Consider the following 133,973-nt stretch of genomic DNA (forward strand, 5'->3'; position numbering starts at 1 on the left):
ATATCGCGAGATTTAAAATTAATCGAGAGCCTCTGGAAACACTCAAGGTGTCGCGCCTCTTTTTGGTCGCAAGTTTAAGATTACATCTTATTATATATATATATATATATATACACGCTCGCACGGATAAAAGGAATATTATATATTATGTTTATGAAGGGGACTTTAATATTATATACCTATAAGATCTCATTAGAGAGTTTTCTTATAGTCGCGTATGAAATGTCGGCAATTTACGCTATTAATTTCATAAATTGCGTTTCCTTCATTTCACGAGAGAGAGAGAGAGAGAGAGAGAGAGAGAGATCAATGAACCCGAATCGGTATCCTCTATTATAATCTAAATTTACGATGTATGTATTCACGATGTGTATTTTCGATGTAGAGAGGACAGAACTCGCATCGCAATCCACCGGTAATATTATTTATGAGGCCTTCGCACACGCGTCTGCCGATAGGTACTAAAGCGAGAAGGGAATTTTAGCATCGACAGACATGAATTCTATTTCAATGTTGACACGTCACTGTCATGACCGGAGTAGAAGATATATATATATATATATATATATTTATTTTGATACGTTATTTGCGTTTCAAAGTTCAATCTGTTGTGAATGCACTTATCCAACACGCGGAGAAAGATTGTTGCTGTATTTTCGCTTTCCTATGTTATGTCAAAAAGATGTCGAATGCAAATTTTTCCTCGCGTATAATAAAATAGCTCTACTATGTAGATTTACTGTCTTCATCTCGCGGTAACCGAAAGATTAAAATGCCAACTTTTCAGCGGCTATTCATCCACCGGACGCGATAACTCGCCGATAACTTGGAAAAGCCGCGACATTTATAGGAGGAGAGAGACATACGTGACAGATGCGAGGTCGGCTCCTATATATCGTGCTGTTCGAAATCAATTATCCCCGAGATGAGAGGGCGACGTGTATGTGCTCGCGCTTAATGATCTCTGTTTATAGGTCTGCCTCCACCGGCAAGATGCGATAAATTTGTGCCGCGCGTCATTGTTGACTTTGATGGGCCTCGTTATTCGTATCCCCGTCCTCGGCACGATACGTTGACGTTTTCGCGCGCGCAATAAAATCGATACGTCTCACTTTCTTGCCGTCGTCGCGATGCGAAAAGCGGCGCCTGCGACCTCCCTCGACCACTCGGTCTTCTTCCGGCTCGGTTGCCTCGAGGGAAAAAAATGTTTTCGATTTACGAACTTGACGCGCATCCGACGTAGGCAGCTTTAAATTTGTTTCATTTCCAAAGAAGCGCGTCAACATGTGTGTGGCTCCTTTTAAACATTGAAACTTTTATTGTCGTGCAGTCTGCGTGCGCGAATAAAATTTAGAGAATTTAATTCCGCGAGCGATACGAGCGATGGAGGTCAGCAAAATGGAAGTGCATCGAGTGTTTTCACCATAATTAAAATTATAAATATCTGAGCAAACTCATATATTTATACTAGATGCTGTAAATTAAGAAACTTATTCAAGATATGAAAAAATTACATATATATATATATACATTTTATTACACAAGGTATTCGCAAAGTCGCTAAATTCATCGACGGATCTACAACCAGGCTCGTTATTTGCACGACGAAGGAGACATTCACGACGGCATTTCACGAGGAATGCAAATTATCAGCTACCATAAAAGATGATGCGTACCATTGCGCGCTGCACGTGCACATGTTTCCTTATGATTTACGATCTTACAATTAGAATTAAACACAACAGAAACGATCCAAATACCGTGTCTAATAATCAGCTTGTCTCTGTATAAGGGACAGTAATTTGGATTTGTTTGGTACCGGACACGAGCATTGTTCAGAATTTGCAGATATTGATCTTAAAAGGATATCGGTAATCGAATGAAATATAAAGAAATAAAAAATTTTCGTAATTTATGCCGGTTCGCGATGAGTGCCTAATCCCGATTGTTGTCTGAAAAATTCAAATTTCACGACTCCTCGATTGATGCTTCCATGTAAGAAGTAAGAATACGAATCGCAAAGAGAATGCTAGAGAGGCTAATTCTAAGTCTAAATTCTCTCTCTCTCTCTCTCTCTCTCTCTCTCTCTCTCTCTCACCCTTCTCTTTTCATTATCGTGAGAGAGAAAGCTATCGAAACTCGCACAAATCGCCTAAGGGAAGTCAAGATCGCGGCAGCCTTAATCGTCGCAGCACGTGGTGTGTGAATCGGCTTTAAATCCAACGCCAGGATGAAATCGGTCTGCCTTGTAATTAGAGGCTCGCACGCCGCATTTATCGGTCTCTGTTTCGAGTTTGAGCGATTCCATACGCGAGTATGTTACATATCTCTCTCTCTCTCTCTTTCTCTCTCTCTCTCTCTCTCTCTCTCTCTCTTTCTCGTCCCCTCTTTCTGATTTCTTTCTCTTTCTTCTCGATAGTTGCAACTCGTACCCTGACCTATACGACGCTAAATTAACGAATTATCATTCGACAGCGCGAGCGGCGGCGGCACGACTTTATTTGGTCGCGCCAGGTGTTACGATCGGCACGCTGGCGTTGATTTAGCAATTTCTAGGCGCCACGAATCGCCAAGTAATCGCTCGTCGCCCCCGGCACTTTCCATTATCGGTATACCGAGTATACCGAGAGGCTGAGAGTCCACGAAGGCCGTCGTCACGGCGGATAAAGTGGAAAGAGACACAGCCTCTCCGTCGTCATCTTTCGTTTTCCTGCACAATTCGACGCGGCGCGGATGAAAGCGCCGCGTTGAGCGTGAGAAGTCTGGATTGTATTTTGCACCTCGTAAATATGACTCGAGAAAAATTGTACAACTTTTTTTTTCTATGCCGATAGCTTCGAATAAAATTTTCCAACAATAAACGTATATATATATAAATTATATTTTCGATATTTATTATATATTTTCGAGTGTCGAAAAAGTTTCAAATTCTCTTCTTTGTGGGCGCTTTCTCTAAAGTCACTATTCATCAAGTTTCATCAATGAGAAATTGCAAGGATTTGAAATGAAACGCAAATAATTGAAAATTTGAAACGGTATCTTTTTCTCCACATTACAGAAGATTAAAATTTATTATGTATGCCGTAAATTTCTGAATTTGTTCTTGAATATGCAAACGCGATGCGTGGGCAGCCTACATCAAGGTAAAGTCGTGCGGTTTTGTACACGATTATATCACATTTCATTCAATTGCAAAATGCATGATTATAGCGAGCACACTGTTATTATCTATTAAAATGGCAGTATTTCTGCCTGTATCAGTTGATTACGTAGTCACACGGTGACACAATCGTATCAATGTATAATCGCAGTTTCTCCGTTTGCTCTGTCATCATTGTTAATATTATTCCGGCGGATGTATCGTGAATTAAAACACACATGTGTCGCTCTAATATATATATATATATATATATATATATATATATATATATATATATATCTGTTTATAGGACAAAGGACAAGGTTTTCGGAAAAAGTGTTCCATTCGTTATATCGATAGGCAAACGTGAATCCAGAGCTGCCCTGTCTTTGGTCCGTATCATGATTTTATCGAGCACACGCAGAAGCGCAGATTCTCCTCTTCAGCTTCTCTATTTTTTAATCGCGTTGCTATTCTACCCTTTGGTCGTCTTGTGAGAGGAAGCGTTGAATTATTTATAATAACACTGGTAGGAATAACCGCATTAATGCGTGAAAGGGATTCCCTGTTCGTGTCTCAAGTGCATTGACCAATGCATGTAATGTCAGGAGATCCCAATGATTTTCGACTCGCGTCATATGCAAAAATCCTTTTACTAGGCAACCCGCTCGACATTGTTGTATATGAAGAAATCAATATTAGAATATCCAGAGCAAACGTATATTGACAAATTGATCTTGTCGAGAAAACAATGTCAGAAATAAAACGGCAGAAAAGTCGCATTATATTTTCGAGTGTATTGTTGCAGTTTTATTTCGTATGTATTATTAAAATTAATACAATGACAGAAGTGTTTACAGGAGGTTTTTAGCAGTTATGTACGCGATGTTACCCTCGCGATTAATTCCTTCGGTATTATTAATAATAATAATAATAATAATAATAATAATAATAATAATAATAATAGTAATAATAATAGTAATAATAATAATAATAATAATAATAATAATAATAATAATAATAATAAAATAATGTATAATAATATTGTGTATATATAATATAATATATAATATATATAATTATTGTAGAGAGAAGAGATAATATATAATGATAATGATAAGAGAATATATCGGACAACGCGGGGGGCATGTCGCGCAAAAAACAATAGACGACGCGTTCTCTCACGGAATTGTTGAATTTACACGAAAAAATAATGCGAAAATTGATTAATTCTGACTAATGACATATCACAAAAAAATTAAGTAAATAAATAATTGCGCCGCGAGAGAAGTCGGCTCGTTTGAATCGCGCTGCCCATCTCGTAGCAAAATTATATTACAAGATAATTCCGCTCTATGCGTGTGTGTGATTTTCGGAGACACATTCTCGAACGATAGACTGCCGCGCATAGATGTGCACATGCAATTCGAAAAGGGCTATACGTGTTAAAATTGTGCGTATACAATGTGCGCATTTGATGCATCGTGAATGATGCATTTCACGCGCATCCAATTTTCGTACAATCGCCCCTTCTGTTCTGATAAATTCCGGCAAAATTACAAAATCATCGTAATTCAAAAGATTGAATCGATCAAACAACCGCTTCGGTCCACGAGGTCAGAGAACGGTTAGCGCTTTCGTTTTCGTTTTCACTCGATTCCGCACGCAATGATTGAAGCAGCCACAAGGAAGAGACCAAAATATTACACGATTTCACTCGATATTTTTTCAATTATATTTTTCAGTGATTGAATTACGTTTGCAGAAATTCAACATTTTCACAGTCTAAGTAGTATAAGTTCTTGAAATACACAGTCAACATAAACAAACATAGTCAAAAGTATATTTATTCTTGAGAATAGAACCACCGAAAACATTAAATCTCTTTACGAGTAATGTACATGTAATAAAAAGATTCAGGATGCATATATATGTTGTATATACACATGAGGAATCTTTATATTGTTAAAATATAAAACATTTACTGGAAAATTACTACATTTTCTTTCGCATCTTATGGATTTATGCAGAAAAATGTGCAGATTTCGAGCAATGCTCTCATCCTGTCCAACCAGAGGTCAACCAAATCCATTATTAGTTGTGTTTACAGCGCTCTCGTCCATTCTTCTTTCTTTCCCGTCTTATCTCACATGACAAAGTCGCTCATTAGCGTCTCACTAACGTAACGTCACGTATCGCGGCAAACTAAAAGAAAATTAGAAGGCGCAAAAAAAGGGAGAACGGGAGCGTGAGAAAGAAAATGTGCCGTGCTTATGACTAGCATTCGTTGCGCGTTTCAATTTGCGCGTGATAATAAATTCCGCAAATATTTCGCTTATTGCGATTTGCGTTTTTATGAAAGCTCGAAGAACAGACGATCGTTTCATTATACTTTGCCATGTAGAACATTGCATAGTTTTAAAAACGAAAGAATGCTGTGATTCCAAAGTATAAAATAATTGACACTTATCGAAAAAGGAAAAAAAGAAAGAAAAAATATCTATACTCGCGATGTCATTCATACGAAGAAGCATTCTTTGTGATAACAAGAGTCAAGTTTTCGGTGATTCGTGCAAAGAGAGTTCACTGACATCTAAGGACCCCGCATTGTTAACCTCCTTCATTGAAGCCATATGATGCGAGCCAACTGGAATTAAAGACGCCTAGAAATCTCGTCTAGGCTCTCAATTTCGATCTCCTCGCAAAATTCGCGCGCAATTAAGGCACTCTTCACACCATGGACATGCATTCTTTCTCTCCCTTTTGTACATCGTAGTCTCGTGATTCGAGAAATCTCGCCACGTATCGAACAAAGTAAACATAGGCACTGGCGACTGATATGTTGAGCGCGCATGCAATTATGATCTTTCTTTAAAAGAAGGCACCGGAAATGTATGTATCTATCTGAATTGTTGGTTATCGTTAAACACGACAATCAGTTAATATGGCAATTTCAATGGAATCGCGCGCGATGCACCGAGACTGAAATACAGATTGCTAGAAATGCGACATCAATTTGTTTCAAAATCGAATGAGAGTTTGAGCTTCGATAATCGTACATCAATGATTGATACATATATGTGACAACACATGTTCATTAATAAATATTGTGCTTCTAAAGAAATTGTATCTTAAAATTAGGCCTTCGCTCTGAATAAAAAGTACAACGCGTCTAAATCTCGTCTTGGTGCATATGCACGCGATGATATTTGAGCTTTCCTCAGCTCGAAAGGACGGTCGGTCAGTCTATTGATAACGATAGGCTAAAGCTGCCTCGTTTAAAATATCTCATCACATCGATAGCGATCTCATCTCATCGCATTGATTCGATACACGGTACTTGCGGTTTCGAACGCATATTTCCATTTACAATCCGTAAATCGAACACTTATCGGCGAGAAGATCTGTCAGAGAGCCATTCTCGTTACCGTGAGCGGGTGATTGTCTTCGTTCGATGGAATGTGTTTTCCATTCCGCGGAATTCAATGTCAAGTGGTGCAACAATTTCATTTGATTTTTCGTTTGCTCCGCGATCATCCTCGTAATTTGTGCGTCACCGTAACCGTAAGCATCTTTTTGCAAGCCGATGCAGACATGTCACTCATCCCTTCTCTAATTATTCGATATGTACATTAAAACCGCCCTCTTCGAAACCGCTTGCTCGCTCCACAAAGAGCATGCGCACACGTACGCATACTCATATACATACATACGTATGTACATACATACTACATACATACATACATACATACATACATACATACATACATACATACATGCATACGTACATACATACATACATATCTACGCGCGTACGCTCTCATTCGTATGTACAACAGCCATTTGTTCGCTTTGATATGATACAACGATCTCTCGTCGGCACCTTCGCAAAGGCACACGTGTACAGGCACGTATACGCGTGCGATACGTTTCGCACTACGCAGCTACATAGCGTTTACATAGTGAATCACGGATGGACCGCATACGCTTTTATGCACAATCTCGGATTCTCAAGGAAAATCCGGCGAAAATCGGGCTAAGGCCTCCGGAAGGCTGTTGAATGATTCTGGAGATCAGGTTCTTGTGTGGTATAGTGTTGCGCACTATTGTTTATTCTTGCTACGAAATATTGTTAGTATTATGTCGCGATTAAATTATACGGTGCTGCTTTGCAAAATTTCTCTTATTTAAATCTTACAAACATGGGTTATCTTTATTCAGTTGCAGTTTCGGCAAAAGTAAAACACACCGCATTCTCCGCTAACGCTATCACAGCATTATGTGCTTTACGAAAAATAGATTTGGGAATAATCTCTCCTTTTGTTTTGACAATTATCGGATGGCACACGGTACCGCTCTCTCTCTCTCTCTCTTTCTCTCTCTCTCTCTCTCTCTCTCTCTCTTTCTCTTGATTTCATCAGTTTCTGCCACAACAATCAAATAAGAGAATTTAAATTCATTTTTCGCAAAACTCATATAATTTATAGTTTTATAGAAGAAAAACGTGTACGCGCGCAATCTCCGAGAAACTTTTGTCGTCACAGCCTTCAAAAAAAAAAAAACCTTGAGGAACTTTGCCCGTCCCTTTCCTTCCACCTTTATGTTTGATTTCGCATGTCTCTCGGATACAACATCTCGTTGCTCAAAACCTCCTGCCCCTCCTTTCTTTTCCACGTTACTGTACAGATAATTATGTAATATGTACACTTGCTTCAAAGCTCTCAATTCTTTCAAGGAGCTTGAGAATACTTGCCAAGACGTCTGGCGAATACAAATTCAACATTGACATCTGTCGGCGCAAGCCTGGCGCGGAACGATTTTAGGAGGCTTCGCGTACTTGGAACCGTCGAATCCGCGCTTGCACCGATTCGCATTGCACCTCGCTATACCTAGTATATCTACCGGCACGAATGGGCTCCCTGATAACTACTAGATTACCGCTTCGTTCGCGGAGCGCCTCGAGGCCGGTCTTGCCGCTGCCGCGCATCGCTGACGTCGCCGTCGCCGTTGGCGGTGTCGGCATTTTTGCAATCTTTGTTCCGCTTGTTTCCGACGTCAAGCGACTGAGCACTTTGCTGACGACGCCGCTACACTCGGGCGGCCATACTCTGTGCGCGGTGCGGTGATGCCTTTGCTGCTCCCATCTGTCGGCGGTCGCGTCGGCGGCGGTAAACGGGTAGCTCGCTCTACCCTGACTCTTACCGTACAGAATAAAATCGAGAGAGTCATCCGAGTAGATGCTGCTACGATCGCTCGAGCTATCGGTCGAGATCTCGGAGACGGTGTCGCTACCGCTGTCGCTGCTGCACTGCTGTTCCGTTTCGCCGAGAATAAAGACGGGCGTACATTTGAACACCTCACCGCCACCCGTGGGCATCGTATGAGTGGCGGTGGCGCGACGCTGATGAGTAACACCGCTGCCGACAGCGTTCGTCGACGATCTAGCGGCCGTCTCGATGATGACGATTTCCGGCACAACAGTGCCGGAGAACTTTCTCGCCAACGAATCCATGTTTTTCTTGAAGGTGTCCCTGCGGTCCGGGCTCAGGCCGAACCTGATGGGTTGGGGCGACGGTCTCGATGTCGAATACAAGTTTTCCGTATGCGAGGAGACGGCGCGCGGGCTCGTCGGTTTCGCGCAAGATTCCGTAGGGCTGTGACACACACCGGTCGTGGATGAACGATGTTGCTTTTCACCGTCGCTGCTCTTGGGTGTCGACGATGCGTTTGACGCGGTCTGACTGTTGGCGAGCGGTAAAGATAACGGCGAGGAACTCTCTCCTCGAGAGAGCGTCGTCGTGGAGTCCGCCGCGGGGCTGTCATCTGACGTGGAACACATCGTCGAAGGCAGCGGCGCCGACGGCTGCTCGAACATGTTGAACCAGGGATGTTGGAGGCACTCGGTCACCGTCAGGCGTTCACTGCAAAACAAGAATCGCATACTTAAAGAGAGAAACGTTGACGATATTTTCAAGGATACATAAAAAAAATAGATTTTTCAACGCGATTAGATGCGATTTTTGCAAATTTTCACTCGATTAGACTCTGGTAATCCGTGTTAGAAAACAGAGTTGAGAAGAAAAAGAGGCTCGGTGACTATGATTTGACTATGGTACGACGCTCTTGAACCTATATATCCAGCATAACAGGCTCGTTCCACGAACGACTCGTTCTCGTCATTCTCGTTAACTCGAAGAGCGAGAGTGTCAAAGGGTTAAGAGACCCGTCACATAAACGACCACCGGACGGTGGCCATCATTGTGGCGGTTCGCAGCGGGACATTTTTCACGCGGCTGTTTCGTGCCGAGTGTGTGCGACCGCGTCGCCTAAAGTATCGACCGACTTTGAAGGACATACGGAACGCGATACGAAAAGTCTTTAATAACGGAGTAACAGATTGTACTAACTAAATACGCAAATAATAACCGTCGCGGATGCGAAACGTGCCGGTTTCATTTCGAGGGCCAGTCCCCCTTCTCTAATTCCGGATTCTATCTGGGTCCGAGCAAAAAATGCTTACGCGAGCAAAAGTTTGTTCCGTGTAAGCGAATTAATATCTCGCACGTCACGAGTTTACATTGCTACAGTTTAGGTCGTGCGAATGGCGAAACATCGGCGCGGACAAAGTCTGTGACTCTGAATAGGTTGATGTAATAATTCCACGAAGTAGCGTAGAAGGAATTAGAAAAATGCATAACGCAGCAATTATGGTGATTACGATGGGCAGTTTTATAGATCACGCTCGCATTCAATTAATCGTTACGCTGTCTCTCGCCATTAATCTAGAACACGTTAATCTTAGTGGAAACGATGCCAAATGACAAATTACTAAACGTATTTTTTTTCTTCGCACGTCGTAGCCGGGTCTTGATTCCGGTTTTTTGCAACGCGTGCAGCTTCCTCGAGTCTAAACATAGGTAATTCATAGGTCAGCGAAGCGGGACGACCGCCACACATAACATTGTCGGACGTGACGATAAGTCATGCGGGTTTCGCACGATAAAGCACCGCACGCGGAGAAGGACGTGGATAGCGACTTCCTCTCAGCTGTCCGCGCGATAAGGGAACCTACGAGTTTTTCAGCGGAACTCGCCTGCCTCGCTCTTCCCGCTTCGAAGAAAGTCGCCGGACGTGGCCGCCGATCGTTTTTCTCGCCGTATTCGCCAAGGCGAGACTCGACGATGACAGTTCCTATCCTCGACCGGACGAGCTAATAAATGCATCTCGGTGGAATCACAGTGTCGTCATTGTGCACGGTATAATCCACGAAGCGTTAAGACGGGCTCGACGGAGAAAAACGACCGCGAACCTACTAAATGTAATTCGCACACATACGAGGAGGACTTTGCGCGCTTTGTAAATTAGACTAGTGGCTTTATTAATTCGCGCATATATATATATAGAAATTTTTCAAAGAAATTTGCATGACCTTGAATAATGATGACATTCGATGCCGCATCTTGTACAGTAATCGAAGCCAAAAAGCTGGAACTAATAACTTGATAAAAGTTAAATTCAAAGTCTTTAATTGGAGTCTATCGTTTCGAGAATCTATATAATGAAACATTAATGAATAGCTATAGGTGTCTTCGTTCCGTTAATTAAATTTGAATCTCAAACATCTCGCGTTCTACCGACTCCGAATCGCCCGTCATCATCCCGGTTACAGGCGCGCGGACGGTCGCTTGCAACGATACGCGTCACGTCTACGCGATGCGATTGTTTTCGTTCTAGGAAATCGGCCGACATACATAATCGGCTACATACGTATAACTAACAATGTAATCAACGCGAGTACAAGTATCCGCTTTCGCTTCGAGGTAAGCGCCGGTAAGCTTCTCGGTAGATCGCTGTAGGCTTCCGTGAAGGAATTATTTGCAACGGCCCCCTTCGGGAATTCGACTTCTCCGGTGACGCGTTCATCCATACTCGTCACCCAAGACGAACTACTTTTCGATTCGACTCCCGATTCGACGACCGAGGCTAAAATCGATCGACCGAGAAATACGGCACAGAAATTACGACGTGGGTGTGTAACGTAATCGCGTAATTCGCGGTGACGACGATCGCGTCGGAGTAACGAATGGGAAAATCTTTCGAATGGAACGTATGAAGATAAATGGCGAACAACGACAACGAAGCTTTTTTCCCGATAGCTCGGGATGATCAATGAATCTCGTCGTGATTGGCGCTCTACGCTCATTGCTTTAATCGCATCCGAATCAAACTTTTCGAGCCTCCTTTTCTCTCCTTTACTATATTCGATTTTACTCTCCTCTCCTCTCCTCTTTCTCTCTCGCTAACCCTTACTTTGGATCCTTAACCATAAGCTTGCGCATGAGATCGCGCGCCTCCTCGGAGACATCCTCAAAGAGATCGTCCGGGAAGTCCAGGCGACATCTACTGATGTTGCAAAACGTCTCCTGCTTGGTGTCGCCGCCGAACGGGGAGCATCCCGTTAACAGCACGTAGAGTAGCACGCCAACGGACCACATGTCGGTAGCCAGGCTGATCGGCTCGTAATTTAGGACCTCCGGGGCTAGACAGATAAGACGAGTGTTATATTATCGTACAAGATTGAAAGAGTCTTATGCATCCGGATCTGACGCATCAAATCCTAATGCTAGAGAGCGCGAGTTGCACTCGAGCATTAATTAAACCCGAGAGAAAAACAACTTTCTCGGTCTTTTCGTCAATTACGGCCCCTATTACGGCCGCGCGCGCGTCAACTTGCGAGGAATTTGCGCGCACGTTCTCTCTTCAACGGGAATAATAATAATAATAATAATAGTAATCGTAACTATGAACGTATTAGCGGTCTGCGCGCGGTCGCTTAGAGTCGACTCGCTCGTTGCATAATAACGCTAATTATACACTCGAATCGTACCGCTTTGTATCGGCACATTTCCGACCGCGCCAGTTTTTCCGAGCTCTTTCCTCAGCCTCTGTCAGCGTCCGTCCGCTCCGCTTAATCGCCAGGCTATTTAATTCGCGCGTACGGTCTCGCTAATTTCCGCGAATCGTCTCAAAGCTGACGTTAATTGATCGATTTAAATTTACGAGGAAATGACGATTGAGACTTTTCGCCCGGTACTAAGATCTCGTGTCATTATACTTTTTTATTCAATCTTGCGACGAGGTAACGTTAAAGTTATTCCTTTAGCTAATTTCGCGCTTCGCGTGTAATTGTCCGACACTTTTGTCCACTTGAAACAGAGGACCGTTAGCGCGGTGCGTAATTGCAACCGTTGCAAGATTGTAAAAGGTTCCTTCTGACCGAGGCGACCACGTGCGGTTCTTCAACTAGTTGTCGAGTTGGCGACTGGCTTGTTCCGTTCAATTATGCAAGGCGGCTGTTTTCCTAGTGGAACCGCGGACGAACCGTTTCGCGGCGCAAGGCACAGGTCGAAGAAAAGCGTACAAATGTACTCGAATCGACTTCTGAGACTAGAAACCGCACACTGGTTCGCCGCTTGTACGCGATGCCGCGGCATCGTATGAAAACTCGAGCTCGCTATCAGGATTATGCGGTTATATTATTCTCAACGACACGCGAGGTCTTTTAGAAAAACGTACAAGTGTCCAGTACGGTTATAATCCCGTTTTGATTATAACGCTGACAGATTAGCCAAAGTCTTTTTACCGCTTATTCGCGAATTCACAAAGGACGCATTTTTCATCCAAGTAGTCTTTAGACGAAGACGAATGGCACGGGAAGTAAGAGACTCACCGACATAATCGGGCGTGCCCAAAATCTCTCGTATGTCTGCTCCGTGGCTGATGTATCGCGATATGCCAAAGTCGCATAACTTTACATCGCAGTCCGGAAACTCTCCAGTAAGTACCAAATTTTGTGGCTGAAACATTAAAGAAGAAAGAGTTGAGAGATAATTCCCCGTTTTTCGACAATCGGATTAATATAAAATTTGTGTACATGTTTTTTTTTTCATTTGCTAAGATGTAGGCTACATTTTTCTTTCCACTGTACACTCGTGTAATTTGAAAACTCACGCGAAACGTGATCTGTAAAATTCACAGAGAAGGAAAGAAGTGAACATTTTATCTCGATTTCAATCCTCGCGACAATGTCAATTTCCTGTCGCGAAATGAATTGGAGAAAGTGAAAATTCTTTTCTTAAAGGAGGACGATTCGATCTTTTCTTGACGGTTAACAGACGGACGAAACATCCAAGGGTGTTTCATGGTCCCAGTCAATTATCGAGAAACACGCAAGAATGAAAGCAAACGGGCCAAAGTATTTTTTTTTTTCTCTACCTGACTCGAGGAATTTCGGCGCTGTCATTAATGTGCAAATATATATTAGTAAGCACAAAAAAATTACACACTGTATAATTTCAAGTATATATTATATTATTCGCTTTCCTCTTCAAGGTACAGTCATGCGCGATCATTAGCTCGCGATATGATTTAATTTTAGTCCGGTGGAGCATCTTACTTTGGCGGAATTTTAATTCGGATCTTAATTATACCGAGATACGCCTGATGGGGCTCGCAAAGTTTCGAGAAATAATAACTTCCGCGTCGAGACTGCGCGATAGATATTTTTTTTCCATGTACGCGGCGCGGCGTATGATTAATTGTCGGAGAGGCTGGCGCGAGCGGCGAGGCGGAGAGGAAGAAAAATTGCGGCGATGCGGCAATTTTCGACAATCGGGTGGAAGAGAGAGGCACTCGACACGTTCCCCACGCGTTACAATAGCGCGAGAACACCGCGTAGGAGTCTCGCATCATCCGCATCGCGCACGAGGTAATGCCAATGTAAACGATTCCACGATAAGAGAAAGGTCGTCGCGCGGCCTAGGAGCGACTCTAGAGGCCCACACGTCGTGTTTCTTCACCTCTCCGCCTCACCGACTCTTACCCCGGAAAACAATCGAACGCCGAAGAGGCCACGGCGAGAGTGGACGACCGGATCGTCGAGGGAGGGCGAGACGAGAGAAGAAGAAGCTCCGCTCGTTGCCGGTTCATTGTCAACGCTTCGCGGCTGCCAGGTACGACCACCTAGGTTGCCCGACAATTATTATATCTTTAGTACCGGGTCACGATTCCTAAAGGACGCCATTACCGAGATGTTTTATTAAGGAGAACGCACGTGGCGATCGTTTTTTTTTTTTTTTTTTCGAGAGAACGAAAAGGGAGCAGAAATTCTTGTTAATTTACTTCGATTAAGCACACCTCAATGATTCGAATTAGTCTCGTAAACAATTTGAAGAAAGGCAGTCAACAAAGATTATTTCGTTCGAATCGGAGCGCAGATGTTTGCCGTGCAGTTTGCAAAGGGCCTATTAAAAGAGTACGGATCACAATTACATTTATGAGAGTGACAAAAGTCGTCGGGCCTGCCGATGGTCATAAAAAAGACGTTGACTCGATTAGAATAAGAATGGGGGAACATACGAAACATATAACTTATTCATTCAAGGCTCGTTTATTACCGCATTAATAATATTGTGCAATTAGTATATTTATGTAACACACTTAATTTTTTTAAAATTAAAATTATATTGGAAGAATAATGTAGCATCGTATAAAAGTGACGTTATACAATAAAATATTATATATATAATAAATTAGTAATGCTTGTTTGTGAATAATTTCTTGCTGCTTTGCAGAAAATTAAGTTTATAATTCTTGTGATTAAGCTTTTACACATCTTTTATAACGATAAGAAACGAGATGGATCGTTTTGAAGAATTGGAGCGTAATTGATATTAACATAATTTTCTCCAACAAATCTACACATTACGCGAATTCAATAAGACGTTGAGGCGACACACACACACGCAGATTGCCAGCGAGGCATCAAGGATCACGACGTAATAATGAAGATTGAAGACTTGACGCTAAATTCAAATAAGGTTATTATCCTTATCGCGAATGATGCGAAATTTGCATGATCGATGACACCATTCTTTAAGGGCTCGCCACGAGAAATTGCGATTCGTGCTGGTAATATCGTATTCCTCTCCCATCACTCGCGATATAAAGTCGCTGAAATTTAAATAACATCCGTGGCTCGCAGAATTTTTTCGCGCATGATCGATGACACCGAGGAGGCCTCGCCAGGGGGAGATTGCAATAAGCGATGCATACGAGATGCGATATCTCGGGGACAATTTTCCTGGTAATCGATCGGCTCGCCCACGCCCAATTGCCACGCTAAATAGCGACGTTCGAGATACATACGAGTCGCGAGAGCTGACGTACGAGCTGTTCGTTAATGGTTAATTATGGAAATGTCTTTGTTCCTTATTAGGGGGACTTCCTGGACTCGCGAGACGCGATCCTGAATTGGTTTCTACGCCGTACGCGCGCTCGTACAAGGAAACGCGCGATCGAAACCTTGGATCGTTAACAGATTTTTTTCAGATTTTCCATCTTAACGAGTCGATTTCCAAAAGCTTGTTCTCACACAGAGAAAAATGTATACTGTATTCAAGTAAATATTATTTATTTGAAGTATATCATAAGTTTGTATATCCGCAAATATATCATAAGTTTATCACAAGCATTAAATTTAATTGAATATATTTTGAATTTTAGTAAACAATATTAAATTAAAACAAAAATTTGGTTTGCTTGCTACAAGAGTCGACGTAAAGTAAGTTTGATTTTTCCTTGATACAACTTTACAATATTCTTGAGAAGAGAAAATAAATTCTCCTTTCGAGTACATGATAATGAGATTTTCTAACAATTGTGACGAGTATATTTGAAGATTATTATCAAGAATATATTCTTTGTTGAAGAAAACTATTACTTAAAAAAAGAAAAATAAACTGAATAATCGCTTTTCTTGGCAGTAGAATGATATTTTTCTCTGTGTAAAGTCAAAACCTCTCTCTTCTTCAAAACTCTACCTTCTCTTTAATCGAGGCTCGAGATACAGGTTGAAAACTCTGACATATTTTATATTTATAAAAGGCTCGCCAAAATTATCCGCCATTTTCTTTGTCGTCGACATTTGCAAACGTAACATTAATCAATTCCCAAAGAATGCGTGTAAAAGTGTCAGTTGTAATAAAATGTACTTGTATTCGAATTTCTTTGCGGTCGATTAGTTTCGAACAAAGATAAAGCGTGTCTGGATCAAATCGATCATTTCTCTTTTTTTTTTCTTTGCGATTGACACGCTTCCTGCAACATACCATCTATATTTTACCGTTCTTATGCAATCTTGCATCACTCACACACACTCACACACACACACACACACACACACACACACACACACACACACACACACAACTTTAGTAGAAGCTGTACGCAGCAGGCCCGACGTAATATCGATCGTGCGCACCCTTGCGAATTGTAACAGGTGTTTCTGCGCCTCGCAGCGGGCACTTTTGTCGGATGTTGGCACTTAAGTGCCACGACCCGCGCAAAAACGCAGGAAGGACGTGTGTCATTAAATCGAAAACGCCAACAGCTATTCATCTTGGCCGAACAAAAAAACATCGGTTCACGACGATTCTCACGAACGTCAGAATTGTCCGTGCGTGTTTCAACCATATCGCCGCCGTCGTGGATTAAGACATTTCTATATAGGATTAGAAACGAGAAATATTTTCTGTAATTAAGCAGTTTGAAAACGCGTGTCCCCGTTGGAGAGGCGATCACGAAGAGACTCGAGAGATGGGAGTTAACGGAGCAAATCTTGACGTCATTACCCGGCAAAGAGTACATTGTCCCCGCAAGAAATCATCCGCGGGATAACGGTGCGTCTTCCGTCTTTCAAATGACGATTCTTTTTTTTCCTTAGACACACAATGCACACAACGCGTGCAATGAGGAGAGCGTGAAACTCGGGCGCGAGATTTTTAACAGCGACTGCGGCGTGTCGGATACATCTCGCACTCGTTAGGCGTGCCAATCAACACCTGGTAATTAGCCCGGTGATCCGCTTAACAATGCGTGACACTTTGCGAGCCGTCTCGCAAACGCGTACGCGAGCAAACGACAATTAGTAGCGAAAGAGAGAGGGGAGGAAAAGTCGAGCGATCTGGTCGCTTTACCCGTTTCCATTCCGTCCAACGCGATTTTTTATTTCTCTGTAGAAACAGTCGTTCAAATTATATATCGCGAAAATTTATTCGCGCGAATGATCGATATTCGTGTCTTTTTATCACGCCAAAGTCAATCCGAAAGAAACTGCGACAGCTTTCTCTCGTTTGTTCAAACTTTATTGCGTGCCTAATATGCCGAAGCACGCATACACGCGCACGCAAGAGTTTCGCACGCGCGGCCGACTTGTTGTCCGCCTTCCCCTTTTCTCTCTTCGCCGGAAGTTTCAATAAACGCGAGAGACAGATCCTCATAAATCCACCGGCTAAAAAGGCGTCGGACTCGCAGGCGGCCTCCGCTGTCTTTTTTCGCGCGCTCCATTTTTTCCCCTCAAAAATCTCGCATTGCGTTCAATGTATTTTTCCATTCGTTTAAAGAACCGACAGCGTCTCTTTTTGAAAGAGATAGACCGCGCTTCTAGAGATAAGAAGTAAGAAATGACGTTTTTTTATATAAATATCACGTACCTGATTATAATTCTAAGCAAACACTCTGTCGGAATGACAATCGAAACGAAAGATATTTCGACAAAGAATAAAACGTGAAATGTCACGTTATATCACTCTTAATTACCTTGTTTCAATTATCCTAATGAGTGGCTGAATAAATAAACATTATGTTGAAAAGCATTATACTCGCTGTATGCGTAAATACGTACGATACGTACGATGCATGATAATATAATTGATAAATGCGTCGGTTGATAACGTATATCACGACGACACGCATGTTTTATCTCCGCGTTATGGTAATAAACGTTGCTAGTCGTAATAAACGAGAACTCTGGCCATTATATTTGTGACATGGAAAATGTGCGCGCTAATTCGCATCGCTTTAACCGACTAATAAATGCGACAGCTTTTTGCTTTGAGTACAAAAAATGATGAAATGATCAAAGTATTTGATCGCTTATTTAATCGGCCGCAGAAATACGATGCGATTCGACGAATCGATCGGCAGTTTCCCTCGGGCGATAAATGCGGATTTCTTTATTGAAGCAAAGTCGGACATCCGTCGCCGCTTTTCATCGGAATTTTTCAAGGAAGAGAGGGAGAGAGCAATCTAGCTCGCTCGCGCGAGATTCATCAATGAACCGCTCGTTGGCCTCGCGGCCAACTGTTAACAGGAACCGCGCATCTCTCGTATGGAGGAGAGAAACGATCGACATACATACATGTATAGGACGTACGTTCACGTATATATATATATATATATATCATCGTCCGTTCATTAGACGCAGGGCGCTCGATAAAATCGATTCATCGAGCTCTTAATGGGATATCCGAGTAGCTCCACGCGTATAGGTCCGATAAGCTCGCGTTTATGGCTCTAGGGCGCTTACGCTGTTTACCTGTTCAACACTGGAGAATATCGATATTACGCGAATCGAATGCGCAAATAATATTTGTTAAAACTGTCCACACACAGACACGCACACGCGTGCGCGCGATAATATTTTCCCCTTATATATTAATCGCGCTCGTTACACGAGCTCGAGGGGAATGCTTTTATTGTAAGCGATATAAAGTCGATGGCGCAATGTCTTGGTCCGCAGTCGCGCGACTCTTTCTCTAAACATGCGATATTTTATTCAGCGTCTTACCCGGGAGGATAATATTTTCATTTCCGTACGCGACGTGTGCGGATTTCTGGTAGACATGTCAAAGTCACGAGACACGAAACCAAGCTTTTATATTAGTATATGGAGTTGTAAATGGAGTATATTGCAACTTGTCAGATTATCACCATCGCGGATGGAAAAAAGTCTATCGCGTGTAGGTTTGACATTGCTTAACGATTGCTATTTTCTCCGTCATCGTGTTGCTCGTCATCATTGATATTGTTGTCGCTGCTGCTTCTAGCGAAAGCGAGCACGTAAAACTGACAAGCACTAAAACGTGTCACAATTACTTGGACAGCACTTTGTTACGAGCACATTATTCGTTCTTGTACCGTACCGTCCCACGACCTTCTTTATTGTTTTAAAATGTCCTGCCGGAACAAATGACACGCGCAAAACACGGATGTTGAAATTTCAGGGTGCCGTTCTCTCTCTTGGTCAGATAATACAAACAGATTCGTAAGGTAACATGTATAAAAAAGGAGTTTGTACCGTTAGGATTATAGACAGGAAATATAGATGTAGCTATATGAAAAATAGACGCAACGTCGAATAAAATAAAATGTGATGATTAATGTCTTGTGCCATCGTCGACTTGTAGTTTCTATAATAAAAAGTGAAACGGTTATTACTCGTATCCTCGCGATAAAAAAAGTGACGCCAACAATAACGCACTTTTTGTAAATGTACGCTAATTGTATGATTTATTGCTCGAATGGAAGATTAAATTCGGAGAGGGAAAGAGTCGTCGCTTCGGACGACAGGATTAGCCTCTATCGCTTCACCGGCTGTCGTTGCTCTTGGCCAACCAGTTGTCATCTTGCGACACCTAAAAGGCTACTAATTGACCGAGAAGTGTGACGGTGCGCGACCGAAAAAGAAAAAGTATACGAATAAATGTTCCAAAGTCTCAACGTTCCGTCCGACAGTGAAAGGATTAGCCGTTCGTTAAAGAGCGCGCCAGTCGATCGCGAGTCCTTGGCGAGAAACCGCAAAACGCGATTTCGCGAGCGCGGGATTCGAAGGGAACGTTGATTTTCGATTCGCGACACCCACACGCGTGTGCGCGACCCAGGTCAGGGGAAAGGCGCGCGGTTACGAAAGTAGCCCCGTTGCTATTTCGCGCCGATTTTATCGCGATATTATTGCGCGCGTATTATTAGCGCCTATTATTAGCGCGCGTAATATTCCCCGACTCGCCCATGTTTATCATCCCCGTGGCAATTTGTTGCTCGAATAAGCAGAGATTGTCCAATTCAATTCAAATGTAATCCGCAATTTAACGACAAATTCGTCTATCTCCGCGCGATCGCAATTGCTCGGCCGGCCACCAGGACTTTTCGCCAAAAAGCAAATGGCATATTCGTAACGCGATTTTATCAAACTGACAGCAATCGAGCTACGAATCGTGGGGCGAAATGCGATTTGGATAAATAAGCAACATTCCGATACGCGGTGCTCACTTTTATCGGTATTTTACGATCGCTTCTATACTACAAGTTTCACGGGCGAATGCATAGGCCACGCATTTTTCATCTTTGCAAACTCTCTTTCTCTCTCGTTCTACTCGACAGAGCGTGTCTCCCCGACTAGCGCGGACTGACCAGCTCTTGTCTATTCTTGAATCAACGGTAAGCATTTCGCGGCTAGAAACGGCCGCAAAGAATAAGCCGAGCCGCAGAGCCGCGAGCAGATAACGGGAACAATGATTTTTTTTTCTCGTTGATGCGTACGCGCGCAATTTTCTTGAAAATTGGAGAAAATTTCCGAAAAAATTGCCCGTCTCAAGCGGGTAGGAAAAAAGTTGAAAGATATATATACGTGCACAAAGATACACGTACACGTGCTCTCTTGTATTACATCACAAGAATACGATTAATTAAGCGGAAAAAATGCTAAATTACGTCATTTCATTTGTCGCGATTCCACGTCTGTTCCAGTTAATTAATATTTGCCAACGTTCGCCGCATGATGGATGCGCATGAATAACATTTGGCGGAACGAGTCATCGCGATGGAATGCAAAACGGAACATCGGGATCGCGCGGTCGCTTCGGGAAAGCTCGGCGACACACGGAGACACCGCAATTAACACGACGTGCAAATTCTCAAATTTGCACGGCCGACGGACGCCGAGCTATTTCATCGCGCGACGCGGCGCGACGCGACGGATATAGCTGTTCCGTTTCGAGCGTGAACTAGTACGGTGTGAGGCCGGCTTTAGAAGGCGCCCGAAAGCTTGTGGCCGCCGGCCAAGAAGGCCCCTTGGACGTCGGCCAAGGAATTCGCGTGCATTTTTCCATTCATAACCGCGAAATCTATATTTGGCCGCGATATATCGCGTGAATTCGTGGCGCGGCGTTATTTTTAGGATGAACCCTCAATGCGCGCTGATTAATCCGCTCGCCGGCCAATTACCTTTCTCGGTCGGCGTCTTACATTTCGCGCGCGTAATCATCACAAATTTTTTCGTTTTCCTTGTAAATGCAGAAAATCGATCACTTTCTTGGAAACTTATTTTGCCAGATGGCGCGAAATAACAATCACCTCGGAACGGAATGGTCGCAAAAGACGCTCGAAATGTTATTGATAAATGATAAAGAGGACAAGCGGCAAGCGAGATCCAGCGAGACAACTTTTACATAAGCAAAAGAGGAAAAAGAGAAAAGAAGACTGCGCAAAGTCGAGAGTAAAGGAGAATAAATATCGCGTCAAAGTCTTTTAGAGCGCATAAAAGTCTGCCGTCTCTTTGTATATTTAGTACGTAGATCTCATCGCGGTGCAACGGGCGTTTAAAAGAATTCCGCCGCGCGTCTGGCAGCTTTGATGCGCGACGATACATCGAACAAAAGCGTACGACGCGTATTTTCGCGAAATGCAAAGCCGACCGATGCAAAAATCTGGCCGACTTCCAAAGCATATCGAAGCCGTCGGAGGCTTATTTTTTTCAACGCGTTCGCTCAATGGCCGCGAGAAAAAAATAAACACCGTCGCGTTCGCTCTCACGGGTCAATGAATCGAAAACGTCATGATGGAGATCCGATGATTCACCGTTAACCAAGATACGATCTCGAGAAGACCGCGACATTCCTATCCGTCCCAACTAATAAAGCGCTATCGGGACCAATTGATCGATTTGAAACTATCGCTTTATATTTAATTTCACAGAACTGCCTTTCGAACGACGAGTTAAAGAATTGAAATTACGCCGTTGTGACACAACAGCGCTCATTCGTATCATTCGCGCACAAAATTATCTTATCGGTTCGAAAATACCGCGATATCAGAATAAATCATCTCGTTCAAATGCATAATCGAGTCGGTCTTTATCACGAGGGGGCAGAATTGATAAGAATGTGACAAAGGTTGGTTCTTTCGAACGTGACGACATTTCGTCGTAGCGATTGTTGAATAAACAAATGCAGAGATTTTAATTTCGTCATCATTATCAAATACATCGCATAATTTGGCTCCGACGAAATGTTATAACGGGCGCGAAACGACAACCGTAAATCGACGAGGTAATTGAGCGGTCAATGATGAATCGAGCGATTCGAACGTAAATTTGCGAAAGCCGAGTAAATTGGATTATATAACTGCCATCATCTCGTTACGCGACGTGCTACGTTAAAAGGAGATACGTACGGGAACGAGAGTTGGAAACTTGCGCGATAGCCTGACCTGTACGCGTACATATTGCCGCCGGAACATTATTAATACAACTCGCTTACCTTGGCTCCCTCATATCGATCACGCCGATAATCGATAAACATACATCTCGTACACCTAGCGCGCAAGTGTAGGGTGCAGGGTGCAAATTGCAACGTGCAAGTCTCTGCACGTCAAGTGAAAAAATCTTGTCAGCTGATCCGATGCGTGCTCGATACGATGAGATGACGTATAAAAGTCGAAGAGGGATTTATTTCCGATTATTGCTACAATAAGACTTTGAGCCGCGACAAACGAGTTATTTTTGGCATCGAAGAGATTAGATTTAACATTTCAACGACTCGATTGTATTTTTTATAAATCATTGTTTGGCGAATCGCGTTATTCTCGCATCTCAAATTTAAATCGCCTAAAAACGAGTGAGATATTAATTCAATTACGTGACTTTTATGAAACGCCGCATGAAATTGTGAATGGGGCTCCCTCGCCGCAACGAGAAAGATTTGATTTTTAGCCCCGAGAAAATGATATCTGTGATGAATTATAGTATAAAACGTCATATTGTGCTGTTGAGAAATAATAACGAAATACAAGGGGCTATTTCCGTGCAGACGTTCTTCTCGTACGTCGCCGCGGACAAAAATATTTCGTGAGACGGAAACGTCCTATTGGCGCCTGCTTAATTTCGTCGACATTCCATAGTCACGCGTTGTTTCGAGGCGCTACATCGTAGCGTTTCGTCGCGTTTCGTCGCGTTTCGTCGCGACGTTTTCGTGCACGTATTATCCGTATTATTTTAATGGATTTATCATCCGCTCCGCCCAAAAACAGGATCGTACGCGCGACTCTCGTGCGGCGCTCGCGATGACGTTTCAAATGGAATTTAGAGACATCGGGGAGAGAGGCGCGTGGGATTAGATGAATCATCGAGGAGTGTGCGCGATACGTGTGCTCGATCTATTTTCATTTCTTCCACCGTCAAGTGTCAGGTGACATAACGGCGCGAGGACGGTGATAGCGCGAGACTGATTTTAAACGACCTTTCTTTCTCTCTCGGCGGAATCTACGCAAAAATGCACGCGTGAACAAAAAATTTACACACGTAGCTCCCGTCTTTTAGAATGAGCGTTAAACGATTGCGAAGCAATTATATTTTAACCAACCATTTCGTTATATTTCATATATTTTCCCACATTTGCACCTACACGGAGAAAAATATCATTCTACTGAAGCCAAGAAAAGCGAGAGATTACTCGGTTTATTTTTCTTTTTTTAAGGGATAGTTCTCGTCTTCGACGAGAAATATATTCTTGATAATAATCTTCAAATATACTCGTCATACAAGTGTTAGAAAATCTCATTATCGTGCACTCAAAAGAAGAAATTATTTTCTCTTCAGGAATATTGTAAAGTTGTATCAACGAAAAATCAAACTCACTTTACGTCTTGTAGTAAGCGAATCAAATTTTTGTTTTAATTCAATATTCTTGAAATACTGCACTTACTAAAATAAATAATATTTACTTGAATACATTTTTCTCTGTGTACGAAACTATAATTGTGCCAAATGCAAGACCGAAAAATGTATCAATCTGCAAAACGCGACGGAATATTGTCGCAAAATGTACATTGCTGTCGGCATAAGAATCACATAAGAATCTTACGCTAATCAGTCATTTGGCAAAGAGTCGTTGGCCGCAGCGCGCGCCACAAACGTAAACGTTTACATAACGTTACGATTTAGGTCGATGGTGCGGGCCGCGACACGGAACGCGCGCAGCCCCGCGCAGCCCCGCGCAGCCCCGCGCACAGCCCCGTAGCTGAGAAATTGCCAGAGGCGCCCGAAATGTCGTGTCGTCGCTCCCTTGCCAGAGAATCTCTTTCTCGCAACGTCCCAAAGTGCAGCGTCCGTCCAAGATTTGGCGCGATAAAGATGCGATCCGCCGACGAAAGCGAATACGCATCATCCTTTTTCCCGTCGATATTTTCATTTTCCGGGAAAACTTGGACGAGACTCGCCTCGTTAAAATAATTTTTATCGAATTGCCGAATCGCTAATTTCGTTCAATTTTAATTTTCGTCATTTTCTTTAATTTTCGTCATTTAATTCGAGAGAGACATTGAATGTATCGCTAAAAGATGCCTCGGCCAAGTTCTCTCTTTGAGCGCTCTTTCAAGACACACGCAGGAAGAAAACGAGATAAGAATTATTATTTACACGAGCGACAATCTACGCCCGACGTTATCTCTCCTCGTTATTTTTAACATCTAAAGATATACCGAAGAAGCGAATCTCTCGTGCAAAACTCGCTCGCGTCATTTTCAATGGTAATTCTCGATAAAAATGCCAAGGTGGGAAATTTATTACCGCCGATCAAAATAAGATATTATTACGGGCGACTACCAAAAATATTCCCGTCAACATACTCTGTGTGATAATTTGGAAATTGATGTCAAACGAAAAAATTATTGCAGATAATACAAGTGAAAATTATAAATATAGATAATAATGTTGTAACTAGATACGCATATATTTTCAAAGAGAAATCGTAAAGAAATGTTGCGTCACATTTATACTTGAATATAGAGTACGAGTTTGAATATTAATAGCAGCCGCACTTTTTTCCCCACATTTCCGATGGTCGTCGCGTTATATACAACATCTTACTACAAGCTTTTATTATATAAATAGTTTATTTGAAAACTCACCTTGATGTCGAGATGAGCTACGTTGAGGGAATGCAGAAAGGCGATCCCGTCCAAAATCTGCTTCAGCAATCGGGCGACCTGCCGCTCCTCTGGAACTTCCTCATCTCGGTCGAGTATCATTTGTAATTCGCCGCCAGGAGCCCTGTCGCAATAAGCGTGTATCTGTACCTCCGCATCTCGCGCGACTCGAACAATATTTACATTTTCTCGCGCGGCGCGTCGGCTATACGCATACAGGTATAAATTTATTCGCGCGCAAATAAATTTTACGCGCGTCCAAACGAATCGATGCGATTTATAATTTTACGAGCGACGCACGCGATGTACGCTCGCTCTCCGTCCTACTTTTGAAATAATTAGCAGAGATTACGAAATGTAGAAAGTTACACGCGCCACGATATCCTCGTCATTCAGTTTTATTTTCCTTCCTCGTCGCGCGAAACAAACATACGTGTACGTAATCGCGAAAGGCAGCCATCCTTTCCGTGTTTTATCGCGTGGAAGAAAAAGAGGCGAGTTTTTTATTCGAGATCCAAGCACCATGTTTTACAACGTTTTGATGCGATCGGAAACGTAGGCGGAGACGCGGAACGTCCTTGTACTTACAGTTCGAGGACGAGCACCATCTCGGTATTGGTCTCAAAGACCTGGTGTAGGGAGACGAGACGAGAACAATGGGCCGCGGCATCCAGCACAGCGACCTCGTGAAGCGCTTCCGCTCTGAGCTCCTGGGCCCGCCGTCGTTTCCTCAGGAACTTGGCGGCCCACTGCCTGCCGCTAGACCTCTCGCGACATCTTCTCACCGTCGCGTATTTACCTCTGCAAACAAAGAGTGAGAAAATGTAAATTACATCGCATATACACCCGTGTCAAAGTAATAGCATCGCATTGACGGGCAAGCAGCAAAGATATACACGAGGCGCAAGCGAGGAATAATTTTCATCAAACTTGAAGAATCGAAATTCAAAGTTGCTCAAGGGTGACAAATCGTGCCCAGCAATACTGCCAAGCAAATACTCGTAGCGCACAACTCGAGATTGCTTTCGCGGCGCGCGTCCGTTCATTAAAACGTTGATTGCGAATCATGGACGTTTCATTTCGCCGAGAAAATAATTGAATTTCATCATTTTTTTTTTTTCAGCGTAATCGGCGTCCAGCGCGCTAATGACTACAATTTGCGTCTCTACAGGCGACACATACATTCTAATGAAGACATTGAGAGCCGAGCGAATAATAATGTTTCGCACGAGCGAGTCGCGTAAAACGACCGGGCGCTTTCACTGTTTCCGTTAATAACGCCTCGTTCCTTTCCTCCTTGCTTTTCCTGATTACAGGGAACGCGGCACGCCAAGTGTAAATCTCGTCACGGAAAAATCATGTACGTGTTTATTAAATATATATATAAGACGAAGGTTGCGTGTTGGAACTCTCAACTTTTTCCGCTCTGCAGATCGGATGACAAATTGCGACCGTGAATTGGAATCCGAGATTGAATCGCGGAATTGAACATTTGCACGTAATGTAACGGAGAGATTGCAATTGATCGCAATATTGAATCCCGCGATGCGATTGCAAAATCTTTCCAATTATGCGGAGACTAGGAACGTCCTACATACACGCGCATGCAACAACATAATATAATATGCGTAGGATTGAATCATCGCGGCGAGAATGTAACTCATCGCTTGCGAATTTTTCACGAACCGATTTTCTTTGGATGCGCGCTTAAAATTATTGCATTTAATCACCCCTCTCGATTTCCGCAATTTCTGCATCGTTATCGCGAAAATGCGTTGCCGTGAAAAAAGCCGAGACAATCGCGTTAATATGGGAATATACGCGCGTTTGCGCGCGTCGGTATTGTACGAGAAAAGTTTCATCGCACCGAGAGTCTCGCGAGCGAGAAAATTACTCGCTGTGTAATCCGACGATCTAAACAGACGTTAGAAAGCCGACTCGTCGGGGCAATGCACGCGGTTAGATCCGCGGGCCTAAATTCGAGCAACGTTAATAGTGAAAGCACGCGTTTACGTTCATTACGTAAAGGTTTGTCGCGTCTCATGAGAAAGTGCGACGCGCACTTTGGAAGCGAATTTTTTTCTCGCTAGTAACGAGCAGTATTTGTTACATAATGTATAAATATTTTTTCATTTGTCTAATAAAATTTTTCAAGCTCCTACATGATATATTTCTCGATCTTTTTCTCCTTTACAAACATATATATAATTTTTTTTTAATCAATAATTTTAATAAGACTAATAATCTTGATAATCTTAATCTTGGTGTTCCAATCTAGATCTCTTGATAAATAATTAAAAATCTTGTCTCGATTTTGTCTCGAGAATTACAAGACTTGAATTTCAAGAGAGACAATCGAGATTAATCTCGCGCAATCCTAGTCCCGTTCGATGAAATATTACTTTACGATGCAATACGATTTAGAAATATATCTCAATAATATTTATTTGTCGCTAATCTATTCGCAAACAAGTTGTAAGTAAGCGAGGAGAATCCATGTCGCGCGACCGGGAGAGAAATCAATGCGTAATGGCAGAAATGGAAGAACGCGACGAAAGGCAGAATGTTTACGTAGGAAACATCCAACGTTATTTATTATTCGTCGAAAGCGGGGAAAGCGCGCGTTTGACCAAGGAGACGCGGGGAAATATCTTTCGGATGTCATCCATTAAAGGCGCGATGCGTTAGGGCCCAAAGAGTCTTCCAGGTAAGAGAGAGAGAGAGAGAGAGAAAGAGAGAGAGGGACGGCCACCAGTCAAGAGATAGATACGGCACGAAAGAACCGCCAGAAAGGACAGGCGTCAAAGTAAGCATCATTAGTGGCCATTGTCCACCCGATGATATCCCGCAGAGAGCGCGACGGGAATGAGATGGAACGTCAAGTATTTCTCGGCTCGTTTTCTCGATGGTCCTTTTTACCTGGATGACGCCATCGCGGCTCGGAGAAATTAATTACAGTCGATAACAAATTGTAATGTGACAAGAATGTTTAAAAATTAATACATTAAAGCGCAAACGAGTCGTAGAAAAATATATCTAGCCGTTTCTTTACCGCCGTTTCTTTAGCGACAATTGACAATGTCAGCGGGTGAGAACCGCTGCTCGCTGGTCGAAATGTAGGTTGACGCGCGAACGCGACCAAAGTGTTGTCTATCGAGGCGAATCGTTATCTCTGGCGTTCTAATTACGGTCTGTTGACGGAGGCAAACCTATCTGATGCGTCTCTCGGTACGTTATTTCGCTAAACGGAAAATGAGGAGCAATGACACGTGTCGCGACACGGCTGATTTTACGCTCGCGCGTTGCCAAACGCGTAGGATCGCGGCTCGCGATTCGATTTCGATTGCAATTAGCCATCATCTAATCTCCGAGCAGATCTTTCCGTTCTGCTCGGCGAGGGAAGCGTCGCTCTATATTATCCGCGATTCGCGTGCATTCCCTCCCCTCTCCCCCTCCCCCCACACATCTATATATGGAAAAGCAATTTAATATATTAAGAGGAATGTAATTATGGTGGAAATTTTTTTAGAGACTAGTCGAAACACGATATCTGGATGTGTCGTGTTCCATCCGAGACGAGATGTTGCGTAGATCGTATCGATTTCATCGAAAGATCGCGTTAAAAAGTGTCTATACCAGTTTCCCAGAGTAGTCGTCCGCGAGTGGTTTTATCGGGAAAACACGCTCGAGTACCGTTATATATCCGGCCGAGTCGTATCGTCAACTCCTCGCACGTCGCAGAGGCGTAATCTGCGATTACGCGACGCGAAAGCGCTAAACTGCCGTGCGACTGCGTGACGACCGGCCTTGTATCGTCTCGGATCAAAGCGGGGGAGAGAGGGGAGATGGCGGTGGGCGAGGGATATCGCTTCCGCGAATCCTTGTCGCATCGACGAATGATAAACCGTGGCGAATCGAAACATCATCGGCGCGATTGAAGAAACCGTGGCGTTCCGAGACGAGAAGCCGTCATCCCTTCTCGCAATCTCGCCGGCGTCGCCGTACTAATGGCGCAACTGTAAACCTGACATCGCAACGTTGACGACAACAACGACGACGGTATTATTATCGCGATACCGCCCTATCGCTATCGAGCTTGGCACTTTCATGCCTCCGCTGAGAGTAAACTGCTGATTATTACGCCGATTATCTCTCGTTCGCCAAAGATATCAATGTTTGCGTCCTTGTTCGTCGCAAGGCGGGGTCTTCTCCTCTTCTGCCGATGTATTCGTTGCTGCATATAAATATTATACACTTATGTTTTCAATATCATTTTATGATTTTACAAGATTTGCAATCTAATGCATTCTGTGTTTGTACAAATGATTGATTCGTCACAAAACGGTCACTTTTATTCAGTCTAATTTTATATACGTTATTTACGTTATAAACGTTTTTAATTAATCGACAAATGTAATTTTGAAAATGTAGCTTGGAATTTTATCGCGCTTTTTATCCACGGACGCGATCTGCGAGGCGCGTTAATCTAACGAATGAAAGTCGGGCGGGCTTGTTCTCAAGTTGCGATTCGGGATCCTTCCACCTGTCTTTTGCAGCTGCCGTCCGTCTATTATCGTGGACTTTGTTGCTTACGATATTTCTCTCGCGGACGCGCAGGTGTCGGCCGAAACTGGATGAGATCTATCAAACTGCGCGCGTTTATAATAAATATTGCTTTTAAAATGATGAGAGAGAATGGATCTAAAATGCATCTAGAAAATGGCATCTAGCTTTTTGCAGATGCTTCAATTTGCACTCTTTTCCTTTCGTGAACTCGGCAGCAGATGCAATTTAACAGCCGGGCAGGCTGCAGCAACCGAACCGAGGCTTCGAATAATATCGACTATTCGTGTCATTAACAGGGTCAACGCTTATGCCGCACGACCGAGATTAAGATTGCATCTCGTTGCGGCGGCCAATAACCCGGTTAACATTGCGAGATTACATTCGCGTGCGAGTAATACGCTTGGCTACGATTGATGCTAAGTGCCAATCTATTAGTTGGCGAATTACTTTCTTGCCATCGGTCGCGAACGTAACTCGATGCTAATGTTGGATAATTTACGCGGATTTCGCGGATTTTATTTCATCATTAAACAATATAGAAAGGGGTCCGATTATCGCGTGTTTTTAAAACGTCGACTCTTGGAAGCAAGCTTGTAATCGCAGTCAATTCGAAATTGCTCGTGTCGGAGAAGCTTTTCTCATCGAGCCTCGCGAGTGAAAAGTCGTCATTTACATCTGGCACGACTCGAGAGAGAGATTAACCCGATTTCTTTCCGCGGCATTCTTCCCGAGGGAGGCAAACTCCTCCCGCCGTCATTAACCTCCTGGTTCTCGGCGAGGTACGCGACTACTCTCGGACGAAGAAATCCGAGGAAAGTCACGGTCATGACAGGCGGGGAAGGTGAGAGGACGTACACGGTTTCCATCTCGATCGCGCTTGCCAAGGTCAAGACTAAATACGCCAGCGTCGTTAACCTTGATCGAGCATTCCGCCATCGCTTTACATCATCCGCGGAGAAACCCCCAAAAAGAGAGGCGAGTCGCCGGCGCGCTTTCGAGTTTCTCCTTCCTTCGAAAACGAACGAATCACCGGCTCGTTTTCTCTCCGAGAATCTCGCCGATGGTTTCGACGCGACGCGCGAGATTACTTCCATTCGGGATAAAACGCAATATTGTTATTAGGTCGCGGCATATTATGTACATGTCGTCGAGAGAAGGCCCGCGAGTCGGTTAATGGAAAAAGCTACATTACTTTCCGCTACGGCGAACATTTCATTCCGAGGAACGTGTTTCAATCAACCAGGCGTACCGCAGATCTTATCGAGGACATGCGCTTCCCGAGAGCGCGGCGTTTTCTTATGTCGCGAGTGTGTCGAACGCGGGATATTCCCGCGGGGTTCCGCTCGAATATCCCGCGGAATGGGATTTAACGCGCTCGCGATATTACTTTGCATTTCCGCGGAGAAATCGGCCGCGCGCCGTATAGCGTATAAAAGGAGAAAAATATCATTCTACTGCCAAGAAAAGCGATTGCTCACTTTATTTTTCTTTTTTTAAGTAATAGTTTTCTTCAACAAGGAATTACTGTACGTCGACTAGCCAGCAAACCAACTTTTTGTTTTAATTTAATATTGTTTACTAAAATTCAGAATATATTCAATTAAATTTAGTGCTTGTGGTGGTAAACTTATGATATACTTGAAATTCAATAGTATTTACTCGAATACGGTATACATTTTTCTCTGTGTAATAGCACAGCTGTACAAACCTTTATATACGCGTATCTCACTTTGCGCGCAATTCGAGATGTAACGTTTGAGTTTTATACGCGAAAAAAAAAGAAAACAATATCTTCAATGTATATCATTGTAATTTTGCAAATCATTTTGCGACGATGCAGTCGAGCGCCGAGTTCCTCGACTCGTGTAATCAACAGACTCTGTACAGATGCTGTAGGAAGGCTAGCTCATCGAGAGATAAACACATCTCGTCGCGCATCGCGTCTCGCCATCCTTCGATCCGATCCGATCAAAGCGGCTCGTTAATCGTTGGAGGAGGGCGGTCATTACGTTTCAAGCATTCCGGAATCCGTTCCCTCGCGGATTCCGGAATGCGTTATCGAGGAGCTGGCTCGATTTCGCCGACGGGCGTATCACCGGAGCGAAATTAACGACGGGAAACCACCGGGCACGACTACCGTGCTATCTCTCGCGAGAGGAACGGAGGAGAGGAGCCGAGTCGGCAAATGGAAAGAATTTACCGTCGCGGATCAAAGATCGCGGGACCGTGCGACCGAAAGACGCGGCGCGCTCGATAGTCTGTAAAGTCTTTCATTTAGCGGATAGTCCTCCTCGCGAGACCAGCGTGTAGCTAATGGCCCCCGTGATCCTTCACGACCGCTTTTCACGAGCGCGAAACGCCCCCTCATCCTCATCTCCGCCGTCCGAGTAGGAGAGAGAGAGGTCCGACCCCTCTTTTCTCTTTTTAAGAATGACCCCCGGCTAAAAGCGAAACATCATCTCGCGACTACCGCGCGTCTATCATTATCGCCGCCGGCATTTTGCATTCTACTACTAACGGCGCTCGACCGGCTCGAAATATCAGTTTAGATTTCATGAAAATTCGCGAAAGATTGCGAGTCGCTAGACGCATACATCTGGAAGCCAGCGCGCGTTCGCGCGAATCGCATTAGATCCGGATCGCGACGAGCGGATTTGCTCCGGGACAAAACTGGATTGGACGCTAGGGAGCGGGGGAAACAGGACGCTAATTCCCCGGATCGCTCGCGAGCAGCGAGTCGCAGCATCATTCCGCGCGCTACTATATTTACCGCGCTACTATATTACCGCGCACGATTTTTACGACAACCCGCGGCTTCCTAAGAAGCCAAGATGGATCTCCGGCCCTTTTTGCGACACGATTTAACATCATCAAGCGTCCGCTGGCGTAGCTGCGCGCGGCAAGAAGCGGCCTCTTCGAGGAGGTCCGATCCGGGCGCGTAAAAGCGACGCGCTTGCGAGCCGAGAGGAGAGAAGAGAGGACCTGTCGGTCAAGTTCGCGAGGGCCCAATTTTACGCCCCAGGAATCGAGTCGACCGATAGAGACCGAGCATCTACCGACGACTGCTGTCAAAGAGATTTACGCTTTCCGTCTCGCGTGCGATTATTTTTGACACGAGCAATGGCGACAAATTCATTGATCGCGTCGCAGGATTCTACGGCAATTTTGCACTCTTTTTTTTCCTTTTCTATTTATCTTTTTGCGGCGCCGACCTAAATCGTCTCGGATCGATCTTCGGCTGTCGGAGGAACGAAACGGATCCTTGATCGGTTACTTTCGTTTCGTCGTTGTACCTGGCTACGCGAGTACTTCAACTTTAGTGACACAACAATACTTTCACGATGTTTGCTTCTCTTAAAGCAGGGAGTTATTATTCGCGAGTACCGTTCCTCGCCAATATTTTTCGCGTCGGGACAAATCTTAGGCTCTTGTCACGACTCGAAGAGTACTTATTGAATCATGTCTAAAGGGATAATCGAGCTTGAGATTGAAACCATTAATAAATCGACTTCGATCGGAGGAAAATTCCACCCAATTTCATCTGTCGGTTCTGAATACCTGATGCAAATCAATGTACGATTAGACTGTGTATGCCGAGGACAAAAGCCTTTCCGCTCGCGTAAACGGAAGCGTTTCGACAACGACTTTACGCGGTAGTCCCGCACGGATGCTGTAGAAAGTATATACTTTCTCCGTGGCGTCTCTCGCGGGTGCCTCGTATAGGTGCGTATGACTCGAGAGACGCGCATATTAAAGCGCTTCTCTCGAGAGATTATGTCGCTATGCTCGCGTACAAATGTGCCACAGGTGCAGCAGCGGCTATATATGCGCGACGAGCGCTCTCGCTATCTCGCGCAGCATCTCCTCTCTCTCGCCTTTCTTTCGCGCTCCTGTCGCGGGGACAAAAATTACCTCGGACAGTTTCCTGGGAACGTTGGCGTTAAATTAAGTTGTAATTTGATCGCCAAAGTATAATTAGGATGTAAGAAAGTACACGTATTGTATATAGTTTCATTGTCGGATCGGTCGGAGGATGTTACTTTAATGCTATTTGACGTAAGCCGCGAATGTTTATCAAATAACAGAATATTTCTCATCGTTGCGAACGAGATCGTTCGATGCATCTCTACTATGCATCTCTCGTCCGTAATCGCGTATCCGTCATTTCGAACAGGGAGAAAAAGTCCCGTTCCCACGAGCGCGGATTTACGGAGCGTGGCGCGTCCCTCGAATCCCCGCGCGGACTCCCATTAAAACCGCGTGCCGCGCGTAGCGCGGATCAACGACCCTGACGAGGGTCAGGCTCTGCGCGGGGCCCCGGGGCGACTGCCCCGCGGCGCGAAGCCGCACCAGGAAATCGGCGTTGACGCCGGCGTCATCGTCCGCGTCGTCCTTTACGCGGCATCCATTAGGCCTGCTCCCAACGAGCGACGGACGATCGGTCCGACGACCCCGCTCGCACCAAGGAAGGCCACTAACGACCAGGACCGACTCTTCCTCCCTCCCCGTCTCCTCCTTCGGGATTCGCCTCCTCTCCCTCTAAGCATCGTCGCTTTCGCTTTGTCCTCCTCTTTCTCGCTCGCTCGCGCGCGCTTCCGTCCTCTGCGTTCTCGCTCCTGACTCGTTCGAGGGTCATCGACATTTGCGCACCGGGGCGACATCGTACGCGACCGCTGGCTTTCCTCGGTTCGTCGCGGTTAAGGGTCCAGTCTTCTATCCATCGACAAATTTTTATCATTTTTACAATTTTCGACAGTGCACACGCTGCTCCCTGCGCGCGTAAAAAAATTAATATTCGATATAAAAGAGCAACAGTGAAATATTCAAGATTCGAAAATACCGAGACGTATTACTTAACGTTAATCAAAAAAACATGTGTGAAATGTCAAAGGGATCAATTTCAAATATTCTTCGAAAATTATCAACTTTTTGTCCCGCGACAATAGACTGGGCCTTAAAAAAAATTGCGCGCAGCTCTTAATTACGGAGAAACGAGCGTGTAAAATGAATCGTATACAAGTAGATGAATTACCAATATACGCGACTCGCAATTATAACGCAGTATTATCATTCATCGACATTTCCGCGGTATCGCGTTCGATACGAAGCTTCTAATAGCACCGTAGCCGCGTAACAAGCCGCGGGACACATTGTTACACGTATCCTCGTTATCGAACGCGCGTCTCGCTGGGAAAACAGCCCCGGTACTCTGTCTCTCTCTCTCCTCTACATCCTTGTACGCGAGACTCGCAATTTCCGCATCAGCCTCCTCCAGCAGCTCTCAGCCTGGAGCAGCGAGTAGTCGATGGAGGAGAGTTTACCTCATTACATATTCCGTAACGCGGAAACGACCGGAGCGACTTACTCCCTGGCCGACATTAATTACGCCCGACCGCGGCGGTAATTAAAGAAATTAGCGGATATCTTAGGAGCCCGGAGAGAAGCGACGTCGCCGTATCATCGGCTGCCCTCCCCTCCTCTCGCGAATGCAAATTCATTGTGCAACGAGTGCAACGGCGCGCTAGCTAGCGTCGCTACCAACGGTGAAATTCGTTCCAGTTGCGTCGGCTGCTCGTTAGACGATTGCGCAACGTTGCGCAACGTCTTCCTCCCCATTCTTTTTTTTTCCTTAATCCTACGCGCATCCCGCGCCCGCGCCCGCGCCCGCGCCCGCGCTCTTCTTCTCGTTACTCGATCGGGTTCACGAACACGAGGAAAAGGTCGATGCGCAAGAGTTGAACGAGGAGAGCGATAAGGATTACGTCCGCTATCTAATCTAAATTTGTTAATTGTCTCAAATTTAATTCTAGACTATTGATACGACAGATAGCTTTTCAAGGATATTATTTTACTTCTAGTCGGTGCTGTTATTCGAGGAGAGAGAAAAATTTGCTCAAACGACATCTGCATTTTATCGGACGAATATACACGTGTAATAATAATATATAGTTTCGTTATATGCATATAATTACTCATCAAATGTTGAATGTAACACATCATTTTCCAAAAGTCTTAAAAACCTCGACGGATAACATGTCTAATTCTACTAGCAGGTAGGACGCGTAGAAAGTTAAGTACTCTCGAGCCTGGCTGTTCTACAAGACTGGTTTTGACGGGAGATTAATCGCATATCGTTGGAGCGATGGCGGATAGCTTGGCATAATTATAAGTACGAATCAATGTTGAAAATATGGTGAAACCGTACAACGAATACGAATCGCAACGATCGTTTCTTTTAGATTCCTGCAAGAGCAGCGTACAATTATTTCCAAGGCAAAAGGCGCGTCAAATTTATTTTTTAATGAATGGGGTTGAAATGCGCGCGGACGTTGCGAATGGAAGAATACCCGGCATAGTTGGACGCGAATAAATCGCGGCTCTCTCAATCTCCGCGCGTAGAATGTCGTAGAGAGGGCGAGACGAGGCTCGGGCGTTCCGAGTGTCATCTCGATGACGAGTGGCGTCGTGACCTCTCGGTGGCCGCATCACGCTGCACACGTGCAGGAACGATCCGCGACGCGAGGCCTTTCTAATCGAAAGCCGCATATAAAGCATACACACACACACACACACACACACACATGTATCGGGGGTGCGCGCGAATTTACAAACGACGGTTCCATTTCCACACCTCGGATCCCCCTCAAAATCATATTTCGTTCTCGCGAGATCCATTTCCGAGATACAAGGTACAGCCCGGCGGGCAGTTCCGCGAGGGCGAAAAATTGCAAAGCAGCAGCAAGCGATCGGGAACGCGAGAACCGCCTGCAACCGCGGATGCGATAAATCTCGCGCGAAAATAACACACGCGCGCTCCGAGTTTTCGCGATACGCATCTCGTCCAATCGAGAGAATTCTCTTTAATTTGAAAATTTACTCGGATCCGTAGGAATGCGCGCTTATCCGTATTTACACGTTGAAACAGCGATACGCTACCACAACTGTCGGCGACAACTATTACTAACGCTATTCTCCATTTCCGCGAGATAGCCTTAGGAACGCGATAGCATTGAACATTCAAGGATCGTCTCGTCGCGAGTCGCGACTGGCGTGGTTTAAACGCGTTGCGTTGCCGCGAATCAAGCGGATGCTCGCAAAGCACCGTGGGTCGATCATCGCTCGTTAGCGCCATTGTGTCGCAACATTGTGACGTGCGTGCCGCGTTACGCAACGCACGCACGCACGCACGCACGCACTTGACGCGCTACGCGGCTGACCGGCTCCCCAGGATCTCCATATCGAATACAAAAGTGCGTAGGGGATCGATGTAGCCGTTGTAGCGAGTAGCGGTTGTTTCGTCTCTACACACGCGCTCGTGTCACTTTGTCCGATGACTGATGACGCGCTCGCATAATCGCGGACGTAATTGAACGTCACGATGGAATCGCGATCAATTGGGGAAATAAAAGATCGAGAGTATACGGACGCCCTGAAAAATCTCTCGCCGGACAATTTCGTTGCGTCACAGAAAAAAAGGTGTCAAATCAAAACTTGTATACTTAATTTATAATCTTATTAAAAGAATTTAATCATTTTAAATTTCAACAATATTATAGTCTTATTTTAATATTGTAATTCAGTCACCTCAAGAATATATAATTATTTATTTCTACTTTAAGAAAATTATAATCTTTGATTTAAAAATATTATTTTCCGTTCAAGAAAATTAAATTCCTTAAATCGTAAGAATATACTTTTCTTTAATTAACGCGATATAATCTCATTTCAAGATTTTCGAGTTTAAACTAGATTATTTTCAAAACAAAAATGTCCTTTTTTTCTGTGGGAAAATTAATCGAGATAAATGCATCGATAACGATGTTTGAAACTCTATAGTCTGTATTATATAACTATCATCCATTTACGAGTTTCGACAGTTTTACTCGCGAAATAATATACATCTGGTAATACGAAAAGGGGAGAATTACACGTCTCGTTATTTTCTTCATCAACTCTGCCGCAAATATAAATTAGGACGATGGACAGAATCGACGATGACTTTGCGACAGCCCGATAATTGGGACGTTGCTCGTATTTTCCTATTAAAAATCATCAGTTGCGTTAAGGAATTATCGATGATGGTACATTAAGCTTATATAGTTATCTCTGTTTCTTCCGCTGTAATTGCAGCTGACGCGAGTATAACTCGTGGCTAAAGATACACGTTTCTAACGTGTAAAGAGCCGGTTTGGCACATAGTCACGCGATCGTGACATCAATGAAACGGATCGATTACTTGTATTACTTTTATTACGAAACAACTAAAGAGTCTGGCTCGCGCAGAGTCGATGAGACCGAGTCACACGATCGTTATATCGTACGATCTGGACGAAAGATCCACTTAACCCTTTTCGTCACAGCACGGACGCAATTTCTAAAGCCGCGTCATTATCGATGCACGTACGTGGTTTTTATATAATTTTGTGCGCGGCAAAGAGATGTACAAGAGAAACACGTTGCAATTAACTTGTATATTCGCGTAATGCATTATTTTCTCTTTTTTACGTGAAATCGTGTAATTTTCCTCACCTCTTGAGAGTTTGGTAATATATATTTTATGCAGTTTATATAGATAAATGTGCCTGTTACTTTTGAGTTTCAAAAGCGTTTCGAGACGAGAAAAATTTCGAAACCAATACACGTATGGTTACGATCGTCCTACTCCCTTTACGACGCGATCACCGATTGTTCGAATCGCGGTTAAATAAATAAAGCCGCTCTCGGGAAAGGCTAGAAGACTGGCGAGGAGCGAAGGTTGATCCCGGCGGGAGGAATGGCAACGGAATGGTAATTTTATAGGCAGGCTCGTTTTCCGCGCGCGGCGCGCGCGCTTCGCTCGACCTTTGGCCTCGACTCCCTTCCTCCGCGGCTTCCGATTCTTCACGGATGTCACGCTCGAACAAAGGAACGGCAAGAGGACGAGAGCTCTCTTAAGCAGGCATTTGGATGCCGCGCACCGCTTCAGGGTCGCGCGGAATACGAGGTGGAATTTGCATAACGTAACTTTCGCGACGAGAGCGCGCGCTTTCGCAAAGTCCTTGGCTCGCGACGCCGAGACGCGATCCGAGTCTCTTTGTGATCAAGTTCCACGCGCGCAGGAAGAGGCAACTTGTCGTAAACACCGAGATTTCTTCTCCCCGAGGTCGACGCCGGCAGTAACACGTCCAATTTGCTCGAATCCGATCGTTGCATCGCGCTTTCGAGACTCGCGCGTTTCGATTCTCAGATTCTAAGATACGCTCTCGCTCCGCGAGAAAATTATACCGCAAAAGTCATAAAAGGACGACGATAAAAGTCGGAAAAATCCAGTCGATGCGCACGAGTGTGTTATTCGCATAAAGAAATCATACGGATGATTGGCGATGCATCGAATCGAGGTCCATCTCCGATGTCGCGACAAGTTTCGCTGCGCCGACCACGGCGGTCTCTCGTCTCGGGCGAAGAAGCTAAGCTTGCCTGGAATATGGGGTCGATTGGATGAAATGATAAGAGTCCCCCCGTTAGGAAGAGAGACTAGCTGCTTCAGAATGCACGCCGAGTTTAGATTCATCCACATTGTGTTGGGTTTACGCAAGTAGTTTGCACGGAGTCGATCGAGAAGATATTTTCTAAACATTAATGAATTATTAAGGTTAAATTACCAACGGCATTTATAATCTTGTCGGCGAATCAGATTTTCTTATGCATATTGGAGATGCATAGCGTAATCTTATTTTATTCTAATTGAAATGTCACAAAAAGTCGCCGTTTGACGTTAAATAATAGGTGCCTCGTATTATAGTTCCTTGCTCTGCCTACGTAATCTGGATATTGACAGCGCTGTATGATTATGACGATTATGTAATATTCCACTCTGCAACATTCTCCATGAAATACGATACTCGTAAAAGCGAATACCGCGAAGGAGTAATTTTCCACTCTTCCGCCGATGCCGATACAGCCATACGAACGGCGTCGATACGACGCAAGCTTCCGTCCGAGAAACCGACATCCGCCGCTCCTTCCGACTTTGGCGGAAAAGGAGATCGAATGTTTACATCATTTTAATTTACGCATCGGCTTAATCGTAAAATATCGTATGGCCATCTACTACGCGTCTAAAGCAAATTATATATCGATCGAGTAAATGTCCAAATTTTGCGGAAAAATTGTAAATAATCGGCAGCGAAGCAATTTGTCGTCTCGTTCGCTTAGGAAAACGTTACGCTCGCCAAGAGCGCGGCAAAATTGCTTCTCGCGGATACCGACAATGAGCCGGATAATACGATCGAGGATACACAAAGAGTTAATTCGATCGTAATGCCGATCCACGCTCGCGCCCAGGAGAGAGTCGTTCACCCGGCGCATGACCGAGCATAGGATCTTAGACGAGAAAAGGAGGAAAATGAAGCCGAGGGAAACGAGAACGGGCCTGTTTTGCAAGCGCGGGGCGTTCACGGAGAAGGTTAAATATCATACGTAGCGCTCGGAGCGAAGGAGGCCGGTCGACCGGTCGGTTGCTCCACGCGAAAGGCCGCGCGACTCGCCTCGCCTCGCCTCGCCTCGCCTCGCCTCGCCTCGCCTCGCCTCGCCTCGCCTCGACTCGGCTCGACGCAACTCGACGGTGATTCGCGTGAAAGTTTAGTTATGCTCGACCACCCGATAAAAGTCTCCCCGTGTGTGAGAACGCGAGGCCCCGAGCGAACGCGTGGCGGTAGCTCCGCGTTCCCTCGATATACGTGTACGCCACGGATTTCCTTCTTTCTCGACTTCTCGCGAGGCGATTTAAATTTCCTTAGAAAAGCAAGATACGAGACATACGCTGCATAGAATGTCGCGCAATCGCTTTTTGCGATCTTTCTTCGGGGAAGACTGTCGAGCTATAGAAAATTGTAGCGCTCTCCTCTTCCCCGTTCCTTTTTCACCTACGAGTCGCGGATTTCGATTCAATCTCGAGTTTCATTCTTATCGCGGTAAATAAAAGTGTATCGCGAATTCACGCTCGCCGTAATGACTCGTGTCTTGTGCCCTTTCGACAATTGCCTCTCGGAAAATCGCGGAAAAGATATCCGTCCAGCCGCAGCATTATACTATGTACATGTCACGTTTATTTATTTTTTTTCTCTCAATTAACGATGATAAATTATGAATGAAATTTGTATTCTTTTCCGCAATCGAGTGGCATTGGCAAAAGATGTAAAATTTTATTAGTCTATTGTCTTTGACGGAAATAAATTAGAATCCCCTTGTACCCTTCGTTTAAAGCCCGTAAAATTGCGAGAGAGAAATGGTCTGCTTACACCGAGGAGCGCGGCGCGAGAACAAGAGTTTCTTGAACTTGAAGTTTCAGTACTGTGCAAAGTTAAAGAGAAAAGGGCGATGAAATTGAAATTACAAAAGCGAGTGGACCGCTCGTGGTCGTCGCCCAAGAGTAGTCGGCTCTCCCGATTTAGGCGCGGAAACGCCAAGCGTACGGACCGATACAGCCAATAATCGGACGTTTTTATCGCTCTCGAGATTAATGCCGCTCACGGACGGGCGAGCGGACATCGACTTCCAAATCCTGCGCCAAAACGAGAGCAAAAGAGAAGCGCGCGGACGAGGGAAGGGCAAGGAAGGAGGACGGGAGCGTCCTTCGGCGGTCGTCGCAGTTTGCCGACCCGGTTCGCAAAGAATAAAAATTGATCGGCTCCACTGGGCCGATGGCGACCGAAAAGCGTGTGTACCGCGGGTGACAAGCAACCAAAAAACGAGCGGGTCCTCCCGATCCGGTTTTCTTCCGGAGCGCATGCTCGTCCGGCGTTTCGTAACGAATAAGTTTTCGGTGCGTGTTTCTCGCGACAAAAAATGAGCAACCCATTATTCCAGGGACTCGAGGCAGAAGAAAGGAAATGCTATGATGCACGCGCGTACGGATATTTATAGCGCGTTCGTTCCGCGAACCGTCGTCGAGTTTTATCGACGCGCATCAAGTCCGTATCGCGACAGCGATCAACCGCGCTCTGCTCCTCTCCTTCTCTCGATTAAGAGACCCAGCTGTGAAAACTGAAGGGCGCGAAGTAGGAATTTCCAGAAATATTGTCTCGTCATCGCCGTGAATCATAATTAGCCGTAAAAAACGTTGCGGTAGAGGCTGATCCTCCCGCGTGAAAACCGAGAATCGTGAATCACGCGGCGCGCATCTTTCGATCGTCGCTATCAAATGGCGAAAAAATCATTTCCAAAATAATTTTACAATATTTCGGACACTTGGTTTTTGCAATTTATAATTGATAAACGAGCAAGGAAAGTCTGCCAAACTCTTTGCGAGCTGTCGCGACAGTGACCGACAATTGTGCGAATAAATCTCATTGAGCGGAACATGCATCTAAAACGGTATTTCTAGTTTTTGCAAGTGCATTGTACGTACACACATACGTCTGTCGCGCATTTTATTATACCGGTCTTGAAGAATATTTCAAGAATGAATCGAGGGAGCGCTTCAACTTTCTCAGGTACATGTAACGCGAGCAGCCTCGAAAATAACGGTACAAAAGTCACAATGCCAGAATCTTTCGCGATAGCCTCTCCTTTCTCGTCGTCTTTTCTGACGTTACGTAAGTCGTAAACAAACTGAATTCTTCGTTATATACGACTGCCAGTTGGCGCGGATGGTCGAGGTGACTGACTGCAATCGTGCGAAACGCTGAGAAATGAAGCGAGAAAAATGAATCCAACAGGTGCCAGGAAAATAAAGTAAATCGGTCCAACAAGTGTCAGTGTCATCCAAGATATAATCGTTACGGACAAACTCGCCAATGTGTCATGTAAATGTGTATCAGTTTATTATAATACCTCTTGTATCGGGAAGTATGTATTAAGTTGGCATCATAATTCGAGAGGAATGCGCCGAGTGTCGCATATTTCGCGTTATATAAATGAAAAATCGAATAAAGCTTCATATGCCTTGCGTGACGGATACTATAAATATTTATCGGATTGCACGCTAAACTTTAAAACGTTGCGTCATTCGCTTCGACAATTTTCTCGCTGATGTAATATGAGAGAAAACAAGTTCATTTTTTGACAAAAGTGTGCAAAGCGATGGACGCTCTCTTAAAAAAAAAAACGTTGCATACACCTTTTTTCATCGCAGTTTTATTTTGCGAAAATGAAACTGCGATAAAAAAAGTCAAGGAGAGAAACATTGCACTTGATTCGATCCTAATTCAAGCTGCTCGATATTCCAAACGAACGCGTTCAATTACTCCCACGCTCTTTGCATACAAGGGAGAATTCCGCCCAAGGATATCGAGTTTCAGTCGTTTGAGTAGTCGCAACGTGCCATTACCGTCGCCAATCCCGCAAACGCACGACGAAACGATGAGAGCAGGCGCGTGCGACAGATCGACAATGTCGTCGTTACCTCTCGACGACGTGTACAATTTACTCGATTTTCATCGCGTTGCCGCAAAAGCGCGAGCGGCGACCGGCAAGAGCTGCCAATTGGCAACGTCTCGGGGGTTAAACAACCGGACGCGATTGCGTAAGGATCATTGTCGTCGTCGCGGCGCCCCGAATATGGCCGGACACGATCAAACAATGCGCGCCTGATTTATCGCGCAAACAGGCCGTTAATCTCTCTCTCTCGAGAGAGAAAGAGAGAGACAGCCGAATCTCTTGGCCGGGAGGGAAGAGATGCGACTTTTTCGGTCGGCCTTGCAAACCTATGCGGCCGGCATAAATTAACACCCACCGAAATTACGTCAGAGCCAACGGGACGGAGGAGGGATCGGGGGCAGTCCGGTGAAAACTCGTTTGTAACCTTTCACTCGTCGGCAGCCGTGAAACGTAATCATGTGGCAATCTCGCGATGCTTGGCGCGCGCGATGATGATGCATTTTATCGGTATAATCTCCGTCATATCTTTCCATTAGATGATAAAATATAATACGGAAAGATTAGATACGTCAAAGTGTCTGTTAATTTCGCAACGATAGCGCGCGAAATGTATATTATTAATATAATATTATACGTGGCATCGAATTAAATATCCGTTTGCCGGGATCTTTACCGAATTCTATTCACGCGTCATATCGAAATAATGTAAACGTCAGAATACGAGGCTCGAGATGCGCACGTGGATAACGTACCTGCGCGTGCGTGCGTGCGTGCGTGCGTGCGTGAGAGTTACGCGATGGAGCTATCGAAAATCTCAAATCCCACTAACCTCGTTGGCGATTTACCAAGGTAAGACGAGGCAAGGCGACGAGGCAGTTGCGCCGCGCGCCTTTCGGCGCCCATTTCTTTGCGGAGCGACTCCCGACAGCAATTTATTTCTTCCTCACGCGCGACGAATATGTATTCGCGATAGGAACGCGTGCACGCCGACTGTTTGCGCTAAAAATGTCAGAGGTAGCGTTTTACGCTGAAATAATTACCCGATTTCTTGAGGCTCGACGCGCGCGTTTCAGTCGGATGACCGAGATACACGCGAGCGAAGCTTACAATTCGTACAAGACAAAGGTAAACGCAATAACGCAACTCGGTGACTGTGAGAAACGTGCGTAGACATTTTTCCAACGGTTAAAAACCAAGTCGTAATTGCATCATAATCCACCGGCGCGGGATACTCGCCGATACAATCTCTCTCGGTCAATCTCTTCAACGGCAAACATTTCCGCCGTCCAACTGGTAATCATGCGAGCGCTAGTCGACGATACGAGACGATACTCGCGTGACCGCCGCATCCGCCAAGATGACGATAAACACGTTTGATCGTTTCAAAAATCGGAGAGGAAGAAGCTCGCTCCGCATCGCGCTAAATACGCTCGCTTCCGTTGAAAGACGTTTGCCGCGCGTTTACTACCTCGGCCTTTACAGAAATAAGACTAGCCTGTTTGTTTAGCTTTTTAATCAACGGATAAAAATTTTAAATTAGAAAACGATAGTTGTAAATATTTGCTTTCGTCGTTATCCGAGCGCGTCAATCCACTTGCATTTATTCCGTTTATCAGGCGCGGCGAATGCGTTGTACCATCGAGGAAAGAAACCGCGTCGCTTTCGAAAGCATGAAATACAAAGAGTATAGGCCAAGGCGCGCGTGGCCGGCTCTGACGTAAATTTTAACGGAAATTCGACGGTGCAGGTCCGTGCATTCGAGTCGGCCTACATCTACGCGCGTAGATTCATCGCGGCTTTTTAACGCTCGACGCCGTGACTAATAAAGTGCGCCGCGTTTCTTTTAACGCGCGCAAGAAAAACGAAAGTGCGCTAATGGCGCAATCGACGCGCCGGATGCGCCAGCCTTAAAAGGCCGCTTCGTATCGATCGTCAATGGAAACTTTATTTTTTTTTTTTTTTGCGAATAATCGAGCAGGAGCTACGCTGAAATTTTATTTAAATTAAATTTTTCGAGTCGTAAAATTTGCCGGACGATGAAAATTTAATTCGAAGGGACGTTTCTCTTTTGAAACTTTTGACGCGGAAATATGCATTTTCCATTCGCATTTTCGCCTCTAATTCTTTTCGAGAGAAAGAGGAAATTTGAATTCGTACAAATTGATGCCATCGTACGCGAGACCATTTCCTCGCGAAATCATAATTGGCGAATCGCGCCAAATCGGTATATAAAGTCTGATATCGCGCTGTCGTGGAACTGGGTTATCTTGTACCGCATTCGAGGTGTTGGCCAAATCACGATCAACAATTCGTTCGATCGTCGGAAGCGTGTAATTTCGCAGCTGGCGAACCGCAGATGTCGAACGCGATAATCCGCGAGCGATGGAATCATTTTTCCTTCTTCCCTTTGCGTGTGCAACGAAACGAGTTTAGTAGCGACAAAGTTTAAGAAAAGATAAAGCCGTTGGTGTGTGTGTTTATGCCATTTGTGACAGGAAGGAAATAATGAAATGGCGACACGTGAGAACGTTTCGCGCGCACAATTTGGCCCAGGTGACATTCGCCTTACGTTGCCTTATCGTAAAGGCGGGGTCGAGAAATGCCTACAACGATAATGACTCGACGAATCGGAGCCTCCTTTCTATCGAGGAGCCGGCAATTCAATCTCCCGTTCTTCGTTTTCCGGTATTGAGGATAGCCGGAGGTATTACAACGTGAGAAGCTGCTTTTCACACGTTCTCCTTGGTCGGTCGCCGATGGAAGACCGGGATGGACCTGGACGTACCGCGTTTGCAACGCGCATTAAAATTATTCCGGACAAGGATGAAAAAGCTCCCGCATCCATGAGGATAAATGCTCGTCGTTCTTCGACCACGCATTCTTTCCACGACGCCACGACAAATTATTACGAAATTATGAAAGAAAATGTATTATCCTCTTTTTACAATAAACATTCCTTACGTATTTCTATTACGCATTTGACTTATTTATTTTAATATCTTGCCGTGAAAGTTTATTCCAATCCATTCGTCTGTCTCGCGTGCGAGTATCCTCGGTAATATTTGCATATTCTGAGTTATATTTCAGTAAAAATCGCGCAACGAAACAAATGTCAAACTTGTCAATTTTCTCACTCGTGTGACATCCTGTTTGTAAAGATGGATCGTCATCGTCGGGCTTCCGTTCTGTCGTTGCTGGCGACTTCTTTCCTGTGCGCGAGATACGAATTAATCCGAGCAAACCGGCTTTTGTATTACCGCTCATCTACCGCGTGCGTTCGCCGATCGGTGACATCATCGCGCGCTCGCGCTCACTCGAGTTATTCTTCCTTCGTATCTTCGGGTCTTTTTACATTTACGATGACATTCCACGATGGCGAACGACGCTCTATTCTCGGACGAGTCCGGACATCTCCGTTAACCGTGATAGCTTCTTTCCCGATGGACCGCGCGATAACGAGCACAACGTACGTAGCGAGCGACCTCGGCCATGGGACGGAACCCTACGCGATTCGTCATCTTGACCGAGTGATTTATTTCGAGATACTTTTTTTCATTTCGTGGCGCGGCCGCATCGAGAGTAGTCGTTATTTGCGAGAGAGCACCCTCTCGATAATGGACCCGCCGCGATTTAAATGACCTCGCGATGACCTCTCTCTCTCTCTCTCTCTCTCTCTCTTTCTCTAAGTGACTGCCGCCGCTCTGAAACTATGTAGTCGAGATCTCGGTAATTATTGACATTAGGCTTGAGAAAGATGACAAGAGAGCGCTCGTGAATCGACAAATATTTGATATTTATCAATGTCTATAAATGATCATGCTTTAATCGCTGCTTTTCTCCTCCTCTTTCTCTCTCTCTCTCTCTCTCAATATATAGAGGACAATTGAAATTCTCGATATAAACAAAATTATGATGTTAAAAACGATACATTTTTGTTTAAAATTAATTAAAAAGTTTAACAAATATACGTTCGCAATTTGTTACAACAATACTTGGACATTATTATAATACAATGTCCAAAGTTGCTTGCTGGCTATCAAAGATGATTGTCGACGCTAGTCTTTCGAGTCTCGAGCCGACAGGGATATAAAAACATTACGCCTGGTCGATAGTAACGGCAAAGGTTTAAAAACACCTGGCGCGTACGATGGCGGAAATGTGAAACTCGCCATCGTACGATGCGGTGCGAGCTCGTCGAACAAAAGTGGCCGGGACGAAACGGGTCTCTTCCCTCCTCTTCTCTCTCCAAGGTGTGGTCGATGGATCAACGATCTAATATTCTCAATCTATCCGTCTACTCGGGGATCGGTCAAACCCCGACCGCGAATAAATACCGAAGGCACACAATACTTTATGCGTACATGTACAAAGGTACATATCGACATGCAAGAGCGGTTTCTCCGCTCTTCGTAACATGCGCGTAACGCCCGCGCTAAATTACGTCGTCCAGCGTAGACAATATATACATTTTCCATTAAGTAACCGCCGTACTTCCTCGTTCGGGTCTTCGCGAGTAAATCATTCAACGCAACAGGGAGTCGGTATCGTAAAAGCCTTTGTTTCATAACTCTACGCACTTGTGGCGCGTTCTATCATTTTCCTTCGTATCTTTATACAATATTTTATACAATATTTTAATACTTTTCATTTTTTTTATATCCCGAAAAAAATGATTAAGCGCACACTCGACGAATATATTTGTAACGGCGATAATTCTCGTCCACGCTGTAAAAAATTTTCGTCTAAATTTACAACTATTATAGTAGGTAATACTGAGACCACTACTATTAAAGGTGTATATTTACATACATTAGTAAATTTATATTTCATAGATAAAATTATTATCTTAAATGGCAAGTAAGTATCTTGTACTAATAAATTTAGATAAATTTAGAAGTAGATTTCTAGAAATGTTTGCGTAATAATACATTTTGTATATGTATTTATACAATTTCGCATATTAAATTGAATTTAAAATTACATATATAATTAGTGTAACAATTACGCTATTTATAACGAAAATATATAATTCATGTACTTTTACAAAAATTAGTAATTTTACTCTTTATTAAATATTCGTTTATTAAGTGTAATTTCTCATTCTATTTCCGTTATAAATAGCGTAATTGTTACACTGATTATATGTATAATTTTACATACTTTTTTTTACAGTGCAAGAGAGTCGAATTATCGAGGTAAAAGAGGCCTCGAGAGCCGGAATAAAGACGTTTTTTTATTCGAGATGGTGGCGGTTATATCGAACGCATCGGTTATGCTCGCTCAACCCGCGACGAACCCTGGCTACGAGACGTTTCCCTCGTCTCCTGGTGTACTTTTTACCGCGCTCGTCTCGGGAATTTGGCTCGGTCGTCGAGCGGCCTTGACTCGGATCGACTAAGCATGACTTGGTTAATTACGGCACTGCCAGCGGATCGCTCTTTGCCGGCTGCTTCCCCTCCCCCTCTTTGTCGTACCCTTTTCACGCCGACATCCCAGTCGGCTCCCTTTGCGGGATTAGAGTATCTTACAAGCCGCCTCGAGGCGCATAAACACGAGTTAATACACTCTTAAGATCCCTTTACGGCAACGCCAATCTACTTCCTCTCTCTCTCTCTCTCGAGAGAGAGGAGGCGATAATAAGAAGAAAAAAGCGCGAAAATAACCAGCATCCATCCCCCTTTTCCTCCCATCGCGGCGGGCGAGCTAATGAACTCGACGACCGCCAAAGTCGATATCTCGTAAAACGTTACAAACCGCTGTCGTTGATTGCCGTCGCCATCGTGAACGCGCGCGCACGCAAAGAAAGGAAGAGCCACTTTGAGACGAGATAAAAATACCGCCACCGCGCTGCTCCGGGAATCGCATAATGATTCGCTTTGACGTGCGTGCGCGCACTTTGCCAGGTATCGCGGACATTGTTGCACGCGAGCGAAAATTAAAAATTTGCAATTTTGTCTCTCGCAGGAGGGAAGAGAAAAATTTCAAAAATTGGAGAGGAAAGAAAAGACGCGCACCTCGAGAGGTTAATTTAACGCGAATAATTTTATACGTCCTTGCGATATCGCGGCGTCTCTCGAAATCGACTTCCTCATTGCCAGACACCTACGCGTCCTCCCTCCTTGCGCGGCGACATTCCTTTTCCTTTTCATTTTTTTTTTATCCTAATGGCGACGATAAATTACGGAGCTGTCCATCCGGGAAACTCATTACAGCTCTCGATCGGAGGTAATCCTCCAAGTCGCTCGATTGAGTAGGCAGTCTACTTTAATCGTCTATTAAATCACGCGAATCGACAGAGGAAAACACTTTGCGTTGAAAATTGACCAGACGTGTTACGAGAAGAGAGTTACGGGAGAGAAGGTTTCTCCCCCGCAGCCATTTTTAAAGAAAAATGTCGACGAAAAAAGAAAACGTAACGTCGGAGAAAAGAAAAGAGGCGAACGAGAATCCACCTCTCGGCAATGAATTAAAATTCTTCGGAAACGGACGAAACGTGAGCGCGATTGTGCCGGCGCAGGGTCGGCATCCGGCGTGAGGTGGGTCTCGCATCCGGCTTCGAGACGAGTAAGAGCCCTGCATTCAAGTGCAAATCATTTCGCAACAATTGTGTCTCGCGAGAGCGTGGTACAATAATTAAAGTCAACCGTGTGTCGACAATTACAACGGCGCGGTAGAAAATATGTCAGAGATACCAATTGTAAGATGTCAAGAGAAAGAGAATCTCTCTCTCTCTCTCTCTCTCTCTCGAGGGGCGCGCGTTAAATTTCCTCCAAAGTTCTCGGAATCGCGATTCGCTCGCGCACGTTTATCCGATCGCGAGAAAGTAAATTGCGCGTAAGGGAATCCGGAATATTTAAGGCGCATGCATTATGCATTATTTCAATTAAATTACCTCGGACGATCACGCCGTATACTCGGCCGTATACTCGGCCATTTTTCGACGGCCGCCACGCTTTATATACGTATCGCAACAAATTTTCTTTCTATTACAGAATTAGCCGTAATGGTAGGCGCGGCGGAACGAACGCGCCGTCGGACATTGAAATAATACAAGTGCGGGGAGAATGCACACGTACGCGCAACGTTTACGTCTCCTTCCTCTCTCCGTACGGAGAGCACAACGTATCAGGGTTAATTGGAACTTCCCGTCGCTATTATATTACAACGAGTGCTTCGGGTCCGAGATTTAATCTCGCCATCTTTCTAGCGAAATATTTACATAATGTCGGCAATCGACCGGTCGCAAGTTATAATTTGAGCAGTCGGCTCCTCTGGGAAATGGCCCGCGGTCATCTCGCGCCTAGACAAACGAAAGCGCCCATCGGTGGGCGAATATAATTACGACTGCTCTTTTCAGCAGAAAGAGAAGTATAGTTTCCAACGCAAAGTTTCGACTCGCTCTCGCTCGATCAATTTTGCCGACTCGGCAGAAGCGAGTTTCTATAATCGCGATATATTTTTTTCACAATTTTTAATTTCGATCCGCCACGCATCTCCCCGGTCAGTCTCGATCACCTGCCGCGTTATTTCGAATATATAAGAAAAGAGCACGGTTGAAAGATGGCGAGATAAAGCAACGGAGAGTCAAAGAGGAAGTGCGGCGTCCGAGTCGAGTCGCAATTTATGACGAGCGCGGTCATTAAAAATAATTGAAAGGCATAAGTCGCCTAGTGTCGGGACATCTTCTTCTTCTTCTTCCTTCTCGTCCGAAATTCCTCGCTTCTTGCATCACGCAGCGCGCAAACACAATGCTCGCGATTATCGAAACGTCGGGCAGGGCCCGCGCGAGTGAAGAGAGAAAGAAAAAGAGGAAGCGCACTCTGGGTCGAATACGCGTATTCGTTGCGGCGAGAATGCTTTACTGTCCGCCAGGAATTCTCGGCGCGACTACACGTGACTCGTTGCAAAAGCGAGTCGGCCTCGCGGAAGCGCGCGCGAGACCCGATGACCCTGAGACTCGATCGATCCCACCCCCTCAACCGCTTTATCGCGTGCGTATAAAGTCGATAATTCGTAGGACGTTGCGCGCGTTAAAACGCCGATATAAGATAACCGTGGAATTTCATTGAGCGGACGCGAGTCTCGCCGCAGACTTTAGCATCCGGCTAAACGAACGTATCTCTCCGAGACTCTTTTATTTCGATAGCGAGCTAAAAAAAAAGCGAAGACGTAAACTAAATTATCGCGGCATAATCAGATAACCCAACCCATCCCCGATAGATGAGACGAGCGAATACCTAGACAAGATACGGGTAGACTAACAGGATCGATGAATCTGCGCGCTCGCCAAGGTTTGCGGTTTACGGCTTCTCGCTAACCCGTACCAGGTACCCGGCCCTTTTGTATGCAGAACCAGTCAAAGCACGCACAATTATTATGCCGAGATTTTCGAGTCGGTTCAACCGTCGTTCAACCACATTGGACACGAGCGCAATTCCACCGGTCGTGATTCACATACCTCGAGTGACCACCTGGTTACCTTTCGCAAAATTGAAAAAAAAAAAAAAAAAAAAAAAAAAAAAAAATGTAATTCGACTCTTTAAAAATCTAGTACATCTAGCGAAAAGAAAAATTTCTCGATCCATATTCGCAATAGTATAAATTGTGCTTTATCGGCAAAGTTAAATATTCACGCACGAAAAAATTTCACATCGCGACAAGCCTTTTACTATTACTTTTACTCGCAGCTGCAACTTTATTACGCAAGAATATTAATTCGACGTGTTGTAGAAATCATGACAAACGTACAACTGCAAAGGTGAAGGCTGGCGAAAGAAAAATGCTTAAAAAAGGGAAAAGACTGGCAATGAAAGGTTAGTGACTCCTGAGGTTGAGTCATAAGGTGCGCGGTTTAAACACGGAGCGTGCACCAACCGTCGTTCGCTCGCTACGCATCGTGCGTGCAGGTTGTGCTCCGGGGGCTCGTGAACGATGCGTATCTACGTGCGTGAGTCACGTGGGAAGCATGCGTGAAACTATTCGTCGGCAGGTTCGGCGGTTACCGTCCCGACCCTCCTCCTCCTTCTTTCTTTCTTTCTTCTCGCCAACATGCCGAGTCCGTATTTGCACAAAGTTGCGATAACGCTCGATTTGGTAGAATATTGACTTTGCTCACCGAGTATGCGATAAAGTAAAAAAAAGGGGAATTGCGTTTAAAAAGAAATTAATATAATGTTGTCTCGGAAAAGAGAGAAACGTCATTTTTCCGTACTTAAAAATCAACTTGTCTCTGGAATGATACATCATGTCGCGATGCAAAAAAAACCAAGAGGGGATAATCCTACCGTCTCGAAAGATTTCCGACCGTTAATCTCGCGCGAGGTACTTTGTAAGCATGGCTGGTCGGCGGGACACGAACCGTGAGTTTAACTTGGACATTCTTGCCCTCTGCAAATAAAGGAAACTGTGAATAGAGCGAGCGCGCACAAGACATTTTCCTCGAAATACTTTGTATAACGCGCCTTCTCAACATGGACCGAGCGACATTGCGGTCATCGTCGACGGTTGAATATTTTAACACGGCTATTCATCGATCTCGGAGTACAATGGACTCGGAATCGGAGTGCGTCGCGCATTCGAAAATTTTATACGACTCGTCGCGTGGCGCTCGAAATGTTCAAATGAAAACAATTACAAGAGGACAATCGTCTAAACGCGCCAGGTAACGGAACCGACGTTCAAACGAGTATCCCCTCGAGTTTGCGACGTTACGTGGAATGTTACCTCGGTACGCTAACGAGCGTTAACGTCGAGCAAGTGCAATAGCCCCGTTGGGTATTTCGAGTGAAAATCTACAAGAGCAAGCCGAGTCTATATCAACTTGCTCCTGATTTGATCAATTATAAATTACAAGGAGAGAGCGCGTATCGTATCTATATGTAACGCGAATGCAATTTAAAAAAACGTCTCAAAACATGAACGTCACACGTTTAACGGTGTACCTCTATACGAGTACACACTTGCAAAGTGTCAAGATCCATAATTGAACCTTTGGCGTAACTTTCCAGATGAAAGCGAGCACCTCGATGCACCGGTCTGTGTAAGAAACACTGTAATTGCGATGCCGCTTCATTTTCTTGTCGGGTCGGAGCTTACTGTCTTGAAGGATCCGTCCACATTCGGGAGCAGTTTCTCCTCTCGCATCGATCCTGGCGCAATACGTCCGAGAGAAAGGAATGACACACCACGAGGAGGTGTGTGCGAATTTAAAAGAAAACCACAATAACTGCTTTTTTTCGCTAAAAAGAATTTTTCAAGCGAAATAATGCTTTCGCAAGATCTGCATCTCGGTATCATGATAAAAAGTGAAAACCGCTTTGAAAGCTTCTTTATCTTTATTTTTTGGATAAAGAGCAAATAAAAGGAAGAAAGTAAAAGACAGAATATGAGAAAAAACAACAAGATAATATAGCATAAAAAATTAATTGTCGGATATTAGTTGGACAAAACCATCTATATATTTTTGATTTTAACGCATGTAATAAATTTCGGCAAGGTTTCATAATTTATCGTGACAATACTCATAGTTGTATATAAAAAATAGGTTTCTTTAGAGAGAGTCTGTCTTTTCACGAGAGAATTTCGAGAGAATCCTTTTACTGTACTCGTCAAAAGCTTATTCCCTTTCGTTTCGCCCCCTCGTTCCTGAATTTACTAGCAGACAAATGCAGTAGCAAAGAACACATGCTGTTTCTTTTTGTAAACTCGTTTTCCTAAAAGCAAATTCATTTCTGAGAAATCGGCGTGTATGAAAAGAAGTAACAATCATTTTCTCAAAGTTTAAACGTGAATGTTGTAATACGATTTGAACGTGAAAACTTTGCGCAACGAATAGCTTGCGAAAAAATAAAAAAAATTGCACCGCGTCCATGTCTCACAATGTTCCAAGCTCAATTTGCATAACAAATTATCGTGCATTCGTAATTGCAGTAATTTAGCTCGTTTAATAGATGTAGCTCGATACATCGAGGAAGCGGTTTTACTTCCGATTTGCCGCATCAACCTTCGCGGTCGTTATTTCGAGTCGTGACTTAATCAAGAGATATTCAATGAAGCAACGGAACGCGCGCGCAATTCAGTTATTTGTCCATCCTTAATCAGTCACGTAGCACACGTAATACCCCGAAGCGGTTTTAAAGGAAGACACGTGACGTCATTCGCCCCGAGATACACATGAATCACACACGAGGCGCGATCATTATCGACTCGTTCGTATTACGTGCTCGTCATTGCGAGCCGTCCCAATTATTAGAGACTTTATTAGCGCTTTTCCTTTAATATTATCGACTCGCTTGTCCCGACATTAACATCTTAACAATCGTGACGAGCATTCGGTTCGTCGAGTCGAGATGTAAAAAAAGAAAAAAAGAGATGTAAAAAATATTGAGAGAAAAGTGTATACCTCATCTACGACACTGAGTAAAAATTCTCATCAATTGATGAGAGACAATCTATAATCGGGAATAAATACGTACAAGTATCGATAATTGACAATCTTTTATCGCCGATAATTTGTAAACAATTGTATTTTTTCGGAAAAATGTTTCGAGGTATAAATTTCTCTCGATCGATTCAAAGGAGCGAGAGCCTGTCGCGCAGGTGTTTCCCATCCGGTTCTGTCGTCGGACGGCGATCTTTGACGACGGAGAGGTGCACCGGGTTACACGCGGGATAAACGCGGCTAACCTTCATCCACGGACCGTTACTCTGCCCCGTCGGGCCCCCCGGCTACGGGCTATTCAGGTCTCTGGGTCCCCCATCGTCGCAGCCACGACGAGAGGCGAGGACGCGGCGTCGTCTCACGCGAGGAGCCGCAGCATCGCCTCCTACTTCCTTCGCCCTCGTCTTTGTGCGACTTTGCGGTCCTCAAGACCGGTAGCCGTCGCCGGCGGAGAAGGCCCGAGTTAGTTTTATCTTTCGTTACGGCTGCTTTAAACAATCGTTCCACTCATGCGGGGGGTCTCGACAAATTATTCTCTCTTTCAAAATCTCTCGACTCGAGAGATTTACTTTACAATCAATCGGACAATTGTTTCAACGAATTTACAATTTATTAGATTAAAAAGCTCGTGCCCTTTCAAAGAAAACTTTACAATACGATATCGCGCGAATAAGAGCTCTCAATTTGGACGGATGCAAGTATAGAGAAGGATTTAATTAATCGACACGTTCAAAGGGAACGAGCGATACGACGGCGTATTATATATATATATATATATATATTTGTTTTATCGTCCGCGTATCGCCGAGTAAATTTCAGTCTCGTCATTTGTCTGGACGTACGCACCATCACGATCCTCGGGTCGTATCATCTTCTCGACTTGAAAAGCACCGACATGATACCGAGTCGGCGGAGGTGAAGCTACGCCCTCGAGTCCTACCCTTTGATCCCATTAGCGAACCCACGAGTCCGCCGCACGAGAAAGAAACGTTTTCGTTTTTTTCTCTTCTTTTTTTTTTAGAATCGCCGACGAGAAGGAAAAGGAGGAGGATCGAGGATGCTTCCCGAGCGGCGAGACGCCGCTCTTCGTTCGACGACGAGCAAACTCACCGCCCGCTTACGAGGAGGCCTACTTTGCGCGTGGCCTACTTGCGGAAGACCGACGGTCACACGCGAGAGAAGCCACCGAAAGCCGCGCCGAGAGACGTGACGCGTGTCTCTCTCGTAAAAGAGCCGGAAAGAAGGCAGGCGAGAGAGTCTCGGGCCGAGCTGAATTCCTGCGCGACAGGGGTCAGGCTACTCGCCAGGCACGTCTGTATTTTTATGTAAGCCTGTAATACGTCTGTTATAAAATCGCCCGCGCGAGGAGAGTCGGCGAATTATCCAGCAATCACCGTGTAAGCGCATTCTTACGATCATTATTATTTTTTTTTTAATTTACATATCTCGTTTTCACACGCAAACGTTGCGTTTACTATTAAAAATGTATAATTTTGTTTTAAAGAAGAAAGACGTTTCACAAAGAGACATGCATATATATATATGTACCTATCATATCGTATATTATTATATCTTATCCTATAAATGTATACGTTTAAGAAAGCGACGTCAACGTTTCCGCTTCCGATTACACGTCATCATAACGGTCAAATTCCTCGTTTTCCAATAAAGACCGTGGCTTTGCGGAGAAATTTTCAAATGAGGAAACGAGCGCGAGATTTCCGCTTTACTGTGCGCGAAACGATCGCGCGATTACGAGCGTTCCGACTACTCACAATCAGAATCGGGGCGCGTTCCCGCTGCTCCCTTCGTCATGAGAGTATGTTTAATTAATTCGCATCGCATCTATTCGGTTACGATAATACGCGAGCAACGAGGTCACGACACGAGTACGACGAGCACGAAGAAAAAGCATCGGTTGCCGTCAGTTGGCGGGCCCCGAGAGCGCACGGCCCAACGGTATTCGACGAGCATCTGCGTCCGCATAATACTCGAGAAAACGAGAACACTGGCGGAACCCTTGAGGGACCGTTTGTCGCGAGACACTTTCTTTCGACCCTTTGCGAAACTCGGTCGTTGCTCTAAATATCGCGCACGCGAGACGCGAAAAAAAAAGTATTTAAAAAAATGTACTTTTTACTTAAAAGTGTCTCGAGGGTGTCTACAAAAAAAAAGCTATATAGAAATAAATTTCTTCACTTTTAACCATTCGGGATTCGCGATATCGAAAGAACCGAGAAATCTCCTCGCAGCACTCGCAATCGCGCTCATTTCAATTCCACGTCGCGATACTCGGCCGATCGTGATCGCGAGTACGGATCGCACCTCTGACCGCGGGGAGGGATCGATCAAATGCCAACTCTCGATCGCGCGCCTGTTATGACGAAGCGGGACGGCGAAAAAAAAAAAAAGCGTCGTGTCACGGAAAAGGGTGTCGCAATCGCATAAGGTCGATCGCGTAGAGCGTAACGAGCGCATAGATTGGTAGATGCAACGCGCGGCAGTCGCAGTCGCTCGTATAGAACATAACAGATAAAAGGAAAGGGAGGGGGAGAGAGAGAGAGGCGGCCCTGTCATTTCCCTGTCGGTGCGCCTAATCGCGCGGCATGTCGGAGGAAACCGTGCCCGTAAATCATGCCGCTTTCAAAACTGGTTGCAGACGACGTGGACACGCTCTCATTAATGCCGCACGCACGCTTCGGCTTTGGCTTCGGACGCGGACGCGGACGCGGACGCGGACGCGGACGGGGAAGGACGACATTTCGGGCCGCGGATCCTCGCGATTATTCGCCGACATCTCGAAATGCGACACGCGTGGGTCGCGGGAATCGCGGCGTCAAGCGACTGTGGATAAATGATTCTTTTCGCTTTGATCGTTACGCGCGATAACAAGGAGATTGACGCGCCTTCGATGATCCAAATCGATAAACGATTAGATAGGGAGCGCGCTCGCGCGGCACATTCCGAGGCCTGGGAGGCTCTCGGAGTTTATTCGGAGCTTATTTTGTACCTCGGTGCTCTTCATACCGAAGCGATGAGACGGAGACTATTGTAATCGCCGCTACCCAAGTTCCTAGCTCTCTTTAGGCTAGGCTTGGCTACGGTCGCGTTGAGGTGGACGACTAAATTTGAAGCGGCGCAAAAGTATCCGCATATTAATATCCCCGAGCGACGTGGGATGACGCGAGAGCTACATTCACTTGCAAAAATGCACGTTTAAATCGTCCGAATATCACCTTTCCCCCAGGCATTCCCCGAGGCGTAAACCATTTTAATTCGAAGAAAAGGCGCGCGCTGCAATCGGCCGCCGATCCAATTTAACACGCTCGTGGCGAAACAATGAAAGGCGATTATCATTTCGCCGGCGTAACGATCGATAACGTGGCATTGATTCGCGCAAGCATTTTTCCACGAGATTACGCCAAAGTCGCCCCGCGACGATCTCTCTCCCAATAACGCGTGTGCGCCGCGCGTCTAACGCATAGCAATTTCGCGCGATAAACGCTGCACTCGCGTCGAGCGATCTCTGTAATTCCGACCTGTGTCGTTGAAACGCATTCACTGCGGAACCTATGCACGCGTTCCCGACGACAGCTGTGCGCGAATTTCTAGCACGCGTCATCCTCGTTATAGCGAGATTATAAACGACGGACATACATTTACATAAACGTATTCGACATTCCGCGATAATTTGGCGCGAATAGAAATCGCTCAACGTTCGTGGCCATTACGCAATTGGTCGCGTTATCTGGATCCGAGCGACGTCGCGCTTCCGACAGATCAACGTGCCTATTTTGTAGCCCATAATCGAACGTCGATATTAGCCGGACTATTAAATTATCGGAGAAAGATGTTTCCGCGATCGAGATAAAAAGCTTGTACGTATATCTGCGGTATATTACATATGCCGAGAGAGAGAGAGAGAGAGAGAGAGAGAGAGAGAGAGATTTCTAACGGCTGGTACTCGCGCGTCAACGGATAATCGCCGGGTCCGCTACGTTGTAAACCGTTTCGCGATTTATCACCGGATTCTATGGGAATGCTCGTTATTACACGCGTGCGCGCACATGGGGATACGGTGTCGACAGATGTCGACATACTTGCCAGTCGAACATGTCCGATATCGCGCGTGCTGCATCTTTCCAATTATTCTCCTCGCGAATTACTCGCCATAAAATCCGTCTTCCGACATTCGTGGCAGAGATTGAACGCGAGTATTCATTCGTCATCAAATTTTTTTAACCGCGTCAGGCCGCGCTTTTCAATTCCTCGATACAATTGGCAAATGGCACAATTGCATTACGCAATCCAATTTCTTCCCATGTCGCGCGCGATCGAAAGAAATGCAGCACTTGGGATCAATGTGTCACGGGGTATCGCGAGGAGTAGTAAAATACAATTACGCAACGCAATTAACGGCGAGGATATAAATCCAAGATCATTACGCAACCGTGTGTTCCATGTAATGATCTTGTATATAATCGTCGATTGAATAAAATGCCGCGAGACGCGCGCGTGTACAGTTACTTCGGTTTGCGTAAAAATGAGAATTTAATGGAATCACGCCGGTGCAACGAATATCCCTCATCCGGTATTTTAAGAAGGCTGTACACACAAGTGGGGATCCACATAACGGTGGAAATTTGTATGGACGAGTCGAGAGAGCGGGATTTTCCGGTGAGAACATCGTTAAGCACTCTCGAGTGCCGTCTGCCGACATAGAAAAGCAATGTTTGCGGAGCCTGGAGAATTGTGGGCCGACCCTCGTGCACCCGCGCGCGTGTTACACATACCCAGATACGCGGAGTCGCGTCTGTGAAATGACGTCCGTGTGATTTCCACGAGTGTTGTTTCCACGTGACGTTTGCGTGAATCATGAATTTTTTCTCATGCAGATTACATAGACTACCGCTATAAAAACGACGTTAGAAATAAAGTTGCTCGTCGCTTTCATCAATGCCGTCTTGTTTCGATAAAAAGAATCTTGAAATTGCAAAGTTGAAGTGAACGATCGTCATCAACCTTGTACGTTACAATCAAGGACTTGATAATGCTACTCGATCGGGAGATAACGAATGACGTTGTTTTCAAGAAGAGCGTAACGATGATGGATGGACCGAAAGCTAGCGATTAACGATAGTTGCGTACAACAATAATATTGTACGTCGTATAAAAACAAGACGCGATCGATTAAGAATAAAATAAGGTGTATATCGCGCGCGGCAAATGTTGAAAAGAAAATTCTACATTTTGATGATTATCAAGATTATCTTTTATGAATTTGTCAACGGAAAATTGAAAATGATTCTCTGAAAACACGATAGAATATTAACTCGAAATTGCTGCGCGCTATAATAACCGAATGTCAAATTGCATCGGCGGTTTGGAATGTGAATGCGTCGCTCGCAAGATTCCTTTCACCGATCGCTATGTTAATTTTTCGCGATATTTAAATAACGCGCTCTCGGAACGGAACGGAACAGAGGAGAAACCGGTACTGTTCGCGGCGTAAGAGCGAGCAAGAGAATCGTGTCAAGGCACGAATGCAAATTTCGCGACAGCCGGAACGATCGAGTATCGATCGCGGGCAATTGTGCCACGGGAATATATTTCTCTCGCCTAATGCCTTTACCATTACTCGAGAACGTCCTTGCCGCTATCTTTGGCTTCGAGTCGAAACGAGATACGCGAGTCGCGATTTCAAACGAAAAGAATCACGATAAACCACTCGAAATAAACTTTCCTGACGGAAGATATTATTTCCGATGATTGTGCAAATGGACAGATTATGTCAACCGGCCGGTTTGAAAACATGTAAACTCGGTATATATACTCTGTCGAATACATTAACATATAGACAAACAGATTTATAAATCTTCTCCAACAATTATTTATGATGCATTTGTATGTTAATGTAAGGTGAATAATATCCAATGGATAATCACGTTAATTTACAAGGAAAACTGCATAAATTTAGCAATCGTATAGGCTTGAAAAATTTACTAGAAATGAAAAAGCAAATATTAATAAGAATAAACGCCGTATCCGTGTGTAAATAAAATTTTCAACACGCGACATTGTCGCTCGATATCTAGTACCATCGTACCGGAATGACGTCCGAAGTCTCGTGCCGGGGCTTGGTCGCGTTATCGCGTCCGGCAGCTGTCGAACTCGTGAAAGAATCGTATTTTCGTCGTTCGAGACGAAACCTTGAACCGCAAACCCTCGAGTTATCGAGTTGACAGTGGGCAAGATATCCGGATAAACGCGCGTTTTAACGATAACGTCAAAGTTCACCAAGAACGTCCGACGAAAATTCCTAAACGTTAATCACGGGAGAGTATAAAAACGCGTCGACACTTGCTAAATCTGTGACTCGATTGTATAGGTCACCAGAACCTGCTTATTTAATTCCGAGGGGATAACGTGATTTCTTTGGACCGCGAAAAAATAAAATTTTGCAAAAAGAGAAAAAGGTGGAAAAGTCTCTTTCAAGAATATTTCTCACTTTCTAGATTTGTGCAACTCGCAAAATTAAACTCGCAGATTCTAGTTGCGGGTCTCGGTCCCGTGAGTTAAGAAGGTCATCCTAAAGAATCGATGTATAAAACGCCACGCACTCGGAGTGCGTCTGCGGCGCAACGCGTGGGTGAAAAAACATGCATTTTCTCCTCCGATATAAAGTCGCATCTGCGCGCGCCACACAATTCTCATTTGTTGAAGTAGCGGCACTCGTGTGTACATACAACTCACCCTTCCCGCTCGGTCGGTCGGCGATATATCACGCGTCGTTTATAACGCATGCACGCACGTGTGCACGCACTTGAGCTCGGTGATCCAGTTTCGCGAGGGGATGCAACGCACTCGAGACGGACGGGAGAAACGAGGAGAGTCGATATACCTTATTTTCAAAGCGACAGCCACGCACACGCATACGCACGTGCGTCGCGATAAAACCGCAAAAACTGTTTTTCCTCAGCGGCGTCCTACCCCTCTTGCCGCCTTCTTTCCAGCGAGGGAGAGCCGCTGGCGCCAGCGCTAATGCGGTGATCACTCCTCTGGAATGCACGCGCGTTTATACGCATCGCCCGCGCCGGTCGATGACGAATCTGGAAGCAGGCGGACCGGCGGCAGAACCGTTCGCCTTCTCGACTTTGAAAATTTCAATATTATTCCTCCGAGAGGTCGCATCTAAATTATCCAGCTACAAAGCTTTTCTCAAAGTTGTCTCTCGCGTACCTTCAACAACGTACATTTCTCCTCGACGAACGTTTTATTGAAGAAAAAAAAGAAGAGATAATTTAACATGCAACTTGAGAAATATCGGTAGACATTTATTTCTGTGGAGAGAAGGAGAGAGTTTACGACGTTTCATGCGGTCCGAAGAAATTCAAGGTCGATAACGAACGGGTCAATTCGCTCCGCGACGGAAGAAACGCGGCGCGTCCTCGCGAAACGGAGCTGCCGTAAAATGCTTTCTTGTACGCGTGGAAAAAGAACGAGCCGGCCAAACGAAAAGGAACAAGAGCGATGCGGCGATGCGGCGATGCAACCGGCGCGATGCGATGTTTAGTCACCAAACAGAGCATCCGATTAAAATACCAAACGACGAGAATAAACCGACTCTTCTAAAAATAGCGGGCCCACCGCACGGTTCGTTCCCCGTTAGGCCGTTCCCCGCACGCGCAGCATGACGCACTCGACGCATGCATCCGGGGACTTTTTGTCAACGTGACGTTATAACGCGTGCCAGCTCCTCCGTGTATCTTTGTCCGTTATGCAGCGAGAGCTATTTATTCCCGCGCTCCTAATAACGATAACAATAATAATCATGATAATAATAACAATTTTACGTCCACGCACATCATAGCTCAAACACGCTCGACTACATACACGCGCTCTCGCCTTTTAAAATAGATTTCTCAATTGACATTAGCCCAATGTACATCTATGAAACTTTATCCGAGTGCCATGTCGGGATACGCGATCCCCCTTTCGAATGCAATCAAATACAATTACTAAATTTACCGTAGCAGATGTGTGCGACTGTTAACCGAGTTACGCATGTTTCTTTACGTTTCGCCGAGAGCGGGTTATAACGAGGATTAATTTTTCGTCGCGATGCGTGTGCCAAACGAGTCGCTTTAAACCATCAATTTAGCAGACGCCTCGCAATTTCTTTCTCCAGCGTTTCGTTACGAATAAACAATAGACTGTTTCCGTGATCTCTATCGAGCGCGCGATTGGCAATATTCCCATTGTGCGAAAGAAATGGGAGAGAGAGGCGCGGGAAGAAACCGAAACTGGTTCGATCGAAAAGGCATGCGATTGGTGAAAGGCGGTAAAATTTCACTGCCCGCTTCGTTTGAAATTCCCTCTCCCTCTTCAACGACGTCTTTTACGCCGATTCCGCGACGTTCGGATCGATCGGCAAAGTTTCTCGAGACAACAACATTGACTCGCTTTTTAATCCACTGACGCGGAAATCTAGGTTTCTGGATCCGCGATGTAAAAAGGAATCGTGTTTGCGCGGCTGCCTTTCCAATTTTAATCGACTATTATTTTATATTCTCCGTTAATATCCGGATTATATAGAAATTTCTTTGAAGAAGACGAGAGGCCGCGGCGAAAAATATCAATCATCGCTATAGCTTTCAAACTGCGCGTTTTTCAAGCGGAAAAAAAATAATCATTCCTTGCCCGGACAGGAATAAAAAATCTTGGGTCGTTTTTGTTAAAAATTCAAGTCCAGGCAGCCGCGGCAGCCTCGCGTCACCCACGTGACACGCGCTGATCCATGCACGCAGCCCAATTAAGAGCCACGCGTGCGATTAGCAACGTCCGCCGTTGTCGGATGATGCTGGTACACGTCGTGGGAAAAGTTTCTCGCGACGCGACAATATAAGCACGCGAGGTAAACATCGCTCTCTCTCTTTGCGCTTCGGGAATGAAATTCCCTTTGTATTTTTCATTACGACAAATAATATAGAGAGAGATAAGGCGGTTTTATAAATGTGCATTTTCGAGATAATCTCGACGTCCCGACGAGCGATATGACCCAACGACCACGGCATTTCGATCGAAGGCCTCGAGAGCTCGAGCGCCCACGTAGCGGCGCTTTCGAGGCTGCCTTTTAACGTCGCGCTTCCAACGGGGGCGACGGGGCCGCCTCCTCGCCGCTCGACGCCACTCGACGCCGCGCTTCGAGAGAAGCGGCCCATTACCCGCGATGACACAATAACAACAACGACAAAGGCCGGAGCGCGGCTTACGCAAGGACGCGTGGAAAGTAAGAGGCGCTTCGCGAATCGATTATAAGGGCACGTCGCTCCTCTCGTCCCGAGACAGAGTCGACCGGATAATCTTCCGGTGCCGGCGAGCGGCTCGCTTTCAAGCCTGCGCTCGAGTAGCGATTGATGGAGACGAGGGAGAGACGGATTTAACGCAACGGATTTATTATTTAATCGTCGACGACGGTACTAATTTCCGACTCTTTTTCCATCATTTTTCCCAATCAACGATATGCAACGGTATGCGATCGATGGAGCAACGTTTGTCCGTGGCGAATAAAGAGGCGTTGGTTGCGAATCTTATCGCCTCGACAATCATGCGTCGGATAAGATACAAAAAGACGCGCGCTATTCCCCGTGGCAAAATCATTCGTTTTTACTCGAGCGGCACTCGCGGCTCGTTAAAGGGGTTAAATATTCAAGTATCCAATGTTGCACGAGCGGCGCGGGGCCCGACACGCGTATGCATCGAGTAATATATTTCCAAGACAACATCGCACGCGAGGCGTAACTATCGACCGACTAGATAAGAGAAGCCCGTACGTCTCTTTGCTCGGTTATTACGTGATTAGATCGTACGCATCTGAGCAGCGGCATCTCGCTCGCCAAACCGGCTCGAGACTAATGTTTCTTTGTACGCGTTTCGATACGGCACTGCACCACGTATCGCAACGCCACGCGTTAATATATACGCCGTGCTACATAAATTGCTCGATACGCGACACAGTCGCGATTGATTCGCAACAAAATGTACGAGAGCCTCCGATTGGACGCAAATATAATGGGTATATACTCGTCGAGAGAAAAGTTATATATTCCAAATGAAAAGTTGTATATAAATATACTCGAACCTCGCGTCCGCCAGTCGCGGTTCTGCACACGATACACGTAATGAAACGCGTATATGCAACGCACGCGCATATATGCAACGCACTCCCGGGCACGCTCGGCGAAACGGAACGCGAACGCGGAAAACGCGGCGCTCCCGCGAGGCGAGAGTCGATGATAATCGACGCTTACCGTCGCGTATTACATTGCGTTAACACAGTTTTCTCCCGGCGCGTCGGCGCGTCAGCGCGGTGAACGCCGTCGCCGTCGCCGTCGCCGTCGCCGTCGCCGTCGCCGTCGAGGCTGCAGACGTGGCGCCGATCTAACCACTCTGGCCGGTGCAACGCGGCGCGTTCCTTTCGTACCTCTCGCCTCGTCCACTCGTTCGCGCGAGCAAACGAGCCTCGTGGTGGCTAATCGTAATCGATTCGACCGCGTTTTCGATTACGCGAGTCCGATTCCTGACTCCGGCTCTGTCGCCGAACGAGAAGAGAAACGCGAATAAAAGGCGGGTTTCGGAGAAGACGAGAGAGAAATGGAGAGCATTGCCTCTCCCCGTTGGCGCGATGATAATAAATTACACGAGGCTGCGATATATATGTAATTTCGTGCGAAATTATTACGGTCAAATCGTAATAATAATTACCACGTGTACGAGAAACGACCATTCGGAATGAACAAGTTGCACTTGAAAAATTGTCGCAATATTTTATTTTATTTTATCGCGAAAGAAACGAGTCAATTTTCTACAACCCAAGTTTTCTAGAAAAAATGGCAAATTAATACAAATTCATTTTCGCCATAAAAAGTGTTTACGCGTGAAAACTCATGAATGATTAAATAGCACGCGGAACAACGGATGACCATGACGATGGTACCATTTCCTTCCTTGATGCTACGTAAGATATACTCTTAATAAATGAAACCAATGTCGTAACGCATTATTATCGGCGAACCTTCCTGTTTTGGTTTCACTTTCGCGACAAGAATTCAGTACAATTACACATTGCTCGGCGCGCGCGAATCGATTATTTCTTCGATGCACAAATGCACTCTAATAAACATTTTCTTTTGTTATTCAATTACGTGCACTGAAACGCGGCTTGTCATAATATTTCATGCAATCTCATAATTGTACATTTCTTATTCTCTCCCCTCTCTCTCTCATTGTTGCGCTAATATAGAAATTTATTAAATCGCACAAAACTGAGGACGTTACCGTATTTATCGCGTCGCGAGCAACAAGTCGAGAGAGTTTCTCTCGTCGAAAAATACAGCGATCCGTCGCGGGACAATCAGATTCCTACGATAATTACATCATTCTTGGACTGCCCAACAATATCGATATGCAATCGCGAGAGGATCGATGAGGGGAAACGCGTACGACTCTGCGGGAGGGCGAGCGAGCCATCGCTGCCGCTGCCGCTGCCGCTGCCGCAGCTTCTCTATCCCGATAATCGCCATCTATTTATCCATACGGTGGCTACTTTAACGCTACACGTATATTATGTTAACAGAATTTTCTTCTCGACGCGCAAACGACCGCGGACGCCCAGTGCCTATTTAACGGTTGGCCGCGCAAACTAAGCGCCGGGCTCTTTTTACTCTCGCGCGATCGGGCGAACGCGAATCAGCCGCTAGATCGTGGGAAGATGCCGCGTAGTTGTAATTAGCAGCGCAGTCTGCCTCTCTCAAAGAGATGCCCCGACGATAATCCAAAAATAAATTACTCCGCGTCACGTGCGATCGATCAATCTCGTTTTATATCGCGAGATAAAGAATTAATAGCATGTTTTCTCGACTCACCTTCGCTCGCTCGCAGTCGGAATAAACGCTAAAGCTTCATCTAGATGGACTCACCTGTAACAAAAAGGAAAAAGTTGTCGTTAGTTTGATGCATCGGCGAGCGTTTCGCGCGAGGGCGAGGACGAAAGTGAGACGGATAATGTTGCGTTAGATGCGCGCCGCGTGCGAGGCTCTCGCTGAAAAATGGCGGAAAGCGCCGGCCAACGATGAAACGCCGAGCGGCGGTTTAATAATTAGGCACTCTTGCAATTATCCGAGTGCGAATCGCGGATGGGAGAGCGACGAGCGTCCCACGCGACTCGCAGTTTCACCGCATTCGGGTCATCGTCGCGGCTTGACCGTCCCACGTGAAAATATTCCGCGCGAGCGAGCGTATCGAGCGTACCGAGTGCGCGCCTACGATGTCAGGGAAACCGGTGTAAAGTGTCGACTGGACGTTTAACGAGACGTCCCACGGTGGCTCGAAATGTGTATATTTAACTCGCGTTTTTACAGTCACCCTCTAATCGCGCCTGCCAGCGCGATGCTTCCCCATTTATTCGATTAATTATTATAATTAAAACGAACGAGAAAACGAATCACGGGATATGAAATTAGGCTCCTCGACATTTTTTGCCTTCTACTACGACTATATCGCAAAGGATATTTTTATACTCGCATTAGCCGATTATACCGTAATAATAACGAGTAATAAAGTATAATCGAGGAAACGAGATTAGGCGAAGCATGAGAAACGGCAAATGCCGTTATTTAAGCACAATCGTTTTATCTTTGTAATTAATATTAAATTTTCCAACGCGGGCACAAATTCTTGATGACTCGATATCGGAACGGGACAGAAAGCTATTCGATTTGCGCGAGAGCACGATGCAATTTTTCTCTCGTCTTTTATCAATGAACCAAGTTTGCGGGATGGAGGTCGGATGTCGCGCGATAAAGGTTACCAGTTTCAGCCGATTGATTTAGAAATCGCCGCATTATCCCAAGCGCGACAAGCCGCAGCTGCGAGTCGTAGCGTCTTCCCTTTATAGGAAGAGACGTCTCCATCTTCTAAAACCGCACAAAGCGATCGCGACGGGTTTTGCTCGCTCGCCGCAAGTCGGTAAAATTGATTTCGAAATCGACCACGACGGCGGACACGACCGCAGAAATTTGTTGCAATCGATTCGCTGTCGTTGCGCGCGTTTAAACCCCCGCAATACAGGGCGATTAAAGTAAACGCCACTTAACGGCCGAGTCCTCGCGAAATCTTCCTTGCGCCAATGCGGAGAGTCGGTCTAAATGCGGCAAATTTAACGGCATTACCCCGTTGTTGCGAGACGGAATAATCGATGGAAACGACGGGGAGGTGAATGCAACCGAACCGACGCAAGAATCTCTCTCTCTCACGGCGGCATTAAATAAAGTGCACGCTCGCTTAAATCGAATCGGTGAAAATGTCAAAATCAGCGACGTGAGATTTTACCAACTTTTTTCAATGAGAACAATCGCAAAGATGTATAGTTTATCGAAATCTTGGCTGTCGAACGTATGCCTGCCATGCTCGCTCCAAATGTCAACGGTACTCGACTTTGTCGCGCGACAAGACGACGGAATCGTGGTCACCTTGCGATATCCGTGCACGCGTGCATTCGAAACAGAGAGAGAGAGAGAGAGAGGAACGTAAAAGTATCCGGCACACAAGCCCACACCTGGCATTCCGCGACGATGGAATGTCGAACTTGGTGGAAATAAACGGTCGGACAAGTGGGCGGTAGTAGCGCAACAGCGGCGGGGCCGATTTCTCTTTCCCCTTCGTATTTTTCCCCGACGTTGACAACTTTTTCCGGCCGCAGTCGGGGCCAGCAGGGTCCCGCAAAGTATCGTTTTACAAAAGTGCCATACGAGCCGCGCCGACCAAGACGGAGGGCGAACGAACACGGCCCCCGAGACACTTTCGTGCCCACCGAGTATGCACAGGTGTGGCCGCCGCCGGTTTACACCGCTCGATTTATCGCCCTCTTGGTTTATCGCCGCGTACCGAGAGACATCGAGCGACGACGATGCGCTAATATATATTATTCCTCCTCGTTCGCAAATATTGTTGGCGGCCGTCAATTTCTTTGTCGAAACAAAATTTTGATAGCTTTGTAAATTCCAACTTTTCGCGGGCGCGCACATTAGCCGAGGAAAGCCCCAAATTTTCGCGATTTGGCCCGCTGTTTTATCATTCAAATGTAAAAAGAGCAGCGCGCATTCTCTTTGCGATTAGGATATGCGTGCCGACGCGATTGCGTGCGAGACGCGAATCGCACACTCGTCAGCTGTCTCGCGCGCGCGCTCGCTCATTCGTTGCGAGGAATGTGCGTGTCGGAAGGGAAGAAATTCTCAGATTTCAGCCGACGACGGCAGTCGGGCTATCCGTGGTGTTGTTGCCAAGCTCGACCGCGGAACGAATGAATCTCGTTTTGGAGAGCGTTGCGTTTCTCAAAAAGTCAAATGAAACGAGACCGAAAAGTGGTCGGATACACAAGTGGAATAAATAACCGGCCGTAAACGCGCCGCGATACAATACGCAACGCGCTCACTTATCCGTTAGTATTGCGTCAAACCGCGATCGAGAATGTCAATTTACTCGGCCTAATGTCTTTCCGTCGCGTCGATCGCAACGCGCGATTAGAAATTGCAAAATGCAAACGCTCGGGAGGGGTATTTGGCGATCGGAAAGTATAGAATATTGTATAATGCGCGCGAATATATAGCGTACAATGTACGCGTACAACGTGGCGCAACGTTTGCGACAAGTGTGCGCTGCGTAAGCGCGCGCGAAATCTTGGGCGAGGAGCGCGCGCGATTGCGAAAATGGTCGCAATGTCGGCCAAATATAGCCTCGCGTGCACTTTCCTTTCGTAGCGCGCGCGCGCGCGCGCGCGCGGGAACGAAACGCACCGCATTCGGCTCTGCGTAACAATGCAATCGGCACTAGAGTATGCAATTGCACGACCGATCGTTATCCTTCAATTGTAGAGTAATAATACTCCCGGAGGGATACGTAAATACGAAACGCGAGAGAAAGTTTCACGTACTTTTTGACACCATCGTGCAACTAAAATTGATTACGGGTCGCAAAAAAACTGTATCCAGATTGCGCTTTCGTAACAACTTCCGCGAGATTGCGATAAATTCGGTTGGTTCGCGTAACGCTCATCCGTTACTTTTACGTAATACAACGCCAACGATAACGGAGCGTAACAAAAGTAATAATAGAGGAGAAATGTGTCGCGCAATTTCAACATTTCCGACCGTCCCCGCGCCCAATGGAGGGATTTTAGCGACGCTCGATTTACCCCGAGTGAGAAATATTTTCACGCGGCGCGCGAGCGGAAAAAGGGATTGCGCGCACGTTTCGTTCAAAGAAATCGAGAGACTCTCGGCTCGCGAGAGGCGCGTTCTCGGTCGATTGACCCGCATTACGTCGTCGGGGCCCGCTGTTTACTACCGCGTCAGATCGAATCTGGGACGGAGAAAGAGAGAGGACGGCGAGATATCGGACGATACACATCGGTGAACCATATCGATCGTCGTCGTCGTCGTCGTCGCTCGGCAACTGCCTCGCGGGCTCGCAACATGGAGTCGCGGACACGCTCGCCCTTGGGATTCCTGAGAGGCGTGGGTGAGCGCGTTGGCCTTTTTATTTGCGGTACGGCGATCCGGAGAGGCGATCGCCGCGGTTTACCGGATCGTTCGGACCGGATCGCGGCGCGCGCTCGCCGGAGCGTAACCTCATTTTTGCCTCGCCGGCCGCGAGAGCAATTCGGATCTCTGTGCGGATAGGATATCTACTCGTCTCGTGTTATAAATCAAATTGGAGAAATATAAGCGAAAAGATTGAGATGCAAATATATAACGTCTCGTTAAGAGGACAAGATATCCGAGGCGTAATGAAAAAAAAACGGATACATTTATATCGCTACAGCGTGTAAACGGTCAGTTTGCGTCGGAAGCTGCGTGGATATAATCTCGGGAATCGATCCCGCAGCGTCTCGCAAATGCGAGAATAATAGGCTGCGAGGGGGAAGAGCAGCAGGTAGCGACAAATGTCTACCTACGGTGAACGGGTCGAACGACTCTCTCGAGAAACAATAACAGCTCGGCTAATACGTCGCTCTCTCGCGCAAGAGCCGACACCGCGCGACAGAATGAAAAAGGTTTAATGCGGCGAAAAGTTCCCGACGACGACGATGGTATGCGAGCCGGCGCAACTTGTCCCATTCTCGTCTCGCGCAATTCCTTCTTCCTTCGTGCGCGCAGAATGGAGTCGCCTCGCGAAACGCGTAGGCTGATTACGGGCTATAATCGCGCGCCATGTAATTGCGCCGGTATAATCGAGGGGACGCGCGCGGAATGAAAAATCCGCTCCATCTCGTCGTGCGGTGAATTTCGCGCTGCATTTTGCGCGGCTGATCGATTACTCGGAGCGATTCTCGACGACAAACGATGCACCCGCGGACGCGAGAATGACTTTTTCTTCCTAGTCGACGAGAGAGAGAGAGAGAAAGAGAGAGAGAGAGAGATGGTCGGTTTTAAATTTCTAGTCGATATCGAAATTATACAATGTTGCCTAAAGGAAGCGAATAAATGTTTCCGATTAAAATATACGTCAATTTATATACGAAAGAATCGAAGCGTGAAAAGAGTCGATGCGATCTTGCGGGGTATTTTGTTTAACGTTCCAAATGAAAAAAATACTTTAAACATCTCTCGCTGAAATGAGTTTCCTTTTGTACGTGTCGACAGGAACAAGATTATTCCCTTTCATTTACGTCACAAATTGCGGCGCGCGGCGACAAAGTGGGACGCGGCCAAACGAGCGCGCGACATCCAGACGTCGGGTTAACTACTTTCAAACGATTTCTGGATACGATCGGCTGATTGCGCGATACGCGATAATCGGCCGCATCTGCGAGAACCAGTCTGCGCGCAAAAAGACACCGTCCGTTATTCGCGAGAGAGAGAGAGAGACTTTCTACCCGTGCGACGACTCGAGTCGGCGATAATCGCCAACGGGGAAAAATAGATAAACGAGGAAAGACGATTTATCGATTCGCTCCGACTGCCGGTAGAATTTCCTCGCGAGAATCGAGAGATCGCCTTGTCGATTAAAAATGACAAGTACGACTATTCCGGGAAATTGAATCCGCGGCAAGCGTCGTAAACGCCGACGATAAACGCGCAACCAGAATCGGACGAAAGAGACGGTAGAGAAAAGGACGACTCGCAGCGGCGAGTTTCTTCGTTAAGAGACCCTATGCGCACCGACCTCGTTACAACGCGGTCGCTCCCCTTCGGTTTCCGTTCGGTTAACCGTAAATTACAACCGCGACTGGTGTGTAACGAGCATAATGGCGACGGTAGTCGGGTGAAGGTCGGCCAACTCGAGCGCGGGAAGCAAACGAGCGAGCGACAGCGAGCAAAGCGAGAAAGGAACGCTCCCTTTTTTCCGCCGGAAAAAATCAAAGGAAGAAAAAAATGTGTCGTCTAGCGTCGGAGGGAAACAAACGGAAACCGCCTTCTCGATGTCCCGCGCGTGTCGAAACAAACGTGTCGTCTCTCGAGTCCTTTGCAAATTATCGCGCGACAACTGTCGCACCCCTCGCGATTAACTTGCCTCCCCTGTTTTCGAGTCGTTTCCGTTGCGTTTGACGACGACGGTGACTTTAACGCTCGCATTGCGGACGAGGTTCATTGCAAATGCCATTAATACGGTAATGGAGTCTGTAGCGCGTTAATAATAAAATATCGCTCCCCTTGGGTTTTGTGACATTTTTTTTTACACATTTCCCCTCTAGTTTTCGGTACGTTAATTGAGACAAAATGCGCGTCGAGCGTCCAGTCGAGTCTCTCGAGGGAGCCTGTCGTTCTCATCGAGCGCTAAAGCGTGGGAGTGCAAAGAAACGTAAACATGTGAAAACATTCTCGTCTCCGAAATGCACTCGTGTATGTATGTCGAGAGCCGAGACGCATTTTTCACTCCGACCCGCTCGTGGATCACTCGGCGTCACCTCGCGAGGCGCGATTCGTATTCTCGAAAATCAGATTAAAAGTTTCGCGCCACCCACGCCTCTCTAACGCAAAGACTGGTTTTAAGGCACGCTTAACGCGCAAATATATAAATATATTCATTGACGCATTATTCGTAACCGCCATTCGCGGGCGCTCATTTATTTAAGGTTTTAAGGACGCGCTGCTCTTTTCAATAAATCTTTAACAAATATCCCAAAGTAACCTTCCGCTTTATGTATTCACGCCAACGCGCACAATACGTTTGATATTATCGGATCAAAGAAAAAAAGAAATCTCGCAATGTTTATCGCTTCTTCCCGAAATAGAAAGAGCGTAAAAGAGAGAGATTAAAAGCTTAAAAGCTTCCGGAACTGTTCCTCTGATGTAAAAGCGTCTAAAAGGCTGGTCTAAAACCGAGGGATTAGTCCGGGTAGGCGGTTTTAATCAAGTGAATCGAATTGAATTGTTACAGAGCCGACAAATCCCCGTCGACAAGTACAAAGATACCCGTCATTGCTCGCTTGTTCGAGAATCCTCCCCGAGCCCTACAGTTTACGCATTGTTCGAGAGAGAGAGACGCTATCTCGTTACTACGACGCACTCAAAGTTGAGACAAAAGGGCCGCGTGGTTCACCGCGATCGAGATAAAGACTCGAGAGAAAGAGATAGAGAGAGAGAGAGAGAGAGACGCAACAAGAATAAACGCAATGGGGGAACAACGCATTTCGCGCATCGCCAGACATTGTACGTATGAATGGAGCCTTTAGCCGCAAAAAGGAAAAAGCGGAGGAAATACTGGTCTGCGACAGAAAGGACGGACGAGAAAGTAAACGAAAAGAAGAGAGAAAACGGGAGAGAGATAGATTCTCGGGCATCAATTACCATTCACCGCCAACGATGGCGTCATGGAATATCGTGTCGCGCGAGAAAGCCTAATTGTGTAAAAATAAAACGCAAGCGCGTACACAATTTAAGTAAAAGTATCCCGAGACGCGCGTGCGACAAGAGACCGACGTGACGTTAACTCGCTCGCGCTAAAACGCGATGAGCGTGGCACGACATTGGAACGTGCAGCGAGAGCAGGACGACGTAACTCGAGGATCCGGCAAATTCGAAAGTTGTTGCGCCTCGGAGTCGAATCGACACTTTCCCATGCGACGACGGGGCGGCAGAAACCTACGAGTATCCCCTAAGCCAAGGAATCGTGACGACACAATGGAGCGCGAGCTCCGTGATCTGGGCCAAAGGTGTCCCGCCGTAAGGGATCGTGACTCATAGATCACCGCGATATCGCCAACGATCCGACTCGTCCATTCCCCCCCCCCCTCCCTCTTTCTCTCTATTTCTTTGGATTCTTTGCGGCCAGGGTGTTTCGTAACAGCTCGACACGCTAGTTCTCTCCTCGCGTCGTGATCCTAGTCGCGTCGTACATCACTCGAGCCGGACGTTTTTCGCTCGATTAAGATTTGCCGATTCAAAGATACGACGGGTCCCGCTTCCCCCGAGCGCGACATTTTTCGCGACAGACTCCGCGGTTCCCTCGAGAGTTTCTAAAGCCTCACCCCGCATCGCTCGTCGCTGAAACGACAAAAGTCGTGACTATCGCGGCCACGACGACGTCTTATTAAGAGCCCTTCCGCGAGCCTTCCACGATGACGGCGATTATCACCGATGCAGATGCTGCCGTTGATAAAACGTAGCGCCTGTCGAGGCGTCCCGTCGCCTTAATTATGTTTATCGGTCCGCTCGATCGGAACGCCGCGGTCTCGCGGCTCGAGTCTCGAGAGGGAAAAAGAGAGGAAAGAACTGGCCGAGGGGAAAAAAAAGCAGTCGGTAGATCCGATCCTCGAGGGCGAGAAAATACCGCGCGCGACGATGAACAACCGCCGTCTTTTCCTCTCAAGGCCGCCATCATCATTGGCCGCGAATCGATAACTGTCGCCGGATCGCGTCGCGAAAGAGAGAGAGAGAGAGAAAATTTTACGTACGATAAATGTACATTTTTTCCCGCTCTCGCGAATAATTGGCGAGCAACGAGCCGATTTCCGTCCAGATTTCAAAATCTCTCCCGTCTCTTTTCGAGAAAAAAATATAGAAATAAACTCTCGGATATATCGTAGTCACGAGTAAGAATTAGCAACAACGCAATTTATCAACGTTACGTCCGAAGGAAAGCGAAGAGCAAACAAAATAATATTGACGGAGATACACGTCGGTATTTAAATCGAAAAACGCATCGTTCGATATCCAAAATAAGCACCGTGTGCTTACTCAGCCGTGGTTTAACCAACCAAAATAATGTAGATGGAAGGTCCTCCGCCAACGCGCGTCCCGAAACCCATAGAATTCGTCGACCATCGTCTTTCTCTCGAAAGAAAGAAAAAAAAAAACACGCACGCGCGCGCGCGAGAGAGAGAGCAAGAGAGAAAAAGCTTTGTCATGCAAAGTGAATAAATGCGGCTGCAGAGACGCAGGAAGCATCCTTAAAAGCCCAACTGCGCGCGAGGTCTGGTTGCACAACGACGAGGACTTTGGGGAGACAGCTGTTGCTTATCGAGAGAAGCAGCTGGAGTCTCACGGGACGTTTTCTATCCCGAGTCGTCGTCTCGAGAATAAAGAAAAAGTCTCGCGGTGTCGGTTATTCGCCGAGAACAAAATCGTTCGATAACCCGTTCGGCGAATATTCTCATGTTTCTAGTTTCTCGAAATCGATCTCGAGAAAGTTTCGAGGGAAATTTCTTCCCATTCCTAACGCGCGTCAGTTTATTGTGCATTGTATCGAGTAAAAGCTATTAAGCGAAACGTCGTTTACGTCGAAATATGACGATCGAAGATCAAAGATTCCTCCTCTTCTTCGAGTTAATTAAGAGATAATCAACTCGTCGGCGTAATTGACGTACTTGACTCGATATCACGAGCGCGATGCGCATATCGATAACTCAATATTGTCAACCGTGCAATTAAATGTTTTCCCCGTCATCTCGCTCCTCGAAAGCAACACACGCAGACTTGTCCGCTTTCGAGTCGCCACGCGACAGCTGCTGCATCGTCGCGCTAACAATTGAGCAAACACAACGGTACTCTCGGATATAATTTCAGATGCGACATAATTTCTTTCGGAGTCTATACACCGACGCGCCGAGAGGGGATCTAACGTAAGCTACATGTGCCAGCACAATGCCGATCGGCCGCGTATGGCACGTTTCGTCCCCCTCGATAAATATAAAAGGGCCACGATTATTCGAGACGAACGCGCCCCGTGATCTCGTTTTCTCCTCTCGACGGAAGGTCGTCTTTGGCGATCGGATCGCGAGATGCCGAGCAAGTAGGCAGACGTAGCAGTCTGTCGTGCTAATTGCGAGTGCCGTTACCGGGTACGTTCCAGGTGGCATGCCCGTTTCCGTCGCGTTTGTCGTTCAATCTCGCGGATCGGATTTTTTCCTTCTCTCTCTCTCTCTCCTTTGAAACGATTCCTCAAAGTGACCGCTCCAACAGAAAAATCATGTTACTTGTCCATTCAACTCAGACAATATAACCCAGGCAATATCTCGCATGTGCTTCAACGTACGTCGTTATCGCGTGCAAGGGTGTCTTCTCGCATCTGTGCCAAAAGAAATGATCTTTTATATGCCGAGATACGACGACGCGTTGTCGCAAATTGAAAGACGATGCGGTTTTATTCGTCCCTTTGATGTCTCGATACGCTCCTGGTCTCAAACCATTTTTATCGCCTCGAGCGTATTTTATCGGCGCGAGCAATAATCGCGGGAGCCATTAATAATTCTCGTGGACCTTTATGCGGCGAGACTCGGCTCCTCGGCAAACAATAATATCTGGTACCGACGCGGCGGTCGAGCGCTTCGAGGAATGTCACGCAATACGCGCTATCGGTCAATTACGAAGCGCCGGATGTTGTAGAAATTTAAACACTCGCTGTCGGGAGACGGCGATGATCTTTATGGTATCAGGTTGGGCCTTAGGATACATATACGAAGGCGTATATACGAGAAATATACGAACGCGCGGGGAGCGAGGCAAACGAGACGAAGAGAAGCAGAAGAGAGAGAGAGAGAGAGAGAGAGAGAGAAACAGCTCCGAGAGGAGCGAGTTTGGCGTGGGTTGAAAATAGCCCGTGGCCGGGCGGAGCATGCAGAGATCGTCCGCTATGCACTTGCCACTCGATATTTATACCCTTATAGGTAGAAACGTTGCGATACTTTTACCTTTAGCGAGATTGTACGACAAAAGGACGATGCTCGTCCGAGACCAAAGATATACCGGGGCGCATCTCGGAACGCGATTCGCTTTACTTAAGGGGACGCGAGTATTTATTTTCCACGGGGATTCCCTTCGTTTCGGATACGTAACGCAAAGATTTACCGTCGTCGCGCCTTCCACCGGAAACCGCGCAGGGGAGGGTGCCATCTTCCGTTCGTCGAAGTGTGGATAGAGAATATTAACATGTATGGGACGTAAATTACAGAGTATAAAGCTGCCGAGCTCTATCGCGTCGCGAATCATTTTTGCCATTTATCCGCAAAGTGAGATATTTGCGCGCAACGTAATAATATTATAAACGTATACTTGAACTTGTCCGCGAGGTTCGTCGAAACGTTTTACACACGTTGCTTGGAAATTGTCAAACAATTTTGATCAAAGATACGTACGTACGACTCGATTATTCCGCGGAGCATGCGACGAGCATTTTCGCCGATTGAAATGCGCCGATGACTCTCGAATACCGTTTTTCCGTCGCGCACAATCATCTCTAGATGACTGGATACGCGCACGTTGTATCGGACTCTGGCGTGTGTGCGCAAACGGAAGAATTTAATGAATAAATCATGCAAGAACACGGTATAAAAGATTAAAACGCGCTTCGACGAGGATCGCTCGAGCCTTTCAACTCTGTCGAGAAAGACGACGTATTTGCGATAAATATCGAGTGATTTTGAATTGAACCACCGTAAGCAAATTATTATCAGCCTCTCGAAATAAATTGGGACGACACGCTGTGCATTTTGTATGCGACGGTAAAATAATATTTAACGTAGGAGGCAAATCTATAAATGAAACGCTTCTCTCTCTCTCTCTCTCTCTCTCGTCACGAGTATCGATTATGCGGCCAGAATCGCTTAATTCGTGGGAACAAAACGGCGCTCCCTCGCCACGAGTTTATTTACATTCGTTTGCGACTCTAACGTTCTCCAAGGCGGATACAGTTGTAACGTATTTATTTACCAGAGTCCCTTACACCGCGTCCCACGTTTATCGCGTCGACTCGACGATCGAAAGAGTTCGCGGACTGTTGGCGACGTTGGAGTCTCGCGCTCCGTTTATCAGCGATTATATACTGTTTATATACGAGGGGAGTTGTGAATATATACGAGCCTTACGCGCGTTAATGAAGAAGGAAAAGAGAGGAAGAACGAGACTCTCGAGAGAGAGATCGAATCGCACGGCGGGAGCTCGCGCGATTTCCGTCCTCGCGAGAAAATTGCGCAACGCAGGATTCTTTTTCACACGTGCGATAATTTGTACGTACGCTCGGCTCGGACCCGATATCCCCGATGCCCCCGGTGTCGCAAAAATAAACATCGGCGCGATGCCATGCGATTGAGATACGCGTCGCTGGATCCGGGCAAAAATGTAAACGCGAACGCGCACATAAATTATACGTAACTTTTTGCACGCGCGCGCGGTGCGACTTGATCGCCTCGATAATTAAATTTCAATTTTACGCGATGTACGTCCGCATTGATGTACTCATTGAATCGGATGCTTTTGTCCATTTGCATCTTTTGCAGCAGACGAAATGTCGATCGCGCTAATAATAAGTAGAAAGCAGCTCGATATTTTCTTCCTTCTACAAAGTTTACATTATCATCATGCTACTTGTCAAGAAAATCAACTTTTTCTCATTGTTATTGCCTCTCTTTCCGCTTTTCACGATAGCTTTTCAAGAAGCGAAAGGAGGAGAGATGTAGAGATTCACCGCGCATAAAAGCACATCGGGGAGCCAAGAGAATCCGGTACCTTTGCGCGCAAACTGCACCGAGGAAAAGAGGTCTCGTTCGAGGTACACGGACGCGTCGAGATAATCGTTGGCATTATGAAATTATTCCCGCTTGCGCGCTCGCCGGGCGAATCTCGTGAGAAATTCTAGAACGCGGCAGGTGTTTGGCAAAGAGACATAATCGCGGCGGCGATTATTATCCGATACTTTTTCTTCGCTCGACGTCGCGCCGTCACGATGCGCTATCACGCGCAATGATTGACGGTTTGCATAAATCTTGACGGTGCTTAACGCCATTCAGGAAGGTCTCGGGTGCGTCCAGTCGTTAAGAACCAAGTTGCAACGCACATACAACACGCACGACGCATCAAATGTGCAAATTGGAAAATTTTCAAGACGGACAATTTAACACTTTATTATTTGCAGTAAATTAATGTACAATAGTCGCTTGAGATTATTTGCACGAGAGAATGTGACACGTGTTGCGTGTGTATTGTGACGTATATGAGCCGTTTACTTTGAAAGGGGCCTAAGCCCATTTGTCAATTATTTTTTATTATTTTTAATTTTATTCAAACGCAAACTCTTAAATATCTCAATTTAAATATAAATGGACTTAGGTCACTTTCCAAATAAACGGCTGATATATTAAAAATACTTTGCTTGGAGGAGATGTAGAAGAAAGAGGGAGAGAATGGGGAAGGGGAAGGGTTGTAACGAGTCTTTTTCTAGTCGCAGAAATATATACAAGCCATAGATAAAATGTTTAGCGACTTGCCGATTATCGGATATTATATCTGTGTAACGCGTTAAAGTTTGTTGAGAATTTACGGTTGCATATTTCCAGCGTTCTTAACGCGATATATATATGAGATTTATACGCACAGCCGGTTAATCGTTAATTAGCGCTATCGCGATTAATCTCGAACCTCGTGTTTTCCCCGCGCTTTCGTCGTTTCGCTCCATTTGCTTTTTTAGCTCCGCAATCTCGCACAGAGGCCACATACGTGACCCAACACGACCGGTCATCCGTCCGAGTGATCGAGTATAAAACAATGTAACGTATGCGATAATTTTACACGCAAATTAATTTCCCGTTTATTTTCACGAGCCTCGTTTTTTCCTTTGCATTTACGCAATTGAGACATTCCATTCTTTCCGTAATCGACATTGGTGACCCTATTGACGTATCGCGTTGCAAGCTGACTAATCTTACGGCATGCGTGCAATTAAATACGTGTGTCGTACGTATGTATGTATCTCGCCAATTTAATAAGCTCATCGCGGACAGAAAATTGACCGTGCTTCAAATATATGGACGCTATCCGAAAATTTTTTCCGCAACTTTTTTTCCAAATGTGTTCAATTGTTTATTGGCGATTTTTGGTTTTAGCCAAAAATTTTAAACTTGTACAATTTTGGAAAAAACTGTTTCGTGATCTTTTTCTCGTTTCTTCCACCGACCGATACCTTTGGAAGAAGAAGAGAGCTGCGGGAGTCCAGGCGAGGTCATCAAAGAGCGAGTATCGAGACAAAGTCTCGACCTCGATCTCGCGGCAGGAACACTTTCTTTCACGAAAGAAGAGGGTCTCGAGAAGCGAGGGTGGCCCGAGGCCTCTAGTCGAATGAAATGATCGCGCCGTGAAATGTATGAATTATGATATGGTTATGTGTTATAAATAATATATATTAAAGAGAAATTCGCACCGTCGTTATTGTCGTTGGAGATGAAATAATTTAGTGTCACCTTTTCTTCTATCGTTGAATATCAAACGCAAGAAAACATTAAAAATTGCGCAATCCTATTAAACTATAATCCTCTCTTTCTCATTATTTTGTATTCATCGATCACGTTTCTCTCTCCTCCTTTCTCTTTGCACGGATAAAATTTATAAATGCTTGTTATTTTTCACACATTTTTAAGACATTAAAAGTGATATATTTCGCTACATTAGCCAAATAATTCTCATATAACGAAAATTAGTAAAACAAATGATGCTAAAAATATCGAAACAATAATAGAAAATATGTTTCCCATTAAAAGTCGTTATATTCTTGTAACGCGTAACGACCTATTGCAACAAGTGGCATTATTATTCTGCGGTATAACGCTAAAAAACCGTAGACACGTGTGAAATGGTTCCATAACGAGCATATTCCCGTCGATGTGCGTGAATTAACAAGCGGTTACGCAAGCTCGATACGCGAACAATCTGCGAAAAATTAATTAAAGGAGAATCACACTAATTATAAGAGGGAAATACAAGCATGTTTTTTTCAAATACGCACATATCCTACACGTGTAATTAATTTTAGTATAACGATTGAATGTAATTGCACCTATGATACAAAATGTGACGACGCGATAAAAGTCTGTTCATCTTTGTTAAAACTTTTAAAAAATTTATCAAAATTGATTCAATTTACTACTTGAAATACATGAAAGCTATAACTGTGTTTATATGTTATTAATCTTTTCGATATCGTGAGACTTAAATTACGCGCAAATAACTTTAATGATATTTTATCATATTAAGATAATTAAATAAAAAATTTCAATTTTTTAAGACGCACTAGACTTTATCGATGATATTTTTGCTACGACGTACGTGTGTATATATATATGATAAATACATAGAAACACGTATATGATATATACATATTTCAAAATCTCTCAAGATTGCGCCTCCATTAAACCTGCAAGTGATTTCATCGAGTCACGCGCGTGTCACAAAATACTAATTACTCGCATCTCACGTTACTTTGCACGCATCTATCCCCTTTAATGATAAATCGCACGTTCACGCTCTCATACAATAGCATTAAATCGCGTCGCGCACAATCGGATAATTCGTTTAAGGAGCGAGACATTTGTGTGCGTATGTATAAAAATATTATATATTGTTTTAATATAACATGCAAAAAGAAGAGAGTGAAAGTGAGGAGAAGAAGAAAGGAGGAGAGGTAAAAGAAATATAATTTTTATTTTACTCCAGATTAGAGTAATATGTGTAAATGACATTTTATTTTTACCTTTTACTTTCACTTTAATTTTAACGTTAACGTCAAGTCTAATTTCAATTTCAATTTCGCTGTAATTTTATTTCAGTTTTTGAATTGGCTCGTTTTGATTTATTTAGCTCGTTAAAATTTATTTCCGTAATCTTTTCTTTGCCTGTCATTTTCGATTTTAGATTCTAAATTTCACTTCTAGTATTCATTTCATTACATTACGTTTATGTTTTTATATATCCATCAATGGTTATAACTTTGACTATTATTGTAAAGCTTGCAATGCTGAAAGTTGCAAAGAATAAATAAATAAATAATAAAATAATATAATATAAAAGAGTATTATAAATTATAATATACATATTATTTTTTATTTAAATATTATTCTTTTAAGGAAAAATATATTTTGCTGCTACTTTTTTCAGTATATAGTATATACCAGAAATGAAAGTGCAATTGAAACCCCCGACATGTTCCATTTTCTCCATAATCTTTTGTTGCTCCACTTTGCGTATAAATTTGCAATCAATAATCTCGCGACATCGAAAACTCCGCGTCATCGTATCGAATAAGAAATACAAATATATTTTTCTTATCGGCCTTTCTCTTTGCGCGTATCTATCATCGACTTTCTACACAGTCTCAGTAATTTTCTACATCTCGACATGTCATAGATATAATATCATACTTGATTTTATTGTAATACGAAATGTATATTGCAAAATATATATTAAACAGATTTGAAAACGTATCAAATTTTTTCTTCTTACCGTTACAAATTGATTCTTAAAATTTCCCTTTTCAGATTTTAATAAATTTACTTTTTAAATTTACATTGACACTTTTTTCCGCTACTACTTTATTTACTCAACACACGTTTCATTTAAGAGAATTGCGAAATTGATATCAATATTATCTTTACCCATCAATGCCTTGCGTTTCTCTCTCGTGCCATTTTTTAAACAACTATGTGTTATCTCATTGACAGAATATATATTCGTAAATGTGCAATTAAATAAACTAAATATCACTCGTTAGCGGGAATGCCATTAAACTGTCGCGTTAAATTTCTTACGCGGAATTTGACGATATCGTGCTATCTATGTATAATATAATACGAGTATATTGTATCAAAGTTGATAATAATAGCAAAAAACTATACCAGCGTTCATTACAGCTATCGAGTCGAGCATAAATATTGATAGACATCGAGAGCACAACACACACAAAAGAGGATGAGCTCGACCTCGAGAGGCCATCGGAGTCGCGCAGGTCGGAAGCGGTCTAATCCTCGTTAGGTTACCCGAAGACAAAGACAATCCGGGGGGGAAAGAGAATGGCGAGATCAAGAGTAGGGAGGAAAGAGGAGAGAAAAGTAAAGGGGAGAAGAGAGAGAGAGAGAGAGAGAGTCGTAACTTACCGTGCGAAAGGCTGTTCCTCGACCTCGTAGAGCTCCTCGAGGGTCTGTTTCGAGAGAAGTCTCTCCAGTCTCTCGGGCGTGGGAGCGAGGTGCCCCGGGATGCTGGTAGTCTCGAACAGGCTGTCCGCGGTCATGGCCGTTGCTGCCAGGGCTCTTGTCACAAAAAAAGTTGAATCTCGAAACTGCAGAAAATTCCAGAAAACCACGCACAAAAACCACGTTGACGATGTAGAAATCCCAGAAAGCGATGCACACACTGAGAGCGTTTTTCCCTTGCTTTCTTTTTCACTCACAGCCAATTCTCTCTTTCGATCGCGCGATTACGATATAAACGCGAACGCACGCGCGCGCTCGGAGCATTTCTTTTCGTCAACGTCACGGAGCACGAAATATCGCGTCGCTATCGCGCGCCGATCAGGTTAGGTTACGTATGTCGAGGCCGTCAAACACATATCGACGTGTCGAGAAAAAGAAAAAAACAAAGAAGGAAGAAATCGGATCGACCGAATCGATCGTCCAGCGAGCACTCCGGCCGCGCGCTACCCGTGTGAAGTTTGCTGCCCGGCGTGCGTGCGCGCGCACGCCGACACTCGTCTCCGAAACGAAACGGGCGATCGAAACAAAACACGTCGTGCTCCTTCTCGACGCGTACCGATCGCAGCAGCCGGGGGCACGCGCTCTTAATCTCTCGCTCGACCCTTATCACGCACCCGACCGCTCATCGCAACGATTCACCGACAATTGAACCTCCCACGGCTCCCACCGTAGCGTGCGCGCGTCGCTCTCGGTCTCAGGTCTCGTCTCCCCACTACGGCGTACCGACGACTGACAACGACGAGCGACTAGCCGAGACGCCGCGGAGTGGGGGCGCTGCGTGGCGGGGTGATCGCGGCGCCGAAGACGACCGAGCGCCGACGAACACGGCCGAACGAATATACGGCGCGTTCGAAAATGCGCGCACGGTACGTTTACTTCCTACTTTGAATCGCCGAGAGAGTTCGAGTTTACAATTTTAAGCCTCCTGGCGACGATGTATAAATCCTTAAAGATCACGGGTCATTATTAGTCAATCGATATTTCAAATATAACGTAAATAATAAAAGAAATTAAAGTTTATTATTTTTTACCTCTTGCATTGGATTAATATCTAATTTCTTTTCATAAAGTCACAAATTTTATATATGTTTATAATCGCGCAATTGTTTCGTGTCTCCTTCTCCGTTTTGTCAATTATATATTATAGAAAATTACACACGCTTATAATTTTTCTCAATCCCTTTATATTTAGATTTAATATTTAAACGGATGTAATTGAAATACATTAACGTGCATCCGAAGAAAAATTGAGAATATTGTTTGATATTATTCAATTGCCATCGCGTCCAACGATAAGCAACTTTATATATTTATCTGCAATAATTATCTGTACAATAAATTAAACGAGGGATGTATACGCAATAATAGCTCGTACAAGGTATCCTTCGTTTTAAATATTTTACAATTACATCCAGCACTTGATTCGAATATGCGAGCATGAGCGTGCGAGAAAGACGAGCGTGAAACTTTGCGATAGCCTCTTAAGAGAGTGTAGCTTATAAATAATTTATTACTTTCCGGCATTTTTGGTCTTTTGAGTTTCGCGCGGACTCAACTAGACGGGCGTTCCGCGTCTCTTCTTCCGCGTCTTCTTCTATCCTACGATCCTTGCATCCTCAAAGCTTAGCCGTATTCAAGCTGGTAAATTGAATAGCTCACAGTCACTGCCGTAAACGGTCCTCCTTACCTCGAAGTAGCAAACAAACGCGGAGCCGAGAGGCCTGTAAAGCATGACAGGATCTTGTCAACCGCCGGTACATGATTATGGCGAGCGAGCATGAATAATGGAATGCATAATTTATCGGTTTCACGGCGAAAGACCGGTACCGCGATGCGGGGAGAGGATAGAGGGGCATAGAGGCGGAGGGTGGGAGCGGTCAAGGGGACGAGTATATCGCGGTTGCAACTATGCGCTCGTATTTTATACATCCTCTAATAAGCCGATGCAGTTTCCGACACTTGAATAAATCAAGCAATCTCGACGAGTAACCGCAATGCCTTCTCGCTCGGATATATTCTATGACGTAATGTACATTTTTATATCGTATAGCTATTCAATTTGGATGTTAACGCGACAAACGGGACGAGCCAAGACCGGGCAAGGATTAATCGATGAATCATTACACGACATTCTTTTTGTTCTTTTTTTGCTTTCATTGCAGAAATGCGTCTCTGAACACGTTCCGGAAGATAATGCACGTCGGTATGCGCAACGCGAACGCGCGGTTATGTTAATAAAGAAGAAAAAAAAAACAATTACAAAATTTATCAAACATTACATACATAATAAAACGATGGCGTGTAGATAATGCAAAAATATTCACGATGAAGAAACTTTGGCCCCGTAATGATCTTCTTTTTCCGCTTCATCGATGGAAACAAATTCTTTAAACTCTCCACGCTTCAGACACACGTGTAGGACATACATTTGTCACGCTCGCAAACATCTTTGTGCTTTCGGCACAAATTGCACATGTCTATATAAATTGTGGCACAATGAATGAGGAAAAAAGTGCAAGAATATATTACGTCGGTAAAGACTCGGCTCGGTTGTCGATCACATTTCATTTTTAATCCATCGCTATATAAATCGTCGTGGCTATATCGCATTCATAATGACTAAGGAATGCGAGGTCTTCTTTACCCTCTTTACATCTCGCTTCGTCTTCGTTTCATCTTATACATCCGGTTGCGCGGTCGAAAAGATTCCGAGAGGTGATGGGCAACGTAACGGCTGTCGTGAATCCGGTGACAACGACGATGCAGGTGATTCATCGCACAGCATGCTTATCGTCCCTCGTGCATTTATGGGCTACTTGTACATTTACCGAGGTGCCGATCGGCGATTGGCGCACGTTGGGAGATTTGCCAAATGCGGAAGAACAAAGACCTGCAATCTGACAAATACATTGTACATTTTCCTTCTTTTCAAAATTATTTAATTTAAATGTGCGTATAGGAATTACATATATATATATATATATATATATATATATATATATATATACTACATTATATTCAATTTAAATCGAAAGAATATCTCGGCACATGTGAAATTATACACTTGTGCATTCTCCAGACATGGGTGTTGCGTATCTAAATATTTTTCTTCAATATACGACCGTCGAGTCGATGTAAATTTCACAAATATCCAAGTATATCATTATTGATTGTCAACATTGACGACACGGAGAAATAATTAACTTGAATCTATCATTTAACCGTATTCGATGCACGTGCGGGAAACTTTTTCGAGTCTGTCAGTGCGACGACAAGTAATATCTCTAATGACATTATTAGGGCGTGCCAAGTTTCGTTACAAGATGCCACCGTTGGTATATTAAATGTAGACATTAGTCAGCTAATGTTTATCGGCCAGAGATGGAGAGCGAGACGGTAAATGTCGGACGCGAGATCTTAATTGGACCATAATTCATCGGCGGTCTTTCTCGCGGTAGGTAATGCCGCGTGTCGCCGTTCTTTTCTCGGATCTTCCCGCGTACACGCATGCAAATGAGATACGCAGATCGTGACGCGGCTCGAATAAATTTCTCTCTTTATAGAGGGTAAAATAATAAAATAAATACTAACGCATAGAGATCATCTTGGGCGGAATAGTTTGAATCTGTCATATGTAAATGCGCGCGCGACCGATGAATGTCTATTTCGTTGTACGCTCTCGAAATATTCCTCTGAGAATTTGATTTCCAGAGATTTTTCGCAATGTGCTAAACGAATATTTCATCGATTCGAGCCGAAACTTGAGAGGGGGAGTCCGACAGTCTCGAACGTGGCTAGAATCGGTACCTACACGGACGTTTCCTGCCGGCCCTTCCGGCGCGCGCTTGACAAAAAGCACGCGCCTGCTTTGTTCCGTTCGTTCGTTTTCGTGACCAAGCGCCGATCGCCGAGGTCGCAGCTTCCGTCGAGGTGTCCGAAGGAAACGCGATGCCAGGAGAGAAGAGAGGAGAATGGAGGGAGGAAGAAATTCCCGGTAACTTTCCCTCCTACGCGTGAATGGTTCGTGAGAGACGAGGAGAGAGAAGATTCCCCCATGCTAGCGATGGGATCAACCGTGATTTTTCATCAATTATCATTTAATCGTCGATAAGGTTCTCCTCCATCATGGTTACATTGTATTTTATTAGTTAACATTGCGTCCTTTTTTTCTGCAAAATTTATAATTAGCATATAAATTTCGAGTATATTTATTCATTACAACATAAAACAATAAATTTACGAGATTGTTATAGTCTCTTTTGTTTGAATTGAAATGCAGACGTGAAAGATTACCGAAAAGTTATTTAAATCGTCAACAAAGCGTAAACGAATAAACGTTATATATAAGTGAGATGATGTATTCGCAATTTTAAATGTATATTAATCTTCCTTGTGTCCGTAAACCCTTTTTGGATATTTATTAATAATCTCCGACAAAAAGTGAATACTTGCGGCTGCAAGCTATGTTTATCTCAATATCCTACTTCAGCCGTAATCTTGATCTGTTTGAAACAGGTTGTAAATCAAGCACTCTGATCCTAAACGTGCATTTGGTCCTCGGCAGAGTCCATATTTCAAAATGTTAGCAGCACGCCGTAAATTCTCAGTCCCGTTGCTCTCTGTCGTCCTCAAGCCACACCATTTTTTGGTCATATTTGTTTTCTCCTCTGTCCCTAAAAAGTTGATCGAAAGTTCATTACGATAGCGCGTAGAGCGTAGTCCGATTTCCGATGTGTTCCGTCACCGAGAGAATTGGATCGGTACCCATCGCTACCCGAGGCCCCGAAAGGCTGGCGAGCCTTTCTAATCCGTTGGGAATGAGTTGATGTTTTCGCGCCAGCTAGTAGATGGTAACGGACGTGCTGCCTAGCAAAAGGGGCAAGGACGACCGAGGCCGACCGAGGCTGGCCTCGCCTGCCTCGCACGGGAGGAAGTCACGGAAAAGAGAGAAACAGCCGCACCGCCCCGCCCCGCCCCGCCCCGCTCGCTCGCTCGCTCGCATCACCACCGCCGATCGGAGCGGACTAACAGCAACGACCGCGCGCGCGTGGTACGAAGACTGGCTGGTTTGTATGCGTGCGCGTGGTTACACGATGCCACCGACACCGGATCTCGACAAGTCGTGCGAGTTAGGAGCAACGTGGGATTTTGTCAAGCGTTGCATCGCGATGGAATTTCGCCCTCTCGACCGCCATCAGCGAGACATTTCCTCTCGACGGGCGTAGAGCCGCGAGAAAAAAAGTCGTCCTGTGGGAAAAGAAATAAAGGTCGATAAAAATTCGAAATTCCTCGCAAATCTTACCTTTCCTTTTCATAATTAACCGCACCCGGCTCTTGAAATTATTTGCCAAAGACACGCGCCGCGTTAGGTCCCTCTCGCCGTGTCTCTCGATTAGTAGAAATGCACCATATGAAAGTCTACGAGTGGGGCGGCTTCGCTTCAGGCTTCAGTGAATTTGAAATGGAATTTAAATGGCTCGCGGTACGATAAAGCTTATACTTGCGTGTTCCTTTTACCTTTTATCGAGTCCTGCAGTTCTGAGTAAGCGAATGCTAAACAGCGAGACGCGTTTATCGTACGGAATGCATGTATACGCAGGTGCACGAACGCAACGTCGATGTACGCAAACACGTTTGAGGAATGTATAATTTATCCAATTTAAACTATATCGTGGTATTCTTTTCTGACGATCGTTTTTATTTCGAGACGTTGACACAAGATGCATTTGCGTTGAATCACTCGCAATTAATTACGCATAGTACATAAAAGAGTGGTTCCTAAAAGCACATTTGTATTAATGAAGCTCGATAAATTTCGCTCGTTTCCGCATCTCATAATCAATTCTTTTCGCCTGTTTATTACACACAAGTCACGCGGACTCTTTTATTAACTTTTGACGTTCTCGTTCTGCTTCTCGCAAAGTTAATGTCTCACTCTGGGGCAGTTGTTTTCCCTGATGCAGACGCCGCCGTAATTATCCCGTACGTAGCCGTCCTCGCAGATGCAACCGCGAATGCAGACTTTCCTCCTGGCGCAACTCATCTTTTCCCACTGATCCATATTCTCGCACGTTTTCTGGCACGTCCGATCCCCGAAACACTCGCTATACTCCTCGTGTTTCTCGCATTCCACGGAAAGAAACGTGTCGAGATCTTGATAGCTTTGATAATCTACATCTAGAGAACCAAAAAAAAAAACACTTTCTCTAAATGATATATATTAAGAAAAAAACCCGTTATACTTTCCGTACGATTGAAATTTCTCGCTTGGGAATTTCAATCTCGTACGAATTTGCAAACAACGTAAAAGAGAAATGTGTGTTTCAAACAATACAACTTACAACTCTCACCGACCTTGCCGACATACACAGCGTCCAAATCATCGGAACAATAAACATCGGAAAGAACAGCGAAAGCGAAAAGCATGAATCGCGCTTCCAAGAATCTCATTGTGTCCTAGGTAGTTTCGAGGAATATGTGAGAAAAATGCGTGCACCGTTGGACTTAAGTACTCTCCTGATATCAATTTGGTGCACCATTGATACCAACGAGTTTAGTTTCCTCGTATGCAGATTCTCGATATCGACGCGACGTGCTATAAATCGCGACTAAAAGGTCGTTAGATATACTTGGACACAGGAAGAGGAAAATACATTCATTTCCTTTAGCTGAAAGTCGTAACGAGTTTCTTGCAGTGGTTTTGTGTTATATATTTGTGGAACTTTCAATTGTACAGCAACTTGATTTACATACAACATATATATATGTATATATGTATATATAGGTATTATCTTACTCTACCAAAATTACCGTCTATTATAGCTTAAACTAAACAATCGTAATAAAGAGATTAATATCATATTTGTGTTTTTTTTTTACCCGATAATCCTTTTCTGAAAATTAAAGACGTTGAATTTGGAGATACTATTATGATGCTGTGCAATTTCGTTCTTATAATTATTAAGATCAAGCGAAACGGAAGTTTTTAAAAGTTATTATTGTTAGGCATATTCGATATACGAGCTCTAATGGCACGAGATTAGATTTTGAGAATTTATAGAAACGCGCTATAGTTCTCTCACTTTAATTAATCGTGCTTTTTTCAATGTAACTACGAATGTTCCTTCTCCTCGTTTTCAATCGTATAAAATGAATACGCCATTAGATAGCAATTAAAAGAACATTCACTTCCGTTTCTGATAACGAATGATAATGAAAAGCCACTCGCCAGTTATATTTTTTCTTTACACTGTACTTATTGCATGTTAATGAATTGATCGAAAAATGAACGAAAAATCTAATTATTATCGATACACTATACAAGAGTAAATTGCAATATATATATGCGTGTATATATTGGATAAATACATATAAAAGAAATTTCTCTTGATTCAAATTCAGATAAACTTATTTTTAAAATCCATAAAATATATGTGATTAGGACAAAATTATATTTACTAAAATGCCGATAAAACTACATTTATGAAAAAATATCTTGTATAATAGCCGTAATTGATTACATTGATATTCGTTTAATATTATATTGGTTAGATTTTAAGTTTTAATCTTGATTAAATTTTAATTTTTTAATTTAATTCACGTTTGGATTAAACGAAGAAAAATTAAGACAACACATTTAAAAACAAAAAAAAAACAAAAAAAAAGGAATTATCAAGATTAATCAGAGATACGGTTATGACAGTTTGAAAGATAACAAAAGAGATAAAGAGTGATCATTACTAAAGCTAAAAAGTGTCTCAATATGCCCTATGTATCAATCGGTCGATTAATTAAGAACAACTTGAAGAAAGTAGCGATCGTATCACAGAGAAGCAGCGACGGCGGCGGCAATATCTACCAAATTTTAGCTGCAATGGCTCTCTGCATTAAAACGTTCTTGCTTCGCTGTTTCATGCGCTCAATGAAGTACTCCTTGCCTTCCAGGTTATCGTCGACAGGCTCAACCCCTTCATTCTGGCAACAAACGAGAGTTAGTTTGTTCCTCGCGCGTGTGGCTGATCATCATCATCATCATCATCATCATCATCATCATCATCATTATTCATCATCATCGTCACTTTCTCTGTCAGTTATTCCTCGCTTTTATCGTCAATTGTTATCATGATCGTCATCGCAAAGAAGACGAACCGGCCATTTGCCGTATGCCGAAAACCTACGCAGAGTCTAACCAACCTTAGTGTTAGCTGCATCGCCCCCCTCTCCCTCTCCCCACCTCTCATAGTCATCATCGTCCCTCTCCTCTCCTTCGCTCAAGGGTCCAGCTTGCCTTTTATTAGGAGGTACGGTCGAGCCACCACTGCCACCCTGTTGATGTTCGATGTCATCGCCACCTTCGAGCATCTTGTTGATCTTCTCCTTTGCTTCGTCCACCTTCCTCATCGGATCGGGCGAGTAGCTGCGATCGCTATATCGATCACGCGACGATGCACGGCGATCTCTAAAGTCTCGCCTGTCGCGGAAGTCACGGAAATTTTGTTTGTTGTGGAAGAATCTGCCACCACGATTACCACGACCGCCACGGCCGCCACGATTGTTGAATCCGCCACCGCGACGATTGCCGAAACGATTGTTGTGCTGATTGTTGTAGAAACGATTCCGGTTTTGGAAATTATTACCACCTCCGCGATGATTCGGATTGTTGAAGCCTTGGAAGCGTGGCTTATAGTACGTGCCGCGATTATTGTACGGCCGAAACTGTCTCTTATTACGATAGTAATTTCGGTCGCCTGACCTACTGCGGCTACGACTTCTCGTATACGATCTAGTACGCGATCGTGATCGCGATCTGCTGTACGTACCCGACGGAGATCTGCTATACTTCCTCTCGTAACTGCCTGATCGTCGATTCGAATAAGACCGCGAACGGCTTCGTCTGGCCGATCGAGATCTCGACGAGCCTGAACTGGACGCGCTGCGAGATCGACTGCGCGATCGTTTTGTTGGACGGTCTCTACTCATACGTTTACTCACGCCGCCTCTGCCGCTCGATTCGCGTTTCTTTGGAGTCTGCCGATGTTGACCTCGCTCGGCCTCGCTATCGGAATCGGTTCTCGGCCCTTTGGCCTGATTCTGGTTCTTCGCTGGTGGTGGAGGGCGCGGTGGTTCGGGCGGATGTCCAGTTCCACTGTTTTGACCGATCGGCTGAAACTTGCCACCCAAATTGTTGCTAGAGCCAAACTTGGTCGGCGTTGTTTGCGAGATGGAAATAGCGGGATCTTTGTACGATTGGAATTTGTTCTGCGGTTGCGGCGTAGGATATTTGACGGGTGCTTGCTTTGGCATCGGAGGCTCTTTCGGCAATGGCGGTGGAGGCGTCGGTGCAGGCTGCGGTGGCGGTGCTCTCTTCTCGGCAAGTTCACGTTGCATCTGCTTTCGTATATTTAAGGACTTTTCGAGAGCTGCGCGTTGAATTCTTTCTTCCAATTCGTTATCATCATCCTCGTCGCTATCCACAAAAACGTTGGATTGCATCTTCTTGCTTTCCGGTGGAATATCTTGCCATTTTTGCGGAGGAACGTCCTTTTGCCTAAAATCATACGTTAACGTATAAACTTGCAGACAGGTAAAATTAAATTCATTCCATTAATATAAGTGAAAATCGTGAGATTCTGACAATACACGATATCCAAATAAACACATGTAAAGAGAGCATGAGAACCAGTAAATAATAAATTCATTTTAAATACAAAAAAATGTAAATAAAAGCGCTTTTGTTAATACATTAATAATTCACCGCCAATTTTGCCGAATATGATTTTAAAGCGAATCGAAACATTCATTGCATCCATTTACATGTGTACTTATTTCGATGTGAGTAAAACGAGAGATTAAATTTTGTTAGATTATTGAATATGCTTCATGCACTCACCTAGCAGCTTGCGCAGCTTTCCATTTTGCATTCAATGCAGCGGTATCTAACGTAGGCAGTTTTGGTTCTGGATGAATCAATTGGGATTCTTGTTCAAATATGTCTGTCAGTGGCTTTCTCTGTATTTCTACGAACAAACAATTATAGTGAAATCTTACTGTATTATTATATGTGTTATTACTGTATGCTGTAATACATTTGTTTGTAATACATTTGTACCACTATGCAATTGAAAAACCGCCCGCTACAGCCAAAGTTTTGGCACTACTGTTCTGTCACGCGTATAAATGTCGAACTCTCGTGAGAATCAATGCGTGAAAAATGTCACGCTTATATGACGCATGGTAGCAAATGTATAATTTTTTTTGTATATATATATATACCTTTCCTTTGTTGAGCAGTCATCGGCATCCTGGATTCTCGCTCGTGATACGCCTTCGAAGCTTCGTCTCTCTCTCTTTCCCTTTCTCTGCGCAGCTCCTCCTCCCTCCGTGAACTCTCAGCGAGCTTCTCCGCGTTGCTAAGAGGGGAAGGTATGTCATTATACTGTGCTACATACCTAGTAAATATAAAAACATAAGTAGAATACGATATCTGACGACCGCGTAATTTCCGTTTAATTGCGTTAGCTGAGGATATAAAAATAGCGTAAAAACGACAATTGCACTATAACACAAAGTTAAATTAAATATAAATTGTTGACCGGATAACTTAAAGGAAAGAGAGATGTATTAAACTCATTGTATTGAGACAATTCCAATAAAGATTCCAACCTTTTTAACGCCGCACAGTCTTTCTCAACCTTCGCATAATAAGCATTAAGTTTGGACTCTAATTGTTCCAAATCTGGCAAAGACGACTTTTTCAACGCTTCTAAATCTCGTTCAAGTTTATCCTTGTTTTTACGCTTTTTTCGTTCTTCCTTCTTCTTTTTCTTTCGACTCTTCTTATCCTCCTTCTCTTTGTCTTTTCCCTTCTTCTCTTTCTTCTTCTTTTTCTTCATCTTTTCGCTCTCGGAGTGTTTCTTTTCCTTTTCCCTTTCCCTCTTCCATCTCGCTGTCTCTTCCAAGAATTTTCTCACCTGTTCGCATAAAAAAAAAAAGAATAATCTTGTATTATTTTAATTCCTATATTTTACATATTTAACATGTTATTATACATTTAACATATATATATATATATATATATATATATATATATATATATAATACTAAGAACACTACTAATACTAATATACTATACTATACTAATACTAATATAAACCTAAAAAGTAAATATAAATTATGAAATTACACTTGCCTTATCTTCGTAATCTGAATCATCCTTGGTCTGCTCAAGAAACTTGCGTACTTTAGTTTCATAGTCGTCAACTTTTTCGCGCGTATTCGCAGTATAAGAGGCCGGCGCAATAGTATCATGAGTAGTGGCAGCTGCAGCTGGAGGATTATTATATTGGGCCATACGTTTGCTAAGTGGTGAAAGCGAACTGCGATGATCTTTCTTGTGTTTGCGCTTACGGCTCGGCGAACGGGACGCCGAACGAGAACTTCCGGATGACGACGAGCTGCTCGAGTCCGAACTTGAAGAACTCGAAGAACCACTGGATGAAGAACTCGAGCTGGAACTCCATCTCTGTCTCTTCTTTGACCTAGATTTTCTCTCTTTTTTGCGCTTCTTTTTATCTTTCTTGTTCTCTACAACGTCATTCTCGGCTTCGAAGCTCTTAAACGTATCCAAAGGATTCAGCGATGCTGTAAGAGTCTTAGCCTTTATGTACTCGATGGAATTTCGCGCCTCCTCATGATACGGTGCTATCGCCAAACAGTTTTCGTACGCCTTTTGAGCGTCTTCGTATTTCTTCTCGTCCTCGTAACTACGACCAAGCGCCACTAACGTTTCCGCCATATACTTACGAGCATTTGCATGCGTTTGATTTAATTTCAAGGCTGTTTCAAAGTCGTCAATCGCCTTCTTGAAGCTTCCGCTATTTGCATATCTGTGCAGAACAAAAGATAGTACATTAAACATCTATACATATATCAACATATTAAATTTATCGTAAACTTCAATAAGAAAACTTACAGAGCTCCTCGAGCGACTAAGCCTTCAACATTTCGAGGATCAACGGTGAGTGCTTTGTTGAGACATTGAAAAGCTTCGGAATGACGACCAGCCTTGAAATGATCTATACCCTCAGCAACGCTTCGGAACGCCCATTTGCTTGCTTGCGCTTGTCGTAATTCAGAAGCATACTCATTCGGTGGAAATCTTTCTCTGCATATTAATAAAAGTCAAAATAATTAAACGATTTACACGAGAATAATTTACTCTACGTTTATCAATGTAATTTGGCGAAATCTTACCTCAATCCAACCATATTAGAATGATTCTCTTGTCCGAGACCGATCAAGTCGCATAGATATTTTATGTTGTTTGGATTGTTGAAGCCAGTACTATTCTCCAACAGCGTTTCATAACTCTGGCCTTTGTTGTCCATCGCTTTCCTATATCACAGAGAAAAATATTTGATTATCAAATATTGCAAGAATCGTCATGACCTTTGCCAAAGAACAGGAAACCAAAGCTACTTCGTTAACGGTAAAATTAAAGACTTGATAATCATGACAGCCGAGTCTTTATGATCCTATTGGTAGATAATATTGCTTGTTTGACAATGCGTGTGCGTTTCTGTTCTCTTTCTATATATATATATATATATTTTTTTTTTTTTTTTTTCTTTCTTATGCTCGCACATACGTATACTTATATGTGCACATTATCCATTGTAGTCTTCCCACATTTGCATATGAAATAGTTTTGTTATTCAATTTATTCCTGCACAATGATGTTTCTTTATTTCGATCTGCATGTATTATTCAGCGAAATGATACTAATGCCAAAAGTGCTTTAATTTCAATCTTTTGATTTTATTACAAGTGAATAAATAAATAATTGTTGTGCAACTTCTGGTATTAGAATCGTTCAAAATCTATTGTTTCTACCGTTAAGAAGCAGCAGGGGTCCGAAACAGGGATGGCAGTAGAAGGTAAAATTCCTTTATTATATCAGATATAATCTCATATAGTTATAAATTCACATTGGTACACAACCTCAATATTATGTAAACTCGTCTCTCACCTTTCATGTACCGTTAAGACGTATATTTCTAGTATTTTGTATCATATTTGTAATCAGATTTTTTTATCTCAACACAAAAGCACACGGCCTATCATCAATCGATGGTGTGGTTTTGGTTTTTATAAATTTTTTTTGGTGCGATAAAATAAATTGCATAGCCCTAGAATAAGTTGGGAGAGCCACGCTTGAATATATATTATCTTCCACGGGTGACCAAAAAAATTGTTTTAGATGTTTCGCCTGTTTGCATTTTGTGGTGTCAATTTGTTATCAACATGTGACATCACTTATTTTTTATTTGTCAATATAAGCTGTAAGTTTAAACATCAAGGCATTATTATACGACAAGGCGCGATTCTTTTGAGGCTTAAACATAAAAAGGTAAAAAGTTGAGCGATTAAGATTCGAGTTGTTTGGTCTCTACTTCAAATCTCGTGTAACTTTTGTGGTAAATTATACATGTCTATTTTATCCTACCTTTAATAAGGAAAAATATAATTGCACGTAAAAATATTTTCCGCTACAAAATAATTTGCAAAAGAAGATTGTATTCATACATATTTTAAAGAGACACAATATAAATATATGTACATATATATATGTATACATATACATATATGTATACATATGTATATACGTGTGCGTGTGTGTATATATATATTTATTATGTGTGTGTGTATATATATATACTCTCACACACACATACACACACACAGAGAGAGACTCGCGCGCGCGCACACACACAAACACATATGCATACATACACACACATACATATATATATACATGTATATATATGCGCGCACGTGTGTGTATTCTGGATATCCTTATAGTTATAAGAGACCAAACAACTTTAAATCAAGGTTATACCTACCGTCTATTGCATTCACTCTGACCGCTCGAGGCTCAACGTCTCATACTGGAAATTCAACCTCAAAAATCATTTGCGCCATAATCTGGCTGGTGTTTTGAGAGTAACATATCGCAAACGTAGATAGAATATGTGCGGAACAGAGCCATGTCAATCAATATTCAAGGTTTGAATTCATTTGTATCGCATTAGAAATTCATCATCATACTGACTATCAACTTTTTACGTTACATAGAGTATCTGGCACCTAAATTCATAAAAACGTGTAAGAGGAATCAAATCTAATTTACCTAATTTTGTTAGTATCACAGTGCTTCTGTTAAAATTTGGCTGTTTTCCCACCATGCCATATTATTTTTATCTTTAATCTTAAAAAATTATGTATGTAATATAAAATTTATACACATTATAAAGCAATGTACAATCAAAGAAGAAAGTCAGTGTATCGATTTTGGATCTATTGCAATTAGATAAAAAATTTCGATCTTGTTATCCTTTTCAGTGCAAGTGCTCGTACGATAATACACAATGAACAAAAATGTGACATCACAAAACGCTTCCATCGCTTATATCGTGTGAATAAAATATTTCATAATGATATAAGGAACCAACTTACAAGAGTTAGTGAAGCAATACTATGGATTCAGTAGACTTGCAATTATATCTAGTCAAAGTTATTCTATCAACTTACTTATAGGCTTCCGGAAGATCGTCGGAATGAATAAGTCCCATAGGTGGGTGTGGTGCTTGCCCTTCCCGAGCGGGTATGTTCATAACTGCAACAACACGCTCAGCTTCAACGTTAACTTCACTGACTACGACGCAGACGAGATCATTTGCCATGTAACCCCTCGTTACACCTTTCTTGTCCACCGCCGGCACAGTGGCCGTATTTAATATCAGTGCCTAAAAATACAACATTTGCGAACTTTATTAAAAAATATATAAATAAAATAGAGAGAGAGAGAGAGAGAGGAAATTGATATATAAAATCCCTGAAAAGAATAATATCAATAAGTAATATTATATCGATGTACCTTAACTCCTAATTCAGTAACAACTCTGGGACAGTCGCTACAGTTGCATAGCACCTTCAGAAGCAGACCTGCGGCGCTTTTGCCCATCACTTGGGCGTAAATTACATCTCCGACTATTAAACTCTGTAAATTAAACAGATAATATAAAGTTAAATTGTTGATATTGTTTTTTTCTTTCTAATAAATAAATATTTGCTTTTCCTATTATTCAAACATTCCATACCTCCAAAAAATTGCGAATGCGCTGAGATTTTTCCATGGTGACAAAGGTGTCGAGCGCTGGTACTGTAGCATAAAATTCTGAAAGTAGACAAATAGGCACGATTATATGTACGTGTCGTTTTGTTCTTGCGGATGAAAAAGAAAAACAGGAAATATCATCTTTTAAAAAATTATTACCTTCATCTCCAAGTTCTTGTTTGATGCATTCTGCAGATTTCTCCAAGTTTGCTTTATCGTACAGGGCATCCGCTTTTTTAGCAAGGAATTGTTGAAGCTTCAGACGTTTGCCTCTGTCTCCAAAGCTGCAAGAGATACATAGCGTTTCATTTAATTAAAAATATTACGCAAGGACAGGGAGGAGGCGTTGAATATGAGCAGCAATATATCTAGATTATTATCAGAGGCGATCGATATACAACGCATATACCTGAGAGTCTTTTGCCGCTGTTGATATATTTCAAAGCTAGGATCCTTGAGATTGAGCATGACCAGTTCGTTTTCATTGCGTTCTCCTTCCCATACTTTCTGCAACTGTTGGCCATGGTAGTTCAACGCTTGCGCCACGAGACGCGCGTCCATAGATTCCATTTCGCTCAACAAAGAGACCAATCTAATCTGTAAGACTGCGAAAATCGGCGCGTTCGAATTATATACGTCCACTTGTTTACGTTACTGTGAGATTACTGTGATTTCCACAAGTATGTCCGTTATATCGTTACACACACACAGATATATATCGGCACACATCGTTACACATTATAGATGTAATTATTCATAATTATTAATATTCTCTCATGCATAAAAAAACGTCCTTTGAACGTTTACGTTCCAACATGTTCAAGGACACACGTTGCCGATCGTCGACCACGTGGTCCGTCGAATTCGAAATTCAACACGTTATCGCTTCCGTTTTTTTTTTTCCCCTCTATTATCGCGCGCCTACTCGGAATGTCCGGCGGCATTGCAAATTATGAAAAATTGCAGCATTCCGCGCGGCCATCGCGCCATCCGAGACAAAGCGATCGCATCGTTCCGTGAAGCAACGCTGAACGAGACCCCCTGTGCCCGGATGAGTATCGGCCTCGTTGGCCTCGTCGAAATATCGCTCGCCACAGTTCAGTTATCTCGTATTAACGTTCACGTAGGCGAGAAGCGTGCGCCGTACGCATATTATCGATTTATCGACAACAAGATGGTCGTTGAGGGTAGAACCCGGGGAACTGCGAAGGGGCATCGGCGCCATGACGCTCTTTCTCTTTCTCTCTCCGCCGCTCCAAAGGCTACCACCTTTTATCCAACGCTAATCTCTCGCCAGCGGGACTGGGCCCGATAATTGCAAAAGTGTTACTTACCGCTCGCTCGGGATATTACGTTCCGCAGTGATCTGGCAACGAAACTCTGAAAGAATCACGTTGCGCTACGAGACATCCTCGGAATAAACGAATAAACGCGTGCCCGAGTCTCGAATCACCGAGTCACGATTGTGGCGAAAACGGAAACGATAGAAGGTAGAGGGGGCGATCGGGCGGCGCATGCGCGGCGCGCAACTGCCTTATCGAACGCCCGCCAAGCGTTCGTTCGACACGAACGAATGCGTACGTAGATACGTAGATACTCGTTTCATTGCTTGGAATCTTCTACAAAATGGGCTTAGAATCAATCGAGATCAAAAATACACCACGCCCGCGACAATGTAATGTTTTATAGATGAGATATTCCGATTTTTATCGAAAACTTTTTTTCTATACGCGATTGTAAAGGTGTCGTTATATGACATCAAGCGTCTGCGCAGAAAATCATGGGAATTGACCAATCGGAGTAGCCGGCGACAATTTGTTCCGATTGGTCAATTTCAACCGCAACCCGTAGTGTGATTACGGCTTTACGTCGCTGCTGTAGCAGAACATTCGTAGCTGTAAAGACGTCTCTTGCTTCTTTTTTTCCTGTTTTATTTACTCATTTGAAGGAAATTCCATTTTTGTCATCTGCTTATTGTATCACGTGTATCCACCAAATTTTATACGTTGCCTTTTTTCTCTTTATTAATTTTATTTTATTTGCGTGCATATTTTATTATGTAATTTATACATTTATAATAACAATATTATTCCTTTTATACGTTTATAATAACAATATTACTCCTTTTGGTAAATACAAACCTTGAGAGAAATTATCTTATATTTTTTTAGAATAATAAATTATGGAGAACATTGGAAATGGATAATTTGAAGAAAATAGACAATACTGTGTGTGAAAACTCTGTTAAAGATCAGTTAAAATCATATTCATCTTGTTCTATTTTGGAAACTAACTCTGGTTTTTCTTTAAATTCAAATCCAGATAGATGCTTTTCAAACCAATTCATTTGTAAATAGTGAAAAGGAACAAAAACTCGTAATTTAGACACACCTCGCACTTTGCAAGCAAGATATTAAATTTTTAAAATGTTACAAGACAGGGAGAAATGGAGCAAGAGAAATCTATGTAATGGTCGATCTACATAAAACATTATTCTATTTTTGGCAAATACAGATTCATAGGAAATTGTATCCTTTCTTGCATGATTTAAAAGATATAAGATACAAATTGTAGTTCATTTCGATAAAAATGATTGAAACCCTCGTGTACAAGAGTTTGTTTAAAAAAAACTCCTGCGAGAATAACAAAGTTAAACAGAAACAATTTAGTAACTAGTAATTAATCAATAAATGTAGTAATTTTTTAATTTAATACTTTATAGAGGAAATTTTAATTAATTTTTGTATATTTTTCTACTATTTGTTATATATTTTACAGATTTACTACAGTTTGACAACTTTGGTAATGAAGTTTGGTAATGAAGTAAGGCATAAAAATATTCGAATTAGTATTTTTAAGTGTAAAAGTCATCTAGTCTAACTTTGAAAAGTTGTGCTATCTCTTTTTTGTCATATACTTTTATTTGTACAGCTTTTATATAATAAAAAAAAAAATAAAAAAAAAAAAGAAAAAAGTAACTTAATAATTTATAAAGTTTATTAAATATTTTTCTGTTTTCATTTCTGTAAGTATAGAAATATTGTTAATAATATTGTTTTATTTTACCACTTATAATTATATCAAGTATTGTATTGCAATAAATTTTTGATAATAAATTATTTTTTTTATTTACTTGTATTATACTCTAAATGTAATAAAAATTTAATATTATTTTTACTGCTGCAAATAAAGAATATAATAATCAGTTAATAATCTAGTTAATAATATAACAATGTATACATAATATATAATAATTAATAATATAAACTTTTTGTAAAAACTGAAGAGTGTATAGTGTTGTATTTATATAATACAGATTCATTCATTTGTAATATTATAGATTTCCAGGAATATATTAATAATTTATTCACTCAATCAATTTTATATAAATGTAATATCTCATGTTACTTTAAATGATAATAATTGAAAAGAATTTAAAAGTATATTCATAATACACATTTAATTTTTTATACTGCAATAAGATGAAATGATTATCGAGGATGAATACTTTCTGCATAGGTACATGAATATTGAAATGGATTTTATACAGTAATGAAAAACTGTATTTTTTAATTATATCACACATATGTGTATAACATTTATCATTCTAATTGTAAGTTGTATAAAAACTGATTTTTACATAAAGTGATAGCAAAAAATAAATTTACTCTTATTTTGAATAAAAAAATGTATATGTGTATTTGTGTTTGTATATACATGTACATGTTATTCGTGTACATGTTACAAATGTTTTATTTAATATTACATTCATCCATACTAAGAATATGTAAATGTATGCAGAATATACACATGAATTATATTTTTGATAAACAGTATTTTTAATAAATACAATGTATTTATTAAAGTATATTTAATTTAAACACATATAATCACTTTAGTATTCAGAGAGAAATATATTATCAACGATAATACCATACATGTGGGCGATAACAATAATTACGTTGATTATAATTGTTATTCTTTCAGAATTATATTTAAATTTCTTATCTTGAATTTATCATTTTACACAATTAATATACAACGTACTAAAATATTACTTATATTTGTAATCGCTGCTTTTTTATCGATACAGTTTTCGCGGTTGTATATATTCAGTATTGAATAAAATTAAGAAAATATGAGGAATATTAAAAATTATATATATATATATATATATATATATATATATATATATATATATATATAAGACTATGTCAATTAAATTTATATCCGATTAAAATCTACCGATATTGGAGAAAGCAGCGAATAATGGTGTTCCGCTCGTCGTCGTGGTTGATGGTTGCTGATCACCGATATTTTTCAATAGATTACCTTGCAATAGACTGTCGAGTGCTTTCTGAACTGTCGGATCGTTTAGAAGAGGCGACGGTGAAACTCCCGTGGATGCGGTCGTCGTGGATGATGTTGTGGCCGTGTTTGATGCTATCGGCATAACGTGCATTTATCAAGTTCGTGGTTTCAACACCGTCTGAATGAATTTTCTACAGTATTTTAATTGTTTTTGTTAAATATTGTTCATGTATCTAGTTGTTAAAATACAGTCATGATATTTTATTTTATTAATCGAAGACTTTTACTTGCAAATGTTTTATCTTAAAATTACATTCCCAAACAACTTATATATGCTGCAAATATTTATATGCATAATCAACACGATATTCTTCAAATTTTGTCGATCTTTTATATATATACATGATCTGTTTAATCTTTTACCTGTTCCCCAATTAGCTGGTGGAACTGGAACTGGTGCCGAAGCTGGTGGTGGTACCGGGCTCGGTTCTGCCGCTCTTGGCGCGCTTGTTTTACTATTATTCAGAATATTCAGTATTCGCGTCTGTAACTCTGCTTGTTTTGGATCGTTGATCGATGTGAGCGGCGCTTTTACCGGCAAATCCTTCGCGTCGCCCAATTCAACTTGTACTTGTTCCTCGCGTTTCATATCGAGATACTTTATGACACGATCGTACTGCAGAACCGTAAGTTGATGATTGTCAGCCAGCATGTTTAGTAAAACCTGTATAGCGTCCGGATGACGCTCGCTTGCGAGAGGTGTATTTAGAGGAACCGAACGGCCGCCGGCTTTGTAATTCGTAAAATCTCGTGAAATTAAATTTATAGCATCTTCAACTGGCATATTCCTATGTTCTATAACATAAAAACGGTACAATGCCAATCAATTTGTGTTATAATAAATTATTAAGATTATTAATATTATTTATTATTATTATTTATTATTAATATCATGTGTGATAACAAATTTTAATGAATATTATGTGTGCTAACAAATTTTAATGAAGATCTTCATTCCTACAATTTATACCTTATTGAAATTCTTTACCTTGTGGTAATCCGTGTAAAATATTCAGTGTCAAAGAATGGTGTTCATGATTGATGGGTGTTACTACTACGGCGTATAAACAGCCACGACTCGCGATATTTCCCAAAACACGGCCTAAGGGAACGTCCTCGTTCGGAAACAGCAAGTCTACCATTAAGCCGATCTGCTTTAATCGTAATTCAATATCTTCTGCATATTTCCTGGATATTTAATAATATATGTATTGTATAACATCAATATCTAACTTTATATAATTATAAGTAAGGATTGACATCTCACGTTAACGCCTTATTAACGACGATAATTTCGCAGTCATTCTTTTCAGTTGCCAGGTAATCCATTGATGCTCCACTGACATTTCTACAAGACAAATGAATGTTTTATTATCTACATTTATACATGCATTTGTTTTTATTAAGTTATTAAATAAATAAATAAATAAAAAAATTGACTATAACTGTATTAGAATGTGTATAGGTAGAATATTATTCGATAAGAACTTATTGGGTATATTATTGTTGTTGAGAAAGATTGTTTAACTATTATATTAAGTTAGGTCAACGATGACGACATTTTACCCAAAACTCGCATTTGCATCTCTTGTTCCAGACGTCTTGAAATCATCATAACGATTTCCACCGTCATTGAATGAATCTCTGGCAAAATTGTTGCCACGTAGTCTATCTCCTTGTTTATGATCCCATTCTCTATTTACTTTGTCCTCTATTCGATTACCTCTATTAATTGGGCTTCGATCTCTGAAATTATTCGCGTTGTTTGGATTGTTCTGATTATTCTTGTTTCTATTCTTTCCACCTCTCGCTCCTCGTGTTCTATGAATATGGGTACCGCCTCCGGTACCCATTGCCCCACCACCAGAAACAGCATTTTGATTTTGGTTATTGCCTGGATTAGTTTGATTACGATTCTGATTTCCTCCAGGCCTATTCTGATTTCCCATCTGATTATTATTTCCAAACTGATTGTTGATGCCTCTATTTTGATTGCCATGACTAGCAACAAATTGATCATTTCCACGATTTGGATTACCTAAATTGAATTGATTGTTTCCACGATTTTGAGCGGGATTATTAAAAGGATCGTTTCCATTGTTATTATTATTATTATTATTATGTTTCCCATTATATTGGTCATTGTCGCTATTTCCTGTTTGATTTCCATCATCAAAGTTACTGTTTCCGCTATTCCTATTTTGAGGATTTAAGTCTTTTTGACTGTTAGCAAAAGTACTATCATTCCCAAAATTCTGATTCATACTGCCAATATAATTTGGTTTATTTGTACCAAAAGAGTCAGTTGCTGCATTACTAAATTGATTATTCATAGAATTGAATTGATTATTCAATCCACTCATTTGCTTTGCATTTGAATTGCCTGCATTTCCACCAGATTGATTATCTTTTTTGGCTGGTCTGACATCTAGAAAAAATATAGATAAATGAGAAGAAATATTTTGAATCATCTCCCTATACATTTTCTCTCAAAATAAATATTAACATTAACATTGAGAAAGATAAAAATAATATTATTTGTCAAATATAAGAAAAATATATTTATAAATATGTAAGTCTCTCTTCAACTATCCAACTTTCTATAATATACCTATACGTCTGCCTTTAAACAGTGCGCCATCTTCATTCTGTATAGCTTTCTGAGCAGATTGTTCATCCTCAAATTGCACAAATCCAAAGCCTCTGTTTATTATCGACGCTATAACAGTTCCATATTTGGAGAAATGTTCTTCCAATTCTAACTTTGTAACATCATCAGTTTGTAAATGGCCCACAAATATGCGACTAGACGCAGTAGCAGGATCTTTTAAGAGTCTGGCGCTCATCCTGCATTTTCATATAAAAAGATATCTTAAGACAACGGTAATAAAACTGACAAATTGTTATGATATAGATCTTTGTTAATATTTTTAAAATTTACAAAACTGGTTTTTGCATTGAGAAAGCATTTTTAATATATTATATTAAAGTCGATATTTTTATATGCTTTTAATATATACAAGAAATTAATTCAACTTTATCTTCATATATAAATGTTATGATATAGTTATATTATATAATATAAAAATGATTTCAGATTTAATAAAATTATTATATATGTGTATATTGTCTAACAAAATATTTGAATTTCTAAATAATTAATTAAATGTTTATATCATTTATCAAAATATTTGAATTTTTAAATAATTAATTATTATTAAATAAAATAATACAAATTAATATTATTATAGATTAATGTTAGATGTTTATTTTAATTACTAAAATATAATTTATTATTAAAGATGCCACAATTAAAATTCCAGCTATATATTGCTTAAATTTTAATCATTAAACCGGTATACTACATTATATTGTGTAAATAGTAGATATATCGAATTAGATATACTTATATTAGGTATATTTATATTTTATAATTACTTATGTACAAATGAAATAGCTTCATGCTTACTTTTTGATGATGTATTAATCAGTGTTGTGAGAGAGAGAGAGAAAGAGAGTTCAATTTTAAAACTCTCTAAATCTTGATAACTTGAAACACAATAAACTCAGTAAATTCTATAAGTTTCAGCAAAAAATTAACGAAGGGCATTCTCTTCCTGAAAGATAATTCTATAATCGAGCATCGGGACTCTTTGACACTATATCATAAAACATTGGTTTACGTCCGAATTTAAACTGACGTCTTGATTGTGCGTTAATTGAATTAACGCAAGACAAATGCGCAAGATTACGCACTTTACTATCGAAACTGCGGTCACTGTTTGTTTGCGTACAAAACCGTTTGTCGATTTATGATGAAGCCATCTTGCAAAAGCGTACTCAGTTTTCAAGCACGAATCATAAAGTCAAAGATCCAAACCAAGACTGTGTTCCGAACTGTTTCCGAAATTGCTGCCAGTTTAATGCCAGCACTGAAAATATACGATATACGTAAAGGTGCAATTTCATTGACGCTAAAAAGTAGCGTCAACCATTGGTTAAACAATGAAGCAACTACTTATTTCCTTGTTCAACCAATGGTTGATGCTACTTTTTAGCGTCAATGAAATTGCACCTTAAGTTCATATTTTTATGTTTATAGAGGACGCATCGTCCTTTCAGGGATAACCTAAAGCCGGATACTTTGTTAATCTAGTGACTTTAAGATCGCCTAAAAGCAGACTATGACAAAAAAGAGTGAAAACTATGAACAACTTTGTTGTTTGTTTTATAGATTTTAAAAATGGCTTGTCGTATGCTACATATTTAGAGTTGTAAATAATTTGATAAAAAATGTTCAATCTATAAATAATGATAACGCAAATGAAATATATCATTGTCGCTAAATCATTATATGTAATTAACATATAATGTGTATTTAAAATTAATTTATCAATTTAATTCTAATAAAATTATGAAATTTTTTTCAGGTATATATTATTGTTTAATATTGTTTAATTTATTGCTTGTCAGTCATTCACATTTATTAAAAATAGTCACTTTATTAAATAATGTGAGAAACTCTATGTTCTTTGCGAATAGTAAGTAGAACTTTTATGGAAATAGCATTTTGATAATAGTTTATATTTACAGTAGAAAATAGTTTGTATTTCACTGTGCTTTTGTTCTATAGGACCATGAATTATGAAAGGATGTGACAAGTATCAGTAATGCAGGAAGACGCAGAGGTAGAGCAAGAAGAGTAGTGAAAAGAGAGACCTAAATAAGGAGCAAATTATTGGCATGGGAAAAATTCCAATACAATTTCCTGGTCTGAACACTTCTGTGTTTAGAGGAAAAGAATTAATTCAACAGCTGAAACTGCTTGTAAATTTTGAAAGAAAGCAAAAACTTATGGAATTACCACAAAGTCAGACCAGGCCAATGCAAATAAAATTATCGCCATTGGAATGTGGTTGGAGGAGTGTTATAATGGATGGCAGAAGCATTGAATCAGATCTTATTGGAAAAGGTTAATATTTATGCTATTATTGGATTATAATGGTTAAATTACATACATACAAAAATCATGTGATATGATGTCTATTTTCAATTTTTTTTTTTTTGATGTTTCAGTTCTAAATATTAGAATCTTATATAATTAATATCTTTGTTTTCTGCAGATACATTTGAAAGTTTTGAAACCTGGATTTTGGAAAACAAAATGATAACTTGTATGACCAGTAATTTAGCACGTAAGACTAGAATCAATACATTTATAGTAACTGGGAATGGAAATGGATTGGCTGGATTTGCGTTATGAAAAGCCAAAGCATCCCTAAAGACGATTAAAAATAGGGCTGGTCAAAGATTAATGTATATTCCTACATGTAAGGAACACACTGGTAAGAAAATACTTGTCAGTACTATATAATATAAAATTTATTTCTTCTCTTTTAATATCACTTTGTATTTTTCAGTGTTACATGATTTCTTTACACAGTTTGAGAATATAAAAATATTTGTAAAGAAAATTCATGAAGGATAGTGGGCTTGTTTGTCATCATGCGATAAAAGTATGTTGGGAGATAATTGGCATAAAATATATATATGCCAAAGTACAAGGAGGAATGTAAAAGCATTCTTTGGTTGGCTTATTACAAATAGGTGTGAATATAAAGTATTTAAAAGCATATTATACTTTTTATTTAATTTATATTAGAAAGAAACATTTTTTTATTTATAAAAATATATATACACACACATATATATATATATATATATATATATATATATATATATATATGTTACACATAAAGCTAAAAAAAAACGTAAATTGTGTCGATTAATTAATTAATTGTTTTATTTAATTATCAATTTATATATGTATATCATTAACAATGATTTTTTGTTTACTTAAACTTGATAAGGTTGTACATAAGAAACAATCTTTTTTATTTAGTATTTCAAGCATATTTTCATAGAACTTTAATTTAATTATTATATTAAAAATGTTGAACAAAATAAAGAATTAAAGCTGGCTTTCTCTGTAGTCTCATGGCAGATTATATCAGTAATCATACTTTAATTATTGCAATATATCATGAAACAAATCAATATATCAAATATGCTATATCAAATATGTAGTGTAAAGATTTTAATGTTTTCGTATACGATCTATTTTTTATAATTTTTTCGTATACGATCTATTTTTTATTCTATCGATGTTTTTATAGTGATGCACCTTGAGCACTTTGCTTCATATATTTGCAATAAAAATATATTAAAGCAAATTATTTTGCAAATTTATTATTCTAATTTTTATTTAGAAAGAATAAGATTTAAAAAGACACATGAATTTTTTCAGATTTTTTTTACATATTTCTATTGAAAAAAACGCATCAGATAAAACTGACTTTCCTGTACATTTTAAATGTGCCAAAAGATTTGCTCTTTATTCCACTTACTGCAATAATGTACACTAAAAATGACAGATCTATATTAAAAATGATAGATCTATATTTAGTAGTTGAAAAGAAAGAGAGGAGAAATGAAAAGTGTATCTAGAGAATTTAAAAGAATAAAAAACAAATCTAAAAATAATAATACATAAAGATTAATATTATGTATTTTTTCCATGAGGAATGTGGGGCGCACATTTATGCATTTATTTATTTAGATGAGATTTACTTTAGAGCACATTCAGTATTCAACTTTTATTTTATTTTCTCTTTCTTACGATATATAAGTATAACATAATTACCTGCAAATGCTATCATTTTTGTATGCTTACAGTGATACAGAAACAACATTACGAGTACTATATTTACAGATAACATCTCTATAATAAAAAAAGCACCAAAAATCTAATGGTGAAAAAAGGGTAAATATTGTAGACCAGCATAAGTATCAACCAATTATTTCACCGCTCTGTTTCATTAGAGTTGCAATTTTCTTTTATAATATCATAAATATTATAAATAAGATAGAGATTTCCATACGTTTCAAATAAATTTATATATTTTATATATGTAATACTGCGCACACATATTAAAAGGTGATAATATCGCAGTTATAATAAGATACAATCCTGGCAATGTAGCAATTTTTGGATTCTGAAAATAATTTAATTTGATTTATTTTTGAGAAATGCACACAATACTTTAGAACAAATTATTTTTGTGCCATGTATTACCTGTGTAAAATTCCACACGCAGTATCATATTGTCTGTGATATATGAAAAGCTTCATCGATGAAATAAATGGTTGAATATGATTGAGATATAAGAAAAGTACTTGTAATGTAGTAATATAGTACTTGTAATGAATAACGTTAATGTGGAATCCATAAATATTTTATATTTTAATTTCATGTAATCGAGATGTGATAAGACACTCATGATTACTTTAAAAATGTGTCCACAAATATCATGTAACTTCAATAGCTGCACATTCGTCAAATTAATCCTATTACGTTAAATGAATCACAGCAGCTTGTTTTAATTTAATCTAACCTAACCAATTATATTATATGCTCCTCATTAAAATGTGTAAAACTGTACGTCGCACATTTAATACGATTAATATACTACGTAATAAAATGTAATACACTAATGAAATAATTAAATATTATTTTTTAAAGCATGATAAAATCCAGGAGCATACGCTTGTGTTTACATTCGAAATCCAAAGCCACTGAGAGGTTAAGTTAGGTTAGGTTAGGTTAGATCAAACAAATTTATCGTTTAACAGTTGGCAGCCCTACGAGATAGGCTGTGCAGCACTGCGCGCGCGTATACAAAATAAATTTGAAATCGCTTCTAGCATAACCGTCTTCACGCAATCGACTTTATTTGAATTGCACCGAATCCAATTATGATGCCGATTTGTCCGAATGTATTCGGGACATCGCGATGCTGTATAAGCGTCGAATGAGCACAAATTATCACGCAAATATGATAAATCAAATCTACTCACCGGCTGTTCCACAAGCCTCCTCGGGACAGTTCGCTCGCCTCGGGACGTCCTATTCCGATCTTGATGCACACAAATCCACACGATATCATCAACACGAACGCGCGACACTTTATTCGGCACTCCTGATATTCGCTCGCATCCGATAATCATCATCAAGGGCGCGAATAACGCGACGCAACTTCGCTCCATCTTCGCAATGACGCCATCACTGAATATCGTCAAAAATCGCTGTCGCGCGTTTCCCATCGACACACTATAAATAGTCGCGCGATCATCCTTCGCGACACTCTCGAACGCTCGGTTTCACTCGGCGATAATTCCGTTCTTAAAAAACGCCGTTAAAAGATGCGAAAAATGCGGACGTACGACGATCCGTGTAACTAGCGTCATAACTACCGAATTCAACAGCGTCACATGGCGGACCGTAATGACGCGTTTTGGACGTAGCAGATGACGGTAGTAGTCACAGCGCCCAACATTGGCGCCGAACCAAGTAGCGCATTCGGTTTCTGCCAATTCCTGCGCGGCAACTATATGATTTCACTGATATGTCTACGGCCTTTAATTATTAGCACATAATTAAATATATAAAGATGGAATCAATATAAATCATATTGGTCATAATATGTAAGAAAAGACTTGCCCGAAGACAATAGAGAAAAAAATGGAGAGCATATTTTTAATTCTTTTTTCTTTTAGTAAAGGATGGAAATGTCCCTATTCATAGGCTTGTTCTTTTTTTCCTTTTCGCGCAATATTCGATTCCAATCATTAACGTAGAAAATTCATCAGTATAATTATGTAACTGAAATAGATAATGATACGAAATGATTCGATTGTTTTATCCGCGCCTTTTCCAAAGCTCATCATCTTACTACACTATTTAGTTTACATTTTTTAAACTGAGAGCCGATTCACTACTACAGAGTTTGAAGAGATATCCAATGACGACAAATTATACTTGCGTTGATTAGTATTTCTCACACTACCGACCCACTCGTTAAGTTCGCGAAATCACGACAACACTTCAAGCACTTTTTTTCCCGCAAAGAACGTATCACGAAAGGGCCAATATTTTCCGCGCCTCGCGTCTTCCATCATGAGCCATCTTCTTTGCTGTTAGTATCGCCATCTTGCATATCGCGTTAAACGCCAGATTACGTAGCAACAAACATTCGACTGCCGGAAAAGTCATCATTTTGTGCATGTCCATAAATTGTTAGAATCAGGCGTCGTGCAAGCATGAAATTTTTTTATTTGTAAGAACATAACAATATGTAATTAACAAATTCATGTAAAACACGTGTTTTTTAAATCAAATTTACATATACTTTATTCCGTTTACTCTTTAATACTTGTACGTTAACAGGATTTAAGTTATACACACAATGCATAAAGCTTCCAGCGAAATCTATCCAGAACACAAATATTTTATTATTTAAACGAAAACCATGCGAAGAAAAACCAATAGGATTAAAGAAGCCGTATAATCATTTGTAACTTTTACTGTATAAAACGTTTCACAAATAAAAATTCTTCTATAAATGAAGTGTTACATTTAAAAATATTAGCTATAAAATTAAATACCCAATGTGAGATTTAAAATTTTTTGTCCTTTTTTTTTCTAAGAATTTCTTGTACTTTTTTTTCTAAAGATTCTTTAGAAAAGCGAGAACTGTTTTTTCGCAACGACTCCATTGCAACAATTGAATATTTGATATTTTAGAATTTAATTTCCCCGTGAAAACAATTCCGAGAAAATTAGTTTTTATGCGCATTAACTGCACACATCATCATTACAATCGCATATATCAAATATGTAGTGTAAATGATTTTATAATTTTTTTAAGCATATTTCGATCTGCTTTTTTTATTCTATCGATGTTTTCATAGTGATGCACCTTGAGCACTTTACTTCATATATTTGCAATAAAAATATATTAAAGCAAATTATTTTCAAATTTATTATTTCTAATTTTTATTTAGAAAGATAAAGATTTAAAAGACGGACATGCAATTTTTTCAGATATATTTCTATTGAAAAAAACGCATCAGATAAAACTGACTTTACCTGTACATTTTAAATGTGCCAAAAGATTTGCTCTTTAATTCCACTTACTGCAATAATGTCACTAAAAATGACAGATCTATATTAAAAATAAGATCTATATTTAGTAGTTGGAAAGAAAGAGAGGAAAATGAAAAGTGATTAGAGAATTTAAAAGAATAAAAAATCTAAAAATAATAATACATAAAGATTAATTATGTATTTTTTTCATGAAGAATGTGGGGCGCACATTTATGCATTTATTTATTTAGATGAGATTACTTTAGAGCACATTCAGTAATTCAACTTTAAATTTTATTTTCTCTTTCTTACGATATATAGTATAACATAATTACCTGCAAATGCCTATCATTTTTGTATCTTACAGTGATACAGAAACAACATTACGAGTACTATATTTACAGATACAATCACTATAAATAAAAAAAGCACCAAAAATCTAATGGTGAAAAAAGGGTAAATATTGTGACCAGCATAATAATCAACCAATTATTCTCACGCTCTGTCTCAATTCAGTTTGCAATTTCTTTATAATATCATACATTTAATAAATAAGATAAGAGATTTCAGTAAGTTTCAAAATAATTTATATATTTTATTATGTAATACTGCGGCACACATATTAAAAAGGTGATAATCTCGCAGTTATAATCAAGATACAATCCTGGCAAATGTAGCAATGTTTTGGATTCTGAAATAATTTAATTTGATTTTTTTGAGAAATGCACACAATACTTGAGACAAAATTATTTTTGTGCCATGTATTACCTGTGTAAAAATATCCACACCAGTATCATATATTGTCTACGTGATATATGAAAAGCTTTCATCGATGAAATAAATGGTTGAATATGATTGAAGATATAAGAAAAGTACTTGTAATGTAGTAATATATAATACTTGTAATGAATACGTTATATGGACACATAAATATTTTAATATTTTAATTTCATGTAATCGAGATGGATAAGACACTTCATGATTACTTTTAAAAATGTGTCCACAAATATCATTAACTTCAATAGCTGCACTTCGGTCAAATTAATCCTATTACGTTAAATGAATCACAGCAGCTTGTTTTAATTTAATCTAAATTACCAATTATATTATAATGCTACCTCATTAAAATGTGTAAAACTGTACGTCCGCACATTTAATACGATTAATATATTACGTAATAAATGTAATACACTAATGAAATAATAATATTATTTTTTAAAGCATGATACAATACAGCAGCATACGCTTGGTGTTTACATTCGAAATCCAAAGCACACTGGAGAGGTTAAGGTTAGGTAGTTAAGATCAAACAAATTTATCGTTTAAACAGTTGGCAACCCTACGAGATAGGCTGTTGCAGCACTGCGCCGCGTATACAAAATAATCTAAATCGCTTCTAGCATAATCATCTTCATGCAATCGACTTATTTGAATTGCAACCGAATCGACAATTTGATGCGGCGATTTGTCCGAATGTATTTCGGGACATCGCGATGCTGTATACACGTCGAATGAGCACAATTGTCACGCGAAATATGATAAATCAAATCTACTCAGGCGGCTGTTCCATAGCAGAGCCTCCCTCGGGACAGTTCGCTCGCCTCGGGACGTCCTATTTCCGTCTCTGATCACACAAAATCCACACGAATCTAATCAACAGCGAACGCGCCAGACACTTTATTCGGCACTCCTGATATACTTCGCATCCGATAATCATCATAACGGGCGCGAATAACGGACGACACTTCGCCCATCTTCGCGAATGACGCCATCACTGAATATCGTCAAAAAAATCGCTGTCGCGCGTTTCCATCGCACACTAGAAAGTCGCGCGATCATCCTTGACACTCTCGACGCTCGTTCACTCGCGATATTCGTTTAAAACGGTTAAAAGATGCGAAAAATGCGGACGTACGACGATCCGTGTAACTGGTAATGACTCCTATACGCGCAACATGGCGGCCGTATGAGCGTTTGACTAGTAGCAGTGACGTTTGGCAGTGACGACACAGTCCTCGCCCAACATGGCGGCCGAATTCAGTAGCGCATTCGTTTCTGCACATGGGCCTTTTCAAGCGACGCAACTTTAATATTTCTGAATATAGTCTACGGCTATAATTAATACACATAATTGAAAATATATAAGATGGAATCAATTAAAATCATAATTAGGTTCTATATATGATGTAGACTATTGCCGAAGGACACAAGAAATAACAACTTAAGAGATATTATATATAATTATTTTTTTTTTTTAGTAATAGGAATGTGAAAATGCTTATTTCGGTTAGGCTTGTCTTTTTTCCTCTTTCGCCCAATTTCGATTCAATATATAGACGTAGAAAATCATAGTATATATGCTAATGATATGGAATTAACGAAACGAATTCGATTGTTTTACTGCTGCCTTGCTCGCCCGCCGCTGCCCGCTGCACCGCTGTCCGCAGCTGACTTGCTACGCTGCTGCCCCGCTGCTTGCTGATGTGCTGGAGACCCAATTCTGAAAAAGAAATAAAAAAATAAGAACAACAGAAGGGAACAACATCTAGAATAAAATAGAGAAACGAGCATTCACGACTGATCCGCTTCCCGCTGTCCGCTTCCAGCTGTCCGTCTGTTCTCGCTGTCCGCTTCCCAGTCTGTCCGCTGTCCGCTGTCCGCTGTCCGCTTCCCGCTGTTCCGCTTCCCGCTGTCGCTGTCCCAGCTTCCCGCTGTTCCGCTGTCCCGCTGCCGCTTCCCGCTGTCGCTTTCCCGCTTGTCCGCTTTCCCGCTGTCCGCTGCCGCTGTCCGCTGTCCGCTGCCCGCTGTTCCGCTTCCTGCTGTTCCGCTTCCCGCTGACGCTGTCGCTTCCCGCTGTCCGCTTTCCGCTGTCCCCTTCCCGCTGTCCGCTGTCCGACTTTCCCGGCTGTCCGCTTCCCGCTGTCCGCTGTCCGCTTTCCCGCCTGTCCGCTCTCCCGCTGTCCGCTGTCCGCTGTCCGCTTCCCGCTCCGCTGTCCCGCTTCCGCTGTCGCTTCCGCTGTCCCGGTCCTTCCCCGCTTCACGCTTCCCGCTGTCCGCTTCACCGCGTGCCCGCTGTCCCGCTTCCCGCTCTGTCCCGCTTCCCGCTGTCCGCTTTCCGCTGTCCGCTGTCCGCTTTCCCGCTGCTCCGCTGTCCGTGTCCGCTGTCCGGCTGTCCGCTTCCGCTGTCCGCGCTCCCGCTGTCCGCTGTCCGCTTCCGCTGTCCCGCTGTCCGCTTCCCGCTGTCCGCTGTCCGCTGTCCGCTGTCCGCTTCCCGCTGTCGCTCCGCTTCCGCGCTTCCCGCTGTCGCTTCCCGCGTGTCCGCTTCCCGCTGCGGTCCGCTTTCCCGCTGACCGCTTCCGCTTCCCGCTTCCGCTTCCGCTGTCCGCTTCCCCTGTTCGCTGTCCCGCTGTTCCGTGTCCGCTTCCCTTCGCTGTCCGCTTTTCCCGCTCGCTCCCCGCTGTCCCGCTGTCGTGTCCGCTTCCCCCCGCTGTCCGCTATCCCGCTGTCCAAGCTCGTTCGCTTCACCGCTGTCCGCTTCCCGCTGTCCGTTCCCGCTGTCCGCTTGTCGCTGTGCTGTCCGCTTGTCCGCTTCCCGCTGTCCGCTTACCGCTGTCCGCTGTCCGCTTCCCGCTGTTCACTGTCCGCCTTCCCACTGTCCGTCGTCCGCTTTCCCGCTGTGCCGGGCTTCCGCGTGTCCGTGTTTTATCCGCTTCCCGCTGTCCCGCTCCCGCTGTCCGCTGTCGCTGTCTGCGCTTCCCGCTGTCCGCGTTCCCGCTGTCAGCTGTCCGCTCCCGCTGTCCGCTTCCCCGCTGTCCGCTTCCCGCTGTCGCTTCCACGCTGTCCCGCTGTTCCGCTGTCCGCGTGTCCTGCTTCCCGCTGTCGCTAACCGCTGTCCGTCTGTCCGCTTCCCGCTGTCAGCTGTCCGCTTCCCGCTGTCCGCTTCCCGCTGTCCGCTTCCCGCGTACAGCTGTGTCCGCTTCCCGCGCTGTCCGCTTCCCGCTGTCCGCTTCCCGCTGTCCGCTGTCCGTTCCCGCTGTCAGACTGTCGCTTCCCGCTGTCCGCTTCCGCTTCCAGCTGTCCGCTGTCCGCGCTGGTCCGCTGTCCCCGCTGTCCGCTTCCCGCTGTCCGCTGTCGCTGTCCTCCGCTTCCGCTGTCTGTCCGCTGTCCCGCTGTGTCCGCTTTCCCGCTGTCACGCTTACCGCTGTTCCGCTGTCCGCTTCCCGCTGTCCGCAATCCGCCTGTCCGCTGTCCGCTTCCCGCTGTCCGCTGTTCCGCTGTCCGCTGTCCCGCTGTCCGCTGTCCGCCTTCCCGCTGTCCGCTTCCAGCGTATCCGCTTCCCGCTTCCCGCTGTCGCGCTTCCCGTGTCCGCTTCCCGCTTCCGCTGTTCCGCTGTCCGCATGTCCGCATTCACCGACTGTTCGCTTCNAAAGTTTTGAAACCTGGATTTTGGAAAACAAAATGATAACTTGTATGACCAGTAATTTAGCACGTAAGACTAGAATCAATACATTTAATAGTAACTGGGAATGGAAATGGATTGGCTGGATTTGCGTTATAAAAGCCAAAGCATCCCTAAAGACGATAAAAATAGGGCTGGTCCAAAGATTAATGTATATTCCTACATATAAGGAACACACTGGTAAGAAAATACTTGTCAGTACTATATAATATAAAATTTATTTCTTCTCTTTTAATATCACTTTGTATTTTTCAGTGTTACATGATTTCTTTACACAGTTTGAGAATATAAAAATATTTGTAAAGAAAATTCATGAAGGATAGTGGGCTTGTTTGTCATCATGCGATAAAAGTATGTTGGAGATAATTGGCATAAAATATATATATGCCAAAGTACAAGGAGGAATGTAAAAAGCATTCTTTGGTTGGCTTTATTACAAATAGGTGTGAATATAAAGTATTTAAAAGCATATTATACTTTTTATTTAATTTATATTAGAAAGAAACATTTTTTTATTTATAAAAAATATATACACACACATATATATATATATATATATATATATATATATATATATATATGTTACACATAAAGCTAAAAAAAAACGTAAATTGTGTCGATTAATTAATTAATTGTTTTATTTAATTATCAATTTATATATGTATATCATTAACAATGATTTTTTGTTTACTTAAACTTGATAAGGTTGTACATAAGAAACAATCTTTTTTATTTAGTATTTCAAGCATATTTTCATAGAACTTTAATTTAATTATTATATTAAAAATGTTGAACAAAATAAAGAATTAAAGCTGGCTTTCTCTGTAGTCTCATGGCAGATTATATCAGTAATCATACTTTAATTATTGCAATATATCATGAAACAAATCAATATATCAAATATGCTATATCAAATATGTAGTGTAAAGATTTTAATGTTTTCGTATACGATCTATTTTTTATAATTTTTTCGTATACGATCTATTTTTTATTCTATCGATGTTTTATAGTGATGCACCTTGAGCACTTTGCTTCATATATTTGCAATAAAAATATATTAAAGCAAATTATTTTGCAAATTTATTATTCTAATTTTTATTTAGAAAGAATAAGATTTAAAAAGACACATGAATTTTTTCAGATTTTTTTACATATTTCTATTGAAAAAAACGCATCAGATAAAACTGACTTTCCTGTACATTTTAAATGTGCCAAAAGATTTGCTCTTTATTCCACTTACTGCAATAATGTACACTAAAAAATGACAGATCTATATTAAAAATGATAGATCTATATTTAGTAGTTGAAAAGAAAGAGAGGAGAAATGAAAAGTGTATCTAGAGAATTTAAAAGAATAAAAAACAAATCTAAAAATAATAATACATAAAGATTAATATTATGTATTTTTTCCATGAGGAATGTGGGGCGCACATTTATGCATTTATTTATTTAGATGAGATTTACTTTAGAGCACATTCAGTATTCAACTTTTATTTTATTTTCTCTTTCTTACGATATATAAGTATAACATAATTACCTGCAAATGCTATCATTTTTGTATGCTTACAGTGATACAGAAACAACATTACGAGTACTATATTTACAGATAACATCTCTATAATAAAAAAAGCACCAAAAATCTAATGGTGAAAAAAGGGTAAATATTGTAGACCAGCATAAGTATCAACCAATTATTTCACCGCTCTGTTTCATTAGAGTTGCAATTTTCTTTTATAATATCATAAATATTATAAATAAGATAGAGATTTCCATACGTTTCAAATAAATTTATATATTTTATATATGTAATACTGCGCACACATATTAAAAGGTGATAATATCGCAGTTATAATAAGATACAATCCTGGCAATGTAGCAATTTTTGGATTCTGAAAATAATTTAATTTGATTTATTTTTGAGAAATGCACACAATACTTTAGAACAAATTATTTTTGTGCCATGTATTACCTGTGTAAAATTCCACACGCAGTATCATATTGTCTGTGATATATGAAAAGCTTCATCGATGAAATAAATGGTTGAATATGATTGAGATATAAGAAAAGTACTTGTAATGTAGTAATATAGTACTTGTAATGAATAACGTTAATGTGGAATCCATAAATATTTTATATTTTAATTTCATGTAATCGAGATGTGATAAGACACTCATGATTACTTTAAAAATGTGTCCACAAATATCATGTAACTTCAATAGCTGCACATTCGTCAAATTAATCCTATTACGTTAAATGAATCACAGCAGCTTGTTTTAATTTAATCTAACCTAACCAATTATATTATATGCTCCTCATTAAAATGTGTAAAACTGTACGTCGCACATTTAATACGATTAATATACTACGTAATAAAATGTAATACACTAATGAAATAATTAAATATTATTTTTTAAAGCATGATAAAATCCAGGAGCATACGCTTGTGTTTACATTCGAAATCCAAAGCCACTGAGAGGTTAAGTTAGGTTAGGTTAGGTTAGATCAAACAAATTTATCGTTTAACAGTTGGCAGCCCTACGAGATAGGCTGTGCAGCACTGCGCGCGCGTATACAAAATAAATTTGAAATCGCTTCTAGCATAACCGTCTTCACGCAATCGACTTTATTTGAATTGCACCGAATCCAATTATGATGCCGATTTGTCCGAATGTAATTCGGGACATCGCGATGCTGTATAAGCGTCGAATGAGCACAAATTATCACGCAAATATGATAAATCAAATCTACTCACCGGCTGTTCCACAAGCCTCCTCGGGACAGTTCGCTCGCCTCGGGACGTCCTATTCCGATCTTGATGCACACAAATCCACACGATATCATCAACACGAACGCGCGACACTTTATTCGGCACTCCTGATATTCGCTCGCATCCGATAATCATCATCAAGGGCGCGAATAACGCGACGCAACTTCGCTCCATCTTCGCAATGACGCCATCACTGAATATCGTCAAAAATCGCTGTCGCGCGTTTCCATCGACACACTATAAAAGTCGCGCGATCATCCTTCGACACTCTCGACGCTCGTTCACTCGCGATATTCGTTTAAAAACGGTTAAAAGATGCGAAAAATGCGGACGTACGACGATCCGTGTAACTGCGTATGACTCCGATTCACGCGTCAACATGGCGGCCGTATGACGCGTTTGACGTAGCAGTGACGTAGTAGTCACGCGCCAACATGGCGGCCGAACCAGTGCGCATTCGTTTCTGCCATTCCTGCGCGCAACTTTGATTTCTGAATATTGTCTACGGCTTTAATTAATAGCACATAATGATAAATATATAAAGATGGAATCAATTAATCATATTGGTCATATATGTAGACTTGCCCGAAGAAATAGAGAAAAAATGGAGAGATATTTTTAATTTCTTTTTCTTTTAGTAAAGGATGGAAATGTCTATTCATAGGCTTGTTCTTTTTTTCCTCTTTCGCGCAATTTCGATTCAATATATAACGTAGAAAATTCATAGTATATTATGCTAATGATATGAATTACGAATGATTCGATTGTTTTATCGCGCTTTTCCAAAGTCATATCTTATAATATTTAGTTTTACATTTTTAAAGACTGAGAGCGATTCATATACAGAGTTTGAAGAGATATCCAATGCACGACAAATTATACTTGCGTTGATTAGTATTCATCAATACCGAACTGTTAATCGCGAATACGTACAACACTTTCACACATTTTTTTCGCAAAGAACGATATACGAAATGCAATATTTCGCGCCTCGCGTTTCACTCATGCAGCCATCTTTCTTTGCTGTTTAGTATCGCCATCTGCATTCGCGTTAAACGCCAGAATTACGTAGTCAAAAACTTCGACTGCCGGTAAAGTCATCATTTTGTGCATGTCCATAAATTGTTAGAATCGCGTCGTGCAAGCATGATTTTTTTATTTGTAACATAACAAAATATGTAATTAAAAATTCATGTAAAACACGTGTTTTTAATCAAATTACATATACTTATTCCGTTACTCTAATACTTGTACGTTAACAGATTTAAGTTACACACAATGCATAAAGCTTCCAGAGAAAAATATCCAGAGGCACAAATATTTTATTATTTAAACGAAAACCATGCGAAGATAAAACAATAGATTAAAGAAGCCGTATAATCATTGTACTTTTATGTATAAACGTTTCACAAAATAAAATCTTTATAAATGAAGTGTTACATTAAAAATATTAGTATAAAATTAAATACCCATGTGAGATTTAAAATTTTTTGTCCTTTTTTTTCTTTAGAATTTCTTGTACTTTTTTTTCTAAAGATTCTTTAGAAAAGCGAGAACTGCTTCTTTCGCAAGACTATTGAACAATTTGAATATTTGATATTTTTTTAGTAATTTAAATTTCGTGAAAAAATTCGAGAAAATTAGATTTTATCGCATTACTGCACATATCGATTAAATGCTATATCAAATATGTAGTGTAAATATTTTAATTTTTTTGCATACGATCTGCTTTTTATTCTATCGATGTTTTCATAGTGATGCACCTTGAGCACTTTACTTCATATGTTTGCAATAAAAATATATTAAAGCAAATTATTTTTCAAATTTATTATTCTAATTTTTATTTAGAAAGATTAAAATTAAAAAAGACGTAAGAATTTTTTCAGATATTTCTATTGAAAAAAACGCATCAGATAAAACTGACTTTACTGTACATTTTAAATGTGCCAAAAGATTTGCTCTTTATTCCACTTACTGCAATAATGTACACTAAAAATGACAGATCTATATTGAAAATGATAGATCTATATTTAGTAGTTGGAAAGAAAGAGAGGAAAAATGAAAAGTGCATCTAGAGAATTTAAAAGAATAAAAATCTAAAAATAATAATACATAAAAATTATTATGTATTTTTTTCATGAGGAATGTGGGGCGCACATTTATGCATTTATTTATTTAGATGAGATTGACTTTAGAGCACATTCAGTATTCAACTTTAATTTTATTTTCTCTTTCTTACGATATATATGTATAACATAATTACCTACAAATGCTATCATTTTTGTATCCTTACAGTGATACAGAAACAACATTACGAGTACTATATTTACAGATAACATCTCTATAATAAAAAAAGCACCAAAAATCTAATGGTGAAAAAAGGGTAAATATTGTAGACCAGCATAAATATCAACCAATTATTCCACGGCTCTGTCTCATTACAGTTGCAATTTTCTTTTATAATATCACGAATATTATAAATAAGATAAAGATTTCAGTAAGTTTCAAATAAATTTATATATTTTATGTATGTAATACTGCGCACACATATTAAAAGGTGATAATATCGCAGTTATAATAAGATACAATCCTGGCAATGTAGCGATGTTTGGATTCTGAAAATAATTTAATTTGATTTATTTTTGAGAAATGCACACAATACTTGAGAGCAAATTATTTTTGTGCCATGTATTACCTGTGTAAAATTCCACACGCAGTATCATATTGTCTACGATATATGAAAAGCTTCATCGATGAAATAAATGGTTGAATATGATTGAGATATAAGAAAAGTACTTGTAATGTAGTAATATAGTACTTGTAATGAATAACGTTAATATGGACTACATAAATATTTTATATTTTAATTTCATGTAATCGAGATGTGATAAGACACTCATGATTACTTTAAAAATGTGTCCACAAATATCATATAACTTCAATAGCTGCACATTCGTCAAATTAATCCTATTACGTTAAATGAATCACAGCAGCTTGTTTTAATTTAATCTAACTTAACCAATTATATTATATGCTACTCATTAAAATGTGTAAAACTGTACGTCGCACATTTAATACGATTAATATATTACGTAATAAAATGTAATACACTAATGAAATAAAATATTATTTTTTAAAGCATGATACAATCCAGGCAGCATACGCTTGTGTTTACATTCAATATCCAAAGCCACTGAGAGGTTAGGTTAGGTTAGATCAAACAAATTTATCGTTTAACAGTTGGCAACCCTACGAGATAGGCTGTGCAGCACTGCGCGCGCGTATACAAAATTCAAATCGCTTCTAGCATAATCATCTTCACGCGATCGACTTATTTGAATTGCACCGAATCGAATTATGATGCGGCGCCGATTTGTCCGAATGTAATTCGGGACATCGCGATGCTGTATAACCGTCGAATGAGCACGAATTGTCACGCAGATATGATAAATCAAATCTACTCAGGCGGCTGTTCCATAGGACGCTCCTCCTCGGGACAGTTCGCTCGCCTCGGGACGTCCTATTCCGATCTTGATGCACACAAATCCACACGATATCATCAACGCGAACGCGCGACACTTTATTCGGCATTCCTGATATACGCTCGCATCCGATAATCATCATAAACGGCGCGAATAACGCGACGCAACTTCGCTCCATCTTCGCGATGACGCCATCACTGAATATCGTCAAAAAACGCTGTCGCGCGTTTCCATCGACACACTATGAAAGTCGCGCGATCATCCTTGGACACTCTCGACGCTCGTTCACTCGCGATATTCGTTTAAAAACGGTTAAAAGATGCGAAAAATGCGGACGTACGACGATCCGTGTAACTGCGTATGACTCCGATCACGCGCCAACATGGCGGCCGTATGACGCGTTTGACGTAGCAGTGACGTTGCAGTGACGACACAGTCTCGCGCCAACATGGCGGCCGAATCAGTGCGCATTCGTTTCTGCACATGGCCATTTCAGCGCGCAACTTTAAATTTCTGAATATAGTCTACGGCTATAATTAATAGCACATAATGAAAAATATATAAAGATGGAATCAATTAATCATATTGGTCATATATGTAGACTTGCCCGAAGACACAGAAATAAAATTAAGAGATATTTTTAATTTCTTTTTTTTTAGTAAAGGATGGAAATGCTTATTCATAGGCTTGTACTTTATTTCCTCTTTCGCCCAATTTCGATTCAATATATAACGTAGAAAATTCATAGTATATTATGCTAATGATATGAATTACGAACGATTCGATTGTTTTACTGCTGCCGCTCGCCGCCCGCTGCCCGCTGCCCGCTGTCCGCAGCTGCTGCTGCTGCTGCCCGCTGCTGCTGATGTCGGCTGAGAGACCCACATTCTGAAAAAGAAAAAAAAAATAAGAAAAAGAAGGGAACAAATTAGAATAAAAAGAGAAACGAGCTTCACGCTGTCCGCTTCCCGCTGTCCGCTGTCCGCTTCCCGCTGTCCGCTTCCCGCTGTCCGCTTCCCGCTGTCCGCTGTCCGCTTCCCGCTGTCCGCTGTCCGCTGTCCGCTTCCCGCTGTCCGCTTCCCGCTGTCCGCTGTCCGCTGTCCGCTGTCCGCTTCCCGCTGTCCGCTTCCCGCTGTCCGCTTCCCGCTGACCGCTGTCCGCTTCCCGCTGTCCGCTTTCCGCTGTCCGCTTCCCGCTGTCCGCTGTCCGCTTCCCGCTGTCCGCTTCCCGCTGTCCGCTGTCCGCTTCCCGCTTCCCGCTTCCCGCTGTCCGCTGTCCGCTGTCCGCTTCCCGCTGTCCGCTTCCCGCTGTCAGCTGTCCGCTTCCCGCTGTCCGCTTCCCGCTGTCCGCTTCCCGCTGTCCGCTGTCCGCTTCCCGCTTCCCGCTGTCCGCTTCCCGCTGTCCGCTTCCCGCTGTCCGCTGTCCGCTTCCCGCTGTCCGCTGTCCGCTGTCCGCTTCCCGCTGTCCCGCTGTCCGCTGTCCCGCTGTCCGCTTCCCGCTGTCCGCTGTCCGCTTCCCGCTGTCCGCTGTCCGCTTCCCGCTGTCCGCTGTCCGCTGTCCGCTTCCCGCTGTCCGCTTCCCGCTGTCCGCTGTCCGCTTCCCGCTGTCCGCTTCCCGCTGTCCGGCTGTCCGCTTCCCGCTGTCCGCTGTCCGCTGTCCGCTTCCCGCTGTCCGCTTCCCGCTGTCCGCTGTCCGCTTCCCGCTGTCCGCTTCCCCCGCTCCCGCTGTCCGCTGTCCCGCTGTCCGCTGTCCGCTTCCCGCTGTCCCGCTTCCCGCTGTCCGCTGTCCGCTTCCCGCTGTCCGCTTCCCGCTGTCCGCTGTCCGCTTCCCGCTGTCCGCTGTCCCGCTTCCCGCTGTCCGCTGTCCGCTGTCCGCTGTCCGCTTCCCGCTGTCCGCTGTCCGCTTCCCGCTGTCCGCCCGCTGTCCGCTTCCCGCTGTCCGCTTCCCGCTGTCCCTCCGCTTCCCGCTGTCCGCTGTCCGCTTCCCGCTGTCCGCTTCCCGCTGTCCGCTTCCCGCTGTCCGCTTCCCCGCTTCCCGCTGTCCGCCTTCCCGCTGTCCGCTTCCCGCTGTCCGCTTCCCGCTGTCCGCTGTCCGCTTCCCGCTGTCCGCTTCCCCGCTGTCCGCTTCCCGCTGTCCGCTGTCCGCTGTCCGCTTCCCGCTGTCCGCTGTCCGCTTCCCGCTGTCCGCTGTCCGCTGTCCGCTGTCCGCTTCCCGCTGTCCGCTTACCGCTGTCCGCTGTCCGCTTACCGCTGTCCGCTGTCCGCTTCCCGCTGTCGGCTGTCCGCTTCCGCTTCCGCTGTCCGCTTCCCGCTGTCCGCTTCCCGCTGTCCGCTTCCCGCTGTCCGCTTCCCGCTGTCCGCTGTCCGCTGTCCGCTGTCCGCTGTCCGCTGTCCGCTGTCCGCTGTCCGCTTCCCGCTGTCAGCTGTCCGCTTCCCGCTGTCCGCTTCCCGCTGTCCGCTTCCCGCTGTCCGCTGTCCGCTTCCCGCTGTCAGCTGTCCGCTTCCCGCTGTCCGCTTCCCGCTGTCCGCTTCCCGCTGTCCGCTGTCCCGCTGTCCGCTGTCCGCTTCCCGCTGTCCGCTTCCGCTGTCCGCTGTCCGCTGTCCGCTTCCCGCTGTCCGCTTCCCGCTTCAGCTGTCCGCTTCCCCGCTGTCCGCTTCCCGCTGTCCGCTTCCCGCTGTCAGCTGTCCGCTTCCCGCTGTCCGCTTCCCGCTGTCCGCTTCCCGCTGTCCGCTTCCCCGCTGTCCGCTTCCCGCTGTCCGCTTCCCGCTGTCCCGCTGTCCGCTGTCCCGCTGTCCGCTTCCCGCTGTCCGCTGTCCGCTGTCCCGCTGTCCGCTTCCGCTCCGCTGTCCGCTTCCGCTGTCCGCTTCCCGCTGTCCGCTTACCGCTGTCCGCTGTCCGCTTACCGCTGTCCGCTGTCCGCTTTCCCGCTGTCAGCTGTCCGCTTCCCGCTGTCCGCTTCCCGCTGTCCGCTTCCCGCTGTCCGCTTCCCGCTGTCCGCTTCCCGCTGTCCGCTGTCCGCTGTCCCGCTGTCCGCTGTCCGCTGTCCGCTTCCCGCTGTCCAGCTGTCCGCTTCCCGCTGTCCGCTTCCCGCTGTCCGCTTCCCCGCTTGTCCCGCTGTCCGCTTCCCGCTGTCAGCTGTCCGCTTCCCGCTGTCCGGGCTTCCCGCTGTCCGCTTCCCCGCTGTCCGCTGTCCGCTTCCGCCTGTCCGCTTCCCGCTGTCCGCTTCCCGCTGTCCGCTGTCCGCTTCCCGCTGTCCGCTGTCCGCTTCCCGCCTGTCCGCTTCCGCGCCCCGCTGTCCGCTTCCCGCTGTCCGCTGTCCGCTTCCCGCTGTCCGCTGGCCGCTGTCCGCTTCCCGCTGTCCGCTCCGCTGTCCGCTTCCCGCTGTCCGGCTTCCCCGCCGCTGTCCGCTTCCGCTGTCCGCTGTCCGCTGTCCGCTGTCCGCTTCCCGCTGTCCGCTTACCGCTGTCCGCTGTCCGCTTCCCGCTGTCAGCTGTCCGCTTCCCGCTGTCCGCTTCCCCGCTGTCCGCTTCCCGCTGTCCGGCTGTCCCGCTGTCCGCTGTCCGCTTCCCGCTGTCCGGCTTACCGCTGTCCGCTGTCCGCTTCCCGCTGTCAGCTGTCCGCTTCCCGCTGTCCGCTTCCCGCTGTCCGCTTCCCCGCTGTCCGCTTTCCCGCTGTCCGCTGTCCGCCTTCCCGCCTGTCCGCTGTCCGCTGTCCGCTTCCCGCTGTCCGCTTCCCGCTGTCCGCTTCCCGCTGTCCGCTTCCCGCTGTCCGCTGTCCGCTGTCCGCTGTCCGCTTCCCGCTGTCCGCTTACCGCTGTCCGCTTGTCCGCTTCCCCGCTGTCAGCTGTCCGCTTCCCGCTGTCCGCTTCCCGCTGTCCGCTTCCCGCTGTCCCGCTTCCCGCGTGTCCGCTGTCCGCTTCCCGCTGTCCGCTGTCCGCTTCCCGCTGTCCGCTTCCCCCGCTGTCCGCTTCCCGCTGTCCGCTGTCCGCTTCCCGCTGTCCGCTGTCCGCTTCCCGCTGTCCGCTGTCCGCTGTCCGCTTCCCGCTGTCCGCTTCCCGCTGTCCGCTGTCCGCTTCCCGCTGTCCGCTTCCCGCTGTCCGCTTCCCGCTGTCCGCTGTCCGCTTCCCGCTGTCCGCTGTCCGCTGTCCGCTTCCCGCTGTCCGCTTCCCGCTGTCCGCTGTCCGCTTCCCGCTGTCCGCTTCCCGCTGTCCGCTTCCCGCTGTCCGCTGTCCGCTTCCCGCTGTCCGCTGTCCGCTTCCCGCTGTCCGCTGTCCGCTTCCCGCTGTCCGCTGTCCGCTTCCCGCTGTCCGCTGTCCGCTTCCCGCTGTCCGCTGTCCGCTGTCCGCTTCCCGCTGTCCGCTTCCCGCTGTCCGCTGTCCGCTTCCCGCTGACCGCTGTCCGCTTCCCGCTGTCCGCTTCCCGCTGTCCGCTTCCCGCTGTCCGCTGTCCGCTTCCCGCTGTCCGCTTCCCGCTGTCCGCTTCCCGCTGTCCGCTGTCCGCTTCCCGCTGTCCGCTTCCCGCTGTCCGCTGTCCGCTGTCCGCTTTCCGCTGTCCGCTTCCCGCTGTCAGCTGTCCGCTTCCCGCTGTCCGCTTCCCGCTGTCCGCTTCCCGCTGTCCGCTTCCCGCTGTCCGCTTCCCGCTGTCCGCTTCCCGCTGTCCGCTTCCCGCTGTCCGCTGTCCGCTTCCCGCTGTCCGCTTCCCGCTGTCCGCTGTCCGCTTCCCGCTGTCCGCTTCCCGCTGTCCGCTGTCCGCTGTCCGCTTCCCGCTGTCCGCTTCCCGCTGTCAGCTGTCCGCTTCCCGCTGTCCGCTTCCCGCTGTCCGCTTCCCGCTGTCCGCTTCCCGCTGTCAGCTGTCCGCTTCCCGCTGTCCGCTTCCCGCTGTCCGCTTCCCGCTGTCCGCTTCCCGCTGTCCGCTTCCCGCTGTCCGCTTCCCGCTGTCCGCTGTCCGCTGTCCGCTGTCCGCTGTCCGCTGTCCGCTGTCCGCTGTCCGCTTCCCGCTGTCAGCTGTCCGCTTCCCGCTGTCCGCTTCCCGCTGTCCGCTGTCCGCTTCCCGCTTCCCGCTGTCCGCTTCCCGCTGTCCGCTTCCCGCTGTCCGCTGTCCGCTTCCCGCTGTCCGCTGTCCGCTGTCCGCTTCCCGCTGTCCGCTTACCGCTGTCCGCTGTCCGCTTCCCGCTGTCAGCTGTCCGCTTCCCGCTGTCCGCTTCCCGCTGTCCGCTTCCCGCTGTCCGCTGTCCGCTGTCCGCTGTCCGCTTCCCGCTGTCCGCTTACCGCTGTCCGCTGTCCGCTTCCCGCTGTCAGCTGTCCGCTTCCCGCTGTCCGCTTCCCGCTGTCCGCTTCCCGCTGTCCGCTTCCCGCTGTCCGCTGTCCGCTTCCCGCTGTCCGCTGTCCGCTGTCCGCTTCCCGCTGTCCGCTTCCCGCTGTCCGCTTCCCGCTGTCCGCTGTCCGCTTCCCGCTGTCCGCTTCCCGCTGTCCGCTGTCCGCTTCCCGCTGTCCGCTTCCCGCTGTCCGCTGTCCGCTGTCCGCTTTCCGCTGTCCGCTTCCCGCTGTCAGCTGTCCGCTTCCCGCTGTCCGCTTCCCGCTGTCCGCTTCCCGCTGTCCGCTTCCCGCTGTCCGCTTCCCGCTGTCCGCTTCCCGCTGTCCGCTGTCCGCTTCCCGCTGTCCGCTTCCCGCTGTCCGCTGTCCGCTTCCCGCTGTCCGCTTCCCGCTGTCCGCTGTCCGCTGTCCGCTTCCCGCTGTCCGCTTCCCGCTGTCAGCTGTCCGCTTCCCGCTGTCCGCTTCCCGCTGTCCGCTTCCCGCTGTCCGCTTCCCGCTGTCAGCTGTCCGCTTCCCGCTGTCCGCTTCCCGCTGTCCGCTTCCCGCTGTCCGCTTCCCGCTGTCCGCTTCCCGCTGTCCGCTGTCCGCTGTCCGCTGTCCGCTTCCGCTGTCCGCTGTCCGCTTCCGCTGTCCGCTGTCCGCTGTCCGCTGTCCGCTTCCGCTGTCCGCTTACCGCTGTCCGCTGTCCGCTTCCGCTGTCCGCTGTCCGCTTCCCGCTGTCAGCTGTCCGCTTCCCGCTGTCCGCTTCCCGCTGTCCGCTTCCCGCTGTCCGCTTCCCGCTGTCCGCTTCCCGCTGTCCGCTGTCCGCTTCCCGCTGTCCGCTTCCCGCTGTCCGCTGTCCGCTTCTCGCTGTCCGCTTCCCGCTGTCCGCTGTCCGCTGTCCGCTTCCCGCTGTCCGCTTCCCGCTGTCAGCTGTCCGCTTCCCGCTGTCCGCTTCCCGCTGTCCGCTTCCGCTGTCAGCTGTCCGCTTCCCGCTGTCCCGCTTCCCGCTGTCCGCTTCCCGCTGTCCGCTTCCGCTGTCCGCTTCCCGCTGTCCGCTTCCCGCTGTCCGCTGTCGCTGTCCGCTTCCCGCTGTCCGCTGTCCGCTTCCCGCTGTCCGCTGTCCGCTGTCCGCTGTCCGCTTCCCGCTGTCCGCTTACCGCTGTCCGCTGTCCGCTTACCGCTGTCCGCTGTCGCTTCCCGCTGTCAGCTGTCCGCTTCCCGCTGTCCGCTTCCCGCTGTCCGCTTCCCGCTGTCCGCTTCCCGCTGTCCGCTGTCCGCTGTCCGCTGTCCGCTTCCCGCTGTCAGCTGTCCGCTTCCCGCTGTCCGCTTCCCGCTGTCCGCTGTCCGCTTCCCGCTTCCCGCTGTCCGCTTCCCGCTGTCCGCTTCCGCTTCCGCTGTCCGCTGTCCGCTGTCCGCTTCCGCTGTCCGCTGTCCGCTTCCCGCTGTCAGCTGTCCGCTTCCCGCTGTCCGCTTCCCGCTGTCCGTTCCCGCTGTCCGCTGTCCGCTGTCCGCTGTCCGCTTCCCGCTGTCCGCTTCCGCTGTCCGCTTCCCGCTGTCGCTTCCCGCTGTCCGCTGTCCGCTTCCCGCTGTCCGCTTCCCGCTGTCCGCTTCCGCTGTCCGCTGTCCGCTGTCCGCTGTCCGCTGTCGCTGTCCGCTTCCCGCTGTCCGCTTCCCGCTGTCCGCTTCCGCTGTCCGCTGTCCGCTTCCCGCTGTCCGATCCGCTGTCCGCTGTCCGCTGTCCGCTTCCCGCTGTCCGCTTCGCTCGCTGTCCGCTCCGCTGTCGCTGTCCGCTTCCCGCTGTCCGTCTTCCCGCTGTCCGCTTCCGCTGTCCGCTTCCCGCTGTCCGCTTCCCGCTGTCCGCTTCCCGTGTCCGCTGTCCGCTGTCCGCTTCCCGCTGTCCGCTGTCCGCTTCCCGCTGTCCGCTGTCCGCTGTCCGCTGTCCGCTTCCCGCTGTCCGCTTACGCTGTCCGCTGTCCGCTTCCCGTCCGCTGTCCGCTTACCGCTGTCGCTGTCCGCTTCCCGCTGTCAGCTGTCCGCTTCCCGCTGTCCGCTTCCGCTGTCCGCTTCCCGCTGTCCGCTTCCCGCTGTCCGCTGTCCGCTGTCCGCTGTCCGCTTCCCGCTGTCAGCTGTCCGCTTCCCGCTGTCCGCTTCCCGCTGTCCGCTTCCCGCTGTCCGCTGTCCGCTTCCCGCTTCCCGCTGTCCGCTTCCCGCTGTCCGCTTCCCGCTGTCCGCTGTCCGCTTCCCGCTGTCCGCTGTCCGCTGTCCGCTTCCCGCTGTCCGCTTACCGCTGTCCGCTGTCCGCTCCCGCTGTCAGCTGTCCGCTTCCCGCTGTCCGCTTCCCGCTGTCCGCTTCCCGCTGTCCGCTTCCCGCTGTCCGCTTCCCGCTGTCCGCTGTCCGCTTCCCGCTGTCCGCTGTCCGCTGTCCGCTTCCCGCTGTCCGCTTCCCGCTGTCCGCTGTCCGCTGTCCGCTTCCCGCTGTCCGCTTCCCGCTGTCCGCTGTCCGCTTCCGCTGTCCGCTTCCCGCTGTCCGCTTCCCGCTGACCGCTGTCCGCTTCCCGCTGTCCGCTTCCGCTGTCCGCTGTCCGCTTCCCGCTGTCCGCTTCCCGCTGTCCGCTGTCCGCTTCCCGCTGTCCGCTTCCCGCTGTCCGCTGTCCGCTGTCCGCTTCCCGCTGTCCGCTTTCCCGCTGTCAGCTGTCCGCTTCCCGCTGTCCGCTTCCCGCTGTCCGCTTCCCCGCTGTCCGCTTCCCGCTGTCCGCTGTCCGCTTCCCGCTGTCCGCTTCCCGCTGTCCGCTTCCGCTGTCCGCTGTCCGCTTCCCGCTGTCCGCTGTCCGCTGTCGCTGTCCCGCTTCCCGCTGTCGCTTACCGCTGTCCGCTGTCCGCTTCCCGCTGTCCCGCTGTCCGCTTCCGCTGTCCGCTTCCCGCTGTCCGCTTCCCGCTGTCCGCTTCCGCTTCCGCTGTCCGCTGTCCGCTTCCCGCTTCCCGCTGTCCGCTTCCCGCTGTCCGCTTCCCGCTGTCCGCTGTCCGCTTCCCGCTGTCCGCTGTCCGCTGTCCGCTTCCCGCTGTCGCTTACCGCTGTCCGCTGTCCGCTTCCCGCTGTCAGCTGTCCGCTTCCCGCTGTCCGCTTCCCGCTGTCCGCTTCCCGCTGTCCGCTGTCCGCTTCCCGCTGTCCGCTGTCCGCTGTCCGCTTCCCGCTGTCCGCTTACCGATGTCCGCTGTCCGCTTCCCGATGTCAGCTGTCCGCTTCCCGCTGTCCGCTTCCCGCTGTCCGCTTCCCGCTGTCCGCTGTCCGCTTCCCGCTGTCCGCTGTCCGCTGTCCGCTGTCCGCTTCCGCTGTCCGCTTACCGCTGTCCGCTGTCCGCTTCCCGCTGTCAGCTGTCCGCTTCCGCTGTCCGCTTCCGCTGTCCGCTTCCCGCTGTCAGCTGTTCCGCTTCCCGCTGTCCGCTTCCCGCTGTCCGCTTCCCGCTGTCCGCTTCCCGCTGTCCGCTGTCCGCTTCCCGCTGTCAGCTGTCCGCTTCCCGCTGTCCGCTTCCCGCTGTCCCGCTTACCGCTGTCCGCTGTCCGCTTCCCGCTGTCCCATCCGCTGTCGCTGTCCGCTTCCCGCTGTCCGCTGTCCGCTGTCCGCTGTCCCTGTCGCTGTCCGCTTCCCGCTGTCCGCTTCCAGCTGTCCGCTTCCGCTTCCCGCTGTCCGCTTCCCGCTGTCCGCTTCCCGCTGTCCGCTGTCCGCTGTCCGCTGTCCGCTTCCCGCTGTCCGCTTCCCGCTGTCCGTTGTCCCGCTGTCCGCTGTCCGCTGTCCGCTTCCCGCTGTCCGCTTCCCGCTGTCGCTCACGCTTTCCGCTGTCCGCTGTCCGCTGTCCGCTTCCCGCTGTCCGATGTCCGTTTGCCGCTGCCCGCTTCCCGCTGTCCGCTTCCCGATGTCCGCTGTCCGCTGCTACTGCTGGTTCCCGCTGCTACTGCTGCTGCTGCCCGCTGCCCGCTGCTGCTGATGTCGGCTGAGAGACCCCCATTCTGAAAAAGAAAAAAAAATAAGAAAAAGAAGGGAACAAATTAGAATAAAAAGAGAAACGAGCTTCACGCTGTCCGCTTCCCGCTGTCCGCTTCCGCTGTCCGCTGTCCGCTGTCCGCTTCCGCTGTCAGCTGTCCGCTTCCCGCTGTCCGCTTCCCGCTGTCCGCTTCCCGCTGTCCGCTGTCCGCTTCCGCTGTCCGCTTCCCGCTGTCGCTGTCCGCTTCCCCTGTCCGCTGTCCGCTGTCCGCTGTCCGCTGTCCGCTCCCGCTGTCGTGTCCGCTGTCCGCTTCCCGCTGTCCGCTTCCGCTGTCCGCTGTCCGCTTCCCGCTGTCCGCTTCCCGCTGTCAGCTGTCCGCTTCCCGCTGTCCGCTTCCCGCTGTCCGCTTACCGCTGTCCGCTGTCCGCTGTCCGCTTCCCGCTGTCCGCTGTCCGCTGTCCGCTTCCCGCTGTCCGCTTCCCGCTGTCCGCTTCCAGCTGTCCGCTTCCCGCTTCCCGCTGTCCGCTTCCCGCTGTCCGCTTCCCGCTGTCCGCTGTCCGCTGTCCGCTTCCCGCTGTCCGCTTCCCGCTGTCCGTTGTCCGCTGTCCGCTGTCCGCTTCCCGCTGTCCGCTTCACGCTTTCCGCTGTCCGCTGTCCGCTTCCCGCTGTCCGATGTCCGTTTGCCGCTGCCCGCTTCCCGCTGTCCGCTTCCCGATGTCCGCTGTCCGCTGCTACTGCTGGTTCCGCTGCTATGCTGCTGCTGCCCGCTGCCCGCTGCTGCTGATGTCGGCTGAGAGACCCCCATTCTGAAAAAGAAAAAAAAATAAGAAAAAGAAAGGAACAAATTAGAATAAAAAGAGAAACGAGCAACCCGCTGTCCGACATTCCCGTGTCACACTTTCCCGCTGTCCGCTTCCAACTGTCCGCTGTCCGCTTCCCGCTGTCCGCTTCCCGCTGCCGCTGTCGCTGTCCGCTGCTGCTGCTGGTTCCCGCTGCTACTGCTGCTGCTGCCCGCTGCCCGCTGCTGCTGATGTCGGCTGAGAGACCCACATTCTGAAAAGAAAAGAATAAAATAAGAAAAAGAAGGAGAACAAATTAGAATAAAAAACAGAAACGAAGCTTCACGCTGTCCGCTTCCCGCTGACCACATTCCCGCTGTCAGCTTTCCCGCTGTTCCGCTTGTGCCGCTTCCCGCTTCCCGCTGTCCGCTGTCCGCTTCCCGCTGTCCGCTGTCCGTTTGCCGGCTTGCCCGCTTCCCGCTGTCCGCTGTCCGCTTCCCGCTGTCCGCTTCCCGCTGTCCGCTGTCCGTTTCCCGCTGTCGCTTCCCGCTGTCCGCTGTCCGCTGT

The 133,973-nt window shown here is 44.3% G+C and overlaps 4 protein-coding genes and 1 pseudogene across 6 annotated transcripts; 1 reads left to right on the forward strand and 4 right to left on the reverse strand.

Moving 5' to 3' along the window:
* Positions 1 to 4,944: 4,944 nt before the first annotated feature.
* LOC105249947 (death-associated protein kinase related) lies at positions 4,945 to 83,828 on the reverse strand. Its single transcript, XM_011255766.2, has 6 exons — positions 83,020 to 83,828; positions 25,829 to 26,041; positions 25,223 to 25,364; positions 12,870 to 12,996; positions 11,450 to 11,678; positions 4,945 to 9,060 (listed from the first exon to the last, which is right to left on the reverse strand). Exons 1-6 carry the CDS (start codon positions 83,151 to 83,153, stop codon positions 7,959 to 7,961), a joined length of 1,947 nt encoding a protein of 648 aa, XP_011254068.1. The 5' UTR covers positions 83,154 to 83,828; the 3' UTR covers positions 4,945 to 7,958.
* Positions 83,829 to 84,379: 551 nt separating this feature from the next.
* LOC112637901 (mucin-5B-like) lies at positions 84,380 to 89,625 on the reverse strand. Its single transcript, XM_025408584.1, has 4 exons — positions 89,457 to 89,625; positions 87,600 to 89,292; positions 86,927 to 87,284; positions 84,380 to 86,012 (listed from the first exon to the last, which is right to left on the reverse strand). The coding sequence occupies exons 1-2, from the start codon at positions 89,563 to 89,565 to the stop codon at positions 89,039 to 89,041; spliced, it is 363 nt and encodes a 120-aa protein (XP_025264369.1). The 5' UTR covers positions 89,566 to 89,625; the 3' UTR covers positions 84,380 to 86,012; positions 86,927 to 87,284; positions 87,600 to 89,038.
* A 179-nt stretch (positions 89,626 to 89,804) lies between these two features.
* On the reverse strand, positions 89,805 to 99,775 carry LOC105249925 (serine/arginine repetitive matrix protein 2). 3 transcript variants are annotated; one of them, XM_011255729.3, is made up of 14 exons: positions 99,625 to 99,775; positions 98,700 to 98,895; positions 98,450 to 98,574; positions 98,274 to 98,350; positions 98,051 to 98,173; positions 97,705 to 97,919; positions 95,368 to 95,508; positions 95,087 to 95,278; positions 94,304 to 95,000; positions 93,778 to 94,085; positions 93,388 to 93,524; positions 93,005 to 93,131; positions 91,309 to 92,662; positions 89,805 to 91,089 (listed from the first exon to the last, which is right to left on the reverse strand). In XM_011255729.3, exons 2-14 carry the CDS (start codon positions 98,858 to 98,860, stop codon positions 90,970 to 90,972), a joined length of 3,777 nt encoding a protein of 1,258 aa, XP_011254031.1. In that variant the 5' UTR covers positions 98,861 to 98,895; positions 99,625 to 99,775; the 3' UTR covers positions 89,805 to 90,969. The 3 variants fall into 3 exon arrangements, with proteins under 3 accessions (XP_011254031.1, XP_011254022.1, XP_011254047.1); XM_011255720.3 differs by having other exon boundaries at positions 93,388 to 93,563; XM_011255745.3 differs by lacking the exons at positions 97,705 to 97,919; positions 98,051 to 98,173; positions 98,274 to 98,350; ... (1 more) ...; positions 98,700 to 98,895; positions 99,625 to 99,775 and adding exons at positions 96,143 to 96,453; positions 97,017 to 97,212 and having other exon boundaries at positions 93,388 to 93,563.
* Positions 99,776 to 102,500: 2,725 nt separating this feature from the next.
* LOC105249917 (hybrid signal transduction histidine kinase L) lies at positions 102,501 to 106,551 on the reverse strand. The gene is made up of 7 exons (XM_011255707.3): positions 106,131 to 106,551; positions 105,273 to 105,508; positions 104,228 to 105,089; positions 103,929 to 104,009; positions 103,650 to 103,849; positions 103,025 to 103,456; positions 102,501 to 102,733 (listed from the first exon to the last, which is right to left on the reverse strand). Exons 2-7 carry the CDS (start codon positions 105,505 to 105,507, stop codon positions 102,525 to 102,527), a joined length of 2,019 nt encoding a protein of 672 aa, XP_011254009.1. The 5' UTR covers position 105,508; positions 106,131 to 106,551; the 3' UTR covers positions 102,501 to 102,524.
* Positions 106,552 to 107,309: 758 nt separating this feature from the next.
* LOC112637897 lies at positions 107,310 to 108,309 on the forward strand (annotated as a pseudogene).
* The last annotated feature ends 25,664 nt before the right edge of the window (positions 108,310 to 133,973 follow it).

This window comes from Camponotus floridanus, unplaced genomic scaffold (assembly GCF_003227725.1).
Source record: "Camponotus floridanus strain SB8 unplaced genomic scaffold, Cflo_v7.5 scaffold218, whole genome shotgun sequence".
Lineage (NCBI taxonomy): Eukaryota > Metazoa > Arthropoda > Insecta > Hymenoptera > Formicidae > Camponotus > Camponotus floridanus.

Excerpts from the sequence above, each read along its gene's own strand:
- LOC105249947 (XM_011255766.2), bottom strand. The coding sequence starts at position 83,153 with ATGACCGCGGACAGCCTGTTCGAGACTACCAGCATCCCGGGGCACCTC. Across the intron at positions 26,042-83,019 it reads GAGGAACAGCCTTTCGCACG|AGGTAAATACGCGACGGTGA; the intron begins GTAAGTTACGAC and ends CTTTGTTTGCAG. Across the intron at positions 25,365-25,828 it reads ATGGTGCTCGTCCTCGAACT|GGCTCCTGGCGGCGAATTAC; the intron begins GTAAGTACAAGG and ends TTATTGCGACAG.
- LOC112637901 (XM_025408584.1), bottom strand. The coding sequence starts at position 89,565 with ATGAGATTCTTGGAAGCGCGATTCATGCTTTTCGCTTTCGCTGTTCTT. Across the intron at positions 89,293-89,456 it reads CGGCAAGGTCGGTGAGAGTT|ATGTAGATTATCAAAGCTAT; the intron begins GTAAGTTGTATT and ends TTGGTTCTCTAG.
- LOC105249925 (XM_011255720.3), bottom strand. The coding sequence starts at position 98,860 with ATGGAATCTATGGACGCGCGTCTCGTGGCGCAAGCGTTGAACTACCAT. Across the intron at positions 94,086-94,303 it reads ATTCAGATTACGAAGATAAG|GTGAGAAAATTCTTGGAAGA; the intron begins GCAAGTGTAATT and ends TTATGCGAACAG. Across the intron at positions 92,663-93,004 it reads AAAGCTGCGCAAGCTGCTAG|GCAAAAGGACGTTCCTCCGC; the intron begins GTGAGTGCATGA and ends GTATGATTTTAG.
- LOC105249917 (XM_011255707.3), bottom strand. The coding sequence starts at position 105,507 with ATGAGCGCCAGACTCTTAAAAGATCCTGCTACTGCGTCTAGTCGCATA. Across the intron at positions 103,850-103,928 it reads GTCGTTAATAAGGCGTTAAC|GAAATATGCAGAAGATATTG; the intron begins GTGAGATGTCAA and ends TTAAATATCCAG. Across the intron at positions 103,457-103,649 it reads TTTACACGGATTACCACAAG|AACATAGGAATATGCCAGTT; the intron begins GTAAAGAATTTC and ends TTTATGTTATAG.